At 48.4% G+C, this 143,354-nt stretch overlaps 2 protein-coding genes across 7 annotated transcripts; both read right to left on the bottom strand.

Annotated features, from left to right (window-relative positions):
- Window positions 1-2,693: 2,693 nt before the first annotated feature.
- On the bottom strand, window positions 2,694-23,212 carry STARD6 (StAR related lipid transfer domain containing 6). 4 transcript variants are annotated; one of them, XM_069746006.1, is made up of 8 exons: window positions 23,089-23,212; window positions 20,056-20,131; window positions 18,207-18,300; window positions 16,652-16,701; window positions 16,229-16,355; window positions 8,177-8,294; window positions 5,677-5,770; window positions 2,694-3,327 (listed from the first exon to the last, which is right to left on the bottom strand). In XM_069746006.1, exons 3-8 carry the CDS (start codon window positions 18,294-18,296, stop codon window positions 3,180-3,182), a joined length of 627 nt encoding a protein of 208 aa, XP_069602107.1. In that variant the 5' UTR covers window positions 18,297-18,300; window positions 20,056-20,131; window positions 23,089-23,212; the 3' UTR covers window positions 2,694-3,179. The 4 variants fall into 4 exon arrangements, with proteins under 4 accessions (XP_069602107.1, XP_069602105.1, XP_069602108.1 ...); XM_069746004.1 differs by lacking the exon at window positions 23,089-23,212 and adding an exon at window positions 22,881-23,078; XM_069746007.1 differs by having other exon boundaries at window positions 3,023-3,327; window positions 18,207-18,297.
- Window positions 23,213-27,670: 4,458 nt separating this feature from the next.
- On the bottom strand, window positions 27,671-131,219 carry POLI (DNA polymerase iota). Of its 3 annotated transcripts, none has more exons than XM_069746003.1 (10): window positions 131,033-131,219; window positions 130,592-130,659; window positions 128,837-129,001; window positions 122,257-122,403; window positions 121,595-121,831; window positions 120,960-121,138; window positions 119,723-119,814; window positions 86,885-87,018; window positions 82,224-82,441; window positions 27,671-28,428 (listed from the first exon to the last, which is right to left on the bottom strand). In XM_069746003.1, exons 3-10 carry the CDS (start codon window positions 128,931-128,933, stop codon window positions 27,754-27,756), a joined length of 1,779 nt encoding a protein of 592 aa, XP_069602104.1. In that variant the 5' UTR covers window positions 128,934-129,001; window positions 130,592-130,659; window positions 131,033-131,219; the 3' UTR covers window positions 27,671-27,753. The 3 variants fall into 3 exon arrangements, with proteins under 3 accessions (XP_069602104.1, XP_069602102.1, XP_069602103.1); XM_069746001.1 differs by having other exon boundaries at window positions 82,209-82,441; window positions 130,549-130,659; window positions 131,033-131,213; XM_069746002.1 differs by having other exon boundaries at window positions 130,549-130,659; window positions 131,033-131,213.
- Between the last annotated feature and the right edge of the window lie 12,135 nt (window positions 131,220-143,354).

Raw genomic sequence — 143,354 nt, 5'->3', positions numbered from 1 at the left:
GGCCCCTCTCTGTAATAATGTCCCTCGTCCTGGCCCCTCTCTGTCATAATGTCCCCCGTCCTGGCTCCTCTCTGTCATAATGTCCCCCGTCCTGGCTCCTCTCTGTAATAATGTCCCCCGTCCTGGCTCCTCTCTGTAATAATGTCCCCCGTCCTGGCCCCTCTCTGTAATAATGTCCCCCGTCCTGGCCCCTCTCTGTCATAATGTCCCCCGTCCTGGCCCCTCTCTGTCATAATATCCCCCGTCCTGGCCCCTCTCTGTAATAATGTCCCCCGTCCTGGCCCCTCTCTGTAATAATGTCCCGCGTCCTGGCCCCTCTCTGTCATAATATCCCCCGTCCTGGCACCTCTCTGTAATAATGTCCCCCGTCCTGGCCCCTCTCTGTAATAATGTCCCCCGGCCTGGCCCCTCTCTGTAATAATGTCCCTCGTCCTGGCCCCTCTCTGTAATAATGTCCCTCGTCCTGGCCCCTCTCTGTAATAATGTCCCTCGTCCTGGCCCCTCTCTGTAATAATGTCCCTCGTCCTGGCCCCTCTCTGTAATAATGTCCCTCGTCCTGGCACCTCTCTGTCATAATGTCCCCCGTCCTGGCTCCTCTCTGTAATAATGTCCCCCGTCCTGGCCCCTCTCTGTAATAATGTCCCCCGTCCTGGCCCCTCTCTGTAATAATGTCCCCCGTCCTGGCCCCTCTCTGTAATAATGTCCCCCGTCCTGGCCCCTCTCTGTAATAATGTCCCTCATCCTTGGCCCCTTCTTGGTGTGATCTCCTCCATCCTGAGCCCCGTTCTAGAATGATGTCCCTGTCCTGGGCCCTTTCCTGCTATAATGTCCGTTCAGCTGTTTTTTTTTCCAACACGTAAAAACAAAAACATTCTTCTTCCCTGTCTCCTCTCGTATGCCGTGCGGTGTCCTCTTCTGTGGCCTGTAGTTGACTTCAGCGTGGCAGCCACGGGCGGCGTGTGACATCACCCCAAGGGCAGCTGGCGACCTCCATTATCCCACAGTATCTCTGCGCTGTAACATCCTTCAGGTGGAATAGGCGCTAGGGTCGGTGGGCCGCCATCCCGCACGGGCCGATCGTTATGTCCCTGATAATGGCTAGTAGATATTTGCTTATAGCCGTAGTGTGGGCCCCTAGACTGAATACCACCCATGGGCCCCAGACACCCTAGTCCGATTCTATGTATAAGTATATACAGTCATGGCCGAAAGTGTTGCCACCCTTGAAATTCTTCCAGAAAATTAATTATTGCAGTTACACGTTTTGTTATTTAAAAAAAAATTAAGCAAAAAATGTGGTCAATTCTGTACTAATATCCCCCATCGTGGTGTGAGTGGCCCCCATCAGAAAAACAATAAACAAAACACTTACCTTCCCTGCGCTCCCTCTTGTTCCAATGCCAGCAGCTGCTTTATGCTTGTAAGCAGCGACGTCATGCTCTACTTGTAAGCTGAGGACAGCTGCCGGAATACTCACTGCTCTCCACCCCGGGACTATGGGAGTGGAGAGCAGTGAATAGTCATTGCTCTTTAATAGGCACAGTGTTATCTGCAGGTGGCGCGCATTTGCATGTGCCCGCTACTAAATGGAAGTGGAGAGCAGTGAATATTCATTCCCTAAGTAGCTGGCACACGCGAACCCCTGGCAGCCGCAGGAAGGCTGCAGCTAACGGCGTTGTCTGCTATTTAAGAGAAATGAATATTTACTGCCCTCCACTCCCATGGGCGTGGAATGCAGTGAATATTAATTTCTCTTTAACAGCGGACATAGGAGTTAGCTGCAGCCACCAGCTCCTGCCTCCTGTGCCCCTTTCTGGTATATATGATCCACGTTCTTCCGGTCCCTCGACGCACGCTGTCCTCTGTATCAGGCAGCGGCAGTTGACAATGGTGAGCCTGCTATGGCGTCCCTACCATGTGGCATTCTGATTGGCCGGCGGCGTGTAGTGCTGTGCAGGGACCTAGAGAGTCCCTATGTTGCAATACACTTCAACTGGATGTGCACCCGAGGACGTATATCCAGCTGAAGCCGGCATAGGCAGGGCCAGTCCCAGTAATATTCTCTGACCACAATTGTTATGCCTTCGCTGAGCTGTGTGTTTAAGCTTCTCATTTGTGACTCTTGTCTGCTGAGCCGTGTATCTAATCCTTAATTTGCGACATTGTCTGAGCCGTGTATCTAATCCAGACGTGTGATGCTATCTATGAGCTGCTGTATCTAACCCTATTGTGTGTGTGATGCCGTGTATTTACCGTAATTAATCAGATGTGATACTGAGGCTTTTCATGTGATACCATCTGCTGAGTTGCTGTATCTAAGCTTCTCATGTGTGACACCATCTGCTGCGCCCCCTACTGTCACCTCCCCTTATTCTCCTTTTGGTTGTTGCACATTACACAGTCTGCCATCTGCTGGTGAAAGGTGGTCATTACAGGGGAAGTACTGCCCTTTCACCAGCAGATGGCAGACTGTGCTATGTACAGACAGGATTGGGGTCAGAAAGGAAGAGTGGGAAGCTCCTGCCTCTGCACCTCATTGCCAGTGTGCCCATTCCTGTCCTGCTGTGCCGGCCTCACCCACTGTGATCTCAGAAGGACCACCATCTATATAAACAACACTGACCAATGCCCTCAATTCCGGACGAGTAACCAACGGTCAGGTTTTGATTGTGAATGTAAGAAAACAAAATGTATAACAAAAAAAAATCCTTTCTTGTAGAATAGAAATGTGAAAACCTCTTCTTAATATCTTCTTCCTACGCTGAGATATAATGGATTGAAGTCACAGGCCCGAAGCCTGAGGCTGCACTACTGAGAGGCAATGTCTTTCAGTTCTGATATCTAAGCAATGACACTGGTGTATCTGGGACTGGATGACGCTAAGTCTCCCTGACAACAGCTCCCGAAAGAAGACGTAGTTGTCAGAGCGTCTCAGTGGTGCAGCCTCAGGCCTTAGGCCTGTAACTTCAAGTCGTCATATCTCAAGCTGGGAATAAGATATTAAGACACCGATTTCACATCATTAATGCACAGGAAAGGGGCTTTTTATTGGAAAGTTGTCATTAATTACAAAATATTTGTAGGTTCAGGGTTGGGTTTGATGAGGCGAGTGGCGTAAGCCAAATGACTGGGTATTAAAAAGTAGAAGCGACATTTTCCATCCTATAATAACACTGACGTTATTGTAAAAGGGTCTTCAGGCCTTCCCGAACATCGGTGATGAGGCTGACAATATTGTTGGGTATAGCCGACTCCACCAAAGATCGCGGCAGTAGACCACCCAACTCCGGCTGGATGTACACCCCCAGTGTGCAATGTGCAGGGTTCCTAAAGGAGAGAAATGAGTCATAAAACTCCTTAAACATTAGAGAAAGAAATGTTAAAAAGTTAGAAAATTCTTTATAGGTATTCTAAAGCTGTTCTGACACAAAGCTCCAAATCTCCTGCTCCCGTAATCCAGTTACACCGATACATGAAAGCATTCTGTGCACAGTCACCACTAGGGGGAGCTCACTGCACAGGAGCGCATTCAGCCCTCATAGAACGTTATAACCAACCATGTGCAGTGAGCTCCCCCTAGTGGCAGCAGAAAGAAGTTTATCCAGCTTTCGTATGAGTGACCTAAATAGGGGTTTCGGGGTATTTAGAAACTCGCTGATAAATGAGCCACCCCCCATCCCCCATGATCCTAAATATTAATTGCCAACAGATTGGTCACTAGTGGTGTCAAAAGGAAGATGAGACTACAAGGATTTCCTTCATTCAGTCTGCCCTAGCCCTGAATCTATGCTACAGGTATAGCAAAGGAGCTTCAAGTTACCCTTCTGAATTTACCTTAAGGAAGAGCTTAACTTAAAGGCTGTGGACACAGTTGATATGGAAAATTGCTTTTCACATACTGTATGTGTAGTAATATAGGCTGGATGTGAGATCTGTGTGTCTCTCCCAGTAATATAGGCTGGATGTGAGGTCTGTGTGTCTCTCCCAGTAATATAGGCTGGATGTGAGCTCTGGGTGTCTCTCCCAGTAATATAGGCTGGATGTGAGCTCTGGGTGTCTCTCCCAGTAATATAGGCTGGATGTGAGGTCTGTGTGTCTCTCCCAGTAATATAGGCTGGATGTGAGCTCTGGGTGTCTCTCCCAGTAATATAGGCTGGATGTGAGGTCTGTGTGTCTCTCCCAGTAATATAGGCTGGATGTGAGGTCTGGGTGTCTCTCCCAGTAATATAGGCTGGATGTGAGGTCTGTGTGTCTCTCCCAGAAATATAGGCCGGATGTGAGGTCTGGGTGTCTCTCCCAGTAATATAGGCTGGATGTGAGGTCCGTGTGTCTCTCCCAGTAATATAGGCTGGATGTGAGGTCTGTGTGTCTCTCCCAGTAATATAGGCTGGATGTGAGCTGTGTCTCTCCCAGTACTATAGGCTGGATGTGAGGTCTGTGTCTCTCCCAGTAATATAGGCTGGATGTGAGGTCTGTGTGTCTCTCCCAGTAATATAGGCTGGATGTGAGGTCTGTGTGTCTCTCCCAATAATATAGGCTGGATGTGAGCTCTGTGTGTCTCTCCCAGTAATATAGGCTGGATGTGAGGTCTGTGTGTCTCTCCCAGTAATATAGGCTGGATGTGAGGTCTGGGTGTCTCTCCCAGTAATATAGGCTGGATGTGAGGTTTGTGTGTCTCTCCCAGTAATATAGGCTGGATGTGAGATCTGTGTGTCTCTCCCAGTAATATAGGCTGGATGTGAGGTCTGGGTGTCTCTCCCAGTAATATAGGCTGGATGTGAGGTCTGGGTGTCTCTCCCAGTAATATAGGCTGGATGTGAGGTTTGTGTGTCTCTCCCAGTAATATAGGCTGGATGTGAGATCTGGGTGTCTCTCCCAGTAATATAGGCTGGATGTGAGGTCTGGGTGTCTCTCCCAATAATATAGGATGGATGTGAGGTCTGGGTGTCTCTCCCAGTAATATAGGCTGGATGTGAGGTCTGGGTGTCTCTCCCAGTAATATAGGCTGGATGTGAGCTCTGTGTGTCTCTCCCAGTAATATAGGCTGGATGTGAGGTCTGTGTGTCTCTCCCAGTAATATAGGCTGGATGTGAGGTCTGGGTGTCTCTCCCAGTAATATAGGCTGGATGTGAGGTTTGTGTGTCTCTCCCAGTAATATAGGCTGGATGTGAGATCTGTGTGTCTTTCCCAGTAATATAGGCTTGATGTGAGGTCTGGGTGTCTCTCCCAGTAATATAGGCTGGATGTGAGGTTTGTGTGTCTCTCCCAGTAATATAGGCTGGATGTGAGATCTGGGTGTCTCTCCCAGTAATATAGGCTGGATGTGAGGTCTGGGTGTCTCTCCCAATAATATAGGATGGATGTGAGGTCTGGGTGTCTCTCCCAGTAATATAGGCTGGATGTGAGGTCTGGGTGTCTCTCCCAATAATATAGGATGGATGTGAGGTCTGGGTGTCTCTCCCAGTAATATAGGCTGGATGTGAGGTCTGGGTGTCTCTCCCAGTAATATAGGATGGATGTGAGGTCAGTTTGCAGTCACACACAGTAAGTGTAGACTTTTTAGGCCCTTTGAAGCCCCATGAATGTCCGAGGGCTGGTAATGGACAGATAAGACTGATGCAGGTGCCAACAATAACCACTATAATCTATGAGTATTGATATTACTCATGTACTTACTCAGGTAATGGCGTACAAACGTATCCACATGGATTATTGAAGCCACGGACGTGGGAGCTTGTCACAGGGCATTTGTCATACTCCAAGCTGATGGCTACAAACAGTAAAATTATACATATGTATAAGTGATAAGACACTGTGCACGACACTCACTAGATTTTTTTCTGTCAGTGACTGGTCCCAATGTCAAGTTACTGCTGTAAAGACTGCTTTACCGAAGGAAATTGCAGCTGCATCTCCCTCCCTTCTTTCTTTACTGGATGTTCAAGTCCTACAGGTTCGGCCAAACAGTTAAAGTTCGGTTTGGGTACCAGAGCAGCATTCAAACCCAGACCCCATTCAGATGAATGGGGGGCCCGAACATCCATGGTTTGCCACGCTGTCCTCTGCGTGACCACGTGGCAAACGTTGGCTCTGATCGGTGGTAAGATGATTAATGCCTGTTGGAGAGCTGCGGTTCCCAACCTGTCAGATGACAGCGTGAGCCAGCAGCTGTGACCGGTGGTAAAAAGTTTACCTCTGGTCACAGGCATCAGCTGATGGGACTACTACTCCCATCAGCCTACGCCTGTTGTCGTTAGCGCAGCATCAGTGACTACGGGTGACATAGTCATGGATTACCGCAGGTCACTGAAGCTGCATTTCCAGCTCACTTTGCTGTGAGCGGGGCTGATGAACTGCAGTGACCACAGTGAGATCACCGCTACCACAGTCAGAAAAAGTCTCACGGTGCAGCTGTCAGCTCAGTGAGTTCACAGCAAGAGATTTCTCACTGCTGCACTATGAGACCCGGTTGGGAGCGCAGCTTCAGTGACTGAAAGTAACCTCGATGACCTCACCGCTGGTCACTGATGCTGCGCTCACAGCAGCTCATTCCCCAATGGTCGCACCGTCCAGATTGAAAACTGTTTATCCCCCAGACATGGATTTCGGCGTGGGACAGAATGTCGGGACAGGTGAGAGATATGTTTTTTGCTTTTGTTTTTTTTTTACAGGAGGCGATGGCTTGAATGCAATATTCATTAGATAAGTACGTATAACTGTGTCATTTTTAAATAAAAATTTAAAACCTTGTGTATTTTTATTCTAAATAAAAGTCACTATTCTGGCTGTGTCTTTATTTACCATATAACTATAGGAATAGTAATGGTTATGCGTCTTATAGACAGTAGTGATGAGCGAGTGTACTCGCTGCTCGGGGGGTCTCCCGTGTATTTGTGACTGCTCGGAGATTTAGTTTTTGTTGACTTAGTTGCATGATTTACAGCTACTAGCCAGGCTGAGTACATGTGGGGGTTGTCTGGTTGCTAGGGAATCCCCACATGCACTCAGGCTGGCTAGTAGCTGTAAATCATTCAGCTGTGTCAACAAAAACTAAGTCTCCGAGCACTCACAAATACCCGAGCGTGCTAGGGAAAACCCGAGCAACGAGTACACTCGCTCATTTCTAAGAGACACCTCTCCATTACTAAGCCGTGGGCTTGATGTCATCGGTCAATACACAAAGGTATTAGTAAGCCGTGGGGTGACATCAACCCCACAAATATCAACCCCACTTGCCTGTGGAAAGAACTGGGCAAAGCGCCAGAATTGGCGAATCTAAGAGATGTGCCTTTTCCGGAGCAGATGCGGGCTATTTTGAGGCTGGGGGTGGGGTGGCAATATCCATGACCCCTTACGAGCCTGAGCCCCCAAGCTATCTGCTTTAGTTTGGATGGTTGTCAAAAACTGGAGGACCCGTACTGTTTTTTTTAATTATTTAAAATAATAATAAAAAAATAAAAAAACAGTATAGGGACCCCTCTATTCTTGATAACCAGCCATGAAAAAGCTGACAGCTGAGGGTTTGCAGCCTAGAGCTGTCAGTTTTGCCTGGCTGGTTGTCAAAAATAGAAGAGATCCCACGTCATTTTTAAAATTTGTTTATAGCGCAAGCACACGAATACTCCCATCAGCGGCGCCTTATTAGCAGCAGCAGGCATAGGTTGATGGGAGTAGTACTCTATCAGCAGACGTCTGTGACTTGCACTAAACTTTTACCGCTGGTCACTGCTCTGACCGATAGTAGTAATATTATCGCCAATCATAGCCGCCGGTGTTTCTCGTGCTGTCATGCAGCGTAGGCAACGCCTGATGTTTGGGGTGCCGAATCCAAACAGTAGGTGATCGTTTCGGACCCCAAACTTTACTGTTCGGATTTGCCCATACCTACTAGGTTACCGTTGATAAATATTTAGGCAAGAAAGGAGTTTTTTTTTTCTTTTAACATTCACAGAGATCATTCAGACAGGAGATTAAAGACTACTTGATCTTGGTGGTCACTGATTTCGTGATCATTGGGGTCCCTGATTTCCCCTACAGCTCAAGCTGGGATACCAGATCTCAGAAGATAAATTGTACAGTAGTAAACCCCTCTTTTTCTCCCCCAATTTTTTTTTTTCACCGTTTGTCCCTCTCCCTAGTCACATAGTAAGTATATAATAGACTAAGTGATACTTACAATTCGTGGTGATCACTCCGGCATCGTACCGCCTGACATGAATTAAATCCACAAATTCTCTTGGTGAGATGATCCCTTTCCCAAAACTGTGTGTGATGCAGTGACAGATGACCGTGTCCTTCGGAAAAAAAAAGAAAGAGTAAGTTGATAAAAGATTCCACTTCTACCACCACTAGGGGGAGCTCTGGGACCTTCCGCATAGTGTGACCCTATTGAGTTCAATGTCCACAGTGAGCTCCCTCTAGTGGTGGTCGCAGGCAGATGGAAGATAAAATGTTATCAATAATTCTATGTCTGCATTCGATTTGGGCCTATGCAACAGAAAAATGGAGCAGCGGCTGCTTTAATAATATATCTATCAGTTCAGAATGTTGGACCTAAGATCGTCACAATGTTAGGTAATGCAATAATTTTCAGAGAACTTACTGATGGATGTGACTAAGCTGGATAGATGCAGGGAGTGCCTTTACTTATCATGTAGCTTTGTATTCTGTTATTAGCTATCATAAGAAACGCCTAAACGTATGCATGGCCTGTCTATATTCATGGAGGGTATAAATAAACATACACTTTAGATTTTCTTTGGAGTATTTTGGAGAAAAACCGCAAAAATACGATATTCAGAGGGAAGACAAACTCTCGGCTCACTGAGTGATTTGATTACAGCTGCCTATAGAAGTCTATGGTGACGGGAAGTAGAGTGAGAGACAGACACGGGCAGCGTTGCTGCTTTTCAGTAAGTGTTTATCTCAAAGCGGTGCCAAGTTAACAGCTACACTGCTCAGTATTGCTGCATAATGTCCTTCATGCTGCTGCTTTAGAGTGCTTATCTCACCACACCGATATATTCACAGCTACACTGCTCAGTACTACTGTATAATGACCTCCATGCTGCTGCTTTCTAACGCTTTTCACAGAGCTTAGATTCATGGCGACACTGCTCAGTATTGCTGCATTATGTCCTTCATGCTGCTGCTTTCTAGTGCTTATCTCACCACACAGATATATTCACAGCTACACTGCTCAGTATTGCTGTATATTCTTCATCCGGCTGCTTTCTAGTGCTTATCTTATTACAGAGCTAGATTCATATTTACACTGCTGTTGTGTATTGTCCTCCATGCTGCTTTTTTTCTAGTGCTTATCACACAGCTAGATTCATGGCTACACTGCTCAGTACTACTGTATAATGACCTCCATGCTGCTGCTTTCTAATGCTTATCTTATCACAGAGCTTAGATTCATGGCGACACTGCTCAGTATTGCTGTATTATGTCTTTCATGCTGCTGCTTTCTAGTGCTTATCTCACCTCACCACACCGATATATTCACAGCTACACTGCTCAGTACTGCTGTATATTGTTCTTCATGGGGCTGTTTTCTAGTGCTTATCTTATTACAGAGCTAGATTCATATCTACTCTACTGTTGTGTATTGTCCTCCATGCTGATTTTTTTCTAGTGCTTATCTTATCACACAGCTAGATTCATGGCTACACTGCTCAGTACTGCTGTATAATGTATTTTATGCTGCTGTTTTCTAGTGCTTCTCACCACAGAGATGTATTCACAGCTACGTTTCTCAGAGCTGCTGTATTTTGTCCTCCATGCTGCTACATTCTAGTCCATATCTTATCACACAGCTAGCTTCATAGCTACACTGCTCAGTACTGCTGTATAATGTCCTCCATGCTGCTGCCTTCTAGTGCTTCTTACCACAGAGATATATTCATGGCTACACTGCTCCGTACTGCTGTATATTGTTCATCATGCGGCTGCTTTCTAGTGCTTATCTTATTACAGAGCTAGATTCATATCTACACTGCTGCTGTGTATTGTCCTCCATGCTGCTGCTTATTTTCTAGCCCTTATCTTATCACACAGCTAGATTCATGGCTACACTGCTCAGTAATGCTGTATAATCTCCTTTATGCTGCTGCTTTCTAGTGCTTCTCACCACAGATGTATTCACAGCTACGCTACTCAGTGCTGCTGTATTTTATCCTCCATACTGCTACATTCTAGTCTTTATCTTATCACAGAGCTAGCTTCATAGCTACACTGCTCAGTACTGCTGTATAATGTCCTCCATGCTGCTGCTTTCTAATTTCTTATCTTATCACAGAGCTAGATTCATAACTACACTGCTCAGTACTGCTGTGTAATGTCCTCCATTCTGCTGCTTTCTAATTTCTTATCTTATCACAGAGCTAGATTCATAGCTACAATGCTCAGTACCGCTGTATAATGTCCTCCATGCTGCTGTTTTCTAGTGCTTACCACAGAGGTATATTCATAGCTACACTGCTCAGTACTGCTGTATAATGTCCTCCATGCTGCTGTTTTCTAGTGCTTCTTACCACAGAGGTATATTCATAGCTACACTGCTCCGTACTGCTGTATAATGTCCTCTATGCTGCTGCTTTCTAATTTCTTATCTTATCACAGAGCTAGATTCATAACTACACTGCTCAGTAAAGAAAAAGCAACGAAGATCAGCTCACCTCCTCTCAGGCCCAGCGCACGGATCATGCAGTGCTGCAAGTGGTTTGAAGTAAAAAGCAGAAGTCCAGCGCGGGTGATGTCCATAAAAAATACCTTTTATTCCATATTCGTTAAAAGCACATAAATCCAAAGTCCATCTTCATATCCATAGACACAAAAACGGGTGATTCCTACCAGTGACAGTCACAGGCTTAAAGTGCATTAAAATCATACGCGTTTCAACGGTCGTGCCGCCTTACTCATTGTGATAAAAATAAAATGAAAGAGGGCTGCCATATAGGACTAGGCCCATTAGGTTACACCCCCTGATCTTGCAGACAACAGAAACAGGGGAACACCTACAGGTAATGAGTTTAGCCTGAAATTTGCATGTCCAAATACTATGCTTAAGGCAGGGGAGAGAAAGAGGGGAAAAAAAAAAAAGGTCTATGGACTTTTATATGGATGTTATACAGGTCCTTCTCAAAAAATTAGCATATAGTGTTAAATTTCATTATTTACCATAATGTAATGATTACAATTAAACTTTCATATATTATAGATTCATTATCCACCAACTGAAATTTGTCAGGTCTTTTATTGTTTTAATACTGATGATTTTGGCATACAACTCCTGATAACCCAAAAAACCTGTCTCAATAAATTAGCATATTTCACCCATCCAATCAAATAAAAGTGTTTTTTAATAACAAACAAAAAAACCAACAAATAATAATGTTCAGTTATGCACTCAATACTTGGTCGGGAATCCTTTGGCAGAAATGACTGCTTCAATGCGGCGTGGCATGGAGGCAATCAGCCTGTGACACTGCTGAGATGTTATGGAGGCCCAGGATGCTTCAATAGCGGCCTTAAGCTCATCCAGAGTGTTGGGTCTTGCGTCTCTCAACTTTCTCTTCACAATATCCCACAGATTCTCTATGGGGTTCAGGTCAGGAGAGTTGGCAGGCCAATTGAGCACAGTAATACCATGGTCAGTAAACCATTTACCAGTGGTTTTGGCACTGTGAGCAGGTGCCAGGTCGTGCTGAAAAATGAAATCTTCATCTCCATAAAGCATTTCAGCCGATGGAAGCATGAAGTGCTCCAAAATCTCCTGATAGCTAGCTGCATTGACCCTGCCCTTGATGAAACACAGTGGACCAACAGCAGCAGCTGACATGGCACCCCACACCATCACTGACTGTGGGTACTTGACACTGGACTTCAGGCATTTTGGCATTTCCTTCTCCCCAGTCTTCCTCCAGACTCTGGCACCTTGATTTCCGAATGACATGCAAAATTTGCTTTCATCAGAAAAAAGTACTTGGGACCACTTAGCAACAGTCCAGTGCTGCTTCTCTGTAGCCCAGGTCAGGCGCCTCTGCCGCTGTTTATGGTTCAAAAGTGGCTTTACCTGGGGAATGCGGCACCTGTAGCCCATTTCCTGCACACGCCTGTGCACGGTGGCTCTGGATGTTTCCACACCAGACTCAGTCCACTGCTTCCTCAGGTTCCCCAAGGTCTGGAATCGGTCCTTCTCCACAATCTTCCTCAGGGTCCGGTCTCCTCTTCTCGTTGTACAGCGTTTTCTGCCACATTGTTTCCTTCCAACAGACTTACCATTGAGGTGCCTTGATACAGCACTCTGGGAACAGCCTATTTGTTGAGAAATTTCTTTCTGGGTCTTACCCTCTTGCTTGAGGGTGTCAATGATGGCCTTCTTGACATCTGTCAGGTCGCTAGTCTTACCCATGATGGGGGTTTTGAGTAATGAACCAGGCAGGGAGTTTATAAAAGCCTCAGGTATCTTTTGCATGTGTTTAGAGTTAATTAGTTGATTCAGAAGATTAGGGTAATAGGTCGTTTAGAGAACCTTTTCTTGATATGCTAATTTATTGAGACAGGTTTTTTGGGTTATCAGGAGTTGTATGCCAAAATCATCAGTATTAAAACAATAAAAGACCTGACAAATTTCAGTTGGTGGATAATGAATCTATAATATATGAAAGTTTAATTGTAATCATTACATTATGGGAAATAATGAAATTTAACACTATATGCTAATTTTTTGAGAAGGACCTATATATACAAGAATTATAACTTATCATTCATAATAATTCATAAGATCCTGCCGGATATTCATGCCTAGGGGGGCTCTGGACTTAAGCTGATACATCCACCATATCTCTCTGTTGGTTATTTTTCTTTTTATATCTCCCCCTCGGAATGGAGCTTTAACCCTTTCAATCCCGCGGACCTCCAATGAGCTGACATCCCCATTGTGTTTATGGATGAAGTGTCTTATGGGTGATTTTATTCACTGCATCAGACAGATGCCTCCTTATTCTCACCTTCAGGGGACCCCCTGTGCACCCCACATATTGCTGCTCACAGGTGGTGCAATTCATCAGATACACCACATTGGAGGTGTTGCAGTTAATGTAGTGGTTAATTTTGTAGGTCTTTTTGGTGACAGATGAGTGGAATTCCTTACTGTTCACCATGTATTTACAGCAGGTGCAGATATTATATATATATATATATTGTGCCCACACTTGTATGTGCCTTTAGTACTGAGCCAGTTTTCTTTCTCTTTTAACCTTTTGTCCTCACTAACACAGAGGCTGGGGGATAAGATGTTGTTCAGACTGGGGGCGTTTTTAGCGATATAGCGCACTGGTTTGGACAGGATTTGGTTCAGCTTTTTGTCCTGGCTCAGCATAGGGATTCTTTTTCTGATGATATCACTGAGGGCTGTATGTGGTGGTGAAGGTGATGTGCTCCTCACTGGACACACGGTTACTGCTCGCCTTATTCAGCATAGTCTCCCGGTCTATATCCTCCACAATGCAGCATCCAGCTGGGATAGCCCCTATGAGCAGCCTGCCCCTCACCTCCCTCTTACTCCTGTCATACACTTCCTTGGTGGTACAGTTCCCCCACAGGTAGGTTTTTTATTATATGTCTCGGATGACATGATATGGCATGTGATATGGAATTAGTCGCTGTATTTTTCTTGAAAGGGGAGGGCGCAGGGTTCTCGCCATCTATCGCTAACCTGTATATGGCAGCCTTGGAGAGCTTGCTCATGTTCTCACATGTTAACCCCTTCTCCCTCTATATTAGGTGGCTGGGGCGCTATCTGGACGACCTGCTCCTCATATGGGAGGGACCTGCGGACTTGATATCTGAACTTATCAAATATATGAATGATAATGAAATGAATTTGAAATTCACCTATATAATTGGGGGTAGAAACATTAATTTTTTAGATGTTACTTTAGATCTAAATTCAGATTCAATCATCACAATCTCCCCTTTCAGGAAAAATACCGCGACTAATTCCATATCACATGCCAAATCATGTCATCCGAGACATGTAATAAAAAACATACCTGTGGGGGAACTGTACCACCAAGGAAGTGTATGACAGGAGTAAGAGGGAGGTGAGGGGCAGGCTGCTCATAGGGGCTATCCCAGCTGGATGCTGCATTGTGGAGGATATAGACCGGGAGACTATGCTGAATAAGGCGAGCAGTAACCGTGTGTCCAGTGAGGAGCACATCACCTTCACCACTACATACAGCCCTCAGTGATATCATCAGAAAAAGAATCTCTATGCTGAGCCAGGACAAAAAGCTGAACCAAATCCTGTCCAATCCAGTGCGCTATATCGCTAAAAAAGCCCCCAGTCTGAACAACATCTTATCCCCCAGCCTCTTTGTTAGTGAGGACAAAAGGTTAAAAGAGAAAGAAAACTGGCTCAGTACTAAAGGCACATACAAGTGTGGGCACAATATATATATATATATAATATCTGCACCTGCTGTAAATACATGGTGAACAGTAAGGAATTCCACTCATCTGTCACCAAAAAGACCTACAAAATTAACCACTACATTAACTGCAACACCTCCAATGTGGTGTATCTGATGAATTGCACCACCTGTGAGCAGCAATATGTGGGGTGCACAGGGGGTCCCCTGAAGGTGAGAATAAGGAGGCACCTGTGTGATGCAGTGAATAAAATCACCCATAAGACACTTCATCCATAAACACAATGGGGACGTCAGCTCATTGGAGGTCCGCGGGATTGAAAGGGTTAAAGCTCCATTTCGAGGGGCAGATATAAAAAGAAAAATAACCAACAGAGAGATATGGTGGATGTATCAGCTTAAGTCCAGAGCCCCCCTAGGCATGAATATCCGGCAGGATCTTATGAATTATTATGAATGATAAGTTATAATTCTTGTATATATAACATCCATATAAAAGTCCATAGACTTTTTTTTTTTTCCCCTCTTTCTCTCCCCTGCCTTAAGCTTAGTATTTGTACATGCAAATTTCAGGCTAAACTCATTAACTACCTGTAGGTGTTCCCCTGTTTCTGTTGTCTGCAAGATCAGGGGGTGTAACCTAATGGGCCTAGTCCTATATGGCAGCCCTCTTTCATTTTATTTTTATCACAATGACTAAGGCGGCACGACCGTTGAAACGCGTATGATTTTAATGCACTTTAAGCCTGTGACTGTCACTGGTAGGAATCACCCGTTTTTGTGTCTATGGATATGAAGATGGACTTTGGATTTATGTGCTTTTAACGAATATGGAATAAAAGGTATCTTTTATGGACATCACCCGCGCTGGACTTCTGCTTTTTCCTACACTGCTCAGTACTGCTGTATAATGTCCTCCATGCTGCTGCTTTCTAGTGCTTCTTATCACAGAGCTAGATTCATAGCTACACTGCTCAGTACTGCTGTATAATGTCCTCCATGCTGCTGCTTTCTAGTGCTTCTTATCACAGAGCTAGATTCATAGCTACACTGCTCAGTACTGCTGTATAATGTCCTCCATGCTGCTGCTTTCTAGTGCTTCTTATCACAGAGCTAGATTCATAGCTACACTGCTCAGTACTGCTGTATAATGTCCTCCATGCTGCTGCTTTCTAGTGCTTCTTATCACAGAGCTAGATTCATAGCTACACTGCTCAGTACTGCTGTATAATGTCCTCCATGCTGCTGCTTTCTAGTGCTTCTTATCACAGAGCTAGATTCATAGCTACACTGCTCAGTACTGCTGTATAATGTCCTCCATGCTGCTGCTTTCTAGTGCTTCTTATCACAGAGCTAGATTCATAGCTACACTGCTCAGTACTGCTGTATAATGTCCTCCATGCTGCTGCTTCTGAACATGCGCTACATAGAGACAGGAGAACAGGAATCTCTCATATCTGAGTGTGCTGTGTATGAGAGACATCATAGCATTTATTCACCCACTAGCTCAGAGACAACTGAGAATTGGACAATAAAATACCAAAGGAACAACTGGTGAAAAAAAGGAGGACACGAGTCAAACGGTGGTCGGAGATAGAATTTATCAATATGTACACAAACAACAACGTGTTCTGAAAAACCACCAAAAAGGCACATTTTAAGCTTTATTTAAGAAAATATTAACACGCTTATTTGTTAAATTTAAACAATTCAATATAGTAATGTTAATCAAAATATTTAATCATTTAAAATATTAATTAAATATAAGGACTATTTTAAAATGGAAATACCTCATCGATCTCCTCTACAATTGTGTAGGATTTCAGCGTTTTGTCCCACTTTGATCGGTATTTGGCAAGATACATAAAAGGAATAAGTTTTTCCGGGCTTTCTTCGATTATTGTTTCTCCGCGATATCTGTGTTTTACAGGAAAAAAAAAAAAATTAAAAATTCATATAGAGAAACTGAGTCACTCCGGCCAATGTCTACTTAAAGGGACAAAGCACAGACACATCTGTGTTTCTACACCACCTGGTGACAGCAAGTGGTATTGCACGGGTGCTTGTCACATTTTTGGAAACTTTTTCCTTTTTTTCTGCTTTTCAGAACTCCAGAAACGATGTAACATTGGAAATTTTTTTTTTTCCTGAAAGTCATTCTTTCTTTACAATACAACTATGTGGAAACGCGATTAATAAATTTTGCTACTTACATATTTCCCGAATAGTCATTGGATGGTTTCCACGAGACGGTAATGTTTTTCTGAAAGAGACACAATATTTATATGTTGTTGTAAAAGAAAGGAAAGGGACAAAAGAATGAAAAAAAGGAAGAAAGTGGAAGGACAAATAAAAAAGGGAAAGGATGGAAAAAAGAAGAACGGCAAGAAAGAGAAAAGGGAAAATGACAAGGATAAAGAAATCAAGTGATGGTTGGGAAAGTAAAGAGAAGGAAAAGGGCAAAAATGGTAAAGAAAGCAACAAAAAGAACTGATGGAAGGATGGGAAAGGGAGGAAGAAAGTTTAAAATGAAATGAAAGAAAAAACTGGATAGAGGAATGAGCTAGAGAAATGACAAAACAATTTGGAAGGCAAGAGAAATGACTGAAGGGCAGGGAAGGTAGAAGGAAGGAATAATAAAAAAGGAAGGAAAAGGGATTAATGAAAAGAAGATGAAAAGTATAGAAAATATATAGAGAAAAGGAAATGGCAGGAGAATTGGATAAGGGAAAGATGGCGAAGGAAAGGAGTAAAGGATGGGAAAGAAGGGAGGGGAGAAATAACAGAAGGAAGAAAGGGAGTGGTAGAAAGTTGAGAAAGAAATGGAGGAAGTTAAAAGTAAGGGAGGAAAGGAAACGGTAATGTTATGGAAAAGGGAAGGAAAAAAAGGAAAGGAAATGAGAGAAGGATTGGAAAGGAAGGGAGGGGAATATCAAAAGAAGAAGGAAATGACAGAAGAATGGGGAAGGAAAGAATGGAAAGGATGGAAGAGAAAGGGAGAGAAATGAAATGAAGGAAGAAAGAATGGGAAAGAAAGGACAAAAGGATGGAAAGGAGAAAAGGATGGAAGGGAAAGGATGGAAGGGAAAGGAGAAAAGGATGGAAGGGAAAGGAGAAAAGGATGGAAGGGAAAGGGAGGTTAAGGATGGGAAAGGAGAAAAGAATGGAAAGGAAATAGGGAGAGGAAGGATGGAAAAGAAAGGAGAAAAGAATGGAAGGAAAAGGAGAAAAGGATGGAAAAGGAGAAAAGGATGGAAGGGAAGTGAGAAAAGGATGGAAGGGAAAGGAGAAAAGGATGGAAGGAAAACGGAGGTTAAGGATGGGAAAGGAGAAAAGGATGGAAAGCAAAAAGGGAGAGGAAGGATGGGAAAGAGAAGAATGGAAAGGAAAGGAGAAAAGAATGGAAGGGAAAGAAGGGGAGAGAAATGATGCAAGGATGGGAAAGAAAGGACAAAAGGATGAAAAGGAAAGAGGGAGAGGAAGGATGGCAAAAAAAGAAAGGAGAAAAGGATGGAAGGAAAAGAAATGATGGAAGGATGGGAAATGGAGGAGAATTAGAGGAAACCATGAAACAAAAGATGAGATTGGAACATGAGAAGTTTTAAAAAAGGGAAATGTGGAAATGACAATTGGATGAACATAAGGTAACGGAAGGGGAAAGGGAAGAGGAGAGGAAAATCGTAATGTCAGGGAAGATAAAGAATGGAAAGCAAAAGCGAGGACAAATGACGTTTTCGTGCCCACGTCCTGTAAATTCTGGTTACTTACTGCAGATTTGGTCACTTTCCATCCGGACGTGTCCTGACTGTAGGCGCGAATCTTCTGGGAGACGTCATCGGCAATCTTCTTATAGTCCATCCTTCTGGAAACCAGTGACATAGTCACATCGCTGTAGACCTCGGACATAAGATACAGTTAGGTCCATATATATTTGGACAGAGACAACATTTTTCTAATTTTGGTTATAGACATTACCACAATGAATTTTAAACAAAACAATTCAGATGCAGTTGAAGTTCAGACTTTCAGCTTTCATTTGAGGGTATCCACATTAAAATTGGATGAAGGGTTTAGGAGTTTCAGCTTCTTAACATGTGCCACCTTGTTTTTAAAGGGACCAAAAGTAATTGGACAATTGACTCCAGGGCTATTTCATGGACAGGTGTGGGCAATCCCTTCGTTATGTCATTCTCAATTAAGCAGATAAAAGGCCTGGAGTTGATTTGAGTTGTGGTGCTTGCATTTGGAAGGTTTTGCTGTGAAGTAAACATGCGGTCAAAGGAGCTCTCCATGCAGGTGAAACAAGCCATCCTGCGAAAACAGAAAAAACCCATCTGAGAAATTGCTACAATATTAGGAGTGGCAAAATCTACAGTTTGGTACATCCTGAGAAAGAAAGAAAGCACTGGTGAACTCATCAATGCAAAAAGACCTGGGTGCCCACGGAAGACAACAGTGGTGGATGATCGCAGAATAATCTCCATGGTGAAGAGAAACCCCTTCACAACAGCCAACCAAGTGACCAACACTCTCCAGGAGGTCGGCGTATCAATATCCAACTCTGCCATAAAGAGAAGACGGCATGACAGTAAATACAGAGGGTTCACTGCACGGTGCAGCCACTCATAAGCATCAAGAACAAAAAGGCTAAAAAACATCTAAAAAAGCCAGCACAGATCTGGAAGAACATTCTTTGGACAGATGAAACCAAGATCAACCTCTACCAGAATGATGGAAAGAGAAAAGTATGGCGAAGGCGTGGTACAGCTCATGATCTAAAGCATACCACATCATCTGTAAAACACGGCGGAGGCAGTGTGATGGCGCGGGCATGCATGGCTGCCAGTGGCACTGGGTCACTAGTGTTTATTGATGATGTGACACAGGACAGAAGCAGCCGAATGAATTCTCAGGTATTCAGAGCCGCCATACTGTGTGCTCAGATCCAGCCAAATGCAGCCAAACAGATTGGTCGTCGTTTCATACTACAGATGGACAATGACCCAAAACATAAAGCCAAAGCAACCCAGGAGTTTATTAAAGCAAAGAAGTGGAATATTCTTGAATGGCCAAGTCAGTCACCTGATCTCAACCCAATTGAGCAGCATTTCACTTGTTAAAGACTAAACTTCAGACAGAAAGGCCCACAAACAAACAGCAACTGAAAACCACCACAGTGAAGGCCTGGCAGAGCATCAAAAAGGAGGAAACACAGCGTCTGGTGATGTCCATGAGTTCAAGACTTCAGGCAGTCATTGCCAACAAAGGGTTTTCAACCAAGTACCAGAAATGAACATTTTATTTAAAATTATTGAATCTGTCCAATTACTTTTGGCCCCTTTTAAAAACAGGGTGGCACATGTTAAGGAGCTGAAACTCCTAAACCCTTCATCCAATTTTAATGTGGATACCCTCAAATGAAAGCTGAAAGTCTGAACTTCAACTGCATCTGAATTGTTTTGTTTAAAATTCATTGTGGTAATGTCTATAACCAAAATTAGAAAAATGATGTCTCTGTCCAAATATATATGGACCTAACTGTAACTCTGCCCACTGCGATATCACAACTGAAGAGTGGGATAGAACGATCCAATATTATATTGGAGCCGCCACTTACCCCGGCCTGAGACTTCTTGGTCCTCTCCTCCGCGGCTCCCCCTGCAGGCAGAATCTTATCACTGCACTGTGCGCTGCTGAAAATAGAGAAACCAATGTATGGAGCTTAAGGTTTTGATGCTTCGTAGCACAAGGAATACAGGGAGGAACCAGTGCTGGGCCCCATGAGAGCTGTGTTGTGATATTACTATGGTGGTTCTACTATTCCCAGCCACAGCAATGAGGGAAAGCTACAAGTTGGCACCACTGTGTATATGGTCCGGGTGCACAGTATCATCTGTGACCCTCTCCGGTCGGTGCCCGCCTTTGGCCTTCACTGAAGGACACACACTTTACATTCAGAGATAGTAAACCCATAAATGCCAGGTATATCAGCAGCTGCATCTGTCCTCAATGTATCTGGGAAAAGTCCAATGTTCATCTAACAGAGCAGAGATCAAGATGTAGTCACAGCCATCAGCCATAACATTAAAACAAACTCTGAGCCATGGAGAGCCGGGACTTCAGAGGTGTCCGGTGGGATCCGGCCTCCATGGATCAGACTTTGGAGAAAGTCAGCACTTTGATCTCTTATGTTCCTCCGTTCCTGAACAGTTTGTGCCGTGCAGCCAGGGGCATGATCCTGCTGAAAGTGGCACTGCCATTACATCATCTGCACTGTTGGGTAGGTGGTACACGGCCCATGATGCCAGACCCTGAGGTTTCCCAGCAGAACACTGCCCCCATCGCACTGTCTCCACCAGCTCGTCTTCTGCCATCTCTTTCCCAGACAAGTAATGGCCGCATATGCACCCGACACTTCTCATAATATACAACATGATTCCTAAAACCAGGCCGGCTTCTTCCATCGCTCCATAGATCAGTTCTGATGCGGACTGAGGTTAACATGGGCACCATGACTGGTCTGTAGCAGCCCCACAGACAGCAAGAACGAAAAAACACCCCACCACACCTGGTGTATACTGGGAACACCCCACAAGACCTGGTGTATACCGGGAACACCCCACAAGACCTGCCGTATGCTGGGAACACCCCACAAGACCTGCTGTATACCGGGAACACCCCACAAGACCTGCTGTATACCGGGAACACCCCGCAAGACCTACTCAATACCGGGAACACCCCACAAGACCTGCTGTATACCGGGAACACCCCACAAGACCTGCCGTATGCTGGGAACATCCCACAAGACCTGCTGTATACTGGGAACACCCCGCAAGACCTACTCAATACCGGGAACACCCCACAAGACCTGCTGTATACCGGGAACACCCCACCAGACCTGCCGTATACCGGGAACACCCCACAAGATCTGTCGTATACCGGGAACATCCCACAGGACCTGCTGTATACCGGGAACACCCCACCAGACCTGCCGTATACCGGGAACACCCCACAAGATCTGTCGTATACCGGGAACACCCCACAGGACCTGCTGTATACCGGGAACACCCCACAAGACCTGCTGTATACCGGGAACACCCCACAAGATCTGTCGTATACTGGGAACACCCCACAAGACCTGCCGTATACTGGGAACATCCCACAAGACCTGTTGTATACCGGGAACACCCCACAAGACCTACTGAATACCGGGAACACCCCACAAGACCTGCTGTATACCGGGAACACCCCACCAGACCTGCCGTATACCGGGAACACCCCACAAGACCTGGTGTATACCGGGAACACCCCACCAGACTTGCCGTATACCGGGAACACCCCACAAGACCTGGTGTATACCGGGAACATCCCACAGGACCTGCTGTATGCTGGGAACACCCCACAAGACCTGGTGTATACCGGGAACACCCCACAAGATATGTCGTATACTGGGAACACCCCACAAGACCTGCCGTATACTGGGAACATCCCACAAGACCTGTTGTATACCGGGAACACCCCACAAGACCTGCTGTATACCAGAAACACCCCACAAGACCTACTGAATACTGGGAACACCCCACAAGACCTGCCATATACTGGGAACACCCCACAAGACCTACTGAATACCGGGAACACCCCACAAGACCTACTATATACTGGGAACACCCCACAAGACCTGCTGTATATCGGGAACACAGCACAAGACCTGCCGTATACCAGAAATACCCCACAGGACCTGTTGTATATCGGGAACACCCCACAAGACCTGCCATATACTGGGAACACCCCACAAGACCTGTTGTATACCGGGAACACCCCACAAGATCTGTCGTATACCGGGAAAAACCCACAAGACCTGGTGTATACTGGGAACACCCCACAAGATCTGCCGTATACTGGGAACACCCCACAAGACCTACTGAATACCGGGAACACCCCACAGGACCTGCTGTATACCAGGAACACCCCACAAGACCTGCTGAATACCGGGAACACCCCACAAGACCTGCCATATACTGGGAACACCCCACAAGACCTGCCATATACTGGGAACACCCCACAAGACCTACTGTATACCGGGAACACCCCACAAGACCTGCCATATACTGGGAACACCCCACAAGACCTGCCGTATATCGGGAACACCCCACAAGACCTGCCGTATACCAGAAATACCCCACAGGACCTACCAAATACAGAAGTTCTGATCCATATCAGCTTGAATAATTGGCTGATCTCTCCGATCCGCGACAGGAGCCATCACCAGATAATCAGTGTTATCCTTAAAGCTAGAAAACCCCTTTATTCAGAGAAACCTGGTAATCGCTTCTATCTGCTCAGCGCTTTGGATCAGGCAGATCTGCCGATAAGTGCAGGATAAGGAAACTCTCTGGATTATTAGATGACAGCTTAAATAAAACACTTCTGCACCTCCCATACATTTTTTTTCTGTAGGACCAAGCCGGCAATTGCTGTCTGTGACTGCGGTAGGATCATCTGAATCTTGGACTTCTCTAAGAATAAGTCCAGTGATTCCAGGATCCGCGATGTTACCGGTCCACAATGGACAAGGTGATCGCTGCCGGCTGACACACAAGAGCCACCTTCTTGCCAGCATGGAATTCCCTGGCACCCGGACAAGTCTTACCCCAGTGTCAGGAAGCTGCAGGAGAAGCTGCGGCATCAGAGTCGCCTCCTTCTCCTCTGTACTTTGATCTTGGCCTTATCCACCGATGACATAATAACCCTGCAAGAGACGTGTCCAATGCAATGGGAAAAAAGCCATATCCCCTCCCACCTTGTGTCATATGACTCAAACCTATGAAGCTGGAGACGGCCATGTTGCTTAAGGGCATAAATATTACAACCTTTCTCCACCTGTTCTACATTCTCTATCTGTAGATTATTTATAACAAGCATCCGGCCCTTTTATAGAAGCTGATATCTGCCATTATTTCCTCTTGTTGCCGAGTATTCAGCAGTCTATCTGCTCTAACTGTAAAGAACCCTTCCCTTTCCTATTCCGACTGCTCTAACTGTAGGAACCCTTTCCTATTCTTACTGCTCCAACTGTAAAGACCTTTTTCCAATTCTGACTGCTCTAACTGTAAAGAAGCCTTTCCTATTCTTACTGCTCTAACTGTAAAGAACCATTTTTTTATTCTTACTGCTCTAACTGTAGGAACCCTTTCCTATTCCTACTGCTCTAAGTGTAAAGAACCCTTTCCTATTCCTACTGATCTAACTGTAAAGAACCCTTTTCTATTCTTACTGCTCTAACTGTAAAGAACCATTTTTTATTCTTACTGCTCTAACTGTAGGAACCCTTTCCTATTCCTACTGTTCTAACTGTAAAGAACCCTTTCCTATTCCTACTGCTCTAACTGTAAAGAACCCTTTCCTATTCTTACTGCTCTAACTGAAGGAACCCTTTCCTATTCCTACTGCTCTAACTGTAAAGAACCCTTTCCTATGCCTACTGCTCTAACTGTAAGGAACCTTTTCCAATTCTTACTGCTCTAACTGTAAAGAACTCTTTCCTATTCTTACTGCTTAACTGTGAAGAACCATTTTTTATTCTTACTGCTCTAACTGTAGGAACCCTTTCCTATTCCTACTGCTCTAACTGTAAATAACCATTTCCTATTCCTACTGCTCTAACTGTAAAGAACCCTTTCCTATTCTTACTGCTCTAACTGTAAAGAACCATATTTTATTCTTACTGCTCAAACTGTAGGAACCCTTTCCTACTGCTCTAACTGTAAAGAACCTTTTCCAATTCTTACTGCTGTAACTCTAAATAACTCTTTCCTATTCTTACTCCTTAACTGTGAACAACCATTTTTTATTCTTACTGCTCTAACTGTAGGAACTCTTTCCTATTCTTACTGCTCTTACTGTAAAGAACCATTTTTTATTCTTACTGCTCTTACTGTAAAGAACCATTTTTTATTCTTACTGCTCTAACTGTAAATAACCCCTTCCTATTCCTACTGCTCTAACTGTAAAGAACCCTTTCCTATTTAGCTGCCAGAATCGCCTTTCCTCCGCATGTAATGGTTGCCCGCTGGTCCTGTCCTTTGTAAGGTCCTTGGAAGGAATCAGTCATGTGCCAGTCCTCTGTATTAAACACACATGTATTGATACATATAATTAAAATCTCATTTTTCTAAGCAAAACAAAGTCCTACTGAATCCCATACTCAAGCTGTGACTTCACAAGTCATTTATTACATTGGAATCATGATTTTATCTCTCTTTTTATACACCCTAAAATCTTGTTTGCTTTTGCAGCTGCTGCTTGACATTGAGCACTGCTGCTCAGCTTACTTGTAATCAGAACACCCAGGTCCTTCTGCTGTTCTGTAGTCTCTATACTCATCTTATTATGGTTATTATGAGCTGGAAAACAATGATTGCATTTGTAAAGGGACAGAAATATATTAGACTACAAAAAGGGTGACTAACAGATATGATAGAGCCATATAACAAGATAAAATACAAAAAAGTGAATAATTATATGGCCAGAAGATTCCCTATATATGGGTGTTCCTGAGCAAAACTGCATGCTGTCATACACAGATAAGCTGGACTGGTCTGCAGGTGAGACCTAGTCCTGCACTGATAATCTCCTGCTGATAAAACACTGCATTGAAACTACATCACACAGCTTAATAAGTGCCACATTCATGGAATCAGGCTCTGGTGCCCCATATTATCACGCTCTCAGATTAAAACAGCAAAACCCAGTGACATATTCTTATTTCATAAATCAATACAGCCCATGAAAATAAGAATCTTTTTAATATATCTTATCAGCGAAATCTGCTTATATCTCTTCCTGGACTGATCTTTGTCAACATTCTTAATTTACAGGTAAAATATGTCTTCAATGAATACAAACTTTCCCATTACTGAGAAAGAGGACAGTTGGTGCTCATAAAGTTCTATGGAACTTGCAGTAGAATGTCTGTGTCCGCCTCCAGCTCCTCCATAGAACTTTATGAGCACCGTCACATTCTATTTCAGTAACAGGAACGTCTGTATTCACTGAAAACACCTTTTTTCCCGTGAATTGAGAATTTTGAGAATGAAAGCTCAGTCCAGGAGGAGAAAGAAGCTGATTTCTGTGTTTTTTTTAGGGTTTCCATCCGTTCATGTAAAGACCATGCCTACAACTGTGAACATTATGTTTTCTTTTTATTGTGAAACAACAAATTGGACAAAAGAACTGAAAAATTTAGTGTGCAGAACTATTCACCCCCTAAAGTCAGTACTTTGTAGAGCCTCCTTTGGGGGCAATTACAGCTACAAGTTTCTTTATAAGTCTCCATGAGCTTTCCACATCTTGTCACTGGGATTTTTGCCCATTCCTCAAGGTGAAACTGCTCCAGCTCGTTCAGGTTAGATGATTTCCTCATGGTGGACGGCAATCTTCAAGGCTGACAACAGATTCTCCACTGGAATAAGGTCTGGGCTGTGACTAGGCCACTCCAAAACATTTACACGTTTCCTCTTAAACCACTGGAGTGTTGCTTTAGCAGTATGCTTTGGGTCATTGTCTTGTTGGAAGAAGAACCTTCGTCTCAGTCACAAATCACTGAGAGATTGTAACAGGTTTTGCTCAAGAATATCCCTGTATTTCGCACCATCCATCTTCCCCTCAACTCAGACTATTTTCCCTGTCCTTGCTGCCGGAAAACATCCCCACAGCATGATGTTGCCACCACCATGTTTCACCGTGGGGATGGTGTTCTTGGAGTGATGAGCTGTGTTTGTTTGGCAGCAGACATAGCATTTACCTTGATGGCCAAAAAGTTACATTTTAGTCTCATCTGACCACAGCACCTTCCTCCATACATTTGGGGAGTCTCTCACATGTCTTTTGGAAAACTCAAAACAAGCCTTACAATTTTTGTGTGTAAGTAAAGGCTTTTTTCTGCCCACTCTTCCATAAGGACCACCTCTATGGAGTGTACGGCTTATTGGGATCGTATAGACAGATACTCTAGTCTCTCCTTGGTCTTCATGGCGGTGTTGGGAGATCTCCTTGGTCTTCATGTTTGGAGATCTCCTTGGTCTTCATGGCGGTGGTAGGAGATCTCCTTGGGCTTCGTGGCTGTGTTAGGAGATCTCCTTGGTCTTCATGGTGGTGTTGGGAGATCTCCTTGGTCTTCACGGTGTTGTTTGGAGATCTCCTTGGTCTTCATGGTGGTGTTGGGAGATCTCCTTGGTCTTCACGGTGTTGTTAGAAGATCTCCTTGGTCTTCATGGTGGTGTTGGGAGATCTCCTTGGTCTTCACGGTGTTGTTAGGAGATCTCCTTGGTCTTCATGGTGGTGTTGGGAGATCTCCTTGGTCTTCATGGTGGTGTTGGGAGATCTCCTTGGTCTTCATGGTGGTGTTGAGAGATCTCCTTGGTCTTCATGGCGATGTTGAGAGATCTTCTTAGTCTTCATGGCGGTGTTTGGAGATCTCCTTGATCTTCATGGTTAGCAGTGCCTCTTGTTAATGGTGTTGCAGCCTCTGTGGCCTTTCAGAAAAGGTAACGTGTATATACTGTCAGGCATGGGACACTTAGATTGCACACAGGGGGGGACGTCCTGTCACTAAGCATGGGACTTATGAAGGTAACTGCTTGCACTAGAAATTTTTAGGGGCTTCATCTCATAGAGGTGAATACATATGCACATGCCAAATTATTTGTTATTTGATGATCTATATTTTTCTCACTTCACCATCTTGGACTTATTAAAGGCAGCTTGATTTTAATCTATGAAAGTTATGGAAAACGAATGATGTCCCTCATCATGGAACCATCACGTTCACTTTGGAAAACTGAAAAGAAACTATTCCCAAATAGATTGGTGCTGTAAGCCACAGGGAATGACATCGCAGGGCACATGTGGCCATCAGACCTCTGGTTGTGCACCCCCTCAGTAGTCATATTGCAGTTCTGAGACCACCACTAGGGGGAGCACACTGATTTTAACAGTTTTCAGTTTAAAAAAAGTCCCTGTAGCTGAGCTCCCCCTACTGGTGGCCGAAGTCATCCAGAATGTATTACTGAGAAGATAAGCAGGACTTTTTCGGATCTGTACGCAGCGCTAACCCGTATAATCACACATTATGAAATAATACATGAGGTCTGATAATTTTGGGGTATTACCCAAGAGCATATCTCCACTTGAAAATTCAACCACATAAAATCAAAGTAATTGGAAACTCAGCCTTCATCTATGAAAACCTTTATAAACGACCGTTCCGTTCCTCACCATATAAACATCATTTACAGCTATAAACAGGTTATAATATCTAACTCGGCTTGAAATACTTCAGCAGGTTGTTGGGACGGGACCTGGAGCTCGGCCTTTGACCTTTTGGGGTCTTCGCTTTGTCTTGAGACTTCTTGACCTGGATTTTGGGAGCGAGTTTTTGCTCCTTCCAATCGCTCATAAGTTCTCTCTGAAGCTCGGACGGCAGCTGTGAAAACACATTCACGTCAATGCTTTTAGGAAGCGGCGACATGACGCCGACATCCCCAGGTTCTGTACAATCCAAGGAAAACCCATCAACTGGTTCTGACCCGTGAGGACAATCAGAGTCAGATATAGGAGAAGTAGCCATGACCGAGCCGGGGGCACTGCTGGTATCTACAGAGTCTTCTCCTAAAGTCTTCTTCAGCAGGGACAGCACCGTGTGCGGAGAAGGCCCCTTGTCTCCTGAAGGAACGAGACGATTCCCCGTATTTCCTCCATTAAAGAACTTCTGTATCCCCCTGGGGGCTGTCGCTGCTCGGCTCCTCTGAATACTTCTTGTACGTGGACTCTGGATAATCTCTTTCTTAATTTCCTCAGGGAGTTGACTGAATACATCCATGTCTATGTCTTCAGGTAGCGACAGTGGAGACTCATCCATCGCCGCAGGAAGGGGAGAAGGAATTGGCTTTCCACAAGACACAGGATCAGATGTTGTACCAAGTGCTGGAGACTGACAAAAAGAAATATACATATGATTTCACTTAACTGTGTGGTGTAGTATATAGAGGATGTGTCCCGTGTGGTGTAGTATATAGAGGATGTGTCCCGTGTGGTGTAGTATATAGAGGATGTGTCCCGTGTGGTGCAGTATATAGAGGATGTGTCCCGTGTGGTGTAGTATATAGAGGATATGTCCGGTGTGGTGTAGTATATAGAGGATGTGTCCTGTGTGGTGTAGTATATAGAGGATGTGTCCTGTGTGGTGTAGTATATAGAGGCTGTGTCCCGTGTGGTGTAGTATATAGAGGATGTGTCCCGTGTGGTGTAGTATATAGAGGATGTGCCCCGTGTGGTGTAGTATATAGAGGATGTGTCCTGTGTGGTGTAGTATATAGAGGATGTGTCCCGTGTGGTGTAGTATATAGAGGATGTGTCCCGTGTGGTGTAGTATATAGAGGATGTGTCCGTGTGGTGTAGTATATAGAGGATGTGTGGTGCAGTATATAGAGGATATGTCCGGTGTGGTGTAGTATATAGAGGATGTGTCCTGTGTGGTGTAGTATATAGAGGATGTGTCCTGTGTGGTGTAGTATATAGAGGCTGTGTCCCGTGTGGTGTAGTATATAGAGGATGTGTCCCGTGTGGTGTAGTATATAGAGGATGTGTCCTGTGTGGTGTAGTATATAGAGGATGTGTCCCGTGTGGTGTAGTATATAGAGGATGTGTCCTGTGTGGTGTAGTATATAGAGGATGTGCCCCGTGTGGTGTAGTATATAGAGGATGTGTCCTGTGTGGTGTAGTATATAGAGGATGTGTCCCGTGTGGTGTAGTATATAGAGGATGTGTCCCGTGTGGTGTAGTATATAGAGGATGTGTCCGTGTGGTGTAGTATATAGAGGATGTGTGGTGTAGTATATAGAGGATATGTCCGGTGTGGTGTAGTATATAGAGGATGTGTCCTGTGTGGTGTAGTATATAGAGGATGTGTCCTGTGTGGTGTAGTATATAGAGGATGTGTCCGTGTGGTGTAGTATATAGAGGATGTGTGGTGTAGTATATAGAGGATATGTCCGGTGTGGTGTAGTATATAGAGGATGTGTCCTGTGTGGTGTAGTATATAGAGGATGTGTCCCGTGTGGTGTAGTATATAGAGGATGTGTCCCGTGTGGTGTAGTATATAGAGGATGTGTCCGTGTGGTGTAGTATATAGAGGATGTGTGGTGTAGTATATAGAGGATATGTCCGGTGTGGTGTAGTATATAGAGGATGTGTCCTGTGTGGTGTAGTATATAGAGGATGTGTCCTGTGTGGTGTAGTATATAGAGGATGTGTCCTGTGTGGTGTAGTATATAGAGGATGTGTCCTGTGTGGTGTAGTATATAGAGGATGTGTCCCGTGTGGTGTAGTATATAGAGGTTGTGTCCTGTGTGGTGTAGTATATAGAGGCTGTGTCCCGTGTGGTGTAGTATATAGAGGATATGTCCCGTGTGGTGTAGTATATAGAGGTTGTGTCCCGTGTGGTGTAGTATATAGAGGATGTGTCCCGTGTGGTGTAGTATATAGAGGATGTGTCCTGTGTGGTGTAGTATATAGAGGCTGTGTCCCGTGTGGTGTAGTATATAGAGGATGTGTCCCGTGTGGTGTAGTATATAGAGGATGTGTCCCATGTGGTGTAGTATATAGAGGATGTGCCCCGTGTGGTGTAGTATATAGAGGATGTGTCCCGTGTGGTGTAGTATATAGAGGATGTGTGGTGTAGTATATAGAGGATGTGTCCTGTGTGGTGTAGTATATAGAGGATGTGTCCTGTGTGGTGTAGTATATAGAGGATGTGCCCCATGTGGTGTAGTATATAGAGGATGTGCCCCGTGTGGTGTAGTATATAGAGGATGTGTGGTGTAGTATATAGAGGATGTGTCCTGTGTGGTGTAGTATATAGAGGATGTGTCCTGTGTGGTGTAGTATATAGAGGCTGTGTCCCGTGTGGTGTAGTATATAGAGGATGTGTCCCGTGTGGTGTAGTATATAGAGGATGTGTCCCGTGTGGTGCAGTATATAGAGGATGTGTCCCGTGTGGTGTAGTATATAGAGGATATGTCCGGTGTGGTGTAGTATATAGAGGATGTGTCCTGTGTGGTGTAGTATATAGAGGATGTGTCCTGTGTGGTGTAGTATATAGAGGATGTGTCCCGTGTGGTGTAGTATATAGAGGACGTGTCCTGTGTGGTGTAGTATATAGAGGATGTGTCCCGTATGGTGTAGTATATAGAGGATGTGTCCCGTGTGGTGTAGTATATAGAGGATGTGTCCCGTGTGGTGTAGTATATAGAGGATGTGTCCCGTGTGGTGTAGTATATAGAGGATATGTCCCGTGTGGTGTTGTATATAGAGGATGTGTCCGGTGTGGTGTAGTATATAGAGGATGTGTCCTGTGTGGTGTAGTATATAGAGGATGTGTCCCGTGTGGTGTAGTATATAGAGGATGTGTCCCGTGTGGTGTAGTATATAGAGGATGTGTCCGGTGTGGTGTAGTATATAGAGGATGTGTCCCGTATGGTGTAGTATATAGAGGATGTGTCCCGTGTGGTGCAGTATATAGAGGATGTGTCCCGTGTGGTGTAGTATATAGAGGATGTGTCCGGTGTGGTGTAGTATATAGAGGATGTGTCCCGTATGGTGCAGTATATAGAGGATGTGTCCCGTGTGGTGCAGTATATAGAGGATGTGTCCGGTGTGGTGTAGTATATAGAGGATGTGTCCTGTGTGGTGTAGTATATAGAGGATGTGTCCTGTGTGGTGTAGTATATAGAGGATGTGTCCCGTGTGGTGTAGTATATAGAGGATGTGTCCCGTGTGGTGTAGTATATAGAGGATGTGTCCCGTGTGGTGTAGTATATAGAGGATGTGTCCGGTGTGGTGTAGTATATAGAGGATGTGTGGTGTAGTATATAGAGGATGTGCCCCGTGTGGTGTAGTATATAGAGGATGTGTCCCGTGTGGTGTAGTATATAGAGGATGTGTCCCGTGTGGTGTAGTATATAGAGGATGTGTCCCGTGTGGTGTAGTATATAGAGGATGTGTCCCGTGTGGTGTAGTATATAGAGGATGTGTCCGGTGTGGTGTAGTATATAGAGGATGTGTCCCGTGTGGTGTAGTATATAGAGGATGTGTCCGGTGTGGTGCAGTATATAGAGGATGTGTCCCGTGTGGTGTAGTATATAGAGGATGTGTCCGGTGTGGTGCAGTATATAGAGGATGTGTCCCGTGTGGTGTAGTATATAGAGGATGTGTCCCGTGTGGTGCAGTATATAGAGGATGTGTCCCGTGTGGTGCAGTATATAGAGGTTGTGTCCCGTGTGGTGTAGTATATAGAGGATGTGTCCCGTGTGGTGTAGTATATAGAGGATGTGTCCTGTGTGGTGTAGTATATAGAGGATGTGTGGTGCAGTATATAGAGGATGTGTCCTGTGTGGTGCAGTATATAGAGGATGTGTCCCGTATGGTGTAGTATATAGAGGATGTGTGGTGTAGTATATAGAGGATGTGCCCCGTGTGGTGTAGTATATAGAGGATGTGTCCCGTGTGGTGCAGTATATAGAGGATGTGTCCCGTATGGTGTAGTATATAGAGGATGTGTGGTGTAGTATATAGAGGATGTGCCCCGTGTGGTGTAGTATATAGAGGATGTGTCCCGTGTGGTGTAGTATATAGAGGATGTGTCCCGTGTGGTGTAGTATATAGAGGATGTGTCCCGTGTGGTGTAGTATATAGAGGATGTGTCCCGTGTGGTGTAGTATATAGAGGATGTGTCCCGTGTGGTGTAGTATATAGAGGATGTGTCCCGTGTGGTGTAGTATATAGAGGATGTGTCCGGTGTGGTGTAGTATATAGAGGATGTGTGGTGTAGTATATAGAGGATGTGCCCCGTGTGGTGTAGTATATAGAGGATGTGTCCCGTGTGGTGTAGTATATAGAGGATGTGTCCCGTGTGGTGTAGTATATAGAGGATGTGTCCCGTGTGGTGTAGTATATAGAGGATGTGTCCCGTGTGGTGTAGTATATAGAGGATGTGTCCCGTGTGGTGTAGTATATAGAGGATGTGTCCTGTGTGGTGTAGTATATAGAGGATGTGTCCGGTGTGGTGTAGTATATAGAGGATGTGTCCCGTGTGGTGCAGTATATAGAGGATGTGTCCCGTGTGGTGCAGTATATAGAGGATGTGTCCGGTGTGGTGTAGTATATAGAGGATGTGTCCGGTGTGGTGTAGTATATAGAGGATGTGTCCGGTGTGGTGTAGTATATAGAGGATGTGTCCCGTGTGGTGCAGTATATAGAGGATGTGTCCCGTGTGGTGCAGTATATAGAGGATGTGTCCGGTGTGGTGTAGTATATAGAGGATGTGTCCGGTGTGGTGTAGTATATAGAGGATGTGTCCCGTGTGGTGTAGTATATAGAGGATGTGTCCCGTGTGGTGCAGTATATAGAGGATGTGTCCCGTGTGGTGTAGTATATAGAGGATGTGTCCGGTGTGGTGTAGTATATAGAGGATGTGTCCCGTGTGGTGCAGTATATAGAGGATGTGTCCCGTGTGGTGCAGTATATAGAGGATGTGTCCGGTGTGGTGCAGTATATAGAGGCTGTGTCCCGTGTGGTGTAGTATATAGAGGATGTGTCCTGTGTGGTGTAGTATATAGAGGATGTGTCCCGTGTGGTGTAGTATATAGAGGATGTGTCCCGTGTGGTGTAGTATATAGAGGATGTGTCCCGTGTGGTGTAGTATATAGAGGATGTGTCCGGTGTGGTGTAGTATATAGAGGATGTGTACCGTGTGGTGTAGTATATAGAGGATGTGTCCGGTGTGGTGCAGTATATAGAGGATGTGTGGTGTAGTATATAGAGGATGTGTCCCGTGTGGTGTAGTATATAGAGGATGTGTCCTGTGTGGTGTAGTATATAGAGGATGTGTCCCGTGTGGTGTAGTATATAGAGGATGTGTCCCGTGTGGTGTAGTATATAGAGGATGTGTCCCGTGTGGTGTAGTATATAGAGGATGTGTCCCGTGTGGTGCAGTATATAGAGGATGTGTCCCGTGTGGTGTAGTATATAGAGGATGTGTCCCGGTAGTATATAGAGGATGTGTCCCGTGTGGTGTAGTATATAGAGGATGTGTCCGGTGTGGTGTAGTATATAGAGGATGTGTCCCGTGTGGTGTAGTATATAGCGGATGTGTCCTGTGTGGTGTAGTATATAGAGGATGTGTCCCGTGTGGTGTAGTATATAGAGGAGGTGTCCCGTGTGGTGTAGTATATAGAGGATGTGTCCGGTGTGGTGTAGTATATAGAGGATGTGTCCCGTGTGGTGTAGTATATAGAGGATGTGTCCCGTGTGGTGTAGTATATAGAGGATGTGTCCCGTGTGGTGTAGTATATAGAGGATGTATCCCGTGTGGTGTAGTATATAGAGGATGTGTCCCGTGTGGTGTAGTATATAGAGGATGTGTCCCGTGTGGTGCAGTATATAGAGGATGTGTCCCGTGTGGTGCAGTATATAGAGGATGTGTCCCGTGTGGTGTAGTATATAGAGGATGTATCCCGTGTGGTGTAGTATATAGAGGATGTATCCCGTGTGGTGTAGTATATAGAGGATGTGTCCCGTGTGGTGTAGTATATAGAGGATGTATCCCGTGTGGTGTAGTATATAGAGGATGTGTCCCGTGTGGTGTAGTATATAGAGGATGTGTCCCGTGTGGTGCAGTATATAGAGGATGTGTCCCGTGTGGTGTAGTATATAGAGGATGTATCCCGTGTGGTGTAGTATATAGAGGATGTATCCCGTGTGGTGTAGTATATAGAGGATGTGTCCCGTGTGGTGTAGTATATAGAGGATGTGTCCCGTGTGGTGTAGTATATAGAGGATGTGTCTCCAGTGTGGTGCAGTATATAGAGGATGTGTCCCGTGTGGTGTAGTATATAGAGGATGTGTCCCGTGTGGTGTAGTATATAGAGGATGTGTCCCGTGTGGTGTAGTATATAGCGGATGTGTCCCGTGTGGTGCAGTATATAGAGGATGTGTCCCGTGTGGTGCAGTATATAGAGGATGTGTCCCGTGTGGTGTAGTATATAGAGGAGGTGTCCCGTGTGGTGTAGTATATAGAGGATGTGTCCCGTGTGGTGTAGTATATAGAGGAGGTGTCCCGTGTGGTGTAGTATATAGAGGATGTGTCCCGTGTGGTGTAGTATATAGAGGATGTGTCCCGTGTGGTGTAGTATATAGAGGATGTGTCCCGTGTGGTGTAGTATATAGAGGATGTATCCCGTGTGGTGTAGTATATAGAGGATGTGTCCCGTGTGGTGTAGTATATAGAGGATGTATCCCGTGTGGTGTAGTATATAGAGGAGGTGTCCCGTGTGGTGCAGTATATAGAGGATGTGTCCCGTGTGGTGTAGTATATAGAGGATGTGTCCCGTGTAGTATATAGAGGATGTGTCCCGTGTGGTGTAGTATATAGAGGATGTGTGGTGTAGTATATAGAGGATGTGTCCCGTGTGGTGTAGTATATAGAGGATGTGTCCCGTGTGGTGTAGTATATAGAGGATGTATCCCGTGTGGTGTAGTATATAGAGGATGTGTGGTGTAGTATATAGAGGAGGTGTCCCGTGTGGTGTAGTATATAGAGGAGGTGTCCCGTGTGGTGTAGTATATAGAGGAGGTGTCCGGTGTGGTGTAGTATATAGAGGATATGTCCCGTGTGGTGTAGTATATAGAGGATGTATCCCGTGTGGTGTAGTATATAGAGGAGGTGTCCCGTGTGGTGTAGTATATAGAGGAGGTGTCCGGTGTGGTGCAGTATATAGAGGATGTGTCCCGTGTGGTGCAGTATATAGAGGATGTGTCCCGTGTGGTGTAGTATATAGAGGATGTGTCCCGTGTGGTGTAGTATATAGAGGAGGTGTCCGGTGTGGTGTAGTATATAGAGGATATGTCCCGTGTGGTGTAGTATATAGAGGATGTGTCCCGTGTGGTGTAGTATATAGAGGATGTGTCCCGTGTGGTGTAGTATATAGAGGAGGTGTCCCGTGTGGTGTAGTATATAGAGGATGTGTCCCGTGTGGTGTAGTATATAGAGGATGTGTCCCGTGTGGTGTAGTATATAGAGGATGTGTCCCGTGTGGTGTAGTATATAGAGGATGTGTCCCGTGTGGTGTAGTATATAGAGGATGTATCCCGTGTGGTGTAGTATATAGAGGAGGTGTCCCGTGTGGTGCAGTATATAGAGGATGTGTCCCGTGTGGTGTAGTATATAGAGGATGTGTCCCGTGTAGTATATAGAGGATGTGTCCCGTGTGGTGTAGTCTATAGAGGATGTGTCCGGTGTGGTGTAGTATATAGAGGATGTGTGGTGTAGTATATAGAGGATGTGTCCTGTGTGGTGTAGTATATATAGGATATGTCCCGTGTGGTGTAGTATATAGAGGATGTGTCCCGTGTGGTGTAGTATATAGAGGATGTGTCCCGTGTGGTGTAGTATATAGAGGATGTGTCCCGTGTGGTGTAGTATATAGAGGATGTATCCCGTGTGGTGTAGTATATAGAGGAGGTGTCCCGTGTGGTGTAGTATATAGAGGATGTGTCCCGTGTGGTGTAGTATATAGAGGATGTGTCCCGTGTGGTGTAGTATATAGAGGATGTGTCCCGTGTGGTGTAGTATATAGAGGAGGTGTCCCGTGTGGTGTAGTATATAGAGGAGGTGTCCCGTGTGGTGTAGTATATAGAGGAGGTGTCCCGTGTGGTGTAGTATATAGAGGATGTGTCCCGTGTGGTGTAGTATATAGAGGATGTGTCCCGTGTGGTGTAGTATATAGAGGATGTGTCCCGTGTGGTGTAGTATATAGAGGAGGTGTCCCGTGTGGTGTAGTATATAGAGGAGGTGTCCCGTGTGGTGTAGTATATAGAGGATGTGTCCCGTGTGGTGTAGTATATAGAGGATATGTCCCGTGTGGTGTAGTATATAGAGGATGTGTCCCGTGTGGTGTAGTATATAGAGGATGTGTCCGGTGTGGTGCAGTATATAGAGGATGTGTGGTGTAGTATATAGAGGATGTGTGGTGTAGTATATAGAGGATGTGTCCGGTGTGGTGCAGTATATAGAGGACGTGTCCGGTGTGGTGTAGTATATAGAGGATGTGTCCGGTGTGGTGTAGTATATAGAGGATGTGCCCCGTGTGGTGTAGTATATAGAGGATGTGTGGTGTAGTATATAGAGGATGTGTCCCGTGTGGTGTAGTATATAGAGGATGTGTCCCCTGTGGTGTAGTATATAGAGGATGTGTCCAGTGTGGTGCAGTATATAGAGGATGTGTCCTGTGTGGTGTAGTATATAGAGGAGGTGTCCCGTGTGGTGTAGTATATAGAGGATGTGTCCCGTGTGGTGTAGTATATAGAGGATGTGTCCCGTGTGGTGTAGTATATAGAGGAGGTGTCCCGTGTGGTGTAGTATATAGAGGATGTGTCCCGTGTGGTGTAGTATATAGAGGATGTGTCCCGTGTGGTGTAGTATATAGAGGATGTGTCCCGTGTGGTGTAGTATATAGAGGATGTGTCCCGTGTGGTGTAGTATATAGAGGATGTGTCCCGTGTGGTGCAGTATATAGAGGATGTGTCCCGTGTGGTGTAGTATATAGAGGATGTGTCCTGTGTGGTGTAGTATATAGAGGATGTGTGCCGTGTGGTGTAGTATATAGAGGAGGTGTCCCGTGTGGTGTAGTATATAGAGGATGTGTCCCGTGTGGTGTAGTATATAGAGGATGTGTCCCGTGTGGTGTAGTATATAGAGGATGTGTCCCGTGTGGTGTAGTATATAGAGGATGTGTCCCGTGTGGTGCAGTATATAGAGGATGTGTCCCGTGTGGTGCAGTATATAGAGGATGTGTCCCGTGTGGTGTAGTATATAGAGGATGTGTCCTGTGTGGTGTAGTATATAGAGGATGTGTCCCGTATGGTGTAGTATATAGAGGATGTGTCCCGTGTGGTGTAATATATAGAGGCTGTGTCCCGTGTGGTGTAGTATATAGAGGATGTGTCCCGTGTGGTGTAGTATATAGAGGATGTGTCCTGTGTGGTGTAGTATATAGAGGATGTGTCCCGTGTGGTGTAGTATATAGAGGATGTGTCCGGTGTGGTGTAGTATATAGAGGATGTGTCCCGTGTGGTGTAGTATATAGAGGATGTGTCCCGTGTGGTGTAGTATATAGAGGATGTGTGCCGTGTGGTGTAGTATATAGAGGATGTGTCCCGTGTGGTGTAGTATATAGAGGATGTGTCCCGTGTGGTGTAGTATATAGAGGATGTGTGCCGTGTGGTGTAGTATATAGAGGATGTATCCCGTGTGGTGTAGTATATAGAGGAGGTGTCCCGTGTGGTGTAGTATATAGAGGATGTGTGGTGTAGTATATAGAGGATGTGTCCCGTGTGGTGTAGTATATAGAGGATGTGTCCGGTGTGGTGTAGTATATAGAGGATGTGTCCCGTGTGGTGTAGTATATAGAGGATGTGTGGTGTAGTATATAGAGGATGTGTCCAGTGTGGTGCAGTATATAGAGGATGTGTCCCGTGTGGTGTAGTATATAGAGGATGTGTCCCGTGTGGTGCAGTATATAGAGGTTGTGTCCCGTGTGGTGTAGTATATAGAGGATGTGTCCGGTGTGGTGTAGTATATAGAGGATGTGTCCCGTGTGGTGTAGTATATAGAGGATGTGTCCCGTGTGGTGTAGTATATAGAGGATGTGTCCCGTGTGGTGTAGTATATAGAGGATGTGTCCCGTGTGGTGTAGTATATAGAGGATGTGTCCCGTGTGGTGTAGTATATAGAGGATGTGTCCCGTGTGGTGTAGTATATAGAGGATGTATCCCGTGTGGTGTAGTATATAGAGGAGGTGTCCCGTGTGGTGTAGTATATAGAGGATGTGTCCCGTGTGGTGTAGTATATAGAGGATGTGTCCCGTGTGGTGTAGTATATAGAGGATGTGTCCCGTGTGGTGTAGTATATAGAGGAGGTGTCCCGTGTGGTGTAGTATATAGAGGAGGTGTCCCGTGTGGCGTAGTATATAGAGGATGTGTCCCGTGTGGTGTAGTATATAGAGGATGTGTCCGGTGTGGTGCAGTATATAGAGGATGTGTGGTGTAGTATATAGAGGATGTGTGGTGTAGTATATAGAGGATGTGTCCGGTGTGGTGCAGTATATAGAGGACGTGTCCGGTGTGGTGCAGTATATAGAGGACGTGTCCCGTGTGGTGTAGTATATAGAGGATGTGTCCCGTGTGGTGTAGTATATAGAGGATGTGTCCCGTGTGGTGCAGTATATAGAGGATGTGTCCGGTGTGGTGTAGTATATAGAGGATGTGTCCTGTGTGGTGTAGTATATAGAGGATGTGTCCCGTGTGGTGTAGTATATAGAGGATGTGTCCCGTGTGGTGTAGTATATAGAGGATGTGTCCGGTGTGGTGCAGTATATAGAGGATGTGTGGTGTAGTATATAGAGGATGTGTGGTGTAGTATATAGAGGATGTGTCTGGTGTGGTGCAGTATATAGAGGACGTGTCCGGTGTGGTGTAGTATATAGAGGATGTGTGGTGTAGTATATAGAGGATGTGTCCCCTGTGGTGTAGTATATAGAGGATGTGTCCCGTGTGGTGTAGTATATAGAGGATGTGTCCCGTGTGGTGTAGTATATAGAGGATGTGTCCCGTGTGGTGTAGTATATAGAGGAGGTGTCCCGTGTGGTGTAGTATATAGAGGAGGTGTCCCGTGTGGTGTAGTATATAGAGGATGTGTGGTGTAGTATATAGAGGATGTGTGGTGTAGTATATAGAGGATGTGTCCCGTGTGGTGTAGTATATAGAGGATGTGTCCGGTGTGGTGCAGTATATAGAGGATGTGTGGTGTAGTATATAGAGGATGTGTGGTGTAGTATATAGAGGATGTGTGGTGTAGTATATAGAGGATGTGTCCCGTGTGGTGTAGTATATAGAGGATGTGTCCGGTGTGGTGTAGTATATAGAGGATGTGTGGTGTAGTATATAGAGGATGTGTCCGGTGTGGTGTAGTATATAGAGGACGTGTCCGGTGTGGTGTAGTATATAGAGGATGTGTCCTGTGTGGTGTAGTATATAGAGGATGTGTGGTGTAGTATATAGAGGATGTGTGGTGTAGTATATAGAGGATGTGTCCCGTGTGGTGTAGTATATAGAGGATGTGTGGTGTAGTATATAGAGGATGTGTGGTGTAGTATATAGAGGATGTGTCCCGTGTGGTGTAGTATATAGAGGATGTGTCCCGTGTGGTGTAGTATATAGAGGATGTGTCCCGTGTGGTGTAGTATATAGAGGATGTGTCCCGTGTGGTGTAGTATATAGAGTATGTGTCCCGTGTGGTGCAGTATATAGAGGATGTGTGGTGTAGTATATAGAGGATGTGTCCCGTGTGGTGTAGTATATAGAGGATGTGTCCCGTGTGGTGTAGTATATAGAGGATGTGTCCGGTGTGGTGTAGTATATAGAGGATGTGTCCTGTGTGGTGTAGTATATAGAGGATGTGTCCCGTGTGGTGCAGTATATAGAGGATGTGTCCCCTGTGGTGCAGTATATAGAGGATGTGTCCGGTGTGGTGCAGTATATAGAGGATGTGTCCTGTGTGGTGTAGTATATAAAGGATGTGTCCCGTGTGGTGTAGTATATAGAGGATGTGTCCCGTGTGGTGTAGTATATAGAGGATGTGTGGTGTAGTATATAGAGGATGTGTCCCGTGTGGTGTAGTATATAGAGGATGTGTCGTGTAGTATATAGAGGATGTGTCCCGTGTGGTGTAGTATATAGAGGATGTGTCCCGTGTGGTGTAGTATATAGAGGATGTGTGCCGTGTGGTGTAGTATATAGAGGATGTGTGGTGTAGTATATAGAGGATGTGTCCGGTGTGGTGTAGTATATAGAGGATGTGTCGTGTAGTATATAGAGGATGTGTCCCGTGTGGTGTAGTATATAGAGGATGTGTCCCGTGTGGTGTAGTATATAGAGGATGTGTCCCGTGTGGTGTAGTATATAGAGGATGTGTCCCGTGTGGTGCAGTATATAGAGGATGTGTGCCGTGTGGTGTAGTATATAGAGGATGTGTCCCGTGTGGTGTAGTATATAGAGGATGTGTCCGGTGTGGTGTAGTATATAGAGGATGTGTCCCGTGTGGTGTAGTATATAGAGGATGTGTCCCGTGTGGTGCAGTATATAGAGGATGTGTGCCGTGTGGTGTAGTATATAGAGGATGTGTCCTGTGTGGTGTAGTATATAGAGGATGTGTGGTGTAGTATATAGAGGATGTGTGCCGTGTGGTGTAGTATATAGAGGATGTATCCCGTGTGGTGTAGTATATAGAGGATGTATCCCGTGTGGTGTAGTATATAGAAGATGTGTCCCGTGTGGTGTAGTATATAGAGGATGTGTCCCGTGTGGTGTAGTATATAGAGGATGTGTGCCGTGTGGTGTAGTATATAGAGGATGTATCCCGTGTGGTGTAGTATATAGAGGATGTATCCCGTGTGGTGTAGTATATAGAGGATGTATCCCGTGTGGTGTAGTATATAGAAGATGTGTCCCGTGTGGTGTAGTATATAGAGGATGTGTCCCGTGTGGTGTAGTATATAGAGGATGTGTCCCGTGTGGTGTAGTATATAGAGGATGTGTCCTGTGTGGTGTAGTATATAGAGGATGTGTGCCGTGTGGTGTAGTATATAGAGGATGTGTGCCGTGTGGTGTAGTATATAGAGGATGTGTCCCGTGTGGTGTAGTATATAGAGGATGTGTGGTGTAGTATATAGAGGATGTGTGGTGTAGTATATAGAGGATGTGTCCCGTGTGGTGTAGTATATAGAGGATGTGTCCTGTGTGGTGTAGTATATAGAGGATGTGTCCGGTGTGGTGTAGTATATAGAGGATGTGTGGTGTAGTATATAGAGGATGTGTGCCGTGTGGTGTAGTATATAGAGGATATGTCCGGTGTGGTGTAGTATATAGAGGATGTGTGGTGTAGTATATAGAGGATGTGTGGTGTAGTATATAGAGGATGTGTCCCGTGTGGTGTAGTATATAGAGGATGTGTCCTGTGTGGTGTAGTATATAGAGGATGTGTCCGGTGTGGTGTAGTATATAGAGGATGTGTGGTGTAGTATATAGAGGATGTGTGCCGTGTGGTGTAGTATATAGAGGATATGTCCGGTGTGGTGTAGTATATAGAGGATGTGTCCCGTGTGGTGCAGTATATAGAGGATGTGTCCCGTGTGGTGTAGTATATAGAGGATGTGTCCCGTGTGGTGTAGTATATAGAGGATGTGTGGTGTAGTATATAGAGGATGTGTGCCGTGTGGTGTAGTATATAGAGGATGTGTCCGGTGTGGTGCAGTATATAGAGGATGTGTCCGGTGTGGTGTAGTATATAGAGGATGTGTGGTGTAGTATATAGAGGATGTGTCCCGTGTGGTGTAGTATATAGAGGATGTGTCCTGTGTGGTGTAGTATATAGAGGATGTGTCCGGTGTGGTGTAGTATATAGAGGATGTGTCCGGTGTGGTGTAGTATATAGAGGATGTGTCCGTGTGGTGTAGTATATAGAGGATGTGTCCCGTGTGGTGTAGTATATAGAGGATGTGTCCCGTGTGGTGTAGTATATAGAGGATGTGTCCCGTGTGGTGTAGTATATAGAGGAGGTGTCCGGTGTGGTGTAGTATATAGAGGATGTGTCCCGTGTGGTGTAGTATATAGAGGATGTGTCCCGTGTGGTGTAGTATATAGAGGATGTGTGCCGTGTGGTGTAGTATATAGAGGATGTGTCCCGTGTGGTGTAGTATATAGAGGATGTGTGGTGTAGTATATAGAGGATGTGTCCCGTGTGGTGTAGTATATAGAGGATGTGTCCTGTGTGGTGTAGTATATAGAGGATGTGTCCCGTGTGGTGTAGTATATAGAGGATGTGTCCCGTGTGGTGTAGTATATAGAGGATGTGTCCCGTGTGGTGTAGTATATAGAGGATGTGTCCCGTGTGGTGTAGCATATAGAGGATGTGTGGTGTAGTATATAGCGGATGTGTCCTGTGTGGTGTAGTATATAGAGGATGTGTCCCGTGTGGTGTAGTATATAGAGGATGTGTGGTGTGGTGTAGTATATAGAGGATGTGTCCCGTGTGGTGTAGTATATAGAGGATGTGTGCCGTGTGGTGTAGTATATAGAGGATGTGTCCCGTGTGGTGTAGTATATAGAGGATGTGTCCCGTGTGGTGTAGTATATAGAGGATGTGTGCCGTGTGGTGTAGTATATAGAGGATGTGTGGTGTAGTATATAGAGGATGTGTCTGGTGTGGTGTAGTATATAGAGGATGTGTCCTGTGTGGTGTAGTATATAGAGGATGTGTCCTGTGTGGTGTAGTATATAGAGGATGTGTCCCGTGTGGTGCAGTATATAGAGGATGTGTCCCGTGTGGTGTAGTATATAGAGGATGTGTCCCGTGTGGTGCAGTATATAGAGGATGTGTCCCGTGTGGTGTAGTATATAGAGGATGTGTCCGGTGTGGTGTAGTATATAGAGGATGTGTGGTGTAGTATATAGAGGATGTGTCCCGTGTGGTGTAGTATATAGAGGATGTGTCCGGTGTGGTGTAGTATATAGAGGATGTGTCCCGTGCGGTGTAGTATATAGAGGATGTGTGCCGTGTGGTGTAGTATATAGAGGATGTGTCCCGTGCGGTGCAGTATATAGAGGATGTGTCCCGTGTGGTGTAGTATATAGAGGATGTGTCCCGTGTGGTGTAGTATATAGAGGATGTGTGCCGTGTGGTGTAGTATATAGAGGATGTGTGGTGTAGTATATAGAGGATGTGTCCCGTGTGGTGTAGTATATAGAGGATGTGTCTGGTGTGGTGTAGTATATAGAGGATGTGTGGTGTAGTATATAGAGGATGTGTCCCGTGTGGTGCAGTATATAGAGGATGTGTCCCGTGTGGTGTAGTATATAGAGGATGTGTCCCGTGTGGTGTAGTATATAGAGGATGTGTCCCGTGTGGTGTAGTATATAGAGGATGTGTGGTGTAGTATATAGAGGATGTGTCCCGTGTGGTGTAGTATATAGAGGATGTGTCCGGTGTGGTGTAGTATATAGAGGATGTGTCCCGTGTGGTGTAGTATATAGAGGATGTGTCCCGTGTGGTGCAGTATATAGAGGATGTGTGGTGTAGTATATAGAGGATGTGTGCCGTGTGGTGTAGTATATAGAGGATGTGTGCCGTGTGGTGTAGTATATAGAGGATGTGTGCCGTGTGGTGTAGTATATAGAGGATGTGTGGTGTAGTATATAGAGGATGTGTGGTGTAGTATATAGAGGATGTGTCCTGTGTGGTGTAGTATATAGAGGATGTGTCCCGTGTGGTGTAGTATATAGAGGATGTGTGCCGTGTGGTGTAGTATATAGAGGATGTGTGCCGTGTGGTGTAGTATATAGAGGATGTGTGGTGTAGTATATAGAGGATGTGTGGTGTAGTATATAGAGGATGTGTGCCGTGTGGTGCAGTATATAGAGGATGTGTGCCGTGTGGTGTAGTATATAGAGGATGTGTCCCGTGTGGTGTAGTATATAGAGGATGTGTGGTGTAGTATATAGAGGATGTGTGCCGTGTGGTGTAGTATATAGAGGATGTGTCCGGTGTGGTGCAGTATATAGAGGATGTGTCCGGTGTGGTGTAGTATATAGAGGATGTGTGGTGTAGTATATAGAGGATGTGTCCCGTGTGGTGTAGTATATAGAGGATGTGTGCCGTGTGGTGTAGTATATAGAGGATGTGTCCCGTGTGGTGCAGTATATAGAGGATGTGTCCTGTGTGGTGTAGTATATAGAGGATGTGTCCGGTGTGGTGTAGTATATAGAGGATGTGTCCGGTGTGGTGTAGTATATAGAGGATGTGTCCCGTGTGGTGTAGTATATAGAGGATGTGTCCCGTGTGGTGTAGTATATAGAGGATGTGTCCCGTGTGGTGTAGTATATAGAGGATGTGTCCCGTGTGGTGTAGTATATAGAGGATGTGTGCCGTGTGGTGTAGTATATAGAGGATGTGTCCCGTGTGGTGTAGTATATAGAGGATGTGTGGTGTAGTATATAGAGGATGTGTGCCGTGTGGTGTAGTATATAGAGGATGTGTCCGGTGTGGTGCAGTATATAGAGGATGTGTCCGGTGTGGTGTAGTATATAGAGGATGTGTGGTGTAGTATATAGAGGATGTGTCCTGTGTGGTGTAGTATATATAGGATATGTCCCGTGTGGTGTAGTATATAGAGGATGTGTCCCGTGTGGTGTAGTATATAGAGGATGTGTCCCGTGTGGTGTAGTATATAGAGGATGTGTCCCGTGTGGTGTAGTATATAGAGGATGTGTCCCGTGTGGTGTAGTATATAGAGGATGTGTGCCGTGTGGTGCAGTATATAGAGGATGTGTCCTGTGTGGTGTAGTATATAGAGGATGTGTCCGGTGTGGTGTAGTATATAGAGGATGTGTCCGGTGTGGTGTAGTATATAGAGGATGTGTCCTGTGTGGTGTAGTATATAGAGGAGGTGTAGTGTAGTATATAGAGGATGTGTCCCGTGTGGTGTAGTATATAGAGGATATGTCCGGTGTGGTGTAGTATATAGAGGATGTGTCCCGTGTGGTGCAGTATATAGAGGATGTGTCCCGTGTGGTGTAGTATATAGAGGATGTGTGGTGTAGTATATAGAGGATGTGTCCGGTGTGGTGTAGTATATAGAGGATGTGTGGTGTAGTATATAGAGGATGTGTCCTGTGTGGTGTAGTATATAGAGGATGTGTCCCGTGTGGTGTAGTATATAGAGGATATGTCCGGTGTGGTGTAGTATATAGAGGATGTGTCCCGTGTGGAGTAGTATATAGAGGATGTGTCCCGTGTGGTGCAGTATATAGAGGATGTGTCCCGTGTGGTGTAGTATATAGAGGATGTGTGGTGTAGTATATAGAGGATGTGTCCGGTGTGGTGTAGTATATAGAGGATGTGTGGTGCAGTATATAGAGGATGTGTCCCCTGTGGTGTAGTATATAGAGGATGTGTCCCGTGTGGTGTAGTATATAGAGGATGTGTCCCGTGTGGTGTAGTATATAGAGGATGTGTCCCGTGTGGTGTAGTATATAGAGGATGTGTGGTGCAGTATATAGAGGATGTGTCCCCTGTGGTGTAGTATATAGAGGATGTGTCCCGTGTGGTGTAGTATATAGAGGATGTGTCCCGTGTGGTGTAGTATATAGAGGATGTGTCCCGTGTGGTGTAGTATATAGAGGATGTGTGGTGTAGTATATAGAGGATGTGTCCGGTGTGGTGTAGTATATAGAGGATGTGTGGTGTAGTATATAGAGGATGTGTCCCGTGTGGTGTAGTATATAGAGGATGTGTGGTGTAGTATATAGAGGATGTGTCCGGTGTGGTGCAGTATATAGAGGATGTGTGGTGTAGTATATAGAGGATGTGTCCCGTGTGGTGCAGTATATAGAGGATGTGTCCGGTGTGGTGTAGTATATAGAGGATGTGTCCCGTGTGGTGTAGTATATAGAGGATGTGTCCTGTGTGGTGTAGTATATAGAGGATGTGTCCGGTGTGGTGTAGTATATAGAGGCTGTGTCCCGTATGGTGTAGTATATAGAGGATGTGTCCCGTGTGGTGTAGTATATAGAGGATGTGTAGTGTAGTATATAGAGGATGTGTCCCGTGTGGTGTAGTATCTAGAGGATATGTCCGGTGTGGTGTAGTATATAGAGGATGTGTCCCGTGTGGTGCAGTATATAGAGGATGTGTCCCGTGTGGTGTAGTATATAGAGGATGTGTGGTGTAGTATATAGAGGATGTGTCCGGTGTGGTGTAGTATATAGAGGATGTGTGGTGTAGTATATAGAGGATGTGTCCTGTGTGGTGTAGTATATAGAGGATGTGTCCCGTGTGGTGTAGTATATAGAGGATATGTCCGGTGTGGTGTAGTATATAGAGGATGTGTCCCGTGTGGAGTAGTATATAGAGGATGTGTCCCGTGTGGTGCAGTATATAGAGGATGTGTCCCGTGTGGTGTAGTATATAGAGGATGTGTGGTGTAGTATATAGAGGATGTGTCCGGTGTGGTGTAGTATATAGAGGATGTGTGGTGCAGTATATAGAGGATGTGTCCCCTGTGGTGTAGTATATAGAGGATGTGTCCCGTGTGGTGTAGTATATAGAGGATGTGTCCCGTGTGGTGTAGTATATAGAGGATGTGTCCCGTGTGGTGTAGTATATAGAGGATGTGTGGTGTAGTATATAGAGGATGTGTCCGGTGTGGTGTAGTATATAGAGGATGTGTGGTGTAGTATATAGAGGATGTGTCCCGTGTGGTGTAGTATATAGAGGATGTGTGGTGTAGTATATAGAGGATGTGTCCCGTGTGGTGTAGTATATAGAGGATGTGTGGTGTAGTATATAGAGGATGTGTCCGGTGTGGTGTAGTATATAGAGGATGTGTGGTGTAGTATATAGAGGATGTGTCCCGTGTGGTGTAGTATATAGAGGATGTGTCCCGTGTGGTGTAGTATATAGAGGATGTGTCCCGTGTGGTGCAGTATATAGAGGATGTGTGCCGTGTGGTGTAGTATATAGAGGATGTGTCCTGTGTGGTGTAGTATATAGAGGATGTGTGGTGTAGTATATAGAGGATGTGTGCCGTGTGGTGTAGTATATAGAGGATGTGTGCCGTGTGGTGTAGTATATAGAGGATGTGTCCCGTGTGGTGTAGTATATAGAGGATGTGTGGTGTAGTATATAGAGGATGTGTGCCGTGTGGTGCAGTATATAGAGGATGTGTGCCGTGTGGTGTAGTATATAGAGGATGTGTCCCGTGTGGTGTAGTATATAGAGGATGTGTGGTGTAGTATATAGAGGATGTGTGCCGTGTGGTGTAGTATATAGAGGATGTGTCCGGTGTGGTGCAGTATATAGAGGATGTGTCCGGTGTGGTGTAGTATATAGAGGATGTGTGGTGTAGTATATAGAGGATGTGTGCCGTGTGGTGTAGTATATAGAGGATGTGTCCCGTGTGGTGCAGTATATAGAGGATGTGTCCTGTGTGGTGTAGTATATAGAGGATGTGTCCGGTGTGATGCAGTATATAGAGGATGTGTCCTGTGTGGTGTAGTATATAGAGGATGTGTCCCGTGTGGTGTAGTATATAGAGGATGTGTCCTGTGTGGTGTAGTATATAGAGGATGTGTCCCGTGTGGTGTAGTATATAGAGGATGTGTGGTGTAGTATATAGAGGATGTGCCCCGTGTGGTGTAGTATATAGAGGATGTGTCCGGTGTGGTGTAGTATATAGAGGATGTGTCCCGTGTGGTGTAGTATATAGAGGATATGTCCCATGTGGTGTAGTATATAGAGGATGTGTCCGGTGTGGTGTAGTATATAGAGGATGTGTCCTGTGTGGTGTAGTATATAGAGGATGTGTCCCGTGTGGTGTAGTATATAGAGGATGTGTCCCGTGTGGTGTAGTATATAGAGGATGTGTCCCGTGTGGTGTAGTATATAGAGGATGTGTCCCGTGTGGTGTAGTATATAGAGGATGTGTCCCGTGTGGTGTAGTATATAGAGGATGTGTGCCGTGTGGTGTAGTATATAGAGGATGTGTCCCGTGTGGTGTAGTACATAGAGGATGTGTGGTGTAGTATATAGAGGATGTGTCCGGTGTGGTGTAGTATATAGAGGATGTGTGGTGTAGTATATAGAGGATGTGTCCCGTGTGGTGTAGTATATAGAGGATGTGTCCGGTGTGGTGTAGTATATAGAGGATGTGTCCCGTGTGGTGCAGTATATAGAGGATGTGTCCCGTGTGGTGTAGTATATAGAGGATGTGTCCCGTGTGGTGTAGTATATAGAGGATGTGTCCCGTGTGGTGTAGTATATAGAGGAGGTGTCCCGTGTGGTGTAGTATATAGAGGATGTGTCCCGTGTGGTGCAGTATATAGAGGATGTGTCCCGTGTGGTGTAGTATATAGAGGATGTGTCCCGTGTGGTGTAGTATATAGAGGATGTGTCCCGTGTGGTGTAGTATATAGAGGATGTGTGGTGTAGTATATAGAGGATGTGTCCGGTGTGGTGTAGTATATAGAGGATGTGTCCCGTGTGGTGTAGTATATAGAGGATGTGTCCGGTGTGGTGTAGTATATAGAGGATGTGTCCCGTGTGGTGTAGTATATAGAGGATGTGTCCCGTGTGGTGCAGTATATAGAGGATGTGTGCCGTGTGGTGTAGTATATAGAGGATGTGTCCTGTGTGGTGTAGTATATAGAGGATGTGTGGTGTAGTATATAGAGGATGTGTGCCGTGTGGTGTAGTATATAGAGGATGTGTCCCGTGTGGTGTAGTATATAGAGGATGTGTCCTGTGTGGTGTAGTATATAGAGGATGTGTGCCGTGTGGTGTAGTATATAGAGGATGTGTCCCGTGTGGTGTAGTATATAGAGGATGTGTCCCGTGTGGTGCAGTATATAGAGGATGTGTGCCGTGTGGTGTAGTATATAGAGGATGTGTCCTGTGTGGTGTAGTATATAGAGGATGTGTGGTGTAGTATATAGAGGATGTGTGGTGTAGTATATAGAGGATGTGTCCCGTGTGGTGTAGTATATAGAGGATGTGTCCCGTGTGGTGTAGTATATAGAGGATGTGTCCGGTGTGGTGTAGTATATAGAGGATGTGTCCCGTGTGGTGTAGTATATAGAGGATGTGTCCCGTGTGGTGCAGTATATAGAGGATGTGTGCCGTGTGGTGTAGTATATAGAGGATGTGTCCTGTGTGGTGTAGTATATAGAGGATGTGTGGTGTAGTATATAGAGGATGTGTGCCGTGTGGTGTAGTATATAGAGGATGTGTGCCGTGTGGTGTAGTATATAGAGGATGTGTCCCGTGTGGTGTAGTATATAGAGGATGTGTGGTGTAGTATATAGAGGATGTGTGGTGTAGTATATAGAGGATGTGTGCCGTGTGGTGCAGTATATAGAGGATGTGTGCCGTGTGGTGTAGTATATAGAGGATGTGTCCCGTGTGGTGTAGTATATAGAGGATGTGTGGTGTAGTATATAGAGGATGTGTGCCGTGTGGTGTAGTATATAGAGGATGTGTCCGGTGTGGTGCAGTATATAGAGGATGTGTCCGGTGTGGTGTAGTATATAGAGGATGTGTGGTGTAGTATATAGAGGATGTGTCCCGTGTGGTGTAGTATATAGAGGATGTGTGCCGTGTGGTGTAGTATATAGAGGATGTGTCCCGTATGGTGTAGTATATAGAGGATGTGTCCCGTGTGGTGTAGTATATAGAGGATGTGTCCCGTGTGGTGTAGTATATAGAGGATGTGTCCCGTGTGGTGCAGTATATAGAGGATGTGTCCCGTGTGGTGTAGTATATAGAGGATATGTCCGGTGTGGTGTAGTATATAGAGGATGTGTCCTGTGTGGTGTAGTATATAGAGGATGTGTCCTGTGTGGTGTAGTATATAGAGGCTGTGTCCCGTGTGGTGTAGTATATAGAGGATGTGTCCCGTGTGGTGTAGTATATAGAGGATGTGCCCCGTGTGGTGTAGTATATAGAGGATGTGTCCTGTGTGGTGTAGTATATAGAGGATGTGTCCCGTGTGGTGTAGTATATAGAGGATGTGTCCCGTGTGGTGTAGTATATAGAGGATGTGTCCGTGTGGTGTAGTATATAGAGGATGTGTGGTGTAGTATATAGAGGATATGTCCGGTGTGGTGTAGTATATAGAGGATGTGTCCTGTGTGGTGTAGTATATAGAGGATGTGTCCTGTGTGGTGTAGTATATAGAGGATGTGTCCGTGTGGTGTAGTATATAGAGGATGTGTGGTGTAGTATATAGAGGATATGTCCGGTGTGGTGTAGTATATAGAGGATGTGTCCTGTGTGGTGTAGTATATAGAGGATGTGTCCCGTGTGGTGTAGTATATAGAGGATGTGTCCCGTGTGGTGTAGTATATAGAGGATGTGTCCGTGTGGTGTAGTATATAGAGGATGTGTGGTGTAGTATATAGAGGATATGTCCGGTGTGGTGTAGTATATAGAGGATGTGTCCTGTGTGGTGTAGTATATAGAGGATGTGTCCTGTGTGGTGTAGTATATAGAGGATGTGTCCTGTGTGGTGTAGTATATAGAGGATGTGTCCTGTGTGGTGTAGTATATAGAGGATGTGTCCCGTGTGGTGTAGTATATAGAGGATGTGTCCTGTGTGGTGTAGTATATAGAGGCTGTGTCCCGTGTGGTGTAGTATATAGAGGATGTGTCCCGTGTGGTGTAGTATATAGAGGATGTGTCCCATGTGGTGTAGTATATAGAGGATGTGCCCCGTGTGGTGTAGTATATAGAGGATGTGTCCCGTGTGGTGTAGTATATAGAGGATGTGTGGTGTAGTATATAGAGGATGTGTCCTGTGTGGTGTAGTATATAGAGGATGTGTCCTGTGTGGTGTAGTATATAGAGGATGTGCCCCATGTGGTGTAGTATATAGAGGATGTGCCCCGTGTGGTGTAGTATATAGAGGATGTGTGGTGTAGTATATAGAGGATGTGTCCTGTGTGGTGTAGTATATAGAGGATGTGTCCTGTGTGGTGTAGTATATAGAGGCTGTGTCCCGTGTGGTGTAGTATATAGAGGATGTGTCCCGTGTGGTGTAGTATATAGAGGATGTGTCCCGTGTGGTGCAGTATATAGAGGATGTGTCCCGTGTGGTGTAGTATATAGAGGATATGTCCGGTGTGGTGTAGTATATAGAGGATGTGTCCTGTGTGGTGTAGTATATAGAGGATGTGTCCTGTGTGGTGTAGTATATAGAGGATGTGTCCCGTGTGGTGTAGTATATAGAGGACGTGTCCTGTGTGGTGTAGTATATAGAGGATGTGTCCCGTATGGTGTAGTATATAGAGGATGTGTCCCGTGTGGTGTAGTATATAGAGGATGTGTCCCGTGTGGTGTAGTATATAGAGGATGTGTCCCGTGTGGTGTAGTATATAGAGGATATGTCCCGTGTGGTGTTGTATATAGAGGATGTGTCCGGTGTGGTGTAGTATATAGAGGATGTGTCCTGTGTGGTGTAGTATATAGAGGATGTGTCCCGTGTGGTGTAGTATATAGAGGATGTGTCCCGTGTGGTGTAGTATATAGAGGATGTGTCCGGTGTGGTGTAGTATATAGAGGATGTGTCCCGTATGGTGTAGTATATAGAGGATGTGTCCCGTGTGGTGCAGTATATAGAGGATGTGTCCCGTGTGGTGTAGTATATAGAGGATGTGTCCGGTGTGGTGTAGTATATAGAGGATGTGTCCCGTATGGTGCAGTATATAGAGGATGTGTCCCGTGTGGTGCAGTATATAGAGGATGTGTCCGGTGTGGTGTAGTATATAGAGGATGTGTCCTGTGTGGTGTAGTATATAGAGGATGTGTCCTGTGTGGTGTAGTATATAGAGGATGTGTCCCGTGTGGTGTAGTATATAGAGGATGTGTCCCGTGTGGTGTAGTATATAGAGGATGTGTCCCGTGTGGTGTAGTATATAGAGGATGTGTCCGGTGTGGTGTAGTATATAGAGGATGTGTGGTGTAGTATATAGAGGATGTGCCCCGTGTGGTGTAGTATATAGAGGATGTGTCCCGTGTGGTGTAGTATATAGAGGATGTGTCCCGTGTGGTGTAGTATATAGAGGATGTGTCCCGTGTGGTGTAGTATATAGAGGATGTGTCCCGTGTGGTGTAGTATATAGAGGATGTGTCCGGTGTGGTGTAGTATATAGAGGATGTGTCCCGTGTGGTGTAGTATATAGAGGATGTGTCCGGTGTGGTGCAGTATATAGAGGATGTGTCCCGTGTGGTGTAGTATATAGAGGATGTGTCCGGTGTGGTGCAGTATATAGAGGATGTGTCCCGTGTGGTGTAGTATATAGAGGATGTGTCCCGTGTGGTGCAGTATATAGAGGATGTGTCCCGTGTGGTGCAGTATATAGAGGTTGTGTCCCGTGTGGTGTAGTATATAGAGGATGTGTCCCGTGTGGTGTAGTATATAGAGGATGTGTCCTGTGTGGTGTAGTATATAGAGGATGTGTGGTGCAGTATATAGAGGATGTGTCCTGTGTGGTGCAGTATATAGAGGATGTGTCCCGTATGGTGTAGTATATAGAGGATGTGTGGTGTAGTATATAGAGGATGTGCCCCGTGTGGTGTAGTATATAGAGGATGTGTCCCGTGTGGTGCAGTATATAGAGGATGTGTCCCGTATGGTGTAGTATATAGAGGATGTGTGGTGTAGTATATAGAGGATGTGCCCCGTGTGGTGTAGTATATAGAGGATGTGTCCCGTGTGGTGTAGTATATAGAGGATGTGTCCCGTGTGGTGTAGTATATAGAGGATGTGTCCCGTGTGGTGTAGTATATAGAGGATGTGTCCGGTGTGGTGTAGTATATAGAGGATGTGTGGTGTAGTATATAGAGGATGTGCCCCGTGTGGTGTAGTATATAGAGGATGTGTCCCGTGTGGTGTAGTATATAGAGGATGTGTCCCGTGTGGTGTAGTATATAGAGGATGTGTCCCGTGTGGTGTAGTATATAGAGGATGTGTCCCGTGTGGTGTAGTATATAGAGGATGTGTCCCGTGTGGTGTAGTATATAGAGGATGTGTCCTGTGTGGTGTAGTATATAGAGGATGTGTCCGGTGTGGTGTAGTATATAGAGGATGTGTCCCGTGTGGTGCAGTATATAGAGGATGTGTCCCGTGTGGTGCAGTATATAGAGGATGTGTCCGGTGTGGTGTAGTATATAGAGGATGTGTCCGGTGTGGTGTAGTATATAGAGGATGTGTCCGGTGTGGTGTAGTATATAGAGGATGTGTCCCGTGTGGTGCAGTATATAGAGGATGTGTCCCGTGTGGTGCAGTATATAGAGGATGTGTCCGGTGTGGTGTAGTATATAGAGGATGTGTCCGGTGTGGTGTAGTATATAGAGGATGTGTCCCGTGTGGTGTAGTATATAGAGGATGTGTCCCGTGTGGTGCAGTATATAGAGGATGTGTCCCGTGTGGTGTAGTATATAGAGGATGTGTCCGGTGTGGTGTAGTATATAGAGGATGTGTCCCGTGTGGTGCAGTATATAGAGGATGTGTCCCGTGTGGTGCAGTATATAGAGGATGTGTCCGGTGTGGTGCAGTATATAGAGGCTGTGTCCCGTGTGGTGTAGTATATAGAGGATGTGTCCTGTGTGGTGTAGTATATAGAGGATGTGTCCCGTGTGGTGTAGTATATAGAGGATGTGTCCCGTGTGGTGTAGTATATAGAGGATGTGTCCCGTGTGGTGTAGTATATAGAGGATGTGTCCGGTGTGGTGTAGTATATAGAGGATGTGTACCGTGTGGTGTAGTATATAGAGGATGTGTCCGGTGTGGTGCAGTATATAGAGGATGTGTGGTGTAGTATATAGAGGATGTGTCCCGTGTGGTGTAGTATATAGAGGATGTGTGGTGTAGTATATAGAGGATGTGTCCAGTGTGGTGTAGTATATAGAGGATGTGTCCCGTGTGGTGTAGTATATAGAGGATGTGTCCCGTGTGGTGTAGTATATAGAGGATGTGTCCCGTGTGGTGTAGTATATAGAGGATGTGTCCCGTGTGGTGCAGTATATAGAGGATGTGTCCCGTGTGGTGTAGTATATAGAGGATGTGTCCCGGTAGTATATAGAGGATGTGTCCCGTGTGGTGTAGTATATAGAGGATGTGTCCGGTGTGGTGTAGTATATAGAGGATGTGTCCCGTGTGGTGTAGTATATAGCGGATGTGTCCTGTGTGGTGTAGTATATAGAGGATGTGTCCCGTGTGGTGTAGTATATAGAGGATGTGTCCGGTGTGGTGTAGTATATAGAGGATGTGTCCCGTGTGGTGTAGTATATAGAGGATGTGTCCGGTGTGGTGTAGTATATAGAGGAGGTGTCCCGTGTGGTGTAGTATATAGAGGATGTGTCCGGTGTGGTGTAGTATATAGAGGATGTGTCCCGTGTGGTGTAGTATATAGAGGATGTGTCCGGTGTGGTGTAGTATATAGAGGATGTGTCCGGTGTGGTGTAGTATATAGAGGATGTGTCCCGTGTGGTGTAGTATATAGAGGATGTGTCCGGTGTGGTGTAGTATATAGAGGAGGTGTCCCGTGTGGTGTAGTATATAGAGGATGTGTCCGGTGTGGTGTAGTATATAGAGGATGTGTCCCGTGTGGTGTAGTATATAGAGGATGTATCCCGTGTGGTGTAGTATATAGAGGATGTGTCCCGTGTGGTGTAGTATATAGAGGATGTGTCCCGTGTGGTGCAGTATATAGAGGATGTGTCCCGTGTGGTGCAGTATATAGAGGATGTGTCCCGTGTGGTGTAGTATATAGAGGATGTATCCCGTGTGGTGTAGTATATAGAGGATGTATCCCGTGTGGTGTAGTATATAGAGGATGTGTCCCGTGTGGTGTAGTATATAGAGGATGTATCCCGTGTGGTGTAGTATATAGAGGATGTGTCCCGTGTGGTGTAGTATATAGAGGATGTGTCCCGTGTGGTGCAGTATATAGAGGATGTGTCCCGTGTGGTGTAGTATATAGAGGATGTATCCCGTGTGGTGTAGTATATAGAGGATGTATCCCGTGTGGTGTAGTATATAGAGGATGTGTCCCGTGTGGTGTAGTATATAGAGGATGTGTCCCGTGTGGTGTAGTATATAGAGGATGTGTCTCCAGTGTGGTGCAGTATATAGAGGATGTGTCCCGTGTGGTGTAGTATATAGAGGATGTGTCCCGTGTGGTGTAGTATATAGAGGATGTGTCCCGTGTGGTGTAGTATATAGCGGATGTGTCCCGTGTGGTGCAGTATATAGAGGATGTGTCCCGTGTGGTGCAGTATATAGAGGAGGTGTCCCGTGTGGTGTAGTATATAGAGGATGTGTCCCGTGTGGTGTAGTATATAGAGGATGTGTCCCGTGTGGTGTAGTATATAGAGGATGTGTCCCGTGTGGTGTAGTATATAGAGGATGTATCCCGTGTGGTGTAGTATATAGAGGATGTGTCCCGTGTGGTGTAGTATATAGAGGATGTATCCCGTGTGGTGTAGTATATAGAGGAGGTGTCCCGTGTGGTGCAGTATATAGAGGATGTGTCCCGTGTGGTGTAGTATATAGAGGATGTGTCCCGTGTAGTATATAGAGGATGTGTCCCGTGTGGTGTAGTATATAGAGGATGTGTGGTGTAGTATATAGAGGATGTGTCCCGTGTGGTGTAGTATATAGAGGATGTGTCCCGTGTGGTGTAGTATATAGAGGATGTATCCCGTGTGGTGTAGTATATAGAGGATGTGTGGTGTAGTATATAGAGGAGGTGTCCCGTGTGGTGTAGTATATAGAGGAGGTGTCCCGTGTGGTGTAGTATATAGAGGAGGTGTCCGGTGTGGTGTAGTATATAGAGGATATGTCCCGTGTGGTGTAGTATATAGAGGATGTATCCCGTGTGGTGTAGTATATAGAGGAGGTGTCCCGTGTGGTGTAGTATATAGAGGAGGTGTCCGGTGTGGTGCAGTATATAGAGGATGTGTCCCGTGTGGTGCAGTATATAGAGGATGTGTCCCGTGTGGTGTAGTATATAGAGGATGTGTCCCGTGTGGTGTAGTATATAGAGGAGGTGTCCGGTGTGGTGTAGTATATAGAGGATATGTCCCGTGTGGTGTAGTATATAGAGGATGTGTCCCGTGTGGTGTAGTATATAGAGGATGTGTCCCGTGTGGTGTAGTATATAGAGGAGGTGTCCCGTGTGGTGTAGTATATAGAGGATGTGTCCCGTGTGGTGTAGTATATAGAGGATGTGTCCCGTGTGGTGTAGTATATAGAGGATGTGTCCCGTGTGGTGTAGTATATAGAGGATGTGTCCCGTGTGGTGTAGTATATAGAGGATGTATCCCGTGTGGTGTAGTATATAGAGGAGGTGTCCCGTGTGGTGCAGTATATAGAGGATGTGTCCCGTGTGGTGTAGTATATAGAGGATGTGTCCCGTGTAGTATATAGAGGATGTGTCCCGTGTGGTGTAGTCTATAGAGGATGTGTCCGGTGTGGTGTAGTATATAGAGGATGTGTGGTGTAGTATATAGAGGATGTGTCCTGTGTGGTGTAGTATATATAGGATATGTCCCGTGTGGTGTAGTATATAGAGGATGTGTCCCGTGTGGTGTAGTATATAGAGGATGTGTCCCGTGTGGTGTAGTATATAGAGGATGTGTCCCGTGTGGTGTAGTATATAGAGGATGTATCCCGTGTGGTGTAGTATATAGAGGAGGTGTCCCGTGTGGTGTAGTATATAGAGGATGTGTCCCGTGTGGTGTAGTATATAGAGGATGTGTCCCGTGTGGTGTAGTATATAGAGGATGTGTCCCGTGTGGTGTAGTATATAGAGGAGGTGTCCCGTGTGGTGTAGTATATAGAGGAGGTGTCCCGTGTGGTGTAGTATATAGAGGAGGTGTCCCGTGTGGTGTAGTATATAGAGGATGTGTCCCGTGTGGTGTAGTATATAGAGGATGTGTCCCGTGTGGTGTAGTATATAGAGGATGTGTCCCGTGTGGTGTAGTATATAGAGGAGGTGTCCCGTGTGGTGTAGTATATAGAGGATGTGTCCCGTGTGGTGTAGTATATAGAGGATATGTCCCGTGTGGTGTAGTATATAGAGGATGTGTCCCGTGTGGTGTAGTATATAGAGGATGTGTCCGGTGTGGTGTAGTATATAGAGGATGTGTCCTGTGTGGTGTAGTATATATAGGATGTGTCCGGTGTGGTGCAGTATATAGAGGATGTGTCCGGTGTGGTGCAGTATATAGAGGATGTGTCCGGTGTGGTGCAGTATATAGAGGATGTGTGGTGTAGTATATAGAGGATGTGTGGTGTAGTATATAGAGGATGTGTCTGGTGTGGTGCAGTATATAGAGGACGTGTCCGGTGTGGTGTAGTATATAGAGGATGTGTCCGGTGTGGTGTAGTATATAGAGGATGTGCCCCGTGTGGTGTAGTATATAGAGGATGTGTGGTGTAGTATATAGAGGATGTGTCCCGTGTGGTGTAGTATATAGAGGATGTGTCCCCTGTGGTGTAGTATATAGAGGATGTGTCCAGTGTGGTGCAGTATATAGAGGATGTGTCCTGTGTGGTGTAGTATATAGAGGAGGTGTCCCGTGTGGTGTAGTATATAGAGGATGTGTGGTGTAGTATATAGAGGATGTGTCCCGTGTGGTGTAGTATATAGAGGATGTGTCCCCTGTGGTGTAGTATATAGAGGATGTGTCCAGTGTGGTGCAGTATATAGAGGATGTGTCCTGTGTGGTGTAGTATATAGAGGATGTGTCCCGTGTGGTGTAGTATATAGAGGATGTGTCCCGTGTGGTGTAGTATATAGAGGAGGTGTCCCGTGTGGTGTAGTATATAGAGGAGGTGTCCCGTGTGGTGTAGTATATAGAGGATGTGTCCCGTGTGGTGTAGTATATAGAGGATGTGTCCCGTGTGGTGTAGTATATAGAGGATGTGTCCCGTGTGGTGTAGTATATAGAGGATGTGTCCCGTGTGGTGCAGTATATAGAGGATGTGTCCCGTGTGGTGTAGTATATAGAGGATGTGTCCTGTGTGGTGTAGTATATAGAGGATGTGTGCCGTGTGGTGTAGTATATAGAGGAGGTGTCCCGTGTGGTGTAGTATATAGAGGATGTGTCCCGTGTGGTGTAGTATATAGAGGATGTGTCCCGTGTGGTGTAGTATATAGAGGATGTGTCCCGTGTGGTGTAGTATATAGAGGATGTGTCCCGTGTGGTGCAGTATATAGAGGATGTGTCCCGTGTGGTGCAGTATATAGAGGATGTGTCCCGTGTGGTGTAGTATATAGAGGATGTGTCCTGTGTGGTGTAGTATATAGAGGATGTGTCCCGTATGGTGTAGTATATAGAGGATGTGTCCCGTGTGGTGTAATATATAGAGGCTGTGTCCCGTGTGGTGTAGTATATAGAGGATGTGTCCCGTGTGGTGTAGTATATAGAGGATGTGTCCTGTGTGGTGTAGTATATAGAGGATGTGTCCCGTGTGGTGTAGTATATAGAGGATGTGTCCGGTGTGGTGTAGTATATAGAGGATGTGTCCCGTGTGGTGTAGTATATAGAGGATGTGTGCCGTGTGGTGTAGTATATAGAGGATGTATCCCGTGTGGTGTAGTATATAGAGGAGGTGTCCCGTGTGGTGTAGTATATAGAGGATGTGTGGTGTAGTATATAGAGGATGTGTCCCGTGTGGTGTAGTATATAGAGGATGTGTCCGGTGTGGTGTAGTATATAGAGGATGTGTCCCGTGTGGTGTAGTATATAGAGGATGTGTGGTGTAGTATATAGAGGATGTGTCCAGTGTGGTGCAGTATATAGAGGATGTGTCCCGTGTGGTGTAGTATATAGAGGATGTGTCCCGTGTGGTGCAGTATATAGAGGTTGTGTCCCGTGTGGTGTAGTATATAGAGGATGTGTCCGGTGTGGTGTAGTATATAGAGGATGTGTCCCGTGTGGTGTAGTATATAGAGGATGTGTCCCGTGTGGTGTAGTATATAGAGGATGTGTGCCGTGTGGTGTAGTATATAGAGGATGTGTCCCGTGTGGTGTAGTATATAGAGGATGTGTCCCGTGTGGTGTAGTATATAGAGGATGTGTCCCGTGTGGTGTAGTATATAGAGGATGTGTCCCGTGTGGTGTAGTATATAGAGGATGTATCCCGTGTGGTGTAGTATATAGAGGAGGTGTCCCGTGTGGTGTAGTATATAGAGGATGTGTCCCGTGTGGTGTAGTATATAGAGGATGTGTCCCGTGTGGTGTAGTATATAGAGGATGTGTCCCGTGTGGTGTAGTATATAGAGGAGGTGTCCCGTGTGGTGTAGTATATAGAGGAGGTGTCCCGTGTGGCGTAGTATATAGAGGATGTGTCCCGTGTGGTGTAGTATATAGAGGATGTGTCCGGTGTGGTGCAGTATATAGAGGATGTGTGGTGTAGTATATAGAGGATGTGTGGTGTAGTATATAGAGGATGTGTCCGGTGTGGTGCAGTATATAGAGGACGTGTCCGGTGTGGTGCAGTATATAGAGGACGTGTCCCGTGTGGTGTAGTATATAGAGGATGTGTCCCGTGTGGTGTAGTATATAGAGGATGTGTCCCGTGTGGTGCAGTATATAGAGGATGTGTCCGGTGTGGTGTAGTATATAGAGGATGTGTCCTGTGTGGTGTAGTATATAGAGGATGTGTCCCGTGTGGTGTAGTATATAGAGGATGTGTCCCGTGTGGTGTAGTATATAGAGGATGTGTCCGGTGTGGTGCAGTATATAGAGGATGTGTGGTGTAGTATATAGAGGATGTGTGGTGTAGTATATAGAGGATGTGTCTGGTGTGGTGCAGTATATAGAGGACGTGTCCGGTGTGGTGTAGTATATAGAGGATGTGTGGTGTAGTATATAGAGGATGTGTCCCCTGTGGTGTAGTATATAGAGGATGTGTCCCGTGTGGTGTAGTATATAGAGGATGTGTCCCGTGTGGTGTAGTATATAGAGGATGTGTCCCGTGTGGTGTAGTATATAGAGGAGGTGTCCCGTGTGGTGTAGTATATAGAGGAGGTGTCCCGTGTGGTGTAGTATATAGAGGATGTGTGGTGTAGTATATAGAGGATGTGTGGTGTAGTATATAGAGGATGTGTCCCGTGTGGTGTAGTATATAGAGGATGTGTCCGGTGTGGTGCAGTATATAGAGGATGTGTGGTGTAGTATATAGAGGATGTGTGGTGTAGTATATAGAGGATGTGTGGTGTAGTATATAGAGGATGTGTCCCGTGTGGTGTAGTATATAGAGGATGTGTCCGGTGTGGTGTAGTATATAGAGGATGTGTGGTGTAGTATATAGAGGATGTGTCCGGTGTGGTGTAGTATATAGAGGACGTGTCCGGTGTGGTGTAGTATATAGAGGATGTGTCCTGTGTGGTGTAGTATATAGAGGATGTGTCCCGTGTGGTGTAGTATATAGAGGATGTGTCCCGTGTGGTGTAGTATATAGAGGATGTGTCCCGTGTGGTGTAGTATATAGAGGATGTGTCCCGTGTGGTGTAGTATATAGAGTATGTGTCCCGTGTGGTGCAGTATATAGAGGATGTGTGGTGTAGTATATAGAGGATGTGTCCCGTGTGGTGTAGTATATAGAGGATGTGTCCCGTGTGGTGTAGTATATAGAGGATGTGTCCGGTGTGGTGTAGTATATAGAGGATGTGTCCTGTGTGGTGTAGTATATAGAGGATGTGTCCCGTGTGGTGCAGTATATAGAGGATGTGTCCCCTGTGGTGCAGTATATAGAGGATGTGTCCGGTGTGGTGCAGTATATAGAGGATGTGTCCTGTGTGGTGTAGTATATAAAGGATGTGTCCCGTGTGGTGTAGTATATAGAGGATGTGTCCCGTGTGGTGTAGTATATAGAGGATGTGTGGTGTAGTATATAGAGGATGTGTCCCGTGTGGTGTAGTATATAGAGGATGTGTCGTGTAGTATATAGAGGATGTGTCCCGTGTGGTGTAGTATATAGAGGATGTGTCCCGTGTGGTGTAGTATATAGAGGATGTGTGCCGTGTGGTGTAGTATATAGAGGATGTGTGGTGTAGTATATAGAGGATGTGTCCGGTGTGGTGTAGTATATAGAGGATGTGTCGTGTAGTATATAGAGGATGTGTCCCGTGTGGTGTAGTATATAGAGGATGTGTCCCGTGTGGTGTAGTATATAGAGGATGTGTCCCGTGTGGTGTAGTATATAGAGGATGTGTCCCGTGTGGTGCAGTATATAGAGGATGTGTGCCGTGTGGTGTAGTATATAGAGGATGTGTCCCGTGTGGTGTAGTATATAGAGGATGTGTCCGGTGTGGTGTAGTATATAGAGGATGTGTCCCGTGTGGTGTAGTATATAGAGGATGTGTCCCGTGTGGTGCAGTATATAGAGGATGTGTGCCGTGTGGTGTAGTATATAGAGGATGTGTCCTGTGTGGTGTAGTATATAGAGGATGTGTGGTGTAGTATATAGAGGATGTGTGCCGTGTGGTGTAGTATATAGAGGATGTATCCCGTGTGGTGTAGTATATAGAGGATGTATCCCGTGTGGTGTAGTATATAGAAGATGTGTCCCGTGTGGTGTAGTATATAGAGGATGTGTCCCGTGTGGTGTAGTATATAGAGGATGTGTGCCGTGTGGTGTAGTATATAGAGGATGTATCCCGTGTGGTGTAGTATATAGAGGATGTATCCCGTGTGGTGTAGTATATAGAGGATGTGTCCCGTGTGGTGTAGTATATAGAGGATGTGTGCCGTGTGGTGTAGTATATAGAGGATGTATCCCGTGTGGTGTAGTATATAGAGGATGTATCCCGTGTGGTGTAGTATATAGAAGATGTGTCCCGTGTGGTGTAGTATATAGAGGATGTGTCCCGTGTGGTGTAGTATATAGAGGATGTGTCCCGTGTGGTGTAGTATATAGAGGATGTGTCCTGTGTGGTGTAGTATATAGAGGATGTGTGCCGTGTGGTGTAGTATATAGAGGATGTGTGCCGTGTGGTGTAGTATATAGAGGATGTGTCCCGTGTGGTGTAGTATATAGAGGATGTGTGGTGTAGTATATAGAGGATGTGTGGTGTAGTATATAGAGGATGTGTCCCGTGTGGTGTAGTATATAGAGGATGTGTCCTGTGTGGTGTAGTATATAGAGGATGTGTCCGGTGTGGTGTAGTATATAGAGGATGTGTGGTGTAGTATATAGAGGATGTGTGCCGTGTGGTGTAGTATATAGAGGATATGTCCGGTGTGGTGTAGTATATAGAGGATGTGTGGTGTAGTATATAGAGGATGTGTGGTGTAGTATATAGAGGATGTGTCCCGTGTGGTGTAGTATATAGAGGATGTGTCCTGTGTGGTGTAGTATATAGAGGATGTGTCCGGTGTGGTGTAGTATATAGAGGATGTGTGGTGTAGTATATAGAGGATGTGTGCCGTGTGGTGTAGTATATAGAGGATATGTCCGGTGTGGTGCAGTATATAGAGGATGTGTGCCGTGTGGTGCAGTATATAGAGGATGTGTGCCGTGTGGTGTAGTATATAGAGGATGTGTCCTGTGTGGTGTAGTATATAGAGGATGTGTGGTGTAGTATATAGAGGATGTGTGGTGTAGTATATAGAGGATGTGTCCCGTGTGGTGTAGTATATAGAGGATGTGTCCCGTGTGGTGCAGTATATAGAGGATGTGTGCCGTGTGGTGTAGTATATAGAGGATGTGTCCTGTGTGGTGTAGTATATAGAGGATGTGTGGTGTAGTATATAGAGGATGTGTGCCGTGTGGTGTAGTATATAGAGGATGTGTGCCGTGTGGTGTAGTATATAGAGGATGTGTCCCGTGTGGTGTAGTATATAGAGGATGTGTGGTGTAGTATATAGAGGATGTGTGGTGTAGTATATAGAGGATGTGTGCCGTGTGGTGCAGTATATAGAGGATGTGTGCCGTGTGGTGTAGTATATAGAGGATGTGTCCCGTGTGGTGTAGTATATAGAGGATGTGTGGTGTAGTATATAGAGGATGTGTGCCGTGTGGTGTAGTATATAGAGGATGTGTCCCGTGTGGTGTAGTATATAGAGGATGTGTGCCGTGTGGTGCAGTATATAGAGGATGTGTGCCGTGTGGTGTAGTATATAGAGGATGTGTCCCGTGTGGTGTAGTATATAGAGGATGTGTGGTGTAGTATATAGAGGATGTGTCCCGTGTGGTGTAGTATATAGAGGATGTGTGCCGTGTGGTGTAGTATATAGAGGATGTGTCCCGTATGGTGTAGTATATAGAGGATGTGTCCCGTGTGGTGTAGTATATAGAGGATGTGTCCCGTGTGGTGTAGTATATAGAGGATGTGTCCCGTATGGTGTAGTATATAGAGGATGTGTCCCGTGTGGTGTAGTATATAGAGGATGTGTCCCGTGTGGTGCAGTATATAGAGGATGTGTCCCGTGTGGTGCAGTATATAGAGGATGTGTCCTGTGTGGTGTAGTATATAGAGGATGTGTCCCGTGTGGTGTAGTATATAGAGGATGTGTCCGGTGTGGTGTAGTATATAGAGGATGTGTGGTGCAGTATATAGAGGATGTGTCCCCTGTGGTGTAGTATATAGAGGATGTGTCCCGTGTGGTGTAGTATATAGAGGATGTGTCCCGTGTGGTGTAGTATATAGAGGATGTGTCCCGTGTGGTGTAGTATATAGAGGATGTGTCCGGTGTGGTGTAGTATATAGAGGATGTGTGGTGCAGTATATAGAGGATGTGTCCCCTGTGGTGTAGTATATAGAGGATGTGTCCCGTGTGGTGTAGTATATAGAGGATGTGTCCCGTGTGGTGTAGTATATAGAGGATGTGTGCCGTGTGGTGTAGTATATAGAGGATGTGTCCGGTGTGGTGTAGTATATAGAGGATGTGTCCGGTGTGGTGTAGTATATAGAGGATGCGTGGTGTAGTATATAGAGGATGTGTCCCGTGTGGTGTAGTATATAGAGGATGTGTCCGGTGTGGTGTAGTATATAGAGGATGTGTGCCGTGTGGTGTAGTATATAGAGGATGTGTGCCGTGTGGTGTAGTATATAGAGGATGTGTCCCGTGTGGTGTAGTATATAGAGGATGTGTCCCGTGTGGTGTAGTATATAGAGGATGTGTGGTGTAGTATATAGAGGATGTGTCCCGTGTGGTGTAGTATATAGAGGATGTGTCCCGTGTGGTGTAGTATATAGAGGATGTGTGCCGTGTGGTGTAGTATATAGAGGATGTGTCCCGTGTGGTGTAGTATATAGAGGATGTGTCCCGTGTGGTGTAGTATGTAGAGGATGTGTCCCGTGTGGTGCAGTATATAGAGGATGTGTCCCGTGTGGTGTAGTATATAGATGATGTGTCCCGTGTGGTGTAGTATATAGAGGATGTGTCCGGTGTGGTGCAGTATATAGAGGATGTGTGGTGTAGTATATAGAGGATGTGTCCCGTGTGGTGCAGTATATAGAGGATGTGTCCCGTGTGGTGTAGTATATAGAGGTTGTGTCCCGTGTGGTGCAGTATATAGAGGATGTGTCCAGTGTGGTGCAGTATATAGAGGATGTGTCCCGTGTGGTGTAGTATATAGAGGATGTGTCCCGTGTGGTGCAGTATATAGAGGATGTGTCCCGTGTGGTGTAGTATATAGAGGATGTGTCCCGTGTGGTGCAGTATATAGAGGATGTGTCCAGTGTGGTGCAGTATATAGAGGATGTGTCCCGTGTGGTGTAGTATATAGAGGATGTGTCCCGTGTGGTGCAGTATATAGAGGATGTGTCCAGTGTGGTGCAGTATATAGAGGATGTGTCCCGTGTGGTGTAGTATATAGAGGATGTGTCCCGTGTGGTGCAGTATATAGAGGATGTGTCCCGTGTGGTGTAGTATATAGAGGTTGTGTCCCGTGTGGTGCAGTATATAGAGGATGTGTCCAGTGTGGTGCAGTATATAGAGGATGTGTCCCGTGTGGTGTAGTATATAGAGGATGTGTCCCGTGTGGTGCAGTATATAGAGGATGTGTCCCGTATGGTGTAGTATATAGAGGATGTGTCCCGTGTGGTGTAGTATATAGAGGATGTGTCCCGTGTGGTGTAGTATATAGAGGATGTGTCCCGTGTGGTGCAGTATATAGAGGATGTGTCCAGTGTGGTGCAGTATATAGAGGATGTGTCCAGTGTGGTGCAGTATATAGAGGATGTGTCCCGTGTGGTGCAGTATATAGAGGATGTGTCCCGTGTGGTGTAGTATATAGAGGATGTGTGCCGTGTGGTGTAGTATATAGAGGATGTGTCCCGTGTGGTGTAGTATATAGAGGATGTGTCCCGTGTGGTGCAGTATATAGAGGATGTGTCCCGTGTGGTGTAGTATATAGATGATGTGTCCCGTGTGGTGTAGTATATAGAGGATGTGTCCGGTGTGGTGCAGTATATAGAGGATGTGTGGTGTAGTATATAGAGGATGTGTCCCGTGTGGTGCAGTATATAGAGGATGTGTCCGGTGTGGTGTAGTATATAGAGGATGTGTCCCGTGTGGTGTAGTATATAGAGGATGTGTCCTGTGTGGTGTAGTATATAGAGGATGTGTCCGGTGTGGTGTAGTATATAGAGGCTGTGTCCCGTATGGTGTAGTATATAGAGGATGTGTCCCGTGTGGTGTAGTATATAGAGGATGTGTGGTGTAGTATATAGAGGATGTGTCCCGTGTGGTGTAGTATATAGAGGATATGTCCGGTGTGGTGTAGTATATAGAGGATATGTCCGGTGTGGTGTAGTATATAGAGGATGTGTCCCGTGTGGTGTAGTATATAGAGGATGTGTCCCGTGTGGTGCAGTATATAGAGGATGTGTCCCGTGTGGTGTAGTATATAGAGGATGTGTCCCGTGTGGTGTAGTATATAGAGGATGTGTGGTGTAGTATATAGAGGATGTGTCCGGTGTGGTGTAGTATATAGAGGATGTGTGGTGCAGTATATAGAGGATGTGTCCCCTGTGGTGTAGTATATAGAGGATGTGTCCCGTGTGGTGTAGTATATAGAGGATGTGTCCCGTGTGGTGTAGTATATAGAGGATGTGTCCCGTGTGGTGTAGTATATAGAGGATGTGTCCGGTGTGGTGTAGTATATAGAGGATGTGTGGTGTAGTATATAGAGGATGTGTCCCGTGTGGTGTAGTATATAGAGGATGTGTGGTGTAGTATATAGAGGATGTGTCCCGTGTGGTGTAGTATATAGAGGATGTGTCCCGTGTGGTGTAGTATATAGAGGATGTGTCCGGTGTGGTGTAGTATATAGAGGATGTGTGGTGTAGTATATAGAGGATGTGTCCCGTGTGGTGTAGTATATAGAGGATGTGTGGTGTAGTATATAGAGGATGTGTCCGGTGTGGTGTAGTATATAGAGGATGTGTGGTGTAGTATATAGAGGATGTGTCCCGTGTGGTGCAGTATATAGAGGATGTGTCCCGTGTGGTGTAGTATATAGAGGATGTGTCCGGTGTGGTGTAGTATATAGAGGATGTGTCCCGTGTGGTGTAGTATATAGAGGATGTGTCCCGTGTGGTGCAGTATATAGAGGATGTGTGCCGTGTGGTGTAGTATATAGAGGATGTGTCCTGTGTGGTGTAGTATATAGAGGATGTGTGGTGTAGTATATAGAGGATGTGTGCCGTGTGGTGTAGTATATAGAGGATGTGTGCCGTGTGGTGTAGTATATAGAGGATGTGTCCCGTGTGGTGTAGTATATAGAGGATGTGTGGTGTAGTATATAGAGGATGTGTGCCGTGTGGTGCAGTATATAGAGGATGTGTGCCGTGTGGTGTAGTATATAGAGGATGTGTCCCGTGTGGTGTAGTATATAGAGGATGTGTGGTGTAGTATATAGAGGATGTGTGCCGTGTGGTGTAGTATATAGAGGATGTGTCCGGTGTGGTGCAGTATATAGAGGATGTGTCCGGTGTGGTGTAGTATATAGAGGATGTGTGGTGTAGTATATAGAGGATGTGTCCCGTGTGGTGTAGTATATAGAGGATGTGTGCCGTGTGGTGTAGTATATAGAGGATGTGTCCCGTGTGGTGCAGTATATAGAGGATGTGTCCTGTGTGGTGTAGTATATAGAGGATGTGTCCGGTGTGGTGTAGTATATAGAGGATGTGTGCCGTGTGGTGTAGTATATAGAGGATGTGTCCGGTGTGGTGCAGTATATAGAGGATGTGTCCGGTGTGGTGTAGTATATAGAGGATGTGTGGTGTAGTATATAGAGGATGTGTCCCGTGTGGTGTAGTATATAGAGGATGTGTGCCGTGTGGTGTAGTATATAGAGGATGTGTCCCGTGTGGTGCAGTATATAGAGGATGTGTCCTGTGTGGTGTAGTATATAGAGGATGTGTCCCGTGTGGTGTAGTATATAGAGGATGTGTCCGGTGTGGTGTAGTATATAGAGGATGTGTGGTGTAGTATATAGAGGATGTGTCCCGTGTGGTGTAGTATATAGAGGATGTGTGCCGTGTGGTGTAGTATATAGAGGATGTGTCCCGTGTGGTGCAGTATATAGAGGATGTGTCCCGTGTGGTGTAGTATATCGAGGATGTGTGCCGTGTGGTGTAGTATATAGAGGATGTGTCCGGTGTGGTGCAGTATATAGAGGATGTGTCCGGTGTGGTGTAGTATATAGAGGATGTGTGGTGTAGTATATAGAGGATGTGTCCCGTGTGGTGTAGTATATAGAGGATGTGTGCCGTGTGGTGTAGTATATAGAGGATGTGTCCCGTGTGGTGCAGAATATAGAGGATGTGTCCTGTGTGGTGTAGTATATAGAGGATGTGTCCGGTGTGGTGTAGTATATAGAGGATGTGTCCTGTGTGGTGTAGTATATAGAGGATGTGTCCCGTGTGGTGTAGTATATAGAGGCTGTGTCCCGTGTGGTGTAGTATATAGAGGATGTGTCCCGTGTGGTGCAGTATATAGAGGATGTGTCCGGTGTGGTGTAGTATATAGAGGATGTGTCCCGTGTGGTGTAGTATATAGAGGATGTGTCCCGTGTGGTGTAGTATATAGAGGCTGTGTCCCGTGTGGTGTAGTATATAGAGGATGTGTCCCGTGTGGTGCAGTATATAGAGGATGTGTCCGGTGTGGTGTAGTATATAGAGGATGTGTGCCGTGTGGTGTAGTATATAGAGGATGTGTCCGGTGTGGTGTAGTATATAGAGGATGTGTGCCGTGTGGTGTAGTATATAGAGGATGTGTCCCGTGTGGTGTAGTATATAGAGGATGTGTCCCGTGTGGTGTAGTATATAGAGGATGTGTCCCGTGTGGTGCAGTATATAGAGGATGTATCCCGTGTGGTGTAGTATATAGAGGATGTGTCCGGTGTGGTGTAGTATATAGAGGATGTGTCCGGTGTGGTGTAGTATATAGAGGATGTGTGCCGTGTGGTGTAGTATATAGAGGATGTGTCCCGTGTGGTGTAGTATATAGAGGATGTGTCCCGTGTGGTGTAGTATATAGAGGATGTGTCCCGTGTGGTGTAGTATATAGAGGATGTGTGCCGTGTGGTGTAGTATATAGAGGATGTGTGCCGTGTGGTGTAGTATATAGAGGATGTGTCCGGTGTGGTGTAGTATATAGAGGATGTGTCCGGTGTGGTGCAGTATATAGAGGATGTGTCCGGTGTGGTGTAGTATATAGAGGATGCGTGGTGTAGTATATAGAGGATGTGTCCCGTGTGGTGTAGTATATAGAGGATGTGTCCGGTGTGGTGTAGTATATAGAGGATGTGTGCCGTGTGGTGTAGTATATAGAGGATGTGTGCCGTGTGGTGTAGTATATAGAGGATGTGTCCCGTGTGGTGTAGTATATAGAGGATGTGTCCCGTGTGGTGTAGTATATAGAGGATGTGTGCCGTGTGGTGTAGTATATAGAGGATGTGTCCCGTGTGGTGTAGTATATAGAGGATGTGTCCCGTGTGGTGCAGTATATAGAGGATGTGTCCCGTGTGGTGTAGTATATAGATGATGTGTCCCGTGTGGTGTAGTATATAGAGGATGTGTCCGGTGTGGTGCAGTATATAGAGGATGTGTGGTGTAGTATATAGAGGATGTGTCCCGTGTGGTGCAGTATATAGAGGATGTGTCCCGTGTGGTGTAGTATATAGAGGTTGTGTCCCGTGTGGTGCAGTATATAGAGGATGTGTCCCGTGTGGTGTAGTATATAGAGGATGTGTCCCGTGTGGTGCAGTATATAGAGGTTGTGTCCCGTGTGGTGCAGTATATAGAGGATGTGTCCAGTGTGGTGTAGTATATAGAGGATGTGTCCCGTGTGGTGTAGTATATAGAGGATGTGTCCCGTGTGGTGCAGTATATAGAGGATGTGTCCCGTGTGGTGTAGTATATAGAGGATGTGTCCCGTGTGGTGTAGTATATAGAGGATGTGTGCCGTGTGGTGTAGTATATAGAGGATGTGTCCCGTGTGGTGTAGTATATAGAGGATGTGTCCCGTGTGGTGCAGTATATAGAGGATGTGTCCCGTGTGGTGTAGTATATAGAGGATGTGTCCCGTGTGGTGTAGTATATAGAGGATGTGTCCTGTGTGGTGTAGTATATAGAGGATGTGTCCCGTGTGGTGTAGTATATAGAGGATGTGTCCCGTGTGGTGTAGTATATAGATGATGTGTCCCGTGTGGTGTAGTATATAGAGGATGTGTCCGGTGTGGTGCAGTATATAGAGGATGTGTGGTGTAGTATATAGAGGATGTGTCCTGTGTGGTGTAGTATATAGAGGATGTGTCCTGTGTGGTGTAGTATATAGAGGATGTGTCCTGTGTGGTGTAGTATATAGAGGATGTGTGCCGTGTGGTGTAGTATATAGAGGATGTGTCCGGTGTGGTGTAGTATATAGAGGATGTGTCCCGTGTGGTGTAGTATATAGAGGATGTGTCCGGTGTGGTGCAGTATATAGAGGATGTGTGGTGTAGTATATAGAGGATGTGTCCTGTGTGGTGTAGTATATAGAGGATGTGTCCTGTGTGGTGTAGTATATAGAGGATGTGTCCTGTGTGGTGTAGTATATAGAGGATGTGTGCCGTGTGGTGTAGTATATAGAGGATGTGTCCGGTGTGGTGTAGTATATAGAGGATGTGTCCTGTGTGGTGTAGTATATAGAGGATGTGTCCTGTGTGGTGTAGTATATAGAGGATGTGTGCCGTGTGGTGTAGTATATAGAGGATGTGTCCGGTGTGGTGTAGTATATAGAGGATGTGTCCGGTGTGGTGTAGTATATAGAGGATGTGTCCCGTGTGGTGCAGTATATAGAGGATGTGTCCCGTGTGGTGTAGTATATAGAGGATGTGTGGTGTAGTATATAGAGGATGTGTGGTGTAGTATATAGAGGATGTGTCCCGTGTGGTGCAGTATATAGAGGATGTGTCCCGTGTGGTGTAGTATATAGAGGATGTGTCCCGTGTGGTGTAGTATATAGAGGATGTGTCCCGTGTGGTGTAGTATATAGAGGATGTGTGGTGTAGTATATAGAGGATGTGTCCCGTGTGGTGTAGTATATAGAGGATGTGTCCCGTGTGGTGTAGTATATAGAGGATGTGTCCCGTGTGGTGTAGTATATAGAGGATGTGTCCCGTGTGGTGTAGTATATAGAGGATGTGTCCCGTGTGGTGTAGTATATAGAGGATGTGTCCCGTGTGGTGTAGTATATAGAGGATGTGTCCCGTGTGGTGTAGTATATAGAGGATGTGTCCGGTGTGGTGCAGTATATAGAGGATGTGTCCCGTGTGGTGTAGTATATAGAGGATGTGTCCAGTGTGGTGTAGTATATAGAGGATGTGTGGTGTAGTATATAGAGGATGTGTCCGGTGTGGTGCAGTATATAGAGGATGTGTCCCGTGTGGTGCAGTATATAGAGGATGTGTCCCGTGTGGTGTAGTATATAGAGGATGTGTGGTGTAGTATATAGAGGATGTGTCCCGTGTGGTGTAGTATATAGAGGATGTGTCCCGTGTGGTGTAGTATATAGAGGATGTGTCCCGTGTGGTGTAGTATATAGAGGATGTGTCCCGTGTGGTGTAGTATATAGAGGATATGTCCCGTGTGGTGTAGTATATAGAGGATGTGTCCGGTGTGGTGTAGTATATAGAGGATATGTCCCGTGTGGTGTAGTATATAGAGGATGTGTCCCGTGTGGTGTAGTATATAGAGGATATGTCCCATGTGGTGTAGTATATAGAGGATGTGTCCGGTGTGGTGTAGTATATAGAGGATGTGTCCCGTGTGGTGTAGTAAATAGAGGATGTGTGGTGTAGTATATAGAGGATGTGTCCCGTGTGGTGTAGTATATAGAGGATGTGTCCCGTGTGGTGTAGTATATAGAGGATGTGTCTTGTGTGGTGTAGTATATAGAGGATGTGTCCCGTGTGGTGTAGTATATAGAGGATGTGTCCCGTGTGGTGTAGTATATAGAGGATGTGTCCCGTGTGGTGTAGTATATAGAGGATGTGTGGTGTAGTATATAGAGGATGTGTGGTGTAGTATATAGAGGATGTGTCCCGTGTGGTGTAGTATATAGAGGATGTGTCCCGTGTGGTGTAGTATATAGAGGATGTGTCCTGTGTGGTGTAGTATATAGAGGATGTGTCCTGTGTGGTGTAGTATATAGAGGATGTGTCCTGTGTGGTGTAGTATATAGAGGATGTGTCCTGTGTGGTGTAGTATATAGAGGATGTATCCCGTGTGGTGTAGTATATAGAGGATGTGTCCCGTGTGGTGTAGTATATAGAGGATGTGTCCCGTGTAGTGTAGTATATAGAGGATGTGTCCTGTGTGGTGTAGTATATAGAGGATATGTCCCGTGTGGTGTAGTATATAGAGGATGTGTCCCGTGTGGTGTAGTATATAGAGGATGTGTCCTGTGTGGTGTAGTATATAGAGGATGTGTGGTGTAGTATATAGAGGATGTGTCCTGTGTGGTGTAGTATATAGAGGATGTGTCCTGTGTGGTGTAGTATATAGAGGATGTGTGGTGTAGTATATAGAGGATGTGTGGTGTAGTATATAGAGGATGTGTCCTGTGTGGTGTAGTATATAGAGGATATGTCCCGTGTGGTGCAGTATATAGAGGATGTGTCCCGTGTGGTGTAGTATATAGAGGATGTGTGGTGTAGTATATAGAGGATGTGTCCTGTGTGGTGTAGTATATAGAGGATGTGTCCTGTGTGGTGTAGTATATAGAGGATGTGTCCTGTGTGGTGTAGTATATAGAGGATGTGTCCCGTGTGGTGTAGTATATAGAGGATGTGTCCGGTGTGGTGTAGTATATAGAGGATGTGTCCGGTGTGGTGCAGTATATAGAGGATGTGTCCCGTGTGGTGTAGTATATAGAGGATGTGTGGTGTAGTATATAGAGGATGTGTTCCGTGTGGTGTAGTATATAGAGGATGTGTGGTGTAGTATATAGAGGATGTGTCCTGTGTGGTGTAGTATATAGAGGATGTGTCCCGTGTGGTGTAGTATATAGAGGATGTGTCCCGTGTGGTGTAGTATATAGAGGATGTGTCCTGTGTGGTGTAGTATATAGAGGATGTGTCCCGTGTGGTGTAGTATATAGAGGATGTGTCCGGTGTGGTGCAGTATATAGAGGATGTGTCCTGTGTGGTGTAGTATATAGAGGATGTGTGCCGTGTGGTGTAGTATATAGAGGATGTGTCCCGTGTGGTGTAGTATATAGAGGATGTGTCCTGTGTGGTGTAGTATATAGAGGATGTGTCCCGTGTGGTGTAGTATATAGAGGATGTGTCCGGTGTGGTGCAGTATATAGAGGATGTGTCCTGTGTGGTGTAGTATATAGAGGATGTGTGGTGTAGTATATAGAGGATGTGTTCCGTGTGGTGTAGTATATAGAGGATGTGTGGTGTAGTATATAGAGGATGTGTCCTGTGTGGTGTAGTATATAGAGGATGTGTCCCGTGTGGTGTAGTATATAGAGGATGTGTCCCGTGTGGTGTAGTATATAGAGGATGTGTCCCGTGTGGTGTAGTATATAGAGGATGTGTCCCGTGTGGTGTAGTATATAGAGGATGTGTCCCGTGTGGTGTAGTATATAGAGGATGTCTCCCGTGTGGTGTAGTATATACAGGATGTGTCCCGTGTGGTGTAGTATATAGAGGATGTGTCCCGTGTGGTGCAGTATATAGAGGATGTGTCCCGTGTGGTGCAGTATATAGAGGATGTGTCCCGTGTGGTGCAGTATATAGAGGATGTGTCCCGTGTGGTGCAGTATATAGAGGATGTGTCCCGTGTGGTGTAGTATATAGAGGATGTGTCCCGTGTGGTGTAGTATATAGAGGATGTGTCCCGTGTGGTGTAGTATATAGAGGATGTGTCCTGTGTGGTGTAGTATATAGAGGATGTGTCCCGTGTGGTGTAGTATATAGAGGATGTGTCCGGTGTGGTGCAGTATATAGAGGATGTGTCCCGTGTGGTGTAGTATATAGAGGATGTGTCCCGTGTGGTGTAGTATATAGAGGATGTGTCCTGTGTGGTGTAGTATATAGAGGATGTGTCCCGTGTGGTGTAGTATATAGAGGATGTGTCCCGTGTGGTGTAGTATATAGAGGATGTGTCCCGTGTGGTGTAGTATATAGAGGATGTGTCCCGTGTGGTGTAGTATATAGAGGATGTGTCCCGTGTGGTGTAGTATATAGAGGATGTGTCCCGTGTGGTGCAGTATATAGAGGATGTGTCCCGTGTGGTGTAGTATATAGAGGATGTGACCTGTGTGGTGTAGTATATAGAGGATGTGTCCGGTGTGGTGTAGTATATAGAGGATGTGTCCCGTGTGGTGTAGTATATAGAGGATGTGTGGTGTAGTATATAGAGGATGTGTCCTGTGTGGTGTAGTATATAGAGGATGTGTGGTGTAGTATATAGAGGATGTGTCCCGTGTGGTGTAGTATATAGAGGATGTGTCCCGTGTGGTGTAGTATATAGAGGATGTGTCCCGTGTGGTGTAGTATATAGAGGATGTGTCCTGTGTGGTGTAGTATATAGAGGATGTGTGGTGTAGTATATAGAGGATGTGTCCCGTGTGGTGCAGTATATAGAGGATGTGTCCCGTGTGGTGTAGTATATAGAGGATGTGTCCTGTGTGGTGTAGTATATAGAGGATGTGTCCCGTGTGGTGTAGTATATAGAGGATGTGACCTGTGTGGTGTAGTATATAGAGGATGTGTGGTGTAGTATATAGAGGATGTGTCCCGTGTGGTGTAGTATATAGAGGATGTGTCCTGTGTGGTGTAGTATATAGAGGATGTGTCCCGTGTGGTGTAGTATATAGAGGATGTGTGGTGTAGTATATAGAGGATGTGTCCCGTTTGGTGTAGTATATAGAGGATGTGTCCTGTGTGGTGTAGTATATAGAGGATGTGTCCCGTGTGGTGTAGTATATAGAGGATGTGTCCAGTGTGGTGTAGTATATAGAGGATGTGTCTCCAGTGTGGTGTAGTATATAGAGGATGTGTCCCGTGTGGTGTAGTATATAGAGGATGTGTCCCGTGTGGTGCAGTATATAGAGGATGTGTCCCGTGTGGTGTAGTATATAGAGGATGTGTGGTGTAGTATATAGAGGATGTGCCCCGTGTGGTGTAGTATATAGAGGATGTGTCCCGTGTGGTGTAGTATATAGAGGATGTGACCTGTGTGGTGTAGTATATAGAGGATGTGTCCGGTGTGGTGCAGTATATAGAGGACGTGTCCGGTGTGGTGTAGTATATAGAGGATGTGTCCCGTGTGGTGTAGTATATAGAGGATGTGTGGTGTAGTATATAGAGGATGTGTGGTGTAGTATATAGAGGATGTGTCCTGTGTGGTGTAGTATATAGAGGATGTGTCCCGTGTAGTGTAGTATATAGAGGATGTGTGGTGTAGTATATAGAGGATGTGTCCCGTGTGGTGTAGTATATAGAGGATGTGTCCTGTGTGGTGTAGTATATAGAGGATGTGTCCTGTGTGGTGTAGTATATAGAGGATGTATCCCGTGTGGTGTAGTATATAGAGGATGTGTGGTGTAGTATATAGAGGATATGTCCCGTGTGGTGTAGTATATAGAGGATGTGTCCCGTGTAGTGTAGTATATAGAGGATGTGTCCCGTGTAGTGTAGTATATAGAGGATGTGTGGTGTAGTATATAGAGGATGTGTCCCGTGTGGTGTAGTATATAGAGGATGTGTCCTGTGTGGTGTAGTATATAGAGGATGTGTCCTGTGTGGTGTAGTATATAGAGGATGTATCCCGTGTGGTGTAGTATATAGAGGAGGTGTCCCGTGTGGTGCAGTATATAGAGGATGTGTCCCGTGTGGTGTAGTATATAGAGGATGTGTGGTGTAGTATATAGAGGATGTGTCCCGTGTGGTGTAGTATATAGAGGATGTGTCCTGTGTGGTGTAGTATATAGAGGATGTGTCCCGTGTGGTGTAGTATATAGAGGATATGTTTGGTGTGGTGTAGTATATAGAGGATGTGTCCCGTGTGGTGTAGTATATAGAGGATGTGTCCCGTGTGGTGTAGTATATAGAGGATGTGTCCCGTGTGGTGTAGTATATAGAGGATATGTCCGGTGTGGTGTAGTATATAGAGGATGTGTCCTGTGTGGTGTAGTATATAGAGGATGTGTCCCGTGTGGTGTAGTATATAGAGGACGTGTCCCGTGTGGTGTAGTATATAGAGGATGTGTCCCGTGTGGTGTAGTATATAGAGGATGTGTCCCGTGTGGTGTAGTATATAGAGGATGTGTCCCGTGTGGTGTAGTATATAGAGGATGTGTCCCGTGTGGTGTAGTATATAGAGGATGTGTCCCGTGTGGTGTAGTATATAGAGGATGTGTCCGGTGTGGTGTAGTATATAGAGGATGTGTCCCGTGTGGTGTAGTATATAGAGGATGTGTCCCGTGTGGTGTAGTATATAGAGGATGTGTCCCGTGTGGTGTAGTATATAGAGGATGTGTCCCGTGTGGTGTAGTATATAGAGGATGTGTCCCGTGTGGTGTAGTATATAGAGGAGGTGTCCCGTGTGGTGTAGTATATAGAGGATGTGTCCCGTTTGGTGTAGTATATAGAGGATGTGTCCCGTGTGGTGTAGTATATAGAGGATGTGTCCCGTGTGGTGTAGTATATAGAGGATGTGTCCCGTGTGGTGTAGTATATAGAGGATGTGTCCCGTGTGGTGTAGTATATAGAGGATGTGTCCCGTGTGGTGTAGTATATAGAGGAGGTGTCCCGTGTGGTGTAGTATATAGAGGAGGTGTCCCGTGTGGTGTAGTATATAGAGGATATGTCCCGTGTGGTGTAGTATATAGAGGATGTGTCCGGTGTGGTGCAGTATATAGAGGACGTGTCCGGTGTGGTGTAGTATATAGAGGATGTGTGGTGTAGTATATAGAGGATGTGCCCCGTGTGGTGTAGTATATAGAGGATGTGTCCCGTGTGGTGTAGTATATAGAGGATGTGTCCCGTGTGGTGTAGTATATAGAGGATGTGTGGTGTAGTATATAGAGGATGTGTCCGGTGTGGTGCAGTATATAGAGGATGTGTCCCGTGTGGTGCAGTATATAGAGGATGTGTGGTGTAGTATATAGAGGATGTGTCCCGTGTGGTGTAGTATATAGAGGATGTGTGGTGTAGTATATAGAGGATGTGTCCTGTGTGGTGTAGTATATAGAGGATGTGTCCGGTGTGGTGTAGTATATAGAGGATGTGTCCCGTGTGGTGCAGTATATAGAGGATGTGTGGTGTAGTATATAGAGGATGTGTCCAGTGTGGTGTAGTATATAGAGGATGTGTCCCGTGTGGTGTAGTATATAGAGGATGTGTCCCGTGTGGTGTAGTATATAGAGGATGTGTCCTGTGTGATGCAGTATATAGAGGATGTGTCCTGTGTGGTGTAGTATATAGAGGATGTGTGGTGTAGTATATAGAGGATGCGTGGTGTAGTATATAGAGGATGTGTGGTGTAGTATATAGAGGATGTGTCCGGTGTGGTGTAGTATATAGAGGATGTGTTCCGTGTGGTGCAGTATATAGAGGATGTGTCCCGTGTGGTGTAGTATATAGAGGATGTGTCCCGTGTGGTGTAGTATATAGAGGATGTGTCCAGTGTGGTGTAGTATATAGAGGATGTGTCCCGTGTGGTGTAGTATATAGAGGATGTGTCCCGTGTGGTGTAGTATATAGAGGATGTGTCCTGTGTGATGCAGTATATAGAGGATGTGTCCCGTGTAGTGTAGTATATAGAGGATGTGTGGTGTAGTATATAGAGGATGTGTGGTGTAGTATATAGAGGATGTCTGGTGTAGTATATAGAGGATGTGTCCAGTGTGGTGTAGTATATAGAGGATGTGTCCCGTGTGGTGTAGTATATAGAGGATGTGTCCTGTGTGATGCAGTATATAGAGGATGTGTCCTGTGTGGTGTAGTATATAGAGGATGTGTGGTGTAGTATATAGAGGATGTGTGGTGTAGTATATAGAGGATGTGTGGTGTAGTATATAGAGGATGTGTCCGGTGTGGTGTAGTATATAGAGGATGTGTTCCGTGTGGTGCAGTATATAGAGGATGTGTGGTGTAGTATATAGAGGATGTGTGGTGTAGTATATAGAGGATGTGTCCAGTGTGGTGTAGTATATAGAGGATGTGTCCCGTGTGGTGTAGTATATAGAGGATGTGTCCCGTGTGGTGTAGTATATAGAGGATGTGTCCGGTGTGGTGTAGTATATAGAGGATGTGTCCCGTGTAGTGCAGTATATAGAGGATGTGTCCCTTGTGGTGTAGTATATAGAGGATGTGTGGTGTAGTATATAGAGGATGTGCCCCGTGTGGTGTAGTATATAGAGGATGTGTCCCGTGTGGTGTAGTATATAGAGGATGTGTCCCGTGTGGTGTAGTATATAGAGGATGTGTCCCGTGTGGTGTAGTATATAGAGGATGTGTCCCGTGTGGTGTAGTATATAGAGGATGTGTCCCGTGTGGTGTAGTATATAGAGGATGTGTCCCGTGTGGTGTAGTATATAGAGGATGTGTCCCGTGTGGTGCAGTATATAGAGGATGTGTCCCGTGTGGTGCAGTATATAGAGGATGTGTCCCGTGTGGTGTAGTATATAGAGGATGTGCCCCGTGTGGTGTAGTATATATAGGATGTGTCCGGTGTGGTGCAGTATATAGAGGATGTGTCCCGTGTGGTGTAGTATATAGAGGATGTGTCCCGTGTGGTGTAGTATATAGAGGATGTGTCCCGTGTAGTGCAGTATATAGAGGATGTGTCCCTTGTGGTGCAGTATATAGAGGATGTGTCCCGTGTGGTGTAGTATATAGAGGATGTGTCCCATGTGGTGTAGTATATAGAGGATGTGTCCCGTGTGGTGTAGTATATAGAGGATGTGTCCCATGTGGTGTAGTATATAGAGGATGTGTCCCTTGTGGTGCAGTATATAGAGGATGTGTCCCTTGTGGTGCAGTATATAGAGGATGTGTCCGGTGTGGTGTAGTATATAGAGGATGTGTCCCGTGTAGTATATAGAGGATGTGTCCCGTGTGGTGTAGTATATAGAGGATGTGTCCAGTGTGGTGTAGTATATAGAGGATGTGTCCCGTGTGGTGTAGTATATAGAGGATGTGTCCCGTGTGGTGTAGTATATAGAGGATGTGTCCCGTGTGGTGTAGTATATAGAGGATGTGTCCCGTGTGGTGTAGTATATAGAGGATGTGTCCCGTGTGGTGTAGTATATAGAGGATGTGTCCGGTGTGGTGCAGTATATAGAGGATGTGTCCGGTGTGGTGTAGTATATAGAGGATGTGTCCCGTGTGGTGTAGTATATAGAGGATGTGTCCCGTGTTGTGTAGTATATAGAGGATATGTCCGGTGTGGTGTAGTATATAGAGGATGTGTCCCGTGTGGTGCAGTATATAGAGGATGTGACCCGTGTGGTGTAGTATATAGAGGATGTGTCCCGTGTGGTGTAGTATATAGAGGATGTGTCCCGTGTAGTGCAGTATATAGAGGATGTGTCCCTTGTGGTGCAGTATATAGAGGATGTGTCCCGTGTGGTGTAGTATATAGAGGATGTGTCCCATGTGGTGTAGTATATAGAGGATGTGTCCCTTGTGGTGCAGTATATAGAGGATGTGTCCCTTGTGGTGCAGTATATAGAGGATGTGTCCCGTGTGGTGTAGTATATAGAGGATATGTCCCATGTGGTGTAGTATATAGAGGATGTGTCCCGTGTGGTGTAGTATATAGAGGATGTGTCCCGTGTGGTGTAGTATATAGAGGATGTGTGGTGCAGTATATAGAGGATGTGTCCCGTGTGGTGTAGTATATAGAGGATGTGTGGTGTGGTGTAGTATATAGAGGATGTGTCCGTGTGGTGTAGTATATAGAGGATGTGTCCCGTGTGGTGTAGTATATAGAGGATGTGTGGTGTAGTATATAGAGGATGTGTCCGGTGTGGTGTAGTATATAGAGGATGTGCCCCGTGTGGTGCAGTATATAGAGGATGTGTCCCGTGTGGTGTAGTATATAGAGGATGTGTCCCGTGTGGTGTAGTATATAGAGGATGTGTCCCGTGTGGTGTAGTATATAGAGGATGTGTCCCGTGTGGTGTAGTATATAGAGGATGTGTCCCGTGTGGTGTAGTATATAGAGGATGTGTCCCGTGTGGTGTAGTATATAGAGGATGTGTCCCGTGTGGTGTAGTATATAGAGGATGTGTCCCGTGTGGTGTAGTATATAGAGGATGTGTCCCGTGTGGTGTAGTATATAGAGGATGTGTCCCGTGTGGTGTAGTATATAGAGGATGTGTCCCGTGTGGTGTAGTATATAGAGGATGTGTCCCGTGTGGTGTAGTATATAGAGGATGTGTGGTGTAGTATATAGAGGATGTGTCCCGTGTGGTGTAGTATATAGAGGATGTGTCCTGTGTGGTGTAGTATATAGAGGATGTGTCCCGTGTGGTGTAGTATATAGAGGATGTGTCCCGTGTGGTGTAGTATATAGAGGATGTGTCCCGTGTGGTGTAGTATATAGAGGATGTGTGGTGTAGTATATAGAGGATGTGTCCCGTGTGGTGTAGTATATAGAGGATGTGTCCCGTGTGGTGTAGTATATAGAGGATGTGTCCCGTGTGGTGTAGTATATAGAGGATGTGTCCCGTGTGGTGTAGTATATAGAGGATGTGCGGTGTAGTATATAGAGGATGTGTCTTGTGTGGTGTAGTATATAGAGGATGTGTCCCGTGTGGTGTAGTATATAGAGGATGTGTCCCGTGTGGTGTAGTATATAGAGGATGTGTCCCGTGTGGTGTAGTATATAGAGGATGTGTCCCGTGTGGTGTAGTATATAGAGGATGTGTCCCGTGTGGTGTAGTATATAGAGGATGTGTCCCGTGTGGTGTAGTATATAGAGGATGTGTCCTGTGTGGTGTAGTATATAGAGGATGTGTGGTGTAGTATATAGAGGATGTGTCCCGTGTGGTGTTGTATATAGAGGATGTGTCCCGTGTGGTGCAGTATATAGAAGATGTGTCCCGTGTGGTGTAGTATATAGAGGATGTGTCCAGTGTGGTGTAGTATATAGAGGATGTGTCCCGTGTGGTGCAGTATATAGAGGATGTGTCCTGTGTGGTGTAGTATATAGAGGATGTGTCCCATGTGGTGTAGTATATAGAGGATGTGTCCCGTGTGGTGTAGTATATAGAGGATGTGTCCCGTGTGGTGTAGTATATAGAGGATGTGTCCCGTGTGGTGTAGTATATAGAGGATGTGTCCCGTGTGGTGTAGTATATAGAGGATGTGTCCCGTGTGGTGTAGTATATAGAGGATGTGTCCCGTGTGGTGCAGTATATAGAGGATGTGTCCTGTGTGGTGTAGTATATAGAGGATGTGTGGTGTAGTATATAGAGGATGTGTCCGGTGTGGTGCAGTATATAGAGGATGTGTCCGGTGTGGTGTGGTGCAGTATATAGAGGATGTGTCCCGTGTGGTGTAGTATATAGAGGATGTGTCCCGTGTGGTGTAGTATACAGAGGATGTATCCCGTGTGGTGTAGTATATAGAGGATGTGTCCCGTGTGGTGTTGTATATAGAGGATGTGTCCCGTGTGGTGTAGTATATAGAGGATGTGTCCCGTGTGGTGTAGTATATAGAGGATGTGTCCTGTGTGGTGTAGTATATAGAGGATGTGTCCCGTGTGGTGTAGTATATAGAGGATGTGTCCCGTGTGGTGTAGTATATAGAGGATGTGTCCTGTGTGGTGTAGTATATAGAGGATGTGTCCTGTGTGGTGTAGTATATAGAGGATGTGTCCCGTGTGGTGCAGTATATAGAGGATGTGTCCCGTGTGGTGTAGTATATAGAGGATGTGTCCGGTGTGGTGCAGTATATAGAGGATGTGTCCGGTGTGGTGTGGTGCAGTATATAGAGGATGTGTCCCGTGTGGTGTAGTATATAGAGGATGTGTCCCGTGTGGTGTAGTATACAGAGGATGTATCCCGTGTGGTGTAGTATATAGAGGATGTGTCCCGTGTGGTGTTGTATATAGAGGATGTGTCCCGTGTGGTGTAGTATATAGAGGATGTGTCCCGTGTGGTGTAGTATATAGAGGATGTGTCCCGTGTGGTGTAGTATATAGAGGATGTGTCCCGTGTGGTGTAGTATATAGAGGATGTGTCCCGTGTGGTGTAGTATATAGAGGATGTGTCCTGTGTGGTGTAGTATATAGAGGATGTGTCCTGTGTGGTGTAGTATATAGAGGATGTGTCCTGTGTGGTGTAGTATATAGAGGATGTGTCCCGTGTGGTGCAGTATATAGAGGATGTGTCCTGTGTGGTGTAGTATATAGAGGATGTGTCCCGCACGGTGCTGTATATAGAGGATGTGTCCCGCACGGTGCTGTATACAGAGGATATGTCCTGTACAGTGCTGTATACAGAGGATGTGTCCCGTACGGTGCTGTATACAGAGGATGTGTCCCGTACGGTGCTGTATATAGAGGATTTGTCACCTCCCCATCTCTTACCCGGCTGACACTACAATCGTCTTCCATCAATGACTTTTTCTGAGTCAGGTAAAATCCGATTGAGCATCTTGAGGACGTCGAGGACCTAGGAGCCTTGAGATTGGAAAAGCAGACGTTCAGCAGAGTGAGGTGGAAGGAGGACTTGGCGTCAATCATCTTCTCAAAGAGTTTCATGTGCAGCTCCATCAGCGTGGGGACAACAGTGGCACAGCCCAATCCTGAAGAAGAAATATCACAAATTACATGTGGGATATCAATGGGTTATATCATTAAGCCATGTTGCAGACAGATTTAATAAAAAAAAAAGTCCAACCGTTTTGTGTATGCAGCTTCCATGCAGAGCGATGTCTCAGTGATTACAGACAACAAAGAAATCCTGTGCATTCTGATGCTGCAGTTTTGGGTTATTCTCCTTGTCTCTTTTTGGTAGGAAAAAATGGAACCGATAATAATAAATAATAATAAATAATAATAATAATAATAATAATAATAACCGATGACTGGATGGTCAGACTACACACGATGGTTGTAGTCTGTTGCCATGGAGACTTATCAATTGGCATTGAAGCTGTATACACAAAACAGAAAAAAAGGAAAAATTAGTTAAAATTTCTGCAAAAATGGTAATAATAATTATAATCTATGGCCAAGAAATCTATCCCTGTGACTCTTGGGGGGAAAAAAGGAAGGGAGAAAAATAGGGATTTTTGTGTACTCACCGTAAAATCCTTTTCTCCGAGCCACTCATTGGGGGACACAGGACCGTGGGTGTATGCTGCTGCCACTAGGAGGCTGACACTAAGTAAATACAAAAAGGGTTAGCTTCTCCTCTGTAGTATACACCGCCCACTGGCTCCGGATAATACCAGTTCGTAGCCAAGCAGTAGGAGATTAACAAGATTTAACCGTAGGAACAACATGTCAGAGACTAAAAACACTTATCATAGGCAACAAGCCAAAACAGGGATGGGTGCTGTGTCCCCCAATGAGTGGCTCGGAAAAAAGGATTTTATGGTGAGTACACAAAAATCCCTATTTCTCCATCGCCACATTGGGGGACACAGGACCGTGGGACGTCCAAAAGCAGTCGCTGGGTGGGAAATAACAACCCAACAGTGTAAACTTATGGTACCTGCTGTCTACAGGTGCGCTACCACTGCCTGCAGAATACGCCAACCCAGGCTTGCATCTGAAGATGCCCGAGTATGGACATTGTAATGCTTTGAGAAGGTGTGCAGGCTAGACCAGGTCACAGCTTTGCAAACCTGCTTTGCAGATGCTTGATTCCGAATGGCCCAGGAAGCATCCACCGACCGAGTGGAGTGTGCCCTGAGGCCCGCAGGGATAGGCTTGCCTGACGCTGTAAGCCTCTTGAATAGTGGACCGAATCCATCTGGCGATTGTCGACTTAGAAGCGGCCAGTCCCTTCCGGTGTCCCGCCGGGAGCACGAACAGAGCATCCGTCTGTCGAAAAGATGCCGTCCTGGACACGTACTTCCTGAGAACTCTAACAAGATCCAAGAAGTGAAGAGCCTTCTCCACGTGGTGCGACGGAGTAGGGCAAAGAGACGGAAGTACGATATCCTCATTGAGGTGGAAGGAAGACACCATCTTTGGGAGGAAAGTAGGGGCCGGTCTGGGAACCACCTTGTCCCGGTGGAACGTAAGGAACGGCGTCCGACAGGAAAGAGCAGCCAACTCCGAGACTCGTCTGATCGAGGTAATAGCGATGAGAAAGGCCACCTTCCATGAAAGCAGAGGTAGAGAGATGTCCTGCAACGGCTCGAAGGGAGATTCCTGCAGGACACCTAGGACCAGATTAAGGTCCCAAGCCTCTAGAAGTGCTTTGTAGGGAGGCACCACGTGAGAGACTCCCTGAAAGAACGTTCTGGCCTGAGGTCTAGCAATTTTTCGTTGAAAAAGGACTGACAAGGCCGAGACCTGCCCTTTAAGGGAACTAGGCAAAAGCCCCAAGTCCAGACCGGATTGGAGGAAATCTAGGATAGTAGGAATGTTGAAAACCATCAGAGGGCGACCTATGTTGCTGCACCATTCAAAGAAGATCCTCCAGGTCCGATGGTAGATGCGCGTTGACACTGGCTTTCGGGCATTGGTCAAGGTGGAAACTACTTCACGTGGAAAAAATCCGCTTGAGTCAGAACCCAGGATTCAACGGCCAAGCCGTCAAACACAGGACCCCTGAGTTCTGGTAGATCGGGCCCTGAGAAAGTAGATCTGGATGATCTGGTAGGCGCTAAGGAACGTCTACGATGAGCTGGACCAGCTCTGCATACCACGCCCGGCGAGGCCAATCCGGGGCGATGAGAATTACCAGGACACCCTCTGCCCTGATCTTCCTGATGACTCTGGGAAGCAGGGGCAGGGGGGAAAACAGGTAAGGAAGGCGAAACTGACTCCAAGGAAGGACTAGTGCGTCCGTCCCGATTGCTCTGGGATCCCGGGACCGGGCCACAAACTGAAGTACCTTGGCACTGAACCAGGAAGCCATCAAGTCTACGTCCGGAGTACCCCAATGAAGGCAGATTTGTTGGAATATGTCCTGATGGAGAGACCACTCTCCTGAGGCAAGGCCTTGCTGGCTGAGGAAATCCGTGGCCCAATTCTCCACTCCTGGAATGTGAACGGCCGATATGACCAAGTGGTTGTTTTCGGCCCAGCGCAGGATGTGCTCTACCTCGCACATTGCAGCTCTGCTGCGGGTGCCCCCTGATGATTTATATAAGCCACAGCCGTGGCATTGTCCGACTGGATACGGATGGGGCGGCCTGCAAGAAGATGATGGAACCGCATTAGGGACAGTGGAATCGCACGTATGTCCAGGATATTGATTGGAAGACGAGACTCGTGATGAGTCCAGGTTCCCTGCGCAGTGAGATGGCGAAAGACCGCTCCCCAGCCTAGGAGGCTGGCGTCGGTAGTGACTACCAGCCAATGGACTGGGAGGAAGGACCTCCCTTGGAGAAGAGAGGATCGGCGCATCCACCATTGGAGTGTCTGCTTGACCCGAGGGGAGAGAGGACAGAAAACGGGCTCCCATCCCATGCGTCCAGCAGAGCGTGCTGGAGGGGACGGAGGTGTAGTTGCGCAAATGGAATCACCTCCATTGCGGCCACCACCTTCCTCAGAATGGTCATGCCAAAACTGATGGAACAAGGGTATGGCTGAAGAAGCTTCCAGACCTCCTGTTGAAGAGCCAGGACTTTGACCCGAGGAAGAAGCACCAACCCTAGGGAGGTGTCCGGGGTCATGCCCAGGAAGGAGATCCGATGAGTTGGAACAGGAGATGATGTTTTTAAATTGATCAACTAGCCCAGCCGAGAAAGAGTATCCAAGGAAATGCGGACACGCTCCTCGCAGGCTCGGAAAGATGGACCCTGGCGCTTCCACGGGTCAGGTGGGCGCAAAACGGCCGTCGTCAGGCTTGCCGCACTCTGTACATCTGCACCCCCGGCCATGAAGAGTTTTATGTAAGACAATAAAATTACCTCTCGTGATGGATCGGTGAGTGCTGCCTTTTCTGTTTTCTACTATTGGATGGAAAGCGGAGTAGCATACCCGCTTGGTAGCGCAGCCTGACAGGAGGTGCAAGAAGTGAAGAACACTGTATGTGTTTTTGCGGATTTTTTGTCTTAACCTCCGTGCAGGGCTGTGGAACACCTGTGCAGCTAGTAAAGTGGAGCACTGTGCAGGAGTATGAGGGCCTGTGTCAGCGTGCAGCGCACCTACCCAGGTCCTGTGTCCAGAGCCGCACCGAGATCGGGGGAAGAAGGTGGCGTTGAGGCTCCTCGTTGTCCCAAGATGGCCGCCGAGAGTTTGTGGGGCGCTTCTCGTAGTGTGCGAGAAGCGCTGAACCGGTGGGTGGGCCGTTGCGCGTGACGTGCGCTGTTGGAACGCGGCCTAGCTGAGGCTGAAGCCGGGGACTAAATTAGCAGTGCCCGGCCGCAAGTTACGGCCGAGCCCGCGGTGCGCTCGGGAGCCCCCCACCCAAGCTAAACTCACCGCTTAAGGTCCTCTTCAGGCGAGGTATGGGGGGGGGGGGGGGGAGATGCAGTCAACCTCGATCTGCCGCCCTCATGATGAGGAGGTGGAGAGGGACTGGGAAGCTCCTTGCAGCACCGCTGTTCTTCAGTGGTGGAGCAGAGGGAGGGCGACCGGACAGTACTGTGGGAAGATGGCATCTGTGTATCCTAAGGGTTCGCTCCCCTAGGATTTCACAGGGCATGTCCACGGCCGAACATCCCACGTCGCAGGAAAGGGTACAGGGAGTATGTGCTTGCCTGTTGATGTTTTGGGGGAGATCGGCCCCCTTAAAAGGGTCCGTCGCCCCCTTCATCCTCTTGCGCAAAGTTAAAAATAAAAATGAAAATAAGAACGTCTGGAAAAAAAAACAGACGCAGTGTGCCTCCTACGGACACTAAGCAAGAACTGGTATTATCCGGAGCCAGTGGGCGGTGTATACTGCAGAGGAGGAGCTAACCCTTTTTGTATTTACTTAGTGTCAGCCTCCTAGTGGCAGCAGCATACACCCACGGTCCTGTGTCCCCCAATGTGGCGATGGAGAAAAAAAAAAAAAGCATAAAAGAAAGGGGAAAAAAAAGATGTCTCGGTGATGAGAGGGTTAATGGCGATTTGTCTCTTACCGCTGCTCATGTTTTGGGCCACGGTCATTGGAATAGGACACTGGCGACTTTCCCGGTTGAAATATCTATTGGGTGGCGAGAACTGGCGAATAGTCAGTCGCAGGGTGTGGGCGCTCCGGCCATCTGCAGACAGTCTGGAAAGGAAACGGTTAAATAGAATGACGCATAATTTGTGACTTTTTTTTTTTTCATGACTCCAAATTTTTGTTTCATTTTTTTTTGCCAATATCAGAGGAAATGTAAAAAAAAACAAACAAACAAAACATACTGTACATTTATCTGTTTTTCAGTTTTATTTTTATCCTAAAATCTGATTTTTGCTCCCTTTTTCTATTACAAATTACTTTTTTAATTGTGAAACATGATGCTTTGTTTTGTCAGGGGTGGGGTAAAAAGATTAGGGGCAGTATTTATTTTCTTCCACTTGATATTTCTATATTATTTTAATGAAATAATTTCATTATTTGTTTATTTTGCACATAAAATAGGGGAGGAGCATATCAACTTTTCAATACATTTTTAGTATTGCCAGTTTCCCCTGTAACTGGGGCAGGCATATCAGCACACCAGTGGGAGCCTATCAACATTTAAATACATGTTTAGTATTGCCAGTTTCCCCTGTAACTGGGGCAGGCATATCAGCAGACCGGTGGAAGCCTATCAACATTTCAATACATTTTTAGTATTGCCAGTTTCCCCTGTAACTGGGGCAGGCATATCAGCACACCAGTGGGAGCCTATCAACATTTAAATACATGTTTAGTATTGCCAGATTCCCCTGTAACTAGGGCAGGCATATCAGCAGACCGGTGGGAGGATATCAACATTTCAATACATTTTTAGTATTGCCAGTTTCCCCTGTAACTGGGGCAGGCATATCAGCAGACCGGTGGGAGCCTATCAACATTTAAATACATGTTTAGTATGGCCAGTTTCCCCAGTAACTGGGGCAGGCATATCAGCAGACCGGTGGGAGCCTATCAACATTTAAATACATTTTTAGTATTGCCAGTTGTGACGGGGTGTACGGCAGAGCAAGAAGGGACAACAGGCCAAGGGATGGTTCCACAGATTTATTATCAAGGACGCTGGAACAACACATGCAGGTAGATCTACAGAGTCCACAATTAGTCCAGTGGAACAGGTTTGGGGGCACCTCCCGATAATCCTTGTGCCAGGTAACAAAGCAATAGTCCACACTTAGTCCAAGGGATCCCAAAACAATCTCACGAACGACGAGATATGTCCTCAGCTCAAGTCTCGCCCCGTTCGCTTCCGCAGTCCCAGATGGGCGTGGGGTCTTGCCTCAGCTAAGAATCCCCACTCCTTCTCCTTCAAGGATCAACTCACATCTGATCTCAAAATAAGAATGGATTGTCTGAGCTCCTGGGATCCGCCCATGAAGGGGGGTAGGGGTCACACCTTCTATTCAATGGTTGGGTCCACCAGAAGATTCTAGACTGGTGGGCTCTGCTTAATCTATGTAGTATGTACATTTGACTAGCCACCTGCTGTGAGGAAGAATGGCTATTCCTCCACTAGTGGTGTTGACAAAGCTTAATTACATTATAGCTTAGGGCTGCAAGTATTGGGGGAAGGAGACATATTGTTACAGGTGAACTCCCAGCACAAGAAAATACATAAATTACAGCTAATAGAAACCAGAGAACAGTTACATACATCAAATGGCATATTATTCAAATACAGGACAGGGCAAAAGTACATATCATGACAGTCCCTTCCCCTCCCAATTTGTGTACGTACTAGGGACCTCTACAGGTCGCTGGTTAAGTACACACAGGCAGAGCGTAACTTACATGTGGCTTCATGCAGCCACGAATTGGCATCGTAGCTCTCCCACATCATTGCCCAGGAGAACATCTGCAGGCAGACCACCCATCACCCGACCCCAAAACCAAAGTTCAGATCCACAGTGGCTGTGGGAATAGTCCTCCATTGTCCACCAGCCAGTTCAATGACAATCCCAGGTCCTTGATGGATTGCCTCAGGCCGAACCACTCGGGGATCAGCCAGTGTGAGGAAAGCCCCTGAGTCACAAAATCCAATAAGTCTCTGTCCATCCAGCACGACCTCCTGCAAGTGCTTACCTCGATGAGCAGAAGTCGTCATAGCTGCGGGTCGCACACCATAAACTCCTAGTGGTGCAACATGGGTGGGTGAGGCACTAGGCCAGTCCTCACGTAGTGGTGACACGTCGTCCTCCATGGCACTTGGGTGTACATAATTAATAATACGACTGGGTACAGGATTAATCCTCATTTGAACAGCTGGGCAGGAGGCTTGCAGATGCCCCGGCTGTCCACATCGATAGCATCTCTGCTGGGTCTCACTCCATCCAAGGCGTCCTCTTGGGCGAGGGGTAAGGGAACCTGGAGGCCGGCTCCCACCTGAAGGTGCTGTAGGGGTTTGAGGACGACTTCTCCATGAGCTGGCTGGGCATGACGCCTGCAGATGCCCACAACCATAACACCTGCGCTCTGCTACTTCCTCTCCTCGTCGTATTCCAGAAAACGCAGTAGAAGCAACTGGAGGCACTTTGGCACGGGTATCAGCATGAGGTGGTGGCTTAGAGGAACGGGGAACAATGGGGACAGAAGAACTGGGGGCCACCGGTGTTGTGGAGCTGGTAGGCCTCTCTCCATCCTCCAACAGAATCCTCCACTGAGGCTTGATGGTGAGAGCCTCATCAGCTAGAGCTGCAGCTTCCTCCACAGTGGCTGGTGTCCTTTCACGCACCCATTCCCGGATCTCAGCAGGGCACTTGAAGTAAAACTGCTCTTTTAGGATAACCTGGAGGAAGGTCTCCAAGGTTAAGGCCCCCTCTGCCTCCAGCCAGCGATGACATATCTGTTTGAGTCTGTGGGCATACATCTTGAAAGACACTTCTTCATCACAGGCTAAAGTACAGAACTGAGTCCAGTAAGTGTCTGGGGTAACAGCATAATGTTCTAGAATAGTCCGTTTAATCTCCGCATACTCACAGTTCCCCTGAGGGTCCATAGCTCTATAGGCTGCGGCAGCTCCACCCTCTAAGAGCCCCACCAGATGTCGGACTCGGTCCCTTTCCGGGACTTCCATTAATCGACACTGATGCTCAAAGTCCTGGAAGAAGCCCTCAATGTCGCATGCAGCCTCATTAAAGGGCTTGAAGTCTTTGCGGGACACTCTGGGGAGTTCCCTCATGGTGGGTGCTGGGGTTAGAGTCTGTCTGGAGCTTCTAGCTGCTTCCAAAGCGATCTGCCTCTCCAGCAATGCCATCTCCTGAGCTCTGTCCTCGGCTCTGTGAATGGCCTCCCTCTCCTCGGCTCTGTGAATGGCCTCCCTCTCCCTCTCCTCAGCTCTGTGAATGGCCTCCCTCTCCTCGGCTCTGTGAATGGCCTCCCTCTCCCTCTCTTGAGCTCGGTGAATGGCCTCTTTCTTATAGTCTATGGTGGCCTCTTCTCCCAGCAATGCCAACTCCTCCTCGTACCACATAACCCACTGACTTTTTTGGGTATTTACCTCCGGCTGCAGTCTTTCCTCCATTTGCTGTGAGGATCCTTCCTCAACGTCATCTTGCAGGCGAACTCCTTCCAAAGCCTCAATAAGCTGCTCCTTGGAGAGTCCCTTAAAACGGACTCCTACTTCACGGGCCTTTGATTGTAGGCTCCCCAAAGTCCAGGTCTTGTACTCTGCGGTGTTGGTTCCCGATGTTGATGGGCCTTTGTCCTCCATTCCTTCTGCTCTGGTCCCTCTGCTGCCAACCAGTTTGTGACGGGGTGTACGGCAGAGCAAGAAGGGACAACAGGCCAAGGGATGATTCCACAGATTTATTATCAAGAACGCTGGAACAACACATGCAGGTAGATCTACAGAGTCCACAATTAGTCCAATGGAACAGGTTCGGGGGCACCTCCCGATAATCCTTGTGCCAGGTAACAAAGCAATAGTCCACAATTAGTCCAAGGGATCCCAAAACAATCTCACGAACGACGAGATATGTCCTCAGCTCAAGTCTCGCCCCGTTCGCTTCCGCAGTCCCAGATGGGCGTGGGGTCTTGCCTCAGCTAAGAATCCCCACTCCTTCTCCTTCAAGGATCAACTCACATCTGATCTCAAAATAAGAATGGATTGTCTGAGCTCCTGGGATCCGCCCATGAAGGGGGGTAGGGGTCACACCTTCTATTCAATGGTTGGGTCCACCAGAAGATTCTAGACTGGTGGGCTCTGCTTAATCTATGTAGTATGTACATTTGACTAGCCACCTGCTGTGAGGAAGAATGGCTATTCCTCCACTAGTGATGTTGACAAAGCTTAATTACATTAGAGCTTAGGGCTGCAAGTATTGGGGGAAGGAGACATATTGTTACAGGTGAACTCCCAGCACAAGAAAATACATAAATTACAGCTAATAGAAACCAGAGAACAGTTACATACATCAAATGGTATATTATTCAAATACAGGACAGGGCAAAAGTACATATCATGACACCAGTTTCCCCTGTAACTGGGGCAGGCATATCAGCACACCAGTGGGAGCCTATCAACATTTCAATACATTTTTAGTATTGCCAGTTTCCCCTGTAACTGGGGCAGGCATATCAGTAGACCGGTGGGAGGATATCAACATTTAAATACATTTTTAGTATTGCCAGTTTCCCCTGTAACTGGGGCAGGCATATCAGCAGACTGGTGGGAGCATATCAACATTTAAATACAGTTTTAATATTTCCAGTTTCCCCTGTAACTGGGGCAGGAAATTCGGCAGAGCTGATCTGTGCGTGTTAGGACCCAGAAGCTCCTGCTAATCTCCGGCGATCGCATGATCAGGGAGTTAACAATTCCTCTCTCTGAAACCGGCTCCCCAGTCCTTGTCGATCTCCAGGAGATTCCCAAATAGTGAACACCTTAAATATCCTTTAAGAGGATCTGTTGGAAAACCCCTATTTAACCAATTAACCCCCCTTTACGACCTTGGATGTATAGGTTCATCCAAGGTCGTGTTCCTGTATTTGATGCGGGCTCCGGCGCTGAGTCCGCATGTTTCCCGGCAAATGACAGCTAATCTGATCAGCTGTAATGTGCCTCAAACAGCCGCGGGTGGAATCAAGATCCCCCCCGACGCTTTTAAGTTGTTACATGTTTGGTATCTGCACCTCGAGAATCATATTTTCAGGTCGGTTTTAGCAGTTAGTGAACATGATAAATACCACCCCCCCCCCCAAAAAAAAAACAACAGGATTTTTGGTTGCTTACCGTAAAATCTGTTTCTCGGAGCCTTCATTGGGGGACACAGGAACCATGGGTGTATGCTGCTGCCACTAGGAGGCTGACACTATGCAAATAAAAAAGTTAGCTCCTCCTCTGCAGTGTACACCCTACCGACAGGAAGTAGGATATTCAGTTAGTGAGAAAGCAGTAGGAGAAGCAACGTGTAAAAGAGAAAGAATAATAATATAATAATAATAAACTTTATCTACATAGCGCCAACAAATTCCACGGCGCTCCGTAGATTAACAGTTTCAAACACTCAGAGTGTTCAAAGAACTCAAACGTAAACAGTAAACAGAGCTGTTCAACTTGGGAGGGTGCTGTGTCCCCCAATGAAGGCTCCGAGAAACAGATTTTACGGTAAGCAAGCAAAAATCCTGTTTTCTCTATCGCCTTTCATTGGGGGACACAGGAACCATGGGACGTCCCAAAGCAGTCCCTGGGGTGGGAAAAACAGACTTCCATCAGGTCCGAGGACTCACCACTGCTGCCTGCAGGATCCTTCTGCCCAGGCTGGAGTCCGCCGTAGTTCGGCGAAACGTGTGGATGGAAGACCAGGTTGTCGCTTTACAAAGCCGTCGGCAAAAGCCCCGTGACTAGTGTTGAGCATTCCGATACCGCAAGTATCGGGTATCGGCCGATATTTGCGGTATCGGAATTCCGATACCGAATTCCGATACTTCCCGCGTATCGGATACCGGAATCGGAAGTTCCCAGAATTCAAATTGAACGCAGCAGCCAATGAGGAATGACTGAAAGTGTGGGCACATCCTGTTTAGCATGGTGGGCATGTAAGTACTGGCAAGGCTTGGATTGGCTGCTGAAATGATGTCACTCTGCACTATAAAAAACGCTGCCGCCATTTTGCGCTCACTCTGCTGTGATTTCAGTTAGGGACAGGACGCTGTGTTCTAACTGAGGGCCAGTCGAGCTAGCTAATTGCTTTATTTTCCTTTCCAAAGGCTAATTTAGCAAAACGCTGTGTGTTCTTCACTGTTCACCTTGCTCTTGCCTTGCAGCGCTGTTTTAACAGCGTTCTGCAAGGTCTCTGTGTGTGTGTGTGTGTGCAGCTCACTCTGTAGTCTGTGTGCAGCCATATACCCGGTTGTATTCAGCTCAGGGGGGGTTCACACTGCCTCACACAGTTGTTCTTTTTTGCTCTTAGTGCAGCCTGCTGCACATTTTTTCTCAAATTTCCTATTAGTGTTTTTCCACCAGTCTCCAGCTCTATTGTGGAAAAACACTACATAGGATAACCTAGAGGGGGGTTTTTGGGCCTTGCAGCGCCGTTTACGGCTGTCTGCACGGTCTCCGTGTGAGCCCAGCTCGCCCTGTAGTCTGTGTGCAGCCATAGCCGGTTGGATTCAGCTCAGGGTTCGTTACTGGCTCATACCTTGAGAAAAATTTTACTTTTTTTCAAATAGTGCAGCCTGTTTAAAATTTGAAAAACAAAAATTCCTATTAGTGTCTTTCCACTCGTATCCAGCTAAATAGTGGAAAAACACTATATAGGATAACCTAGAGGAGGGTTTTTTGGCCTTGCAGCGCCGTTTACGGCTGTCTGCACGGTCTCTGTGTGAGCGCAGCTCGCCCTGTAGTCTGTGTGCAGCCATAGCCGGTTGGATTCAGCTCAGGGTGCGTTACTGCCTCATACCTTGAAAAACAATTTCCTTTTTTTCAAATAGTGCAGCCAGTTTAAAATTTGAAAAAAAAAATTCCTATTAGTGTCTTTCCACTCGTATCCAGCTAAATAGTGGAAAAACACTATATAGGATAACCGAGAGGAGGGTTTTTTGGCCTTGCAGCGCCGTTTACGGCTGTCTACACGGTCTCCGTGTGATTTAAACTAGCTCTGTAGCCCGATCTGCACCAAAAAAAAAGTTAAGTTCACCAAACACAACTTAACACTTGTGTAGGCCACATTTGAAAAATAATAAAGTTTAGTCCACAATTTACAACATTAGTGTTTCTTACACCTGTTAGGAGGAGCATTTCAGGAATAAGCACACTAAGGCCTTAGTACTTTTCTGCTTATCTTTATCTGTCAACCAAGATGAAGAGGGCAGGGAGTAAGGCACGTGGGCGTGGGCGCGGAGCAGGGAGAGGAGCAGGGAGAGGACGTGGTGATTCTGTGCCTGCTGCGGGCGCCGGTGACTCGTCGTCACTCAGTTTCAGCAGGGAACAGTCCTTCATGCGCAGCTTTGTCGGAGAGCGCCGTGCACCGCTGCTACGTGAAGACCAAATTGAAGCCGTTGTCGGGTGGATGGCAGCTAACGCCTCGGCATCGACTTCAGTTAGTGCCACATCCTCTCAGGCACAGAGCACTGGAGAGCAGCCATCTGTCTCTTCACCACCTGCCAAATTGGCCAGGCAGTCAGAGAGCCCAGGACAGGAGCCGTCTCTACTTCTGTTCTCTGAATCTCTTGGCTTGGAAACAGGGGGCCAGCCAAGCAGCATTGGAGAAATGGAAGAAGAGGCAGTGTGCAGTGATGCCCAAAAGCTTTATCTCTCTGACTCTGAAGAGGCAGGTGGGCCAGTGCCTCCGGTGACCACAGCGCAGTACGCATCTGATGATGAAACTCAGGTGCCGCTTTCTGATGCGTACTGTGCTGCCGAGACTACCCAGGAGGAGCAGTTGGTGGCAGAGGGTAGTGGAGATGATGAGGTCCTTGACCCATCGTGGCGTGAGGAACAGGAAGGTGGTGGGAGCAGCTCTGAGGAAGAGCTTCCCCTTACGGGCCAAAGAGGGAGAGGGAGGGGGAAGACTGCGGAGCCTGTAGCCTCCACTTTGGCACCCGTTAGGAGCCTGTCTCTTTCCAAAGCCAAAAAGGGCGCTCCCAAGACTTGCAGTGCCTGGTCCTTTTTTGACACAGTTGCAGATGACATTTGTTTTGTCAAATGCAAGCTGTGTCATCAGAAAGTAAAAAGAGGTAAAAGTGTCAGCAACCTCAATACCACAAATATGTGGAAACATGTGCGGAACAGGCACGCGGTGGAGTTACAGAAACACAGTGAAGATGTAGGCCAACCAACAGCGGCAGCTACCACCTCTTCATCTCGTGTTGCCTCTTCCTCCACTGTTGTCCAGAGACCTAGTGTAATTCCACCCACAGCACCACCTTCCCAGTCATCCTCACACTCCCAGTCTACTCTACAGCCATCGGTAGTCCAGGCATGGGAGAAAAGGCGGGCATTCTCGGCCAACCACCCCCGAGCACAGGCTCTGAATGCAGGCATTGCCAAACTGTTGTCCCTGGAAATGCTCTCGTTCAGGCTGGTGGAGACTGACAGCTTCCGTGACTTGATGGCATTGGCAGTCCCACAGTACAAGGTGCCCAGCCGCTTTTACTTCAGCAGGCAGGCTGTCCCTGCCCTGCACAGGCATGTTGAGGCAAACATAAAACATGCGCTACTGAACGCCGTCAGTAGCAAGGTCCACCTCACCACCGATGCGTGGACCAGTCAGCATGGACAGGGGCGATATGTTTCCCTCACTGCCCATTGGGTTAATGTTGTTGAGCCAGGTACAGATCGTGCGAGTGGCGCAGGACGTGTCCTGCCCACTCCAAGGATTGCAGGAATCCAGTCTGTACGCATCGACTCCTCCTCTTACACCAGTTCCTCTGATTCCTCTCTGCAGGATCCGTCACAGTCCACCTCCACATGGACCCGTGAACGTTTACCTATGACCGACATGAGCACAGCCGTGGCCAAACGTCAGCAGGCCGTCTTGAAACTAGTTTCATTGGGGCATCGAAGCCACACAGCGCAGGAGCTCTGGAATGCCATCAAGCAGGAGAGCGATGTGTGGTTACTGCCAGCGAATCTCCAGCCAGGCATGGTAGTGTGTGACAATGGCCGAAATCTGGTGGCAGCTTTGGCCCTTGGCAACCTCACTCACATCCCATGTCTGGCACATGTGCTCAATTTGGTTGTGCAGAGTTTTCTGAGGGACTATCCGGATCTTGATGCCCTGCTGCACAAGGTCCGCCTAGAGTGTGCTCACTTGCGGCGTTCCAGCTTGGCCAGATCCCGCATTGCTGCTCTGCAGCGCCGATTCCGCCTTCCGGAACACCGCATCATATGTGACCTACCTACCCGGTGGAATTCCACGTTACATATGTTGGAGCGGTTGTGTGAGCAGCAGCAAGCAGTTATGGAGTACCAGCTGCATCAGGCGCAAAGAAGTCGCAGTCAGCGCCGATCAGACTTCACAACCACAGAGTGGGCCACTATGAAGGACGTCTGCCAGGTTTTGCGTCCTTTTGATTATTCCACGCGGATGGCAAGTGCAGATGATGCACTAGTCAGCATGACTGTCCCCCTTATCTGCCTGCTTCAGCAAACTTTGCAAGGGTTAAGGGATGATGTGGTGGAAGAGGTGGAGGATGAGGAGTCACCTTTTCCATCAGCTTCTGGAGAGTCAGCGCCACGTGGTTCCTCACAAAGGGGTACGCAGGGGCCAATTTGTGAGGAGGATGAGGAGGAGTCAATGGAGGAGGAAGAGCTCCGTCCAGAGGAGGGAGCGACACAATTGTCCAGTGGTCAGTGTGTACAGCGAGGGTGGGGTGATGACGAGCGGGCAGAGATCATGTCTCAAGCAGGGGACAGCGTTTCTGGGCCAGTTGGCACTCTGCAGCACATGGTGGATTTCATGCTGCAGTGCCTGAGAAACGACCGCCGCATCGACCACATTCTAAACATGCCTGATTATTGGGTGTTCACCCTCCTCGATCCTCGCTACCGGGACAACGTCCAAAACCTCATCCCTGCGTTGACCCGGGAGCGTAAATTGCGGGAGTACCACGACACACTGGTGAATTCCATCATCTTCTCCTGTCCAACTGAGAGGAGTGCTGCTAGTGCTTTACAAAGCAGCTCAGTGCGTCGAGGCAGTGGGGGAGGCTCTGCCCAAAGAGGGAGCAGAAGCAGTGCCTCTGCCCAAGGCAAGCCCAGTATGGCACAACTCTGGCACACTTGTGTGTGCCCGCCCCAAATGTCTACACCATCACCGGCGGCTCCAGTCAGCAGGAGGCAACGGTTCCGTCAGATGGTGACAGACTACATGGCTTGCCCTCTTACTGTACTCCCAGACGGCTCTTCCCCGTTCAAGTTTTGGGTCTCTAAGCTGGATACATGGCCAGAGCTAAGCCAGTATGCATTGGAGGTGCTGGCTTGCCCTGCGGCTAGTGTCTTATCGGAACGTGTCTTTAGTGCCGCAGGTGGTGTACTAACAGACCGTCGCATGCGACTATCCTCCGATAACGTTGACCGGCTTACTTTCCTGAAAATGAACCAGGTCTGGATCTCGCAGGAATTTGCCACTCCTCTGCCTGATTAAGTAATTGGGTGTCATCCAGGTCTCCTGCTGTGTTCATCTTTCTACCACCTGAACTGCTATTCCTGGGCTCCAACACCGCCAGTTCGGCTCAGAAGTGCAGGCTGCACAGTAAAAACATACGACCCAGTGTTATTGGGTTTCAGTAACGTCAGCTGATCCCCAGCTGCGTAGCCGGCAATGTGTCCTGCGACCGCCACGCTGGCACAACAACCTAAATGTAAGGGAACCTGTCCCCCCCCCCCCGTCGTTTGTTACTGAAAGAGCCATCTTGTGCAGCAGTAATGCTGCACAAGGAAAAGGTAGCTCTTTTTTTTTAGCTCTTTGCACACGCAGAACTTAACACTTATAAAATGTGTTCACTGATACCGTTATACCGTCCCGGAGCTGGGACTTTCCTTCGTAATGTGACGCAGCACAGCCGTCATTCCTACCCCCTTGGTGCCATGCGCTGCCTCCTCAGCGTTGTTTTAAGCTGTCACGGAGCCTGCGCTGTTCTGTTATCCCTTGGGCATGCCCTATTTGCGCTGCCTGTCTTCTGACATAATTTGGTGTCAGGCTGGCTGCGCCTGTGCGGCCGCGCTGCCCGAGATCCCGCCTCGCAGTGTCTTCTGATTGAGTCACACTGCGGGCCTGGGATCCATGGGCATGCGCAGTGCATATCTTCCCCTCGGGCTCTCGCTCATTTCCCTCCGCCTTCTTTAGACTGTGCGCCGTCAGCTGATCCCTAGCATGCCACGGCCGTGACACCGCACAGTCTGAAGAAGAGGGAAGGAGGGGAGTGAGAGTCGAGGTTATGCACTGTGCATGCCCATGGTTCCAAGGCCCGCAGTGGGATTACGTTAGACGAGACTGCGAGGTGGGATCTGGAGCAGCGTGGACGCACAGGCACCGACAGCCTGACACCAAATTATGTCAGAAGACAGGCAGCGCTAATTGGGTATGGCCAAGGGCTAACAGAACAGCGCAGGCTCCGTGACAGCTTAAAACAACGCTGAGGAGGCAGCGCACGGCATCAAGGGGATAGGAATGACAGCTGTGCTGTGTCCCATTACGAAGGAAATTCGCACCCCCGGAACGGTTTAACGGTATAAAGGGACACATTTTTAGTGTTTACTTCGGTGTTTGCAAGGAGCATAATTAAAAGAGCAACCTTTTCCTTTTGCATCCTTAGTGCTGCACAAGATGGCTCTTTCAGCTACAAACGTCTTGGGGGGGGGGGTTAAAGGCTTCCTTTCAACTTGCTCCAATCAGGCTTCGGCCTACACTCTGTTCCTCTGCTCCTCCTGCTGTCCCTGGGCTCTAACACCGCCAGTTGGTGCCTGGAAGTGCTGTGTGCACAGTCAACAGTCGCTCCTCTGTTATTGGGGTTCAGTAACGTCAGCTGATCCCCAGCTGTGTGTGCGGCAATACCTCCAATCTGCTCCTCCTGCTGTCCCTGGGCTCTAACACCGCCAGTTGGTGCCTGGAAGTGCTGTGTGCACAGTCAACAGTCGCTCCTCTGTTATTGGGGTTCAGTAACGTCAGCTGATCCCCAGCTGTGTGTGCGGCAATACCTCCAATCTGCTCCTCCTGCTGTCCCTGGGCTCTAACACCGCCAGTTGGTGCCTGGAAGTGCTGTGTGCACAGTCAACAGTCGCTCCTCTGTTATTGGGGTTCAGTAACGTCAGCTGATCCCCAGCTGTGTGTGCGGCAATACCTCCAATCTGCTCCTCCTGCTGTCCCTGGGCTCTAACACCGCCAGTTGGTGCCTGGAAGTGCTGTGTGCACAGTCAACAGTCGCTCCTCTGTTATTGGGGTTCAGTAACGTCAGCTGATCCCCAGCTGTGTGTGCGGCAATACCTCCAATCTGCTCCTCCTGCTGTCCCTGGGCTCTAACACCGCCAGTTGGTGCCTGGAAGTGCTGTGTGCACAGTCAACAGTCGCTCCTCTGTTATTGGGGTTCAGTAACGTCAGCTGATCCCCAGCTGTGTATCCGGCAACGTGTCATGCGACCGCCACGCTGGCACAACTAAAATGTAAGGGGACCTGTCCCCCCCCCCCCCCTAAGGCGTTTGTTACTGAAAGAGCCACCATGTGCAGCACTAATACTGCACAAGGGAAAGGTCGCTCTTGAAATTATGCTCCTTGCAAACGCTGAACTACACACTCATGTAATGTGTCCCCTCACACCGTCCAACCGTCCCGGAGGTGGGACTTTCCTTTGTAATGTGACGCAGCACAGCCGTCATTGCTACCCCCTTGGCACCGTGCGCTGCCTCCTTAGCGTTGTTTGATTCCGTCATGGACCCTGCGCTGTTATGTTATCCCTTGGCCATGCACAGTTTGCGCTGCCCGTCCTCTGACATCATTTGTTGTCGTCCTGGCTGCGCCTGTGCGTCCACGCTGCCCGAAATCACACCTCGCAGTGTCGTCTAATGTGATCCCACAGTGGGCCTGGTATCCATGGCCATGCGCAGTGCATATACTAGCCTCTCACTCCCCTTCTTCACGCTTCTTCAGACTAGGCGGCGTCAGCTGATCCCTAATAGCATGCCACGGCCGTGACGCCGCACAGTCTGAAGAAGCAGGAAGGAGGTGAGTGAGAGGCGATGATATGCACTGCGCATGCCCATGGATCCCTGGCCCGCAGTGGGACTACATTAGATGACACTGCAAGGTTGGATCTCGGGCAGCTTGGACGCACAGGCACTGCCAGCCTGACACCTACATGATGTCAGAAGACGGGCACCGCTAACTGTGCATGGCCAAGGGATAACATTACAGCGCGGGCTCCGTGACAGAACCAAACAACGTTGAGGAGGTGGCGCCCGGCACCAAGGGGGTTGGAATGACGGCTGTGCTGTGTCACATTACAAAGGAAAGTCCCACTTCCGGGATGGTTTGACGGTGTGAGGGGACACATTATATGAGTGTGTACTTCAGCGTTTGCAAGGAGCATAATTTTCGGAGCCACCATTTTCCATGTGCAGTATCACTGCTGTACAAGATGGCTCTTTCAGCAACAAATGCCTGGGGGGGGTTAAAGGTTCCCTTTCAACTTGCTCCACTGCAGGCTTCGGCCTACACTCTGCTCCTCTTTGATTCCCTGGGTTTCAACACTGTCAGTTGCCACCTGGAAGTGTTGTCTACACAGAAAAAACACTAGGTGATGTGTCAGTGGGGTTCAGCACCGCCAGCTGTTCCCCTGCTGTGTAGTCGGCAACGTGTCCAGCACAAGCCACGCTGGCACAACAGAACAAAAGCTGCCACCAGTGCAGGCTTCGGCCTACACTCTGCTCCTCTCCTCCTCCTGCTGACCCTGGGCTCAAACACCGCTAGTTTTTGCCCGGAAGTGCTAGCTGCACAGAGAAAAACACCAGCCAATGTGTTAGTGGGGTTCAGCAACGCCAGCTGTTCCCCTGCTGTGTAGCCGGCAACGTGACCTGCAAACGCCACGCAGGCACATGAACTGAAATTAAAGGGAACCTGGCCCCACCCCCCCAGGTGTTTCTATGTATAACAGCCACCTAGTACAGCAGTACTGCTGCATTTGTACAAGGTGGCTGACTTTTTCTCCTTGCCCACGTGGAACTCAACACGTACAAAATGTGTCTCATTGAGACCATTCCACTGTCCCTGAGGTGTGACTTTCCTTTCTAATGATACGCAGCACCCCCCTTGGTAGCGTTTCCCGTCTTTTGTCATCATGGTTAGCTGGCTGCGCCTGTGCATCCGCCCTGCTAGAAACAACGCCCCTCGTTGTCATATTTATTTTGTCAGCGAGGGTGTGGTTTATGGGCACGAGCAGTGCATATGTTCGCCTGTCTTAACTCATCTCCTTCCGCCTTCTTCAGACTGTGCGGCCTCCTGGCCGTGGTAGGCGATAAGGGATCAGCTGAGGCCGCCCAGTCTGGAGCAGGTGTAAGGACATGTGTAAGCGGCAAACCTATTTACTGCACAAGGCCACGAATCCCAGCCACGCAGTGTGATTTTTTGAAAACACACTGTGGGTCTGGGATTCATGTCCATCGCTAACCGCAACGGCCGACATGAAATGAGGTCAGAAGACAGGAAGCGCTCACAGCGCATGGCCAAGGGATCACAATAGCGCAGACTCCTGTACAGCAAATAACAACGCTCAGGAATCTGCGCCCAGTACCTAGGTGCAAATTTTGACACCTGTGCTGCGTCTCCTTAAAAAGACAAGTCACGCCTCCACAACTGTTTGACAGTATAATGGGCTAAATAGTGTACGTGTTTTAGTCAGCGTGTGCAAGGAGCAAAATTAAATAGAGCAACCTTTGACTTGTGCAGCATTAATGCTGCACAAGGTGTGGCTCTTGTACCTTGCAACACCTGAGGGGGGTTAAAGGTAACCTTTGAAATTGGTTCAACTAGGCTTCGGCCTACACTCTGCTCCTCTACTCCTCCTGCTGACCCTGGGCTCAAACACCGCTAGTTTCTGCCCGGAACTGCTAGCTGCACAGAGAAAAACACCAGTCAATGTGTTAGTGGGGTTCAGCACCGCCAGCTGTTCCCCTGCTGTGTAGTTGGCATCGTGTCCAGCACAAGCCACGCTGGCACAACCGACCAAAAGCTGCCACCAGTGCAGGCTTCGGCCTACACATTGCTCCTCTCCTCCTCCTGCTGACCCTGGGCTCTAACACCGCCAGTTTTTGCCCGGACATGCGAGCTGCACAGAGAAAAACACCAGTCAATGTGTCAGTGGGGTTCAGCACCGCCAGCTGTTCCCCTGCTGTGTAGCTTGCAACGTGACCTGCAAACGCCACGCAGGCACATGAACTGAAATTGAAGGGAGCCTGCCCCCCACCCCCAGGTGTTTCTATGTATAACAGCCACCTTGTACAGCAGTACTGCTGCATTTGTACAAGGTGGCTGACTTTTTCTCCTTGCCCACGTGGAACTCAACACGTACAAAATGTGTCTCATTGAGACCATTCCACTGTCCCTGAGGTGTGACTTTCCTTTCTAATGATACGCAGCACCACCCTTGTTAGCGCTGCCCGTCTTTTGACATCATTGGTTAGCTGGCTGCGCCTGTGCGTCTGCCCTGCTCGAAACAACGCCCCTCGGTGTCTTATATTTTTGAACAGCGAGGGTGTGATTGATGGGCATGTGCAGTGCATATGTTTGCCTGTGTTCACTCATCTCCTTCTGTCTTCTTCAGACTGGGTGTCCTCATGGCCGCGGCAGGCGATAAGGGATCAGATGAGGCCGCCCAGTCTGAAGCAGGTGTAAGGACATGTGTGAGCGTCAAACATATTTACTGAACAAGGCCACGAATCCCAGCCACGCAGTGTGATTTTTTGAAAACACACTGTGGGTCTGGGATTCATGTCCATCGCTAACCGTAACGGCCGACATTAAATGAGGTCAGAAGACAGGAAGCGCTCACAGCGCATGGCCAAGGGATCCCAATAGCGCAGACTCCTGTACAGCAAATAACAACGCTCAGGAATCTGCGCACAGCAGCTAGGTGTAAATTTTGACACCTGTGCTGCATCTCCTTAAAAAGACTAGTAGTCACGCCTCCACTACTGTTTGACAGTATAATGGGCTAAATAGTGTACGTGTTTTATTCAGCGTGTGCAAGGAGCAAAATTAAATAGAGCAACCTTTGACTTGTGCATCATTAATGCTGTTCAAGGTGTGGCTCTTGTACCTTGCAACACCTGAGGGGGGGTTAAAGGTAACCTTTGAAATTGGTTCAACTAGGCTTCGGCCTACACTCTGCTCCTCTACTCCTCCTGCTGACCCTGGGCTCAAACAACGCCAGTTTCTGCCCGGACATGCTAGCTGCACAGAGAAAAACACCAGCCAATGTGTTAGTGGGGTTCAGCACCGCCAGCTGTTCCCCTGCTGTGTAGTCGGCATCGTGTCCAGCACAAGCCACGCTGGCACAACTGACCAAAAGCTGCCACCAGTGCAGGCTTCGGCCTACACTTTGCTCCTCTCCTCCTCCTGCTGACCCTGGGCTCAAACAACGCCAGTTTCTGCCCGGACATGCTAGCTCCACAGAGAAAAACACCAGCCAATGTGTTAGTGGGGTTCAGCACCGCCAGCTGTTCCCCTGCTGTGTAGCTGGCAACGTGTCCTGCAAACGCCACGCAGGCACATGAACTGAAATTGAAGGGAGCCTGCCCCCCACCCCCCCAGGTGTTTCTATGTATAACAGCCACCTTGTACAGCAGTACTGCTGCATTTGTACAAGGTGGCTGACTTTTTCTCCTTGCACACGTGGAACTCAACAAGTACAAAATGTGTCTCATTACAGACCATTACAATGTCCCTGAGGTGTGACTTTCCTTTTTAATGACACGCAGCACCCCCATTGTTAGCGCTGCCCGTCTCCTGACATCATTGGTTGGCTGGCTGTGCCTGTGCGTCCCCCCTGCCCGACACAACGCCCCCCGTTGTCTCATATATTTTGACTGCGAGGGTGTGATTGATGGGCACGAGCAGTGCATATGTTCCCCTGTCTTCACTCCCCTCCTTCCGCCTTCTTCTGACTGTGCGGCCTCATGGCCGCGGCATGCGATAAGGGATCAGCTGAGGCCGCCCAGTCTGAAGCAGGTATAAGGACATGTGTGAGCGGCGAACATATTTACTGCACAAGGCCACGAATCCCAGCACCGCAGTGTGACTTTAGGAAAAGTGTACGTGTTTAATTCAGCGTGTGCAAGGAGCAAAATTAAATAGAGCAACCTTTGACTTGTGCATCATTAATGCTGTTCAAGGTGTGGCTCTTGTACCTTGCAACACCTGAGGGGGGGGGTTAAAGGTAACCTTTGAAATTGGTTCAACTAGGCTTCGGCCTACACTCTGCTCCTCTACTCCTCCTGCCCGGACATGCTAGCTGCACAGAGAAAAACACCAGCCAATGTGTTAGTGGGGTTCAGCACCGCCAGCTGTTCCCCTGCTGTGTAGCTGGCAACGTGTCCTGCAAACGCCACGCAGGCACATAAACTGAAATTGAAGGGAGCCTGCCCCCACCCCCAGGTGTCGCAGGCACATGAACTGAAATTGAAGGGAGCCTGCCCCCACCCCCAGGTGTTTCTATGTATAACAGCCACCTTGTACAGCAGTACTGCTGCATTTGTACAAGGTGGCTGACTTTTTGTCTTTGCCCACGTGGAACTCAAAACGTACAAAATGTGTCTCATTCAGACCATTCCACTGTCCCTGAGGTGTGACTTTCCTTTCTAATGATACGCAGCACCCCCCTTGGTAGCGCTTCCCGTCTTCTGACATCATTGGTTGGCTTGTTGCGCCTGTGCGTCCGCCCTGCCTGAAACAATGCTCCTCGTTGTCTTATTTTGACTGCGAGGGTGTGATTGATGGGCACGAGCAGTGCATATCTTCGCCTGTCTTAACTCATCTCCTTCCGCCTTCTTCAGACTGTGCAGCCTCATGGCCGCGGCATGCGAGAAGAGCCCGCCCAGTCTGAAGCAGGTGTAAGGACGTGTGTGAGCGGCCAAAATATTTACTGCTCAAGGCCACGAATCACAGCACCGCAGTGTGACTTTATGAAAAGGCACTGTGGGTCTGGGATTTATGGCCATCGTTAACCGCACCGGCCAACATGAAATGAGGTCATAAGACTGGCAGCTCTAACAGGGCATTGCCAAGGGATAACACAAGAGCGCAGACTCCTGTACAGCAAATAACAACGCTCAGGAAGCTGCGCCAAGCACCAAGGCGTTATTTGGGACACCTGTGCTGCGTCTCCTTAAAAAGCCAAGTCACGCATCCACTACAGTTTGACTGTAGAATGGGCTAAATTGTGTACGTCTTTCATTCAGCGTGTGCAAGTAGACAAATTAATAGAGCAACCTTTCACTTGTGCAGCATTAATACTGCACAAGGTGTGTCTCTTGTACTTTGTAACACCTGAGGGGGGGGTTAAAGGTTTCCTTTGAAATTGGTTCAAATAGGCTTCGGCCTACACTCTGCTCCTCTCCTCCTCCTCCTGCTTCAACACGGGCTCTAACATCGCTAGTTTTTGACCGCAAGTGCTAGCTGCACAGAGAAAAACACACGCCATTGTGTTAGTGGGGTTCAGCAACGCCAGCTGTTCCCCCACTGTGTAGCCGGCAAAGTGTCCTGCAAACGCAACGCAGACACAAAGCTGCCTCCAGTGCAGGCTTCGGCCTACACTCTGCTCCCCCTGCTTACCCTTAGCTCCAACACCGCTAGTTGGGGCTCTAGGAAGACAATCTTTAATAGGCAACGCATCTGGGTTCCAGCACCGCCAGCTGGTTCTCGGCAGTGTTCTTGTCACAGGTACTCCCTCGTGCCAAGCCTGGTTTCAGCACCGTCAGCTGTTTCCGGGTTGTGTCAAGCTCACTGAGACGCCTATGCTTGCCCCGTCGTGGTGCGGTCGGGTTAGCCAACTCCAGGGTGCCTCCAGTTTAGGAGCTTCCTATGTGGGCTGCGTGAACTGGCAGTCAAGGCTGGTTCTGTAGTGCCAGTAGGCCCAGCTCCCCCTGTAGGACTGTTGGGGTTCGGTAACTGCGGCTGCCTCGCGGCCTAGCTGTTCTCTCCTCTCCTGTGGGCCTTGGGGTCCACCACCTGGTTCCAGCACCGTCAGCTGGTTCCGGGCCGAGCCTTTGGCTTAGGTGCCTCCTCCTGGGTATCCGAGTTCCGCCAACGTCAGGCGGTCCTTGGTAGTGCTTTTAAGCGCGGGCACCTACAGCTTAGTAACCGGGTTCCAGCACCGCCAGCTGGTCCTCGGTCGTGCCATTGGCTCTTGCACACTGGGGCAACGCATCTGGGTTCCAGCACCGCCAGCTGGTTCTCGGCAGTGTTCTTGTCACAGGTACTCCCTCGTGCCAAGCCTGGTTTCAGCACCGTCAGCTGTTTCCGGGTTGTGTCAAGCTCGCTGAGACGCCTATGCTTGCCCCGTCATGGTGCAGTCGGGTTAGCCAACTCCAGGGTGCCTCCAGTTTAGGAGCTTCCTATGTGGGCTGCGTGAACTGGTAGTCAAGGCTGGTTCTGTAGTGCCAGTAGGCCCAGCTCCCCCTGTAGGACTGTTGGGGTTCGGTAACTGCGGCTGCCTCGCGGCCTAGCTGTTCTCTCCTCTCCTGTGGGCCTTGGGGTCCACCACCTGGTTCCAGCACCGTCAGCTGGTTCCGGGCCGAGCCTTTGGCTTAGGTGCCTCCTCCTGGGTATCCGAGTTCCGCCAACGTCAGGCGGTCCTTGGTAGTGCTTTTAAGCGCGGGCACCTACAGCTTAGTAACCGTGTTCCAGCACCGTCAGCTGGTCCTCGGTCGTGCCATTGGCTCTTGCACACTGGGGCAACGCATCTGGGTTCCAGCACCGCCAGCTGGTTCTCGGCAGTGTTTTTGTCACAGGTACTCCCTCGTGCCAAACCTGGTTTCAGCACCGTCAGCTGTTTCCGGGGTGTGTCAAACTCGCTGAGATGCCTATGTTTGCCCCGTCGTGTTGCAGTCGGGTTAGCCAACTCCAGGGTGCCTCCAGTTTAGGAGCTTCCTATGTGGGCTGCGTGAACTGGTAGTCAAGGCTGGTTCTGTAGTGCCAGTAGGCCCAGCTCCCCCTGTAGGACTGTTGGGGTTCGGTAACTGCGGCTGCCTCGCGGCTTAGCTGTTCTCTCCTCTCCTGTGGGCCTTGGGGTCCACCACCTGGTTCCAGCACCGTCAGCTGGTTCCGGGCCGAGCCTTTGGCTTAGGTGCCTCCTCCTGGGTATCCGAGTTCCGCCAACGTCAGGCGGTCCTTGGTAGTGCTTTTAAGCGCGGGCACCTACAGCTTAGTAACCGTGTTCCAGCACCGTCAGCTGGTCCTCGGTCGTGCCATTGGCTCTTGCACACTGGGGCAACGCATCTGGGTTCCAACACCGCCAGCTGGTTCTCGGCAGTGTTTTTGTCACAGGTACTCCCTCGTGCCAAACCTGGTTTCAGCACCGTCAGCTGTTTCCGGGGTGTGTCAAACTCGCTGAGACGCCTATGTTTGCCCCGTCGTGTTGCAGTCGGGTTAGCCAACTCCAGGGTGCCTCCAGTTTAGGAGCTTCCTATGTGGGCTGCGTGAACTGGTAGTCAAGGCTGGTTCTGTAGTGCCAGTAGGCCCAGCTCCCCCTGTAGGACTGTTGGGGTTCGGTAACTGCGGCTGCCTCGCGGCCTAGCTGTTCTCTCCTCTCCTGTGGGCCTTGGGGTCCACCACCTGGTTCCAGCACCGTCAGCTGGTTCCGGGCCGAGCCTTTGGCTTAGGTGCCTCCTCCTGGGTATCCGAGTTCCGCCAACGTAAGGCGGTCCTTGGTAGTGCTTTTAAGCGCGGGCACCTACAGCTTAGTAACCGTGTTCCAGCACCGTCAGCTGGTCCTCGGTCGTGCCATTGGCTCTTGCACAATGGGGCAACGCATCTGGGTTCCAGCACCGCCAGCTGGTTCTCGGCAGTGTTCTTGACACAGGTACTCCCTCGTGCCAAGCCTGGTTTCAGCACCGCCAGCTGTTTCCGGGTTGTGTCAAGCTCACTGAGACGCCTATGCTTGCCCCATCGTGGTGCGGTCGGGTTAGCCAACTCCAGGGTGCCTCCAGTTTAGGAGCTTCCTATGTGGGCTGCGTGAACTGGCAGTCAAGGCTGGTTCTGTAGTGCCAGTAGGCCCAGCTCCCCCTGTAGGACTGTTGGGGTTCGGTAACTGCGGCTGCCTCGCGGCCTAGCTGTTCTCTCCTCTCCTGTGGGCCTTTGGCTTAGGTGCCTCCTTCTGGGTATCCAAGTTCCACCAACGTCAGGTGGTCCTTGGTAGTGCTTTCGGGCACGGGTACCTCCTGCTTAGTAACCGGGTTCCAGTAACGTCAGCTGGTCCTCGGTAGTTCCATTGGCTCTTGGACCTTCGGCTACCCATCCGGGTTCCAGTACCGTCAGCTGGTTCCGGGCAGAGCCTTTGGCTTAGGTGCCTCCTTCTGGGTATCCGAGTTCCGCCAACGTCAGGCGGTCCTTGGTAGTGCTTTTTAGCACGGGTACCTCCTGCTTAGTAACCGGGTTCCAGTAACGTCAGCTGGTCCTCGGTAGTTCCATAGGCTCTTGAACCTTCGGGTAGCCATCCGAGTTCCAGTTCCATCAGCTGGTTCTTGGCATTTTCTCAGCCTTCTTGTACCTTCTGCTACATTTCCAAGTTGAAGACCCTAAAGTCGACGACCCGGAAGACCACCCCGATGACGACGACGACGACCCGGAAGACCACCCCGATGACGACGACGACGGCGGAGACGACGACGGCGGAGATGACGACACTGGAGACGACGACCCTGGAGACGACGACATGGAAGACCGAGAAGCAGAAGAACAAGAGGCGGCAGAACAAAGAGCAGAAGAACATTAAGCATAAGACTTAATATCAGAGCAAAAGATATTATCTAAATTATATGCAGAAGAAGACTAAGCAGTGTATGGGGGTGAGTCCGTTCCTCCTCGTGGTGCCCCTGGATAAAGCCTGATGCTGCAGGCCAAACTGAACGCGGACAAATGTAACTTTTGTGACTGGCAGAACGGAAGGTGTAATCTTCCAACTATTATAGATAACAACTACGGGAATGCCTTTCACAAATGAGAATATGATGAAGAAGTAGAATAGGAAGAATAATAACAGTGGAATAAAAAGAATATGTAGAATAGGAAGAATAATAATAGCTGAATAAAATGAATATGAAGAATGTAATAAAAAAAAAAAATAGGTAGAAGATGAAGAAGAAGATGAATAAGGTGAAGAAGAAGTTGATGTCAAAGATGCTGATGATGATGAAGATGAAAGTGTGGGAAAAGTAAAAAAAAAAAAGAAAAAAAAAAGAAGGGGAAGGGCGTGGAATAGTGAAACATCAATATCTGACAAAATAAAAAAAAATTTACATACTCAATATCTTTTTCACTCCGAACGTCTTAAAAAAAAACAAAAACATGCTATTCTATTTGATTGGGCTAAACCTCATTGCCTTTAATGTCTCCGCCACCTCCCACAATACATCCTACATTATTCTTAGTTGTTTTCCTTGATGTAGAATGAACCTACAAGGAAAGAAAGGGTTTATTTTAATTCCGATATTTTGGTCCCATTGACTTGCATTGGGATCGGGTATCGGTATCGGCGATATCCGATATTTTTTGAATATCGGCCGATCCCAACCGATACCGATACTTTCCGATATCGGAAGGTATCGCTCAACACTACCCGTGACGTACCGCACTGGAAGCGCCGACTGCCCGGGTAGAGTGAGCCTTTATCTCAGGAGGGGGCACTCTTGTTCTTGACCCGGTAAGCTTCCAAAATTGCCGTTCTGATAGAGCGAACAATAGTCGCCTTGGAAGCCGGCAGGCCTCTACGCACGCCATCAGGGATGGCGAAAAGAGAATCCATCTTTCGGAAAGCGGCTGTGCTAGCTAGGGAGATCCTCACTGCCCTGACGAGGCCCAGCCTGTTCAACGATCACTCCAGAGGATGAGTCGGAGCTGGACAAAAGGAAAGGTATAACGATGTCCTCGTTGAGTTGGAAAGATGAAAACCACCTCGAGAAAGGAAGGAAGGCAGAGGCCTGGGACCACCTTGTCCTGGATTAAAATTAAGAAAGGAGGTCGGCAAGAAATGGCCGCCAACTCAAAAACGCGGCGGATCGAAGAGATGGACCTGAGAAAAGCCACCTTCCGAGATAGAACTGACAGGGAAAACTCCCTGAGAGGCTATAAGGGGGGAACCCCTAAGCACAACCAACCCAACCTTTAAATCCCATGAATCCACAGAGGCCCTGTACGGAGGGACAGCGTGGACTACTTGGAGGGAGGTCTTAACCTGTGGCTGAGAAGAAAGTCTTCTTAAAGGGAAGAAGAGCGCAGGAACCTGGCCCTATAGGGAACTCAGAGCGAAGCCCGAATCCAGTCCTGCCTGAAGGAAAACCAAATGGAAGGCAGGGAAAAATGACATAGGTGAAAAGTGGTTGGACTCGCATCAACGAAAGTAAGCCTTCCAGGTACGATAGTAGATCCTGGAAGAAGACGAAGGCTTCCCAACGTGGATTATAGAGTGACTCATCTGGGCCGAAAGGCCGGACGCTCTTAGAACTGTGGAGTCCACAGCCACGCCGTTAAACTGAGCGACCGATAATTCGGGTGGCAGATCGGACCCTGAGACAGCAGATCGGGTCCGCCTGGAAGACACCAGGGGTGTCCGCGAGAAGATTGGCGATGTCTGCAAACTGAGACCTCCTGGGCCAATCCGGGACGATCAGAATGACCGGCACCCATCTCAACAGCTTGGAAAGCAAGGGAAGGCGTGGGAACCGATAGGGGAGCCCGAACTGCGACCGGGGAATGGCCAGAGTGACAACACCACTGTGAGAGGATCACGGGACCCTGGGCCGACCCGAGGGACCTCCTGTTCAATCGGGACGCCATGAGGTCCACCTCTGGAGTCCCCCATCGAAGAGCAATCCGATAGGAAACCTCCTGAAGCACCATTCCCGTGCCGCGAGGCCCTCGCGGCCGAGGAAGTCGGCGGCCTAAATGTCCACGCCGGGGACATGCACTGCGGAGCTCACCAGGACCGTTGCGCCTCTGTCCAAAGGAGGATCCTGGAATCTCGGCCGAGGCCAGCGAACGCCGAGTCCACCCCTGGTGGTAGACATATGCCACTGCTGTGTCATTGTCTGTCTGGATTCGAATTGGCAGGCTGCTGAGAATCCTTACCCAATGAAGGAAAGACAGAGAGATGATCCGGAACTCGAGGACATTGATCGGCAAAGAAGGCTCCTGCGCCGACCAACAACCCTGAAAGAACAGGAGACAAAGCCCCGCGCCTCCGCCGAGCGGACTGGCGTCCGTCGTCACCACCTGCCAGGGAACTGGAAGGAAGGATATGCTGTGAAGGATCTGCTCTGGGATAAGAGAAGTGACCTCGGCCATCAGTTGAGGAACCATTTGACCCGGAGAAAGCCGGATCGGACGATGCAGGGAGAAGACAGACCTGCCCCCTGTGATAGAATAGCCTGCTGAAGAAGTCTCGAATGAAACGGGCGAAGGGAAAATTGCTTCCGATGTTGCAACCAACCTCCTTAGGGCCTTTAAGGCCCATCGGAAAAAAGGGGAGCTGAGAACCCTGGAGCAAGCGAACTTCCTGACAAAGGAGGGATATCCTGTCTTCGGGAAGGAAGACTCTGGTCCGACAAGTGTCGAAGAACATGCCCGGAGATACGAGGCGCTAAACAAGACGGAACTTCTTCCTGTTGACGAGCCACCCGCAACGGTTAGAATGTTGGGAAAGATGGATAGACTTTCGGGAGCCTGAAACCGAAATTCCTGAGCCTCCATGGAAGTGATTACTGAACGAGGGAATATCATCCTGAAGTGTCTCCGACGAAACTTCCTGTTCAGCAAATTGAGATCCGGACTGGAACGAACCTTGTTGTCCTCTGTCAGTACAGAAAGATTCGAAGAGAAGCCTGTGAACCGTTGAACCGTTCCTGTTCTGGGACGGGAACGATTACCCCGGATTTAAGGAGGGAAACAATGGCTGTAAAGAAAACGATCCCAGGACCGTGAAATGAAGATTTTGTATCTAGAGGATACAAGTGCCCTGGCCCATGCGTCCTCTACTGAGGAGACCCAGACGTCCCTGAGGAACAGGAGACGGTTGCCCAGCCTGAGAAACGGGCTGGGGTCTAGTCGTGGGTCGTGCCTAGGTGGAACTTCCAGTCCTGGACCTGGAGAATCCACCTTAGGAGTAGCGGGCACGCCAGGAAAGAGTGAGTCGAAGAATACCTTCTCTTAACGTGCCTGTGGCCTCTGCTGTTGCGAAGAGGAATCTAATGCCGCGAAACTACGAAAAAGGTCTAAAAGACCGAAGTAGCCGCCTAAGGGGAAGTAGGCGAGGTCTGGAGAAGGGGACTGGTGCCGCCAGTGGCGTCCTTAATAATTTGGTCCAGCTTGGAACCGAAAGGACGTGAACCTTGAAAAGGCAGGCTCGTAAGGGACTTCTTCGATGATTCTTGAGCCAAACAGTGCGACGGCTGGCAACAACATTACTGGGCGCCTGTGCGGCAGAAGACGCGACGTCCAGGGAACAAATTATTCCCCGGCGCGAGTAATCTGGGAGGCAAGTTCCGCCAGCCGGGCTGATGGAGCTCCAGCTTGAATGCCCCAACGGAGTTGTTTAGCCCCTCGGATACAGACTTCGAAACCCAAGTGGAAGCCAAAGCCGGGCATTGGGATGATGCGGCAGTTTTGAAAGCCGACTTCACGAAGGATTCCATGATCCCATCGATGGAATCTTTCAGAGCCGCCCACCGGACAGCGTAAGGACTGTGGTGGTGGCAAGTCTAGCAGCCGACGGATCCACAGGGGGAGAGGTCGTTCTCTAACGCCTCTCATTCCGGTTGGCAATGAGATCCGGAGGAAAGAGATATGAGACTCCAAGACGCTTGTCTCTTTGAGAACGTCTGGTCGAATTCGCTCTTTCTCTGGACAGAGGCTCCTTGAATTCAGGATGAGGAGCAAATACCTTGGGAGGTAGTTTAGACCGTCTAAATGAAAGCGCCTGATCTGCAGGTTTCGTAGAGGAATCTTTGATGCCACAGGTCTGATTGGTCGCTCCAATGAGGCTTTGAACCATATCCCTCATGTTAGCGATTTGGTTCGAATCCGGCCCCAAATAATCCTCCGAAGGCGCATCAGAGAAAGCCTCGCCTGACTCAGGGGAGGAGGATCGGGAGGACGCCGACCGCAGAGGAGGACCGAGTGGCGAGATGGAGCGAGAAGAGGACTCAGACTGGCATTCCTGTCTGGACCTTTGCAGCTAGCCTTGGAGGGCTCAGACGGAGCTTCCTGCGACCCGGTGGCTACTGCGGGGGTCTGCAGGGGTAACCGATCCAGCACGGACACCAGGGTTTGAGACACCCGTGTTAAATTGGCCACCGATTGAGACAGGGAGGAGGCCCAGCCTGGGATGGGGTATCACTCTCGGGCGGATCGGCCGGGGGATCCTGGGCGGTGGGGACAATCGGGTTGCTGAAGGACTGACATAGCGGAGACCAGAAGGTTAGGGGACAGAACGGCGGAGGAGAGTGTCAGACTGCAGAGCAGAGCTACTCACGGCAGGTGATGCGCTTCAGTGGTCCTTAAAGGCAGGGGTGCAGGCAGAAGGAGCAGACCTCTGGAACTCTCCTGTCCGGGACCAGCTGTGGGGCTGAGGCGACCGCAATTGAGGAGGACGCCGGTATTCACGTACTTTCGGGGGGAATAAGGCGTTCCTGGATCGAGAATATGGAGGTGGTGGGCAGGGTTAATTGCCTGGCCAGGAGCACCAAGATGGTGCCGGGGGGCGGAGCTTGTTGAGACAGACGGGCGGGAAAAAAGCCCGCCCGAGAACTCAGGAAGTGGGCGGAGTCACGGCCGAGAGTAGGCCCCGGGAGAAGCCGGGACCTAAATTAGAAGCTGGTGGGCGCCGGAGAGGGCCACAGGACCGGAAAACGGTGCGGCCGCCGGAGAACGCTGTGCGGCCGCCGGAGAACGCTGTGCGGCCGCCGGAGAACGCTGTGCGGCCGCCGGAGAACGCTGTGCGGCCGCTGGAGAACACTGTGCGGCCGCCGGAGAACACTGTGCGGCCGCCGGAGAACACTGTGCGGCCGCCGGAGAAAAACGGCAAGGCTGCCTGTAGGGGCTGCGCTGCATGGGACAAAGGTACGGCCGCAGACAAGGCAGTGCCGCTGCCTGTAAAGGTGCGGCCGCCAAGCATGGAGAAGCGGCGCAGCAGCAGCGCAAACCGCCACGTCAGGGGGAAAGTGCAGCCGCAGAAAAGGCAGCGCGGTTGCCTACAGGGCGCCGCACAGAGCAAAAATGTGCCGCAGTGTGGAAAACTTTCCAATAAAGAGACGTCCAACGATCGCCCAGGGAATCAGGGACCCCCCATGACTGTCTTTGAAGAGAGACCGAAGGTTAGGGGGATTGGTGGGAAGGGAATACTCACCTAAACATCCCACGCCGTCCGTTACTAACCTCGTGAAGATATCAGACGTCCGTGGAGCTGGACGTCCTCGTCTCCTCCAACCGACAGGCTCTGGTGGGCGAGTGGGTGGGGGACGGATGCAGGACCGGACTTCTGAGCACGCTTGTGTGCTAGGATCTTGGTCCTGGAGAGGAATCTGAGGATACGGGGTGGCAGTACACGCCGTACTCATAGTCCGCATTGTGGGAGTACAGGTGTGACTGTTCACCCTGTATCCCTCCGGAAAACCTGAAAGAAAACGACGCACATTGAGGTAGATATGGGTCTAATGAAAGACCCGTGTCCACCTCCTACTGACACTAAGCTAAACTGAATATCCTACTTCCTGTCGGTAGGGTGTATACTGCAGAGGAGGAGCTAACTTTTTTATTTGCATAGTGTCAGCCTCCTAGTGGCAGCAGCATACACCCATGGTTCCTGTGTCCCCCAATGAAAGGCGATAGAGAAAAAAAATTTGTCGAATTGCACTTTTTTTTATTTCACCAAAATTGGAATTTTTTCCCCATTTCCCACTACTCTATATGGTAAAATAAATGGCATCATTCAATAGTATAACTCATCCCGCAAAAAGCAAAGCCTGATATAATATGTGATAAGTTATGGATTTGGGAAGAAGGGGATCAAAAAACGAAAACGCAAAAAAATCGAAAGATGGTGAAGGGGGTTTAGGATGCGGCCAAGTTTTATTTTCGCATTTTTTCCTCCCCTTCTTTAAAGAGCCATAACTTGTATTTATTTTTTGTCACTAGATGTAGTTTGGAGTGACGCAGTTCACTTTACCATATAATGTACAAAAAAATGGGGGAAAAAATTTCAAGTTGGTGAAATAAAACGCAATTCCGCAATTGTTCTTTTTTTTAAAGGGGCAAGGGGTTAAATTTGATTTTTTGCTCTACGGTATTTTATGTATGGGTTAAACAATGTTATGTTTTCATGAAATAGTCATTTAATTTTTAATACTTTTTTTTTCTACTTGTATCTTTGTTTCTAGACTTGATGCATATGTCTGGGCCTCACGGAATTAGCAAGTAAAAAAAAAAGTAAATAAAACATATTTTGGATTTTTTTTTTTTTTTTTACAAATTTCACAATGTGGATCATTAACCCCTTTCTGACATCGGACGTACTATCCCGTCGAGGTGGGGTGGGCCCCCATGACCACGGACGGGATAGTACGTCCAGCGCGATCGGCGGCGCTCACGGGGGGAGCGCGGCCGATCGAGGCCGGGTGTCAGCTGCCTATCGCAGCTGACATCCGGCACTATGTGCCAGGAGCGGTCACGGACCGCCCCCGGCACATTAACCCCTGGCACACCGCGATCAAAGATGATCGCGATGTGCCGGCGGTGCAGGGAAGCATCGCGCAGGGAGGGGGCTCCCTGCGGGCTTCCCTGAGCCTCCCGCAGCAACGCGATGTGATCGCGTTGCTGCGAGGGTCTTACCTCCCTCCCTGCTTGTTCCAGGCCCTGATCCAAGATGGCCGCGGATCCGGGTCCTGCAGGGAGGGAGGTGGCTTCACAGAGCCTGCTCAGAGCAGGCACTGTGAAGGCTGCAGCGCTGCATGTCAGATCAGTGATCTGACAGAGTGCTGTGCAAACTGTCAGATCATCGATCTGTGATGTCCCCCCCTGGTACAAAGTAAAAAAGTTTAAAAAAAAATTTCCAAATGTGTAAAAAAAAATTCAAAAAAATATTCCTAAATAATGAAAAGAAAAAAAAAATAGTATTCCCATAAATACATTTCTTTATCTAAATAAATAAAAAAAAACAATAAAAGTACATATATTTAGTATTGCCGCATCCGTAACGGCCCGACCTATAAAACTGGCCCACTAGTTAACCCCTTCAGTAAACACCGTAAGAAAAAAAAAAAAAAACGAGGCAAAAAACGACGCTTTATTATCATACCGCCGAACAAAAAGTGGAATAACACGCGATCAAAAGGACAGATATAAATAACTATGGTACCGCTGAAAACGTCATCTTGTCCCGCAAAAAACGAGCCGCCATACAGTATCATCAGCAAAAAAATAAAAAAGTTATAGTCCTGAGAATAAAGCGATGCCAAAATAATTATTTTTTCTATAAAATAGTTTTTATCGTATAAAAGCGCCAAAACATAAAAAAAATGATATAAATGAGGTATCGCTGTAATCGTACTGACCCGAAGAATAAAACTGATTTATCAATTTTACCAAACGCGGAACGGTATAAACGCCTCCCCCAAAAGAAATTCATGAATAGCTGGTTTTTGGTCATTCTGTCTCACAAAAATCGGAATAAAAAGGGATCAAAAAAATGTCACGTGCCCGAAAATGTTATCAATAAAAACGTCAACTCGTCCCGCAAAAAACAAGACCTCACATGACTCTGTGGACCAAAATATGGAAAAATTTTAGCTCTCAAAATGTGGTAACGCAAAAAATATTTTTTGCAATAAAAAGCGTCTTTCAGTGTGTGACGGCTGCCAATCATAAAAATCCGCTAAAAAACTCGCTATAAAAGTAAATCAAACCCCCCTTCATCACCCCCTTAGTTAGGGAAAAATTAAAAAAATGTATTTATTTCCATTTTCGGGTTAGGGCTAGGGTTAGGGCTAGGGTTAGGGCTAGGGTTAGGGCTAGGGCTAGGGTTAGGGCTAGGGCTACAGTTTGGGTTGGGGCTAAAGTTAGGGTTAGGGTTTAGATTACATTTACGGTTGGGAATAGGGTTGGGATTAGGGTTAGGGGTGTGTCTGGGTTAGAGGTGTGGTTAGGGTTACCGTTGGAATTAGGGTTAGGGGAGTGTTTGGATTAGGGTTTCAGTTATAATTGGGGGGTTTCCACTGTTTAGGCACATCAGGGGCTCTCCAAAAGCGACAAGGCGTCCGATCTCAATTCCAGCCAATTCTGCGTTGAAAAAGTAAGACAGTGCTTCTTCCCTTCCGAGCTCTCCCGTGTGCCCAAACAGGGGTTTACCCCAACATATGGGGTATCAGCGTACTCAGGACAAATAGGACAACAACTGTTGGGGGTCCAATTTCTCCTGTTACCCTTGGGAAAATACAAAACTGGGGGCTAAAAAATAATTTTTGTGGGAAAAAAAAGATTTTTTATTTTTACGGCTCTGCGTTATAAACTGTAGTGAAACACTTGGGGGTTCAAAGTTCTCACAACACATCTAGATGAGTTCCTTAGGGGGTCTAATTTCCAAAATGGTGTCACTTGTGGGGGGTTTCTACTGTTTAGGTACATTAGGGGCTCTGCAAATGCAATGTGACACCTGCAGACCATTCCATCTAAGTCTGCATTCCAAATGGAGCTCCTTCCCTTCCGAGCCCTCCCATGCGCCCAAACAGTGGTTCCCCCCCACATATGGGGTATCAGCGCACTCAGGACAAATTGGACAACAAATTTTGGGGTCCAATTTCTCCTGTTACCCTCGGGAAAATACAAAACTGGGGGCTAAAAAATAATTTTTGTGGGAAAAAATGTTTGTTTTATTTTTACGGCTCTCCATTATAAACTTCTGTGAAGCCCTTGGTGGGTCAAAGCGCTCACCACACATCTAGATAAGTCCCTTAGGGGGTCTACTTTCCAAAATGGTGTCACTTGTGAGGGGTTTCTACTATTTAGGTACATTAGGGGCTCTGCAAACGCAACATGGCGTCTCATCTCAATTCCTGTCAATTTTGCATTGAAAAGTCAAACGGCGCTCCTTCCCTTCCGAGCTCTCCCATCCGCCCAAACAGTGGTTTTCCCCCACATATGGGGTATCAGCGTACTCAGGACAAATTGTACAATAACTTTTGGGGTCCAATTTCTTCTCTTACCCTTGGAAAAAAAAAATTGGGGGCGAAAAGATAATTTTTGTGAAAAAATATGATTTTTTATTTTTACGGTTCTACATTATAAACTTCTGTGAAGCACTTGGTGTGTCAAAGAGCTCACCACACCTCTAGATAAGTTCCTTAGGGGGTCTACTTTCCAAAATGGTGTCACTTGTGGGGGGTTTCAATGTTTAGGCACATCAAGGGCTCTCCAAACGAAACATGGCGTCCCATCTCAATTCCAGTCAATTTTGCATTGAAAAGTCAAATGGCGCTCCTTCGCTTCCCAGCTGTGCCATGCGCCCAAACAGTGGTTTACCCCCACATTTGGGGTATTGGCGTACTCAGGACAAATTGTACAACAATGTTTGCGGTCCATTTTCTCCTGTTACCCTTGGTAAAATAAAACAAATTGGAGCTGAATTAAATTTTTTGTGAAAAAAAGTTAAATGTTCATTTTTATTTAAACATTCAAAAAATTCCTGTGAAGCACGAGAAGGGTTAATAAACTTCTTGAATGTGGTTTTGAGCACCTTGAGGGGTGTAGTTTTTAGAATGGTGTCACACTTGGGTATTTTCTATCATATAGACCCCTCAAAATGACTTCAAATGAGATGTGGTCCCTAAAAAAAAATGGTGTTGTAGAAATGAGAAATTGCTGGTCAACTTTTCACCCTTATAACTCCCTAACAAAAAAAAATTTTGGTTCCAAAATTGTGCTGATGTAAAGTAGACATGTGGGAAATGTTACTTATTAACTATTTTGTGTGACATATCTCTGTGATTTAATTGCATAAAAATTCAAAGTTGGAAAATTGCGAAATTTTCATAATTTTCGCCAAATTTCCGTTTTTTCACAAATAAACGCAGGTACTATCAAAGAATTTTTACCATTGTCATGAAGTACAATATGTCATGAGAAAACAATGTCAGATTCACTGGGATCCGTTGAAGCGTTCCAGAGTTATAACCTCATAAAGGGACAGTGGTCAGAATTGTAAAAATTGGCCCGGTCCATAACGTGCAAACCACCCTTGGGGGTAAAGGGGTTATAAAAAAAAAAAATTATCAAAAAAATGTTTTGGGTCCCACTAGGCCACCTCCACATGGCCGATATGACGCTCTGATAGACCAAGTCCATGATCGTTAAGAGGGTCTTTATTTCACCCCCGCTGCAGTAAGAGGGGGATCTGCCCAACCGTCTGTATAGATAATATATTTTATTGCTAGAGGAGAACGCCCCACATTAGAGCGCCCCCCTCTGGATGAGCAGCGATCACCTGGTCACATACACTATTTCCCAAAACCCAAGCTTACTGCTACCCATGAGGCCCATTATTTACAGACCCCCGAGGGTCCGGCCTGTATTATCTGAGCACGTGGTGACCGGCAGACGGGGTCACTGGCGCATCCACTCACCGATGCAGTAAGAGCCGCAGCAGTTCTTCTAGTTTAGTTCTCACATCGGAGACTGAGCAGCATTTCTTGAATGAATCTTCTTCACTAAGGGACTGAAAACAAAGAAGGAAAAGATCAGAAATTATAAAATGGAAAATAAAATGGAGCTGGAAGCCTCAGGGTTACGGGAAGGGGAGGGACGCCGGACCAGGGACGCGGGGAGGACGCCGGACCAGGGACGCGGGGAGGACGCCGGACCAGGGACGCGGGGAGGACGCCGGACCAGGGACGCGGGGAGGACGCCGGACCAGGGACGCGGGGAGGACGCCGGACCAGGGACGCGGGGAGGACGCCGGACCAGGGACGCGGGGAGGACGCCGGACCAGGGACGCGGGGAGGACGCCGGACCAGGGACGCGGGGAGGACGCCGGACCAGGGACGCGGGGAGGACGCCGGACCAGGGACGCGGGGAGGACGCCGGACCAGGGACGCGGGGAGGACGCCGGACCAGGGACGCGGGGAGGACGCCGGACCAGGGACGCGGGGAGGACGCCGGACCAGGGACGCGGGGAGGACGCCGGACCAGGGACGCGGGGAGGACGCCGGACCAGGGACGCGGGGAGGACGCCGGACCAGGGACGCGGGGAGGACGCCGGACCAGGGACGCGGGGAGGACGCCGGACCAGGGACGCGGGGAGGACGCCGGACCAGGGACGCGGGGAGGACGCCGGACCAGGGACGCGGGGAGGACGCCGGACCAGGGACGCGGGGAGGACGCCGGACCAGGAACGCGGGGAGGACGCCGGACCAGGAACGCGGGGAGGACGCCGGACCAGGAACGCGGGGAGGACGCCGAACCAGGGATGCGGGGAGGACGCCGGACCAGGAATGCGGGGAGGACGCCGAACCAGGGATGCGGGGAGGACGCCGGACCAGGAATGCGGGGAGGACGCCGGACCAGGAATGCGGGGAGGACGCCGGACCAGGAATGCGGGGAGGACGCCGGACCAGGAATGCGGGGAGGACGCCGAACCAGGAATGCGGGGAGGACGCCGGACCAGGGATGCGGTGAAGACGCCGGATCAGGGATACGGGGGGATGTGAAGATGTTGGGACTAGGAATGCAGGGGGGGTGAGGGGGAAAATCAGGATTGCAGGGTTTGCAGTCACAAACAGATTATGTATGTCATACACCCCTCACATTGCCATATTGGGGGCTACACTGTATGCAGCCATACGAGACAGCACATTGCTCTACCTGCGGAGGTCCAGATGATGTGACCGGTGAACTGTCCTCTCCTCTGCTGAGCGCCTGGATACGATGAGCAAGCGTGGCTCCCAACTCCTTCTGAAGGACTGCGACCGGACAAGACTGCAGAGAAATGACGCTGCTTAACCCTAAAGCTTCCAGGCGCTGGGCAGTTTTATGTCCGATTCCTGCATGTAATGAAGACAATGGTGTTAAAGTAACACAACACCCGGTCCTGGAGAATATAACAACACTCATCGTGAGAGAGGACATCACACATCAGACATAAGAACGCTTCATGCTGAGTTTTAATGGCGGCCCAACTTTGGTTGTAGTAACTGAAGACCACCACCAGAGGGCGACAGCGCTCATCACCAAGAAGTAATGTATTACCTAGATATTTTTTTAAAACTGTTTTTTTATTCATCAGTCTCTATAGGGAACCTGCGATCGGGTATTATACTTCAATATCGATCTTCAACGGGAGCACCAAGATGGCGGCGTCGGGAAGCGACCCATCAGAACCCCGCGATCGGTTAAAGGGGCGATAGGAAAGAGCCCCCCCTCCCCCCACCCCCTTCAACGGGATTGCAAGATTTAAAGGCCTGTGCTAAATACTGACGGCAGAGTATAAGAGCACTCACCTGGAATCTTATGGACGTGATTGAGGCCGCTGATTAAATGGCCGCAGCTCTCGGGAAGGAGAACGGTTTGTTGATTCGGCTTGAATGTCCCAGAGACGAGTTTGGAGAGCAGCTTATTGGATGCGACCCCGGCACAGCCCGTCATCCCCAGCCTGCTGAGCACCGCCGCCCGGATGTCCGCCGCCACACGAGAGCCCACGATATAACGCTGGTGAGTCCAATCACTGGGGTCTACAACTAGGAATAAAAAAATAAAAATCCCTTTAAACGTGTTTTTCAGTAATTTAAAAGGAGCTGGTGACTATTTTTTTTATTCAAATACGTGCATTTGGGGCTAAAAATCATTTCTGCAATTGGATTTTATTAAAAATCTTGCACCGTTTGCCTTCGACAGCAGCGTGTGTGGCTGGATGCGGAATGAGGTAACTGAGGATCCATCAGCGAGCTCGTTCTAACAGTCAATAAAGGGATTTCGGACATTTTTAATTCGTCTTTTTCTGAGCTCCTCTCAGCCGATTTATGACCACATGATATCAATGTAGGAAAACACGTGCTGTCTTCTCCTTACTAGGCACAGCGCCCCACATTTACTGGTGGCGGTGGCCGGTATTACAGCTCCCATTCACTTGGATAAGACCGAGAAGACATAAAACTATTCCCACCTTGGTCATTGTACACGTGACCGGACGCCTCCATCGCTCTGTCCCCCTGGGGGTCTCGCAGCCTCTTATCCACCAGTTCTGTGATGTCAATGAAGTTCTCATCGAAGCCGAGCCGCTCCACCTGCGGACTGAACTCCTCCAACAGGTCTGGCAGGAAAGCAAAGATCGGCCATTACCCAATCCGGCATTTACCATCGCCGACACAGAGGACGCCGGATACTGGATTCACCCAGAGGGAGAACTGCCATACATCTACTCACTGCAGAGCCGTCCCTGCGCTCACCTGTGCCGCACACTCCTGAGCCGTCCCTGCGCTCACCTGTGCCGCACACTCCTGAGCCGTCTCTGCACTCACCTGTGCCGCACACTCCTGAGCCGTCCCTGCGCTCACCTGTGCCGCGCACTCCTGAGCCGTCCCTGCACTCACCTGTGCCGCGCACTCCTGAGCCGTCCCTGCGCTCACCTGTGCCGCGCACTCCTGAGCCGTCCCTGCGCTCACCTGTGCCGCGCACTCCTGAGCCGTCCCTGCACTCACCTGTGCCGCACACTCCTGAGCCGTCCCTGCGCTCACCTGTGCCGCACACTCCTGAGCCGTCCCTGCGCTCACCTGTGCCGCACACTCCTGAGCCGTCTCTGCACTCACCTGTGCCGCACACTCCTGAGCCGTCCCTGCGCCGCACACTCCTGAGCCGTCCCTGCGCTCACCTGTGCCGCACACTCCTGAACCGTCCCTGCGCTCACCTGTGCCGCACACTCCTGAGCCGTCTCTGCACTCACCTGTGCCGCACACTCCTGAGCCGTCCCTGCGCCGCACACTCCTGAGCCGTCCCTGCGCTCACCTGTGCCGCGCACTCCTGAGCCGTCCCTGCGCTCACCTGTGCCGCACACTCCTGAGCCGTCTCTGCGCTCACCTGTGCCGCACACTCCTGAGCCGTCCCTGCGCTCACCTGTGCCGCGCACTCCTGAGCCGTCCCTGCGCTCACCTGTGCCGCGCACTCCTGAGCCGTCCCTGCGCTCACCTGTGCCGCGCACTCCTGAGCCGTCCCTGCGCTCACCTGTGCCGCACACTCCTGAGCCGTCTCTGCACTCACCTGTGCCGCACACTCCTGAGCCGTCTCTGCGCTCACCTGTGCCGCACACTCCTGAGCCGTCCCTGCGCTCACCTGTGCCGCGCACTCCTGAGCCGTCCCTGCGCTCACCTGTGCCGCGCACTCCTGAGCCGTCCCTGCGCTCACCTGTGCCGCGCACTCCTGAGCCGTCCCTGCGCTCACCTGTGCCGCACACTCCTGAGCCGTCTCTGCACTCACCTGTGCCGCGCACTCCTGAGCCGTCCCTGCGCTCACCTGTGCCGCGCACTCCTGAGCCGTCCCTGCGCTCACCTGTGCCGCGCACTCCTGAGCCGTCCCTGCGCTCACCTGTGCCGCGCACTCCTGAACCGTCCCTGCGCTCACCTGTGCCGCTCACTCCTGAGCCGTCCCTGCGCTCACCTGTGCCGCACACTCCTGAGCCGTCCCTGCGCTCACCTGTGCCGCACACTCCTGAGCCGTCTCTGCACTCACCTGTGCCGCACACTCCTGAGCCGTCCCTGCGCTCACCTGTGCCGCGCACTCCTGAGCCGTCCCTGCGCTCACCTGTGCCGCGCACTCCTGAGCCGTCCCTGCGCTCACCTGTGCCGCACACTCTTGAGCCGTCCCTGCGCCGCACACTCCTGAGGCGTCCCTGCGCTCACCTGTGCCACGCACTCCTGAGCCGTCCCTGCGCTCACCTGTGCCGCGCACTCCTGAGCCGTCCCTGCGCTCACCTGTGCCACGCACTCCTGAGCCGTCCCTGCGCTCACCTGTGCCGCACACTCCTGAGCCGTCCCTGCGCTCACCTGTGCCGCACACTCCTGAGCCGTCCCTGCGCTCACCTGTGCCGCACACTCCTGAGCCGTCCCTGCGCTCACCTGTGCCGCACACTCCTGAGCCGTCCCTGCGCTCACCTGTGCCGCACACTCCTGAGCCGTCCCTGCGCTCACCTGTGCCGCACACTCCTGAGCCGTCCCTGCGCTCACCTGTGCCGCACACTCCTGAGCCGTCCCTGCGCTCACCTGTGCCGCGCACTCCTGAGCCGTCCCTGCGCTCACCTGTGCCGCGCACTCCTGAGCCGTCCCTGCGCTCACCTGTGCCGCGCACTCCTGAGCCGTCCCTGCGCTCACCTGTGCCGCGCACTCCTGAGCCGTCCCTGCGCTCACCTGTGCCGCGCACTCCTGAGCCGTCCCTGCGCTCACCTGTGCCGCCCACTCCTGAGCCGTCCCTGCGCTCACCTGTGCCGCACACTCCTGAGCCGTCCCTGCGCTCACCTGTGCCGCACACTCCTGAGCCGTCCCTGCGCTCACCTGTGCCGCACACTCCTGAGCCGTCCCTGCGCTCACCTGTGCCGCACACTCTTGAGCCGTCCCTGCGCCGCACACTCCTGAGGCGTCCCTGCGCTCACCTGTGCCACGCACTCCTGAGCCGTCCCTGCGCTCACCTGTGCCGCGCACTCCTGAGCCGTCCCTGCGCTCACCTGTGCCGCACACTCCTGAGCCGTCCCTGCGCTCACCTGTGCCGCACACTCCTGAGCCGTCCCTGCGCTCACCTGTGCCGCACACTCCTGAGCCGTCCCTGCGCTCACCTGTGCCGCACACTCCTGAGCCGTCCCTGCGCTCACCTGTGCCGCACACTCCTGAGCCGTCCCTGCGCTCACCTGTGCCGCACACTCCTGAGCCGTCCCTGCGCTCACCTGTGCAGCACACTCCTGAGCCGCCACTGCGCTCACCTGTGCAGCACACTCCTGAGCCGTCCCTGCGCTCACCTGTGCCGCACACTCCTGAGCCGCCACTGCGCTCACCTGTGCCGCACACTCCTGAGCCGTCCCTGCGTTCACCTGTGCCGCACACTCTTGAGCCGTCCCTGCGCCGCACACTCCTGAGGCGTCCCTGCGCTCACCTGTGCCACGCACTCCTGAGCCGTCCCTGCGCTCACCTGTGCCGCGCACTCCTGAGCCATCCCTGCGCTCACCTGTGCCGCGCACTCCTGAGCCATCCCTGCGCTCACCTGTGCCGCACACTCTTGAGCCGTCCCTGCGCCGCACACTCCTGAGCCGTCCCTGCGCTCACCTGTGCCGCGCACTCCTGAGCCGTCCCTGCGCTCACCTGTGCCGCGCACTCCTGAGCCGTCCCTGCGCTCACCTGTGCCGCACACTCCTGAGCCGTCCCTGCGCTCACCTGTGCCGCACACTCCTGAGCCGTCCCTGCGCTCACCTGTGTCGCACACTCCTGAGCCGTCCCTGCGCTCACCTGTGCCGCACACTCCTGAGCCGTCCCTGCGCTCACCTGTGCCGCACACTCCTGAGCCGTCCCTGCGCTCACCTGTGCCGCACACTCCTGAGCCGCCACTGCGCTCACCTGTGCAGCACACTCCTGAGCCGTCCCTGCGCTCACCTGTGCAGCACACTCCTGAGCCGCCACTGCGCTCACCTGTGCCGCACACTCCTGAGCCGTCCCTGCGTTCACCTGTGCCGCACACTCTTGAGCCGTCCCTGCGCCGCACACTCCTGAGGCGTCCCTGCGCTCACCTGTGCCACGCACTCCTGAGCCGTCCCTGCGCTCACCTGTGCCGCGCACTCCTGAGCCATCCCTGCGCTCACCTGTGCCGCGCACTCCTGAGCCGTCCCTGCGCTCACCTGTGCCGCACACTCTTGAGCCGTCCCTGCGCCGCACACTCCTGAGCCGTCCCTGCGCTCATCTGTGTCGCACACTCCTGAGCCGTCCCTGTGCCGCACACTCCTGAGCCGTCCCTGTGCCGCACACTCCTGAGCCGTCCCTGTGCCGCACACTCCTGAGCCGTCCCTGTGCCGCACACTCCTGAGCCGTCCCTGTGCCGCACACTCCTGAGCCGTCCCTGTGCCGCACACTCCTGAGCCGTCCCTGAGCCGCACACTCCTGAGCCGTACACTCCTGAGCCGTCCCTGTGCCGCACACTCCTGAGCCGTCCCTGTGCCGCACACTCCTGAGCCGCCCCTGCCTCACCTGTGCCGCACACTCCTGAGCCGTCCCTGCGCTCACCTGTGCCGCACACTCCTGAGCCGTCCCTGCGCTCACCTGTGCCGCACACTCCTGAGCTGTCCCTGCGCTCACCTGTGCCGCACACTCCTGAGCCGTCCCTGCGCTCACCTGTGCCGCACACTCCTGAGCCGCCACTGCGCTCACCTGTGCAGCACACTCCTGAGCCGTCCCTGCGCTCACCTGTGCCGCACACTCCTGAGCCGCCCCTGCGCTCACCTGTGCCGCACACTCCTGAGCCGTCCCTGCGCTCACCTGTGCCGCACACTCCTGAGCCGTCCCTGCGCTCACCTGTGCCGCACACTCCTGAGCCGCCACTGCGCTCACCTGTGCAGCACACTCCTGAGCCGTCCCTGCGCTCACCTGTGCCGCACACTCCTGAGCCGCCACTGCGCTCACCTGTGCCGCACACTCCTGAGCCGTCCCTGCGTTCACCTGTGCCGCACACTCCTGAGCCGTCCCTGCACCGCACACTCCTGAGCCGTCCCTGCGCTCACCTGTGCCACGCACTCCTGAGCCGTCACTGCACTCACCTGTGCCACACACTCCTGAGCCGTCCCTGCGCTCACCTGTGCCACGCACTCCTGAGCCGTTCCTGCGCTCACCTGTGCCGCACACTCCTGAGCCGTCCCTGCGCCGCACACTCCTGAACCGTCCCTGCGCTCACCTGTGCCACGCACTCCTGAGCCGTCCCTGCGCTCACCTGTGCCACGCACTCCTGAGCCGTTCCTGCGCTCACCTGTGCCGCACACTCCTGAGCCGTCCCAGCGCCGCACACTCCTGAGGCGTCCCTGCGCTCAACTGTGTCGCACACTCCTGAGCCGCCCCTGCGCCACACACTCCTGAGCCGTCGCTGCGCTCACCTGTGCCGCACACTCCTGAGCCGTCCCTGCGCTCACCTGTGCCTCACACTCCTGAGCCGTCCCTGCGCTCACCTGTGCCGCACACTCCTGAGCCGTCCCTGCGCTCACCTGTGCCGCACACTCCTGAGCCGTCCCTGCGCTCACCTGTGCCGCACACTCCTGAGCCGCCACTGCGCTCACCTGTGCCGCACACTCCTGAGCCGTCCCTGCGCTCACCTGTGCCGCACACTCCTGAGCCGTCCCTGCGCCGCACACTCCTGAGCCGTCCCTGCGCTCAACTGTGTCGCACACTCCTGAGCCGCCCCTGCGCCGCACACTCCTGAGCCGTCGCTGCGCTCACCTGTGTCGCACACTCCTGAGCCGTCCCTGCGCCGCACACTCCTGAGCCGTCCCTGCGCCGCACACTCCTGAGCCGTCCCTGCGCCGCACACTCCTGAGCCGTCCCTGCGCCGCACACTCCTGAGCCGTCCCTGCGCCGCACACTCCTGAGCCGTCCCTGCGCCGCACACTCCTGAGCCGTCCCTGCGCCGCACACTCCTGAGCCGTCCCTGCGCCGCACACTCCTGAGCCGTCCCTGAGCCGCACACTCCTGAGCCGCACACTCCTGAGCCGTCCCTGAGCCGCACACTCCTGAGCCGTCCCTGCGCCGCACACTCCTGAGCCGTCCCTGAGCCGCACACTCCTGAGCCGCACACTCCTGAGCCGTCCCTGCGCCGCACACTCCTGAGCCGCCCCTGCGCTCACCTGTGCCGCACACTCCTGGGCCGTCCCTGCGCTCACCTGTGCCGCACATTCCTGAGCCGCACACTCCTGAGCCGTCCCTGCGCTCACCTGTGCCTCACACTCCTGAGCCGTCCCTGCGCTCACCTGTGCCGCACACTCCAGAGCCGCCCCTGCGCTCACCTGTGCCGCACACTCCAAAGCCATCGCTGCTCACCTGTGCCGCACACTCCTGAGCCGCCCCTGCGCTCACCTGTGCCGCACACTCCTGAGCCGCCCCTGCGCTCACCTGTGCATCACACTCCTGAGCCGTCCCTGCGCTCACCTGTGCCGCACACTCCTGAGACGTCCCTGCGCTCACCTGTGCCGCACACTCCTGAGACGTCCCTGCGCTCACCTGTGCCGCACACTCCTGAGCCGTCTCTGCATTCACCTGTGCCACACTCCTGAGCCGTCCCTGCGCTCACCTATGCCGCACACTCCTGAGCCGCCCCTGTGCTCACCTGTGCCGCACACTCCTGAGCCGTCCCTGCGCTCACCTGCGCCGCACACTCCTGAGCCGTCTCTGCATTCACCTGTGCCACACTCCTGAGCCGTCCCTGCGCTCACCTATGCCGCACACTCCTGAGCCGCCCCTGTGCTCACCTGTGCCGCACACTCCTGAGCCGTCCCTGCGCTCACCTGCGCCGCACACTCCTGAGCCGTCCCTGCGCTCACCTGTGCAGCACACTCCTGAGCCGTCCCTGCGCCGCACAATCCTGAGCCGTCCTTGCGCTCACCTGTGCAGCACACTCCTGAGCCGTCCCTGCGCTCACCTGTGCAGCACACTCCTGAGCCGTCCCTGCGCCGCACACTCCTGAGCCGTCCCTGCGCTCACCTGTGCCGCACACTCCTGAGCCGTCCCTGCGCTCACCTGTGACCCTGTAGGACATCTCCCTGTAGTGCGTGAGATCCTCGCCGCTGACCAGCACGAGCTGCGGACATCGCTCCTTCGCGTCTCGGACGGACATACATTTACCGACACCGAATCCTCTGGCTACGTAGTTACAGGTGACGATGATGTTTTTCTGCTGGACGCCTGCAACATAAACCGGACATCAGAGGGTTAATGAGGAGGATGAGGAACTGTGAGGGGACCTGGACCTCCGGGGTATGTGCCACCAGATCACCCGCTGATCTTTATGGGTAACAAGGGGCACCACAGCCGCAGATCACAAGGTCTATCGTGGTCAGCGACATACAGGGATCACGGCGCGTACCCCGAAAGGTACCAGTCACAGCGCGCCCCCACATACAGTGTCAGTCACAGCGCGCCCCCCATACGGTGTCAGTCACAGCGCGCCCCCCATACGGTGTCAGTCACAGCGCGCCCCCCATATGGTGTCAGTCACAGCGCGCCCCCCATACGGTGCCAGTCATAGCGCGCCCCCCATATGGTGTCAGTCACAACGCGCCCCCCATACGGTGCCAGTCACAGCGCGTCCCCCATACGGTGCCAGTCACAGCGCGTCCCCCATACGGTGCCAGTCACAGCGCGTCCCCCATACGGTGCCAGTCGTAGCGCGCCCCCCATATGGTGCCAGTCACAGCGCGCCCCCCATACGGTGCCAGTCACAGCGCGTCCCCCATACGGTGTCAGTCATAGCGCGCCCCCCATACGGTGCCAGTCACAGCGCGTCCCCCATACGGTGTCAGTCATAGCGCGCCCCCCATACGGTGCCAGTCATAGCGCGCCCCCCATACGGTGTCAGTCACAGCGCGTCCCCCATACGGTGTCAGTCATAGCGCGCCCCCCATACGGTGCCAGTCATAGCGCGCCCCCCATACGGTGTCAGTCACAGCGCGCCCCCATACGGTGCCAGTCATAGCGCGCCCCCATACGGTGCCAGTCACAGCGTGCCCCCCATACGGTGCCAGTCACAGCGCGCCCCCCATACGGTGTCAGTCACAGCGCGCCCCCATACGGTGCCAGTCATAGCGCGCCCCCATACGGTGCCAGTCATAGCGCGCCCCCATACGGTGCCAGTCATAGCGCGCCCCCATACGGTGCCAGTCACAGCGTGCCCCCCATACGGTGCCAGTCACAGCGCGCCCCCCATACGGTGCCAGTTACAGCGCGCCCCCCATACGGTGCCAGTCACAGCGCGCCCCCCATACGGTGCCAGTTACAGCGCGCCCCCCATACGGTGCCAGTCACAGTGCGCCCCCCATACGGTGCCAGTCACAGCGCGTCCCCATACGGTGCCAGTCATAGCGCGCCCCCATACGGTGCCAGTCATAGCGCGCCCCCATACGGTGCCAGTCATAGCGCGCCCCCATACGGTGCCAGTCACAGCGTGCCCCCCATACGGTGCCAGTCACAGCGCGCCCCCCATACGGTGCCAGTTACAGCGCGCCCCCCATACGGTGCCAGTCACAGCGCGCCCCCCATACGGTGCCAGTTACAGCGCGCCCCCCATACGGTGCCAGTCACAGTGCGCCCCCCATACGGTGCCAGTCATAGCGCGCCCCCATACGGTGCCAGTCACAGCGCGCCCCCCATACGGTGCCAGTTACAGCGCGTCCCCCATACGGTGCCAGTCACAGTGCCCCCCCCACCTGCCGGCTGACGACCCTGACAATTACCCAGAGGCCTCTCCCTCAGCGCCGGGTTCCGGATCATTTCTACCTGAGCGTAGAAGCAGTCCATGTCCAGGTGCACGATCAGCCGGGGGGCCGGAGCCGAGGACTGGGGGGCTGCAGGAAAAGCACTAATCAGAATCCAAGATTATAGGACATCATCAGCACTAAGGGTTAAACATGGGGAGGGGGCAGGAAAATTCTACAACTTTTCATAAACTTTCTGATTCCTTATTACAGGCAGCGCCTCTGCTTCCTGTCAGGGAATGGAGACATCAGGCCAGTTATCCGGTGTAAACCCTGAAAAGTCGCACCAGACGCAAAAAGTGTCCAAAACACAGAACTGTGCGGCATTTGTCAGTCTGCCTCATTCACCTGCAGAGAGGAAAGCCTCCTCACAGCTGAGGTTCTGTTACAATGTGCACGGGTGATCCAGGAACCCAGCGAGCAGCAGGGGGCGCTGTACCCGCCAGACACAGGCTATAATTACCTGCACCCGCCGTCGCCTCCCGGCTCTGCCACTCCGTCTCATCATCCTCCTCCTCCCGTGGTGACTCCATCATGCACTGCGCAGACCGCAAGCGGGAAATATCCCGGGTCTGAAGGCGAGGAAACCGGAGGGAGCGGCGAGCACCGGACAGGCCTGCCACACCGGACGTCACCTCCGCCTGCAACTCACCGTACAGCCACCAGAGGGCGCCAACCGCAGTGCCGAGTAATACCAGCAGATGGCGCTCTGCACATAGAGGAGCGCTAATGTCATCTGTTTATTATTAGAATTATTATTTATTATTTCATTTTATTATTTTATTTTACTATCGCTATTATTATAAGTTTATTATCATCTGTTCCACTTTTTGCTTTAGATTTTCCTCTTCCATCTGAGAACAATAACTATTTTTTTGTTTTCCGGGAGTGACCAAAAAAAAAAAAACAGTGATTCCGGTTCTTTTTTCACCTGTTACCGGTATATATTATTATGTCGGACACCGCAGCCTTTCCTCTGTCGCTGGCTCGTCAGCGCTCGCAGGCGGCTATAGGAGGTTAATAATTAGAAACTGATATCACCAGACATCAAAGATCCTCCCTAGAGGGATCTATATAAATATGTAGTGAGCTCCTCCTAGTGGTGTCTATATAAATAAATATGTAGTGAGCTCCCCCTAGTGGTGTCTATATAAATATGTAGTGAGCTCCTCCTAGTGGTGTCTATATAAATAAATATGTAGTGAGCTCCCCCTAGTGGTGTCTATATAAATATGTAGTGAGCTCCCCCTAGTGGTGTCTATATAAATAAATATGTAGTGAGCTCCTCCTAGTGGTGTCTATATAAATAAATATGTAGTGAGCTCCTAGTGGTGTCTATATAAATAAATATGTAGTGAGCTCCCCCTAGTGGTGTCTATATAAATAAATATGTAGTGAGCTCCCCCTAGTGGTGTCTATATAAATAAATATGTAGTGAGCTCCCCCTAGTGGTGTCTATATAAATAAATATGTAGTGAGCTCCTCCTAGTGGTTTCTATATAAATAAATATGCAGTGAGCTCCCCCTAGTGGTGTCTATATAAATATGTAGTGAGCTCCCCCTAGTGGTGTCTATATAAATAAATATGTAGTGAGCTCCTCCTAGTGGTTTCTATATAAATAAATATGCAGTGAGCTCCCCCTAGAGGGATCTATATAAATATGTAGTGAGCTCCCCCTAGTGGTGTCTATATAAATAAATATGTAGTGAGCTCCCCCTAGTGGTGTCTATATAAATAAATATGTAGTGAGCTCCCCCTAGTGGTGTCTATATAAATAAATATGTAGTGAGCTCCTCCTAGTGGTTTCTATATAAATAAATATGCAGTGAGCTCCCCCTAGTGGTGTCTATATAAATATGTAGTGAGCTCCCCCTAGTGGTGTCTATATAAATAAATATACAGTGAGCTCCCCCTAGTGGTGTCTATATAAATATGTAGTGAGCTCCTCCTAGTGGTGTCTATATAAATAAATATACAGTGAGCTCCCCCTAGTGGTGTCTATATAAATATGTAGTGAGCTCCCCCTAGTGGTGTCTATATAAATAAATATACAGTGAGCTCCCCCTAGTGGTGTCTATATAAATAAATATACAGTGAGCTCCCCCTAGTGGTGTCTATATAAATAAATATACAGTGAGCTCCCCCTAGTGGTGTCTATATAAATAAATATGTAGTGAGCTCCTCCTAGTGGTGTCTATATAAATAAATATGTAGTGAGCTCCTCCTAGTGGTGTCTATATAAATAAATATGTAGTGAGCTCCCCCTAGTGGTGTCTATATAAATAAATATGTAGTGAGCTCCTCCTAGTGATGTCTATATAAATAAATATACAGTGAGCTCCCCCTAGTGGTGTCTATATAAATAAATATGTAGTGAGCTCCCCCTAGTGGTGTCTATATAAATAAATATGTAGTGTGCTCCCCCTAGTGGAGTCTATATAAGTAAATATACAGTGAGCTCCTCCTAGTGGTGTCTATATAAATATGTAGTGAGCTCCTCCTAGTGGTGTCTATATAAATATGTAGTGAGCTCCCCCTAGTGGTGTCTATATAAGTAAATATACAGTGAGCTCCCCCTAGTGGTGTCTATATAAATATGTAGTGAGCTCCCCCTAGTGGTGTCTATATAAATAAATATGCAGTGAGCTCCCCCTAGTGGTGTCTATATAAATAAATATGTAGTGAGCTCCTCCTAGTGGTGTCTATATAAATATGTAGTGAGCTCCTCCTAGTGGTTTCTATATAAATAAATATGCAGTGAGCTCCTCCTAGTGGTGTCTATATAAATAAATATGTAGTGAGCTCCTCCTAGTGGTTTCTATATAAATAAATATGCAGTGAGCTCCTCCTAGTGGTGTCTATATAAATAAATATATAGTGAGCTCCCTCTAGTGGAGTCTATATAAATAAATATGCAGTGAGCTCCCCCTAGTGGTGGCTATATAAATAAATATGTAGTGAGCTCCTCCTAGTGGTGTCTATATAAATAAATATGTAGTGAGCTCCTCCTAGTGGTGTCTATATAAATAAATATGCAGTGAGCTCCCCCTAGTGGTGGCTATATAAATAAATATGTAGTGAGCTCCCTCTAGTGAAGTCTATATAAATAAATATGCAGTGAGCTCCCCCTAGTGGTGGCTATATAAATAAATATATAGTGAGCTCCCTCTAGTGGAGTCTATATAAATAAATATGTAGTGAGCTCTTCCTAGTGGTGTCTATATAAATAAATATACAGTGAGCTCCCCCTAGTGGTGTCTATATAAATAAATATACAGTGAGCTCCTCCTAGTGGTGTCTATATAAATATGTAGTGAGCTCCTCCTAGTGGTGTCTATATAAATAAATATATAGTGAGCTCCCTCTAGTGGAGTCTATATAAATAAATATGTAGTGAGCTCTTCCTAGTGGTGTCTATATAAATAAATATGCAGTGAGCTCCCCCTAGTGGTGTCTATATAAATAAATATGCAGTGAGCTCCCCCTAGTGGTGTCTATATAAATAAATATGTAGTGAGCTCCTCCTAGTGGTGTCTATATAAATAAATATGCAGTGAGCTCCCCCTAGTGGTGTCTATATAAATAAATATGCAGTGAGCTCCCCCTAGTGGTGTCTATATAAGTAAATATGCAGTGAGCTCCCCCTAGTGGTGTCTATATAAATAAATATGCAGTGAGCTCCTCCTAGTGGTGTCTATATAAATATGTAGTGAGCTCCTCCTAGTGGTGTCTATATAAATAAATATATAGTGAGCTCCCCCTAGTGGTGTCTATATAAATAACTATACAGTGAGCTCCCTGTAGTGGAGTCTATATAAATAAATATGCAGTGAGCTCCCCCTAGTGGTGGCTATATAAATAACTATACAGTGAGCTCCCTCTAGTGGAGTCTATATAAATAAATATGCAGTGAGCTCCCCCTAGTGGTGTCTATATAAATAAATATGCAGTGAGCTCCTCCTAGTGGTGTCTATATAAATATGTAGTGAGCTCCTCCTAGTGGTGTCTATATAAATAAATATGCAGTGAGCTCCCCCTAGTGGTGGCTATATAAATAACTATACAGTGAGCTCCCTCTAGTGGAGTCTATATAAATAAATATGCAGTGAGCTCCCCCTAGTGGTGGCTATATAAATAACTATACAGTGAGCTCCCTCTAGTGGAGTCTATATAAATAAATATGCAGTGAGCTCCCCCTAGTGGTGTCTATATAAATAACTATACAGTGAGCTCCCTCTAGTGGAGTCTATATAAATAAATATGCAGTGAGCTCCCCCTAGTGGTGGCTATATAAATAAATATGCAGTGAGCTCCCCCTAGTGGTGGCTGTATATATTCGTATGCGATGAGCTTCCCCTGGTGGTAACAGCATGCAGATGAAATTATTTTTTGAAATGAGGAAACAAAGCCTCCTGTGTTACATATCTGATAATACAAATGGCGGTGTATTCTGAAATCCTTTCTCCCACAGACTGTAGTGGTGACGGCGTCTTGGGTGGAGCTCCCACCCCCACAGCGCTGTCATGTGTGGAGACGTCTGGTCTTGCCTCTTGTGACTAATCGTGTTCTCGGAGTGAATTTTCCTGCTCCACGAGTTCCATAATTCCCAGGAAGCCAATTATCCAAATGGTGTCTCCATCACAGATCTTCTATCCTCCATGGCATCTCCTTTTCTGTGTCCCCGCCCTGATCCCGGTGTGTGATCATCTGTTACTAGGAATTATTTATTTAGCTCCTTTTCTATGTTTAACAACAGTTCACCCCAATATTTTGGGACAGATGACCCCTGTCCCCGGGAATACCCAGACTGACCCAAATGTCCCCAGAATTGCCCCCAAACGCCCACTCTGGGGGGTGCTTGTACGAGTGACCCCACGTTTTGTAAGTCTGCGGCAGAAAGCTGATTGTGGATATTTCCGATGGGGTGAGAGATGTCGCCTCCACGGGGCTGCAGATTCGCTCGTCCTTTTGGAGCTGTTGTTGAAGTTATTCAGTTTACCTCTCCTTTCTCACGAAACCTGTGGACAGGCAGGGTCTTGCCCTCCTCCTCCTCCACAATAAGGTAAAACAGTTTTTGGTGAATACACCCGTCTAATATGTCCAGGAGCTGCCCCAATTATCACGCTCTGCAATCCACTATGGTTACCGGAGAGCTCCTCTTTATTAGTATTCTGCCAGCCTATAGGTGCTGGGACTTACAACTTAGTTTACCTTGTTTCCCAGCATGCACTGCTCCTAATCTTGCCCACTGACTAGCCTGCATTGAACTGAGCGCTGTCTGTCTGCTGTTTGAGAGACAGGAGAGGAGGAGCAGAGAGACAAAGCCGCGCCCCTACTTCCTGTAGAGAGACAAAGCCGCACCCCTACTTCCTATAGAGAGACAAAGCCGCGCCCCTACTTCCTATAGAGAGACAATGCCGCACCCCTACTTCCTATAGAGAGACAAAGCCGCGCCCCTACTTCCTATAGAGAGACAAAGCCACGCCCCTACTTCCTATAGAGAGACAAAGCCTCACCCCTACTTCCTATAGAGAGACAAAGCCGCGCCCCTACTTCCTATAGAGAGACAAAGCCGCGCCCTACTTCCTATAGAGAGACAAAGCCGTGCCCCTACTTCCTATAGAGAGACAAAGCCGCACCTCTACTTCCTATAGAGACAAACATCCGCCATCACTTCCTATAGAGAGACAAAGCCGCTCCCCTACTTCCTATAGAGAGACAAACATCCGCCATCACTTCCTGTAGAGAGACAAAGCCTCACCCCTACTTCCTATAGAGAGACAAACATCCGCCATCACTTCCTATAGAGAGACAAAGCCGCGCCCCTACTTCCTATAGAGAGACAAAGCCGCGCCCCTACTTCCTATAGAGAGACAAAGCCGCACCTCTACTTCCTATAGGGAGACAAACATCCGCCATCACTTCCTATAGAGAGACAAACATCCGCCATCACTTCCTATAGAGAGACAAACATCCGCCATCACTTCCTATAGAGAGACAAAGCCGCACCCCTACTTCTTATAGAGAGACAAACATCCGCCATCACTTCCTATAGAGAGACAAAGCCGTGCCCCTACTTCCTATAGAGAGACAAACATCCGTTATCACTTCCTATAGAGAGACAAAGCCTCGCCCCTACTTCCTATAGAGAGACAAACATCCGCCATCACTTCCTATAGAGAGACAAAGCCGCACCTCTACTTCCTATAGGGAGACAAACATCCGCCATCACTTCCTATAGAGAGACAAAGCCGCGCCCCTACTTCCTATAGAGAGACAAAGCCGCACCTCTACTTCCTATAGAGAGACAAACATCCGCCATCACTTCCTATAGAGAGACAAAGCCGCGCCGCTACTTCTTATAGAGAGACAAACATCCGCCATCACTTCCTATAGAGAGACAAAGCCGCGCCCCTACTTCCTATAGAGAGACAAACAACCGCTATCACTTCCTATAGAGACAAAGCCTCGCCCCTACTTCCTATAGAGAGACAAACATCCTACATCACTTCCTATAGAGAGACAAAGCCGCGCCCCTACTTCCTATAGAGAGACAAAGCCGCGCCCCTACTTCCTATAGAGAGACAAAGCCGCACCTCTACTTCCTATAGGGAGACAAACATCCGCCATCACTTCCTATAGAGAGACAAAGCCGCGCCCCTACTTCCTATAGCGAGACAAAGCCGTGCCCCTACTTCCTATAGAGAGACAAAGCCGCACCTCTACTTCCTATAGAGAGACAAACATCTGCCATCACTTCCTATAGAGAGACAAAGCCGCGCCCCTACTTCTTATAGAGAGACAAACATCCGCCATCACTTCCTATAAAGACAAAGCCGCGCCCCTACTTCCTATAGAGAGACAAACATCCGCTATCACTTCCTATAGAGAGACAAAGCCTCGCCCCTACTTCCTATAGAGAGACAAACATCCGCCATTACTTCCTATAGAGAGACAAAGCCACGCCCCTACTTCCTATAGGAGAGACAAACATCCGCTATCACTTCCTATAGAGAGACAAAGCCTCGCCCCTACTTCCTATAGAGAGACAAACATCCGCCATCACTTCCTATAGAGACAAAGCCTCGCCCCTACTTCCTATAGAAAGACAAACATCCGCCATCACTTCCTATAGAGAGACAGCCTCGCCCCTACTTCTTATAGAGACAAACATCCGCCATCACTTCCTATAGAGAGACAAAGCCGCGCCCCTACTTCCTATAGAGAGACAAACATCCACCATCACTTCCTATAGAGACAAAGCCCTACCCTCACTTCCTGTAGAAAGAAAGCCACACCCTCACTTCCTGCAGAATGATAAAAACCCACCCTCACTTCCTGCAAAACGATAAAGCCCCACCCTCACTTCCTGAAGAATGATAAAGCCCCGCCTCCACTTCCTGAAGAATGATAAAGCCCCACCCTCACTTCCTGTAGAATGATCAAGACCCGCCCTCACTTCCTGTAGAATGATAAAGACCCGCCTTCACTTCCTATAGAATGATAAATACCCGCCCTCACTTCCTGTAGAGTGATAAAGACCCGCCCTCGCTTCATGTAGAATGATAAAGGCCCACACTCTCTTCCTGTAGATGATAAAGCCCCACCCTCACTTCCTGTATAGTGATAAAGCCCCGCCTCCACTTCCTGTAGAATGATAAAGCCCCGCCCTCACTTCCTGTAGAATGATAAAGACCCGCCCTCACATCCTGTAGAGTGATAAAGACCCGCCCTCAGTTCCTGTAGACTGATAAAGACCCGCCCTCAGTTCCTGTAGATTGAAAGCCCCACACTCACTTCCTGTAGAGTGATAAAGCCCCGCCCTCACTTCCTGTAGAGTGATAAAGCCCCGCCTCCACTTCCTGTAGAATGATAAAGCCCCGCCTCCACTTCGTGTAGAATGATAAAACCTCGCCCTCGCTTCCTGTAGAATAATAAAGCCCCGCCCTCACTTCCTGTAGAATGATAAAGGCCCGCCCTCACTTCCTGTGGAGTGATAAAGCCCCGCCCTCACTTCCTATGGAGTGATAAAGCCCCGCCCTCACTTCCTGTAGAATTATAAAGCCCCACCCTCACTTCCTGTAGAATGATAAGGCCCTGCCCTCACTTCCTGTGGTGATAAAGCCCCGCCCTCACTTCCTGTAGAGTGATAAAGCCCCGCCCTCACTTCCTGTATAGTGAAAAAGCCCTGCCCTCACTTCCTGTGGAGTGATAAAGCCCCGCCCTCACTTCCTGTGGAGTGATAAAGCCCCGCCCTCACTTCCTGAAATCAATCCCAGATTCCACCTTTTTCCTGTCAGCCCTCTCTCTGGCCCCGATCCCTGCGGCACTCCCATGAGTGGGCAGCTCTAAAATATTATCCTGTCAGTCCCAAGTAACAGAGGAGCATAATGAACAGACAGACGCCGCCATACAGTGCTGCAATAAAACCACATACAGTCACCATACGGCCCTGTACGACGCCCCCTGCAGGGAGAGCGTGCAGGACCCCAGATAGCGAGGGGTCGCCCTTGGGGGGAGGGTGCAGGTTATTCTGGCGGGGGTGGGGTGGGCACTACGTCACTTACACTTTGTAAAGTTTTTGAAGAATCACTGTAACAGCGCCTGCCACACCACAGAAAGAAGAAATAAATGGCATCCGCCGTGACTAATGCCGAGGACGCACCGCCCTGACCCTTGACCTGACAGAACAAGTTGTGCCATAGGAAAGAACTGACGCATTTAACTCTTCGCTTCCTGCTCCGGTCGGAGTCGAGGGATTTTATAGCCTCGGGGAATTGTTTGAGTTTTTTTTTTAATAAAAGGTGTAAAAAAGTTTTGCGTGATATTACATAACTGCGGAGTGAGTCACCGAGGGCTGGAGGCCAAAGAGATGGTTCTGGCGGTCCAGGGAAGGTTTACGGGAAGTGTGACGGAAGGCCAGCATGTGATTCCGTAATTTGGTGTTAACTCTTGCGCTCCCGTCACCAGTAAGTGGAGGCAACTTAACTCTTAGATTACATTTCTTTTTTATTTTATTTTATTTTTTATTTAAGATCTCATCAAGTTTTCGAGCCACTAGATCTCTATCAGATCCGCCCCTGGTCCTACCACCCAAAAACGCCATCTTTATGGAGGCCGCCAATATCATCTGTTGGGTGTGTCGGGATTCGGAGCCAGGCTTCTCCCGGTGCAGACCCCGCAGCAGTGGGGTTTCCTGACTTTGACTTTCTGATCTGCCGTCACATCACAATTAAAAGGAGGAAAGATTCCCGACCCCAAGACCCTGGGAATTCTGTGGCGTCTAAATGTCACCTCCCATCCAAGCTGTAATTCCAGCCCATAATATATCATTTATAGGCTGCATACTATACTCAAAGGGTTAAATGTTCACTGTACTTTCAACGAATTCTGCATATATTAATAGCGGATAAACACAACTGTACAGAATTAAATAAATATGCTTCTTTCTCCACTTATGAGCCACTTCCTTGCCTTCCCCACACCTCCTGGACTCTTCATTTACTCTGAAGAAAATGTTAAAATATATCTCGGTCAAGACGAGATGGACTGTTTGCTCACTTAGGGATCACATTACAGCTGTCGATTGCAGTCTATAGAGAGATGGAGCAGAAAGGGAGAGAAAGTAACACACAGGAACGGATGATGATGCTACTTTCTAGTAAGCCTGGATGCCTTTCTTGAAAAATATAATATTATAAGTTATGGGCACTAGATTCTGTGATGAGACGTTGATCCAGGGAACTAGTCTGATTGCTGTATGTGGAGTCAGGAGTCTGGATCAACATGTTAGGCTATAGGCTGAACTCGAACTTCAGTCTACCATCCTTAAAAACGATGAAAGTAAGTGTTTATCTCACTTCAGAGTTGGATTCCCAGATACACTGTTCAGTACTGCGGTATAATGTCCTTCATACTGCTGCTTTTTAGTGTTTTGCACACCAGTGCTGGATTCACATCTATACTGCTCAGTACTGCTGTATAATGTCCTCCTTTCTGATGCTCTCTAGTGTTTCACACACCAGTGCTGGATTCACTTCTATATGGCTCAGTACTTCTGTATAATGTCCTCCTTTATGCTGCTGTCTAGTGTTTTTCACACTAGTGCTGGATTCACTTCTATACTGCTCACTACTGCTGTATAATGTCCTACTTTCTGCTGCTCTCTAGTGTTTCACACACCAGTGCTGGATTCAAATCTATACTGCTCAGTACTGCTGTATAATGTCCTACGTTCTGCTGCTCTCTAGTGTTTCACACACCAGTGCTGGATTCACATCTATACTGCTCAGTACTGCTGTATAATGTCCTCCGTTCTGCTGCTCTCTAGTGTTTCACACGCCAGTGCTGGATTCACATCTATACTGCTCAGTACTGCTGTATAATGTCCTCCGTTCTGCTGCTCTCTTGTGTTTCACACACCAGTGCTGGATTCACATTTACACATCTACACTGACATTATAGATTGTAAGCTTGTGAGTAGGGCCCTCACTTCTCCTGTAACAGTTGATCTATATGTTACTTTGTATTGTGTTTATTGTCTGTACAAGTCCCCGCTTAATTGTAAAGTGCGTCAAGATATGTTGGTGCTATATAAATAAAATTATTATTATTATTACACTGTTCAATACTGCTGTATAATGTCCTTCGTGCAGCGGCTTTCTAGTGTTTCACACACCAGTGCTGGATTCACATCTACACTGCTCAATACTGCTGTAAAATGTCCTACATGCTGCTTCTATTTCTGAAAATGTGATACACCAAGACAGGAGAGCAGGAATCCCTCATGTCTGTGTGCTGTGTATAGGAGACATCATATCAACGGGTCTCCAGTAGAATATTAGAGATGGAGCCTACAGAGGGGAAATACTAGTAATGTGATATCCAATCATTATTGATACATTAAGGCCACAGTTCATAGTCCTTCTCTTGACATGGCCAGCTCCAGGGACCGATTGGTGCCCAAAAAAATGACTATCAACACCTTTAGGGATTGTTTGACTGGTATTGCCATGGGAAGTGCATCCACCACTCCTGCCATTCCCAAATAAAATATATATATAACAGTCCATAATCAAATAATATTAATTTTAACAGTCCACAATCAGATAATATTAACAGTCCATAATCAGAGGGAATTTGCACAAGGTTTTTGCCACCTAATCTGAGAACAGAGACCCTGATTCCAGCAATGTGTCACTTACTGAGCTGCTTGTTGTTTTTTTCATAAAGATCAGTATTTTATCAGCAGGAGATTATCAGTGCAGGACTAGGTGTCTTATGCCATGCAGTCCAACTGCCTCACCACTGATTGGCAGCTTTTTGCCTATGCACAGTGCTCACAGAAAGCTGCCAATCAGTGGTGTGGGCGGGGTTATACAGAACAGGACTGCTAGATCTGCAGCAGATACAATACGGATTGTATAAAAACTGCACCAAGCAGAGAAGTGTCACCCTAAAATCAGGGTCTCAGCCCCTACATCATGCTTCTCTCTACAACGCCTATGCAGATCAGCGTGCTTCCCTGGTAACATATATCAGTTTTCGGTACCATTCCGGTGTATGACTGTCAGAAATGTTGCAAATTGTTTGGAACAATTTTACAGGATCAGACTACACAGGGTTTGTTTGTAGTCTGTTACCATGGAGACAGATGTTTGAATAGGAATTGTCTGCACAAAACAAGCAAAAGTTTGTGAACTACATTCCAACAATAGTGAAAGTTTTCAAAGTTGCAAAAAACGGTTACAAAGGAAGATTTAGCGACATTCTCATTAGACGCTGCTGCTTACTAGGCAGGACACAAAATAACGAGAGATTACATTACCAGGAATACAGAGGATGAGGGAGAAGAGCAGAAGGAAAAGATATCGGAGGTGAATATTCGGATCTGCTAGAGAAAGGGTTAAGCGTTTACGATACCTGCAATAAACCCACAGCTTTCTCTTTTTTTTTTTATATGAGATCATTAGAATTTTCCAGACGCTGCACATCCGGAATATCTCCTCTCCAAGAGAAGGTTTCGGCCAATTGTACCCACTTTATGGTCAATTAAAAAAAGTTCTAACTTTGAGAAAGTTTTTGTAAAGTAGAGGTCAGCACATATGCGGTGGGCACATCTATACGGTGGGCGCACATATACGGTGGGCACTGATGGGGCTGCACCGCCTCGCCGTATGTGGCCGCTTCTCATTGAATCCTTCTTTTATGTCATTTAATTTGATTTTCAAAATCCCGGGAAAGCTGAGCGATAAGTAACAGCTGAGACTGCGGCTCGGACGACTTTCTTAGAGTTTTCTTAGACTTTCCCGAATGGTAAATGTGTCTCCTGCCTTGTGTGACGCCACTTACCGAGAGGTGATGTGAAGAACGTGTCGTACCCGTGACCATGGAGGTTTATTGAATGACAGCAAGCAGAGATATTGAGGCATTGATACAAAGTATATAGCTAAATTGTATAACTTTGGTTTACAGCCGTCATAAATATGGCTCAAGAAGATGGAATATTCAGCGCACCACGTAATACCACATTATAGTGACCAGTCTGCCACCACAGGAGGAGGAGGACTCAGCGCACCATGTAATACCACGTTATAGTGACCAGTCTGCCACCACAGGAGGAGGAGGACTCAGCGCACCATGTAATACCACATTATAGTGATCCGTCTGCCACCACAGGAGGAGGAGGACTCAGCGCACCATGTAATACCACATTATAGTGACCAGTCTGCCAGCACAGGAGGAGGAGGACTCGGTGCACCATGTAATACCACATTATAGTGAC

This window comes from Ranitomeya imitator, chromosome 1 (genome assembly GCF_032444005.1).
Source record: "Ranitomeya imitator isolate aRanImi1 chromosome 1, aRanImi1.pri, whole genome shotgun sequence".
Classification (NCBI taxonomy): domain Eukaryota; kingdom Metazoa; phylum Chordata; class Amphibia; order Anura; family Dendrobatidae; genus Ranitomeya; species Ranitomeya imitator.
This window is presented reverse-complemented; position numbering and strand designations above follow the sequence as displayed.

Excerpts from the sequence above, each read along its gene's own strand:
- STARD6 (XM_069746004.1), bottom strand. The coding sequence starts at position 23,058 with ATGCTGGCAAGAAGGTGGCTCTTGTGTGTCAGCCGGCAGCGATCACCT. Across the intron at positions 18,301-20,055 it reads CCAAGAAGTCTCAGGCCGGG|AAGGATGGACTATAAGAAGA; the intron begins GTAAGTGGCGGC and ends ACTGGTTTCCAG. Across the intron at positions 8,295-16,228 it reads TTGTAGAGGAGATCGATGAG|GACACGGTCATCTGTCACTG; the intron begins GTATTTCCATTT and ends TTTTTTCCGAAG.
- POLI (XM_069746001.1), bottom strand. The coding sequence starts at position 131,105 with ATGATGGAGTCACCACGGGAGGAGGAGGATGATGAGACGGAGTGGCAG. Across the intron at positions 121,139-121,594 it reads TCACGTCCATAAGATTCCAG|GAATCGGACATAAAACTGCC; the intron begins GTGAGTGCTCTT and ends CATTACATGCAG. Across the intron at positions 119,815-120,959 it reads CATCATCTGGACCTCCGCAG|TCCCTTAGTGAAGAAGATTC; the intron begins GTAGAGCAATGT and ends CTTTGTTTTCAG.